Source organism: Lepidochelys kempii, chromosome 7 (genome assembly GCF_965140285.1).
Source record: "Lepidochelys kempii isolate rLepKem1 chromosome 7, rLepKem1.hap1, whole genome shotgun sequence".
Taxonomy (NCBI): Eukaryota; Metazoa; Chordata; order Testudines; family Cheloniidae; genus Lepidochelys; species Lepidochelys kempii.
Window position 1 is genome coordinate 111,205,484 of NC_136386.1, and position 144,179 is coordinate 111,349,662.

General features: G+C 41.9%; 2 protein-coding genes across 2 annotated transcripts; one reads left to right on the forward strand and one right to left on the reverse strand.

Annotated features, from left to right (window-relative positions):
* The first annotated feature begins 989 nt into the window (after window positions 1–989).
* Window positions 990–87,383, forward strand: HSPA12A (heat shock protein family A (Hsp70) member 12A). The gene is made up of 12 exons (XM_073354259.2): window positions 990–1,248; window positions 27,495–27,580; window positions 32,607–32,734; window positions 41,312–41,498; window positions 42,446–42,550; window positions 45,824–45,940; window positions 75,311–75,482; window positions 78,907–78,993; window positions 79,590–79,694; window positions 80,647–80,905; window positions 81,574–81,677; window positions 82,990–87,383. The coding sequence occupies exons 1-12, from the start codon at window positions 1,221–1,223 to the stop codon at window positions 83,622–83,624; spliced, it is 2,013 nt and encodes a 670-aa protein (XP_073210360.1). The 5' UTR covers window positions 990–1,220; the 3' UTR covers window positions 83,625–87,383.
* A 21,446-nt stretch (window positions 87,384–108,829) lies between these two features.
* LOC140915381 (inactive pancreatic lipase-related protein 1) lies at window positions 108,830–130,995 on the reverse strand. Its single transcript, XM_073354969.2, has 12 exons — window positions 130,947–130,995; window positions 129,251–129,405; window positions 128,354–128,479; window positions 124,098–124,232; window positions 122,651–122,759; window positions 119,173–119,292; window positions 118,793–118,912; window positions 116,663–116,781; window positions 114,728–114,857; window positions 113,602–113,713; window positions 110,239–110,406; window positions 108,830–108,893 (listed from the first exon to the last, which is right to left on the reverse strand). The coding sequence occupies exons 1-12, from the start codon at window positions 130,993–130,995 to the stop codon at window positions 108,830–108,832; spliced, it is 1,407 nt and encodes a 468-aa protein (XP_073211070.2).
* Between the last annotated feature and the right edge of the window lie 13,184 nt (window positions 130,996–144,179).

Consider the following 144,179-nt stretch of genomic DNA (forward strand, 5'->3'; position numbering starts at 1 on the left):
GTTTCTTCAAATCTCACTCTCTAAACCCAAGATTCTAGGGCCTGTTTCTGTGTTGCCTTGCATCTTGTGTGGTCATTTACACTGGTACCAAATGGATGTAATTGCTGCACAATCAGAATTGGTAACATTAAAACCCACTTTGGATTTACTTACTATGGGTGTGAATAACCACAAGGTACTGGAGGGTTAGGCCAATGGAGTTTCAGGAGAACTTTTTCTTCTACTAAAAAGTTTTTTCCCCCTAGGGTAGGAAATTAGCCCTAATTTTATTTTCTTGCTTCTAAGGGAGTTTTATCTAATGTTGGCAACTCATGATTTTAGCATGAGGTATGAAATATTTGATTTTCTTGAATGCCCAGCTCCTGGAGTCAAGTGACTATTTGAGTTTCTTGGCTTTCATTAGGAAAAAATGAAAGTAACTTTCTAGCCCTTAGGGCTGTGAAGAAGAGTTTGAAGATGTCTCAAGTGCTCCCTCAAGGCCTGAAAGCAAATATAAATGAATATATATAAATAAAATCTCATGATTTTTGAAGGTGTAGGGCTGGTAATGCAGTTAGTCACAGAAAATACAAAGCTACTCCGTGCATCTTTTGCAAATGATATTTGCCCTAACTCCAACTCCCTATTGCAGTGGTGGTGGTTTTTCTGTGCACAAAGGTTAGTCCGTGCTATAAGCAGCGTGCTCCAGTTTCCAACCACTCAGCCATGGGCAGGGTGCTTAGTCTGGAACTAGCCTCATGACGCTGTCAACTTCATTTGCGCACCGAAAGCGATAGCAATGACAACGAAATACACATTCAAAAGCTAGGCTGGAGCCGTCCCTTCCCTGAGCGTCTCCATCATTTAGCAGCTCCACAAGCGATTCTGCCAGTGGCAGCCTGGGGTGCCCTGGTTGAGGGGGGAAGCGGAGAGCGAGCGCACGCTTGCAGGGGAGGGGCTCTGCAGCAATCGGAGCAGTCACAGCCCTGCAGCCCGCAGGAAAGGCTTCTGAGCACTGGGGGTCAAACGCTGAGCCGTCCCTCTGGCTCCCTGCACCGTCTGTGGGAAGGCGCTAGGAGAGTGGGGGAGGGAAGAAGGAGCGAAGCCTCGCCCGGGCTCAGGAGGAAGCAGCAGCAGCAGCAGCAGCCGGCGATGGCTCAGGCTGCGGAGTGAGCAGCGCCCCGCGTGCGGCTGCTGGGCTCTGGCTGCAGGGCGGAGAGGGGCGAGAGGCGGCTCCAGCCATGGCCGAGACGGAGGGCGGCCCCGCAGGTAAGAGGAACCGCGTTCCCTTGTGCCTGCCGCGGGGGAGCCCCTGCCGGCCGGGCACGCACCAGCCCCTCCGCAATGCAGGAAACCTCCCCGTGAATGCGCATGGGGCTGTGGCTCACCTCAGCCTCTGCAGCAAGGGGCCGGGCACGGGTGCGGCTCCCGCGGTGCAGCCGCGTCCCGTCAGTGAGTGCGCCGGCGGCGACCGGCTGCGGGAGGCGTCACGCGCGCTAGGCGGCGCAGAAATGGCTCTGCGGGGAGCTGGCGATCGCCCCGACCGACTCTGTGTCATGTCCCGCGGCGGCCGCGGGACGGTGCGGGGCGGCCTGGGCGGGGGCTCAAGCCGGGGCCGGGCTGCTGAGCCTGGGGAGCGCTCCGCTCCCGGCGCGGGGAGGGGATACTGGCCTGGGGCGGGATTGATGCTCAGAGGCTCCGATGCAGGCGCGTAGGGCAGCCGAGCGGTTTCCCCAGGGCGACCGCCGGGCTCTCCCGGGCGGGGTGGCCACGCATCTCCCGAGCCAGCCGCAGTCCGGGACCGAAGAGCTTTAGCCGGACAGGACCCCTGGCGGGGGCCGAGGGGCAGCCGCTGCTGCTCATCCCGCGCTGTCTCCCGGAGGGAGTCCGTGCCGCAGGCCGGGAGGGGGCTGACGGGGGGAGCCGAGCGGCAACACAATGCGGAGGAACGTGATGCCCCCGCTTGCCCGTCTCCTGCCTGTCTCCGGGCTGCCCCCCTGCAAGTACGGCTGGGCCCGCGGCGATCGGGCCCGGACAAAGCTGCCAATGCTCCCCAAAGGCATGTACACCACCCAGCTAGCCCAGGCCTCTCTCCCCGTGTCTCCCACTGGCCAGTCTCCTCTCTTAGGATGTGGGGTCAGACTCTGGGCAAGGGCACGCTTTGTAGTTCCACTCGGGTGCTTCTCCCATTGAAATAAAGGGAAGGGGCATCTTAGGCTAATAGAGAGGCAGGCCTGTCAGTGCATCAATCTGAGCGGGGGTTTGTGATACAGAATCATCTCTCTTCCCCCCCTCCCCCCGCCCCCATTTAGATCACATCATATCTTCAGCATCCTGGAACAGCCAGAGAGCTCCAAATCTAAGGAGTCTCAGAGGCGGGATAAAACCGGAGGCAGTTTTGCAAAACCTTGCATATGGGGGTTTGACTTTGTAAAATCAAAAACAGGAGCTGTTCTGGGTCTCCTTTTATCCAGATCAGGAGGATTCTAATAATTAAAAAAAAATTGGTCCATTTGAAAATACAGTGCATAGGAGTAAAACAATGATGTTTTGGGGGGCAAGGAACTACACTCTGTATGCATCTGTCTGTAAAGGGTGCCAGCACAGTATGGGTATTACCAGACTTCAAAAATAATTATAGGGGAATAAAATATAGCCAGCGTGATGTACTTGATTCCTCTCCATGTGGGTGCTGCAGAGGTTTGAAAACATTGTAACTTTGAATCCCAGTCTCTGCACAAATAGAATTCTAGATGATGGTGTAGAGAGAAATAAAGGGCTGGGTTTATATGGTATTAGCATGTGGCTTAGAGGAGAATATTCCACTGCAATGCATCGTAAACGGGAATGTCCGAGAACATCCATTTTGAAAACTCTAGAACAGAACATTGTTTGAAAAACTAGTTGAATCTTAAAGTTATCTGCTTTGCTCTTTTGTTGCTTTGCTTGCCAAAGGTTGCTGGGAACTCCAATACTCTCCTTCCCCTCATGTAAATTAATTTTTTTTAAAATAAAGGCTCTAATGATTTGTGTCCTCTGTCTTGATGAAGTTAACTATAATCTTGTTATAGCAGACAGCTGACAAAGGGAAGAGTGGAAAGCAGATTCACCCATCTGTTAGATGACAGTATATTACATATTTTTACACAGAGTTAATTGCAAATCTGGTGTATTGCAATGTTGAAATTAAATGGTTCGAGGAAGAACCTAAGCAGGAAGGATTCCACTATAAGAAGGAGTACGATATAGCAAAGTAACGATTTGTCATACTAGAAATGCTTACATCTTTTGTAGTCGATAGAACACTGAAACAGTTGGAGAAAAAGGAATCTGAAAAAAAAATACTGCTAAATGAGAGTACGTATATTGGTAGTGTTAGGGCTGCAAAAATTTACAGCAGTGTAGTGTGCTGCAAAAATGACACACGCCTATGTAAAATAGCAAAATGCTGTATGCGCCAGCTGTTCATCATTTTTATGGCTCCAAGTAGCACAGCATTGCAGTATTTGCAGTTTGGCTAGCATGAGCATGACTAATTTTATTCACAGAAACTGTTGTGTTAAAGCTTTAATAATGCTATCTTAAAGAAATATAAACCATTGGCTCATATTCAAATGACATCAATTTAGTAGATTTAAAAAAATTACAAAAAACTAACTTAACAGTACACAGTGTGATAAGCTTTTAACCTGAATGTATAGCACATTTTAGCCCATGAACCAGACCCTGCCCTGTGCTAGGATGACATTTTGCTTCTCTACTGATGCAAAGTTTCCCTAAAGCCTATCAGGCCCCAGAGGATGTGTCCTACACTGGGTTTATGGAAAATAGGTCCTGTCAAACTAACTTAATTTTTTTTTATGGGATTACAAGTTTGATTGATAAAGGTAATAGTGTTGATGTTATATATTTAGACTTCTTAAAGTATTTGACTTAGTACAACATTTTGATTAAAAAATTAGAACGATACAAAATTAACAGGCACTCATTAAATGGATTAAAAACTGGCTAGTTGATAGGTCTCAATATGGAATTGTAAATGTGGAATAGTCGTCAAGCAAGTATGTTTCTAATGGGGTCCCCCAGAGATCGGTTCTTGGCCCTATGCTTTTAAACATTTTTTATCAATGACCTGAGAATATAAAATCACCACTAATAAAGTTTGCAGATGGCACAAAGATTAGAGATTGGTGAGTAATGAAGAGGACAGGTCACTGTTACAGAGCAATCAGAATTGCTTGGTAAGTCGGGCACGAGCAAACTACATGCATTTGGATATACTAAATATAAATGTATACATCTAGGAACGAAGAAAGTAAGTCATACTTACAGGATGGGGGACTTCTGGGAATCAATGACTCCGAAAATCATTTGGGGGTTGTGGCACATAGTCAGCTGAACATGAGCTCCCAGTGTGACACTGGCCAGATGGGCTAATGCTATCCTTGGATGCATAAACAGGGGAATCCTAAATAGGAGTAGAGGTTATTTTACCTAAATATTTGGCACTGGTGTGACCGCTGCTGGAATACTGTGTCCAGTTTTGGTGTCCACAGTTCAGGAAGAATGTTGATAAATTGGAGAAAAGCAACAAGAATGATGAAAGGATTTGAAAACATGCCAAGACTCAAGGAGCTCAACCTATTTATCTTAAAGAGAAGGTTGAGGAGTCACTTGATCACAGCCTATAAATACCTTCATGGGGAACAAATATTTGATAATAGGCTTTTCACGGGCAACTTTAAAATCAAGGTTGGATTTTTTTTCCCCAGATATGCTGTAGTTCAAAAGAATTTTGGTGGGGAAGTTCTATGGCCTGTTATGCGGGAAGTCAGACTAGACGATCACAATGGTCCCTTCTGGCTTTGGAATCTATGAACATAGGGGCATACTCAGGTGGTATAGATCTGATGTAACAGACCCTATTCCCTCACACTCTGAGCCAATGTAGTGACAGTGGCTAAGGTATTTCTACACCACAGCTATCCCCAGGAGCTGGCGTGACCTCTTTGGGACATGGACTGTCACTGCAAGTTAGAGCAGCCTTTATGCAGGAGGACAGGACTGTTGCCTCAGGTGCGTCAAATCTGGCCCCATAACTGTAAAAGGTGGAATTTGAATCCATTCAGTTCTCTCACAATGTCATTTTTATTCAAATTAGGATAAAACATTTTAAAAGATTTTAATGACATTCATCACCCCCATCATTTTTTGTTGAGTGATTTTTTTGCGTGATCACAGATTTCCTCAGTTGAGGTTCTCATATGACTTGCCAACGTCAGCTTCTCCTCATTGTTTTGGGCATGTTGCTGTCAACTTTGATTCCCATTATGGGCTTCACCTCTCCTGCTGCATTAGGTTCAGGCTTCTGGGCCTTTCCTTCAAGGCTGTGCACAACTCCTCTCCTGGCCATATGCCTGATTTTGGTTTCCCCAGTTCCCTATGCCAGGGGTTCGCAACCTTTTTCTTTCTCAAACCGCCCTCCCCCTCCCCCCTCACGCTATAAAGACTCCACAGCCCGCCTGTGTCACAACAACTCTTTTTCTGCATATCCAGTAGATTCAAAGCCAGGGCTGGTATTTGGAGGCAGCAAGCAGGGCAATTGCCGCAAAGCGACGTTCCTTGGGCTTCAGTTTTAGTCCAGGGTGATGGGGCTTTGGCTTCAGCCCCGGGCCCCAGTGAGTCTAATGCTGGCCCTGCTGTCTGGCTTATTTTGGCAGACCCCCTGAAACCTGCTCTCAGACCCCCACTGGAACCCGGACTCCTGGTGGAGAACCACTTCCCTGTGCCATACCAAGCCTCTCTCACAACCACTCCCCTTTGTATCCTCCCCACTCTTTTTCTCATCTTGCATGGTGTTCCCTACTCTCTTCCTGTGCACCAAACAACCACCCCGCTCATTCAAATCCACTCTTAAAACACAGTTTTTCTGCAAAGGCGTGCAGCGTGACTGGTGAACTGTTCCAGCACTTCCTTACTATCCCATTGGTATCCCATCCACCTTCAGTACATGTGTCTGGACTCTTCTCATGCAGTTTGAGCTAAACTCATCACTGATGTTATTCTGACTTCAGTGGAGGAACTCCAGGCAGGAAATCAGCCCTGTAGGTGGGATTTCCAAAAATGGTGTTAGCCTAACTCTTACAGTGGGAGTTTTACTCTTGACTTCAGTGAGAGGTAGAGTTAGTCTTCTATTAAGTGTTTTTGAAAATCCCTCTCTGTCTATACTAGATTGTATGCTCTGTAGAACAGGAGCCATGAATATTTGTATGTTTACGCTGTGCTAAGGTCACTCTTGGTCTCAATAAATAATTATGGAAAGCACGAATAGAAGAAAGCAGTTTCATGTAAGTGCACAGTTTTGAGATTAGGAGAGGAAAGATCTTAATCCATTGACATGCTGTTCTGTAAACTGTTAGCAAATTTTGTGAGGAAACTGTTGGGCTGTATTTCCTTTTTTTTTTTTTAATGTAAATTTAATTTGACAATTGCGACAAGTTTGCAGGTAAGTACCTTACACCTCTTTGTTAAATGCTACGTTTTGACCTATTTGTCTCTTCATAATTATTTCCTTATTTATTAGGCTTTGTGTAGCATTCATCAGCTTTCCATCTAACAACCTCATTAGATTAAAGAAGTTAAATCGAGGTTGCTGACGGACACTCAGGTCTGTTCAGCTTGAATTCACCAACGGGAAAGATGGTAGAGTGTCAGGCAGAACTAATATGAGAGAATTCCAAAGCTCTTAAATATACAGGCCCCGATCCTGGAGTGCACGATGCAGCCACTTTGCACGAGCACTCTGGTGCACCCTAAATAATGGGGATATGACCCTTGGGGGAGAGGTGTCACCATCACATAGGGAAAATCTAAGTACAGTAACCCCTCACTTAACGTTGTAGTTTGGTTCCTGAAAAATGTTACTTTAAGCGAAACGATGTTAAGCGAATCCAATTTCCAATTTCAGCATAAGAATTAATGTAAATCGGATGGGGGCTAGGTTCCACGGAAATTTTTTTTGCCAGACAAAAGACATTATATACATATAGAGTATAAGGTTTAAATAATTTTAAACAATTTAATGTTGGACTTCCTAGTGATGATTGTGAAGCTTGGTTGAGGCAGGGGTGTAGTGGGGTTGGGGTGTAGGGCCTTGCCCCACTCCGCCTGCCTGGAGCTCCTGCTAGGGAGTGGGGTCAGGACGTGGGGGGGCTTGCCCTGCTCCTCCCGCCCGGCGTTCCAGCCGGGAAGGGGGTCGGGGCGTGGGAGGTCCCCCTGTTCCACCCACCCAGCCCTCCTGCCAGGGAGCGGGGTTGGGGGTTGCCCGCTCCCTGGCTGGAATGCCGGGCGGGGGGAGTGGGGTAAGCCCCCACGCCCCGACCCCGTTCCTTGGCAGGAGCGCCAGGCAGGCAGAATGAGGCAAGCCAAACAACCTTATAAGAGAACATTGCATGACTTTAAATGAGTATATTCTCTAATAGATCAGCAACCTAATAACGAAACAATGTTAACTGGGATGACTTTCAGTGAGGAGTTACTGTATTAGGCTTCTGTAACATTCCTGTGGCTGGTGTTTCTGTGTCCTGGTGACTGTCAGCTGCCATAAGTGCTCCTGGGAGCCTTCATTCTGCTCTACACTGTGTCAAGGCAGCCTCAGGATGGGGGGAGGGGGATATAATGGGTACCTTTGAGTCTGTCCCTCAGATGTGCCGAGCACTCCTCTGCCGTAGCTTAGGATCAGACCAACAGAGTCTGTTCCGACCAGCTATGCTCATAGGAATACATTTTACTCAGTTCCACTGAAAAGTGAGCTGGACTATTCACTTGATTAAGATTTACCCTCAAGAGCAAAATCAATGAGTAGATCAGACTCATACTTTGGTTAAAAAAGAATGATTTTATGATATGACTGCTGATAAATATTCACATTTGCTGTGGTGATGAGTGGCATAGTAATGCATATATGTAAGACAGATATAATGAAAAGCTTCCATTTATTTTACCACAAGGTATTTTTAAAACAGATAATGCAGGGTTTTAAAAGTAGGATTGCCACAGTGAAGTGGTAATGGTTGACAAATAGATATTGTAACAAGAAATTCCTCCCAAGTTAGGTTCAGAGCGTTTTTAAAAAATGTTATCACATAACAGAAAAGTAAAATGCAGTCAGTCTAAAAACAGAATGCACTGAAATACTCTTTACAGATGAATCTAAAGGACAGGAGAGAGAGCTCTCAGCACAGAGGGCCTTTGTTCTTGTCTCCCGAGTAGCACTATTTAGGACTGCATAAGGGTGGGTCAAGGACATATGAGAATTGCTTTTGGAAGTTGCTGGGTCCGATTCTCCACTGCCTTGCATCCTGTGTACCATTTGGGTCAGGCAGTGTGTTACAGTAGCCACTTCCCACTCACTGGCTCAGATCCTTGGCTTCGTTATGGCTGATTTGCACTGCAGTGGTGTCACAGCAGCTTTAAAGCCAGTTAACTGAGATTATAACTTTGAGCAACCTTGAGGCCGTGATAAATTACATCAGGGTCTAGATTGACTCTCTGCAGCTCCAGAATCCCAGCCACAAGAGTGGCTTAGAACGATCTGTCCCTCCCCTAGCTCTCACCCCTACGCCTTCAGCATTGAGCACAACCTGGTCACTGCAGAGGACCTGACACTTTGCACAGGTGAAAATGACTATAGCATGCAAGACAGTGAAGAATTAGGACCAAGGCCAGGAAGACAGCTTTATTGGCCCTTTAGAGCCACTGTGACAGCTCAAAGGCTCTGGATTTGGGGCCAGAATCTGATTTCAAGACTATACAAAGCAGAGCTTACCCAACGCCACTGGAAATTCCCTACTCTCAGCTATATTTAAGAGAGAATCCTTAACAGTAACACTCCACATGTTAAGAGTCAACTCTGTACCTTTTCTCTCTTCCATTGTTGGCCACACACACACTATTTTTTCCAGCAGCAATTCTCCAAAGACCAAGGAGCTAAGGCCTACAGACTCTAAAGCAGTGGTGGGTAACCTGTGGCCCACAGGCTGCATACAGCCCATCAGAGTAATCTGATTGCGGGCCGCGAGACAGCTTGCTGACGTTGACCATCCGCAGGCACGGCCCCCACAGCTCTCAGTGATCACGGTTTGCCGTTTCCAGCCAATAGGAGCTGCGGCGGGCTGCAGGTTGCCCACCACTGCTCTAAAGCGTTGTTCTGTATATCTTTGTTGAACTTCTAAGTTATTTTTAAATTGCTAGAAGGACCTTTAAAAGGTTTGGGGTTCAGATAGTCATCCAGAACTGTACATGCTTATCTGACTGTGGGGGTACCATCATCCCATCCATGAAGACTCATATTCCTCCACCCCCAAAACTCCCTCAATGAACTGTCCTACCTGCAGTTGCCTTTTTGGAAGAGAAGACCTAGAGACCCACTATATATTACCTTTCAGTGGAGGAACAATGTGGGGAAATCTGTACCATGCCCCATGCCCCACAGCATCTTCTGGCAGCATCACCTGCATTCTCTCACCTTCTCGGGGTTTAGATCATCTATCCCACAATCTTACTCTCTCTGCTGGGGTTTGGATACTACTCACCCACACCATGTCTCCACTGGAAGATGGGGATGTGTAGTGCATGTCATTCACCCACTCTCTCTCCATTGGGAGGATCTCCAGTTTCTTGTACCATCCAGTGTTCCCCATGCTGCCCTCTCTTTCATGGCCTGATGTCACGCGACACCAGGTATTGGCATCCTTTATCTTGGGAGTGGGTAGAGAAATGGGCCTATGCCTGTTCACTGTAGAGACTGGGCTGGTTGTCTGTAACACCAAGTATGAGAGCTTAAATATCACAATTTCTTTAAAATGTTCTTGATGTCCTGTACTACTGAGTTGGGTTGGAAATGCATTCCTGGTCTGTCTGCTAACAGTTTGATCTGTTGGATTTCATCTTAGCTGTCTCCACTCTTAAAGATTTAAATAGCTGTGGTTGTACCAGACTGGCAAATAGATCTAACAAATCTAACTCCTCTTTCTTAAGTTTCCATGGATACCTTGAAGAGTGCACACACTGTAATCAAAACAGTAGGGAGTACAGTTTACAAAAGCTTCCAGTATTGTCCTCATGGAATTGTTACATTCAAGAAATAGCTCTTTGTAATAGCTCTCTCACTTAGTCAGCTCTGTTCCTCTTATGTTTTTAGTCTTATCAAGTCCTTTGCATCTCCCACCTGTTGAGATGTAACTTTCATCTGAGTACTCAATGTTTAGTCGGTAACTTTTGCCTGATTCAAAACTTGATGCCTAATATAGCTAAGGCACTTGGATACTACAGTGATGGGGCAATACAAGAACCTACTTAGGCATGTCTTGGGCCTTGTCTACACTACTACTTAAGTTGATTATAAGTTATGTTGCTCAGGAGTATGAAAAAGCCACCCCTCTGAGCGACATAACTTACATCGACTTAATGAGATGTCTTCGCTGCACTATGTTAGCAGGAGATGCTCTCCCACTGACATAGTTTCCGCCTCTCATTGAGGTGGATTAATTATGTCAACTGGAGAACGTGCTCCCGTCAACATAGTGCATCTTCATCCAACATGCTAAATTGACGCCTCTGCATCGATTGCAGCAGCGCCAATTTAGCGTGATAGTGAAGACAAGTCCTTGGTTTGTAATATACAACTGTTTGGAGTTACAGCAGTTTCATGGAGAATTCTTCCATGGTTCTAAAAAGTCTGCTGTCTTCTGCCATTGCATCATGCTTTCAAATGTAGTCCTTTTTCTTCTGGGATCTAGAGCTGTTAATACCACTTGTTACCAAAAAATCCAATTGCTGAAACATTTTCAGTATCAAGAAACAGGCAATAAAGATAAATAGGTTAGTTCTTGTTTTAGCTATGAGATGTCACTTAGATACTAACCCACTAATCCTAGTCTACAGACTCACTGTTGGCTCTGTCAATGAATGTTGAAATTTGACACCATCCTTGTCGTTCTCCAACTGCTGACATTCTTCTATTTCCTCATCTGTGAGCAAATGTAGGACTTTTAGCCTTGTAGAATGTCAAGGGCTTTACTGATAACACTCAGTACCATGTGACCATCTGTTGTTGTTTTATTTATTGCTTTTCACAGTCGGACTTTTCCATATTACCCTGTTCTCCCTTTCTCCTATAATCTTTTTGATTTTGTCTGGATTCAAGAGCATCTTTGGTATTCCTAAAAATTGTGAAAGGGAAAATGTTTCTCAATGTAATGCACATTTAAAGAAACAAAAGTCATTGGAGTCTTCCTGTTTAGTGAATGACAAGAGTTTTTGTGTGAATCTAACAATCATGGTGAAAGCTGAGTAAGTGACTATTCAACCAAAGATAGTAAACAATACATCCAGAGTAGTTTCCTGTTTGTTCACATTAGATGTATTTTCTATATCTAATCTCTTGCTTAATATGTAATGCCTCAGGTCAGGAAGAGCTCTGTGTAGCTCAAAAGCTTGTATCTTTCATCGACAGAAGAAGTTGGTCCAATAAAATATATTACCTCACTCACCTTGTGTCTTTAATATCTTTGGACCAACATGGCTACAATAACACTGCATATATTTATCTAGCAACTGTGACAAAGTTCCTCCTCTACTTTGGTGGGTCTTGCGCTTATTGACGGATTTGCTCACCTTGGAGCTTCACGGCAGCCCTCAGTTTGGCCGTTTTCGTGAGCCCACAGTCCAGGTCAGCTCCTCCTGTGTCTGACCAGGAGTTGGGAGGTTTGGGGGAAACCCAGGCCTGCCCTCTACTCCGCGTTCCAGCCCAGGGTCCTGTGGAATGCAACTGTCTAGAGTGCCTCATGGAACAGCTGTGCGACAGCTACAACTCCCTGGGCTACTTCCCCATGGCCTCCTCCCAACATCTTCTTTATCCTTACCATAGGACCTTCCTCCTGGTGTCTGATAATGCTTGTACACCTCAGTCCTCCAACAGTATGTGTTCTCACTCTCAGCTCCTAGCGCCTCTTGCTCCTTACACGTGCACCACAAACTAAAGTGAGCTCCTTTTTAAACCCAGGTGCCCTGATTAGCCTGTCTTAATTGATTCTAGCAGCTTCTTGATTGGCTGCAGGTGTTCTAATCAGCCAGTTTGTCTTAATTGTCTCCAGAAAGTTCCTGATTGTTCTGGAACCTTCCCTGTTACCTTACCCAGGGAAAAGGGACCTACTTAACCTGGGGCTAATATATCTGCCTTCTATTACTCTCCTGTAGCCATCCGGCCCGACCCTGTCACACAACCCAGGTTTGCATGGCACTTTATAGACATGGAAAAAAACAAGGTCTTTGTCCTGAAAAGCTTGTAATTTAAGCCATTTGGATGATACGATGGGAGATGGAATGAGGAGAATGAACATCAGGAAACTGCACTAGGAGAGGATAGTTTTACACAGAATCTGGATTCTGTTTCTTTGTGTTTTCTATTTTTGGGAGGGAAAGAGGACGATTTTTATGAAGATATGGGCAAAGGTTTGTTTGCGGGCAAAGGTAGGTTTGTTTTTTATGAAGATGCGGGCAAAGGTAATGCCTGATTGGAGATTATTAGTGCAGGGACGCCAGAAGGAAGCGAGTTTGAGGAAGGAGTTTTCAGGAGGAAAAGGAGGTTGCTTGGTGTGCAGAAAAGGTGCCAGGCATAGGGTACTGTATGACAACAGGTGTGAGTGGGAGATGGCAAAGGAGGAGCGTGATTGTTCTTTTTCATCCAGCCTCCAAGGTGTCACTGGGCTCAATTCTGTGTTCCTTCAAGAAGACAAGATCTCAGAGGGGGTGAAATTCACCTCTGAGCAGCATGCCAATGCAAACCCAGTGGCCCGCTTAAACTCTGATTAAGTTAGCTAGCTACACAAGGTTATCACCCATAGCAAATAATTAAGGTTGTACAAATCCAGAGTTCTTTCTGGTAATGACAATGTAAAACTGAAAAGATCTTGAGAATACTAGATGAAAAAGCACAGATGTGGCTCCCTGGTTGAGTCATAAAAATGATCCGAAGCAGAGTAGTTATAATAAACCGGAAAAGGCATTGGTTCTAGTGAGACAAATTTTATTTGTAGACATTTACTTCAACTGTGCAGATATCTTTGCCTTTAACAAACTATTACTGTACTCTAAATGCTATCAGTGAGATTGCATAGCAGCATTCTGGCTGATTGATTATTATGAAAAGTTAACAGAAAACCTCGATTTGGAATGGTCATTAGCTGGGGCAGTCTCCATGGAAGTGAAAGGTATTGCACTCTTCAAGACACAAGGTGGGAAACCCTGTTGATGTTTAAAATAAAGTACCTTACCCTGTTTTCACTGAAGTTAATAGCAACACGCTCATTGACTGCACTGAAAGCAGAAAGTATTTATTTTTTATGCTGAATATGGGGTTCATTTCATTTATATATTGAAATGTTTTTAAATGTGTTTTTAATTTTTGTATTTCTGTTTCTTTTTGATTTTCCTTTTTTCCTTTCAAAGCCTTTTTGTATCTGCACTAAAATCCTCCAGGCTGTAGATTGTGCCAGGTTGTTGTGACACTTTTTTGTAAGCTTTGACATTTTGTTTTCAGTCTTGTATTTAAGGTGAGGTAGTATCCCAGCAATACTTTACTTCGTTTTTGCCAGCTGTGTTGCTTCCCAAACAGCCATGTAGTAAATCCTGCATTTCCTGTTGTGCAAACATCACTGACAATGTGAAATATGCAGACCACCAAGCTTTTCTTTCAGGAAAATTCTCTAGATAGTTAAAATGAGTCTAAAGAGTTTTGAATTGCACTTTGTACTTACTTTACTGTGAGACCCTATGGTCTAGAGGATTGAGCACTGGACTTGGGAGTTAGGGGTGACTGAGGTTCTGTTCCTGGCACCTTCACTAACCTGCTGTGTGATCATTTGAACTCCATGGGCTTTTGCTCCCACTTTTTAATCTGTCTTGTCTTTTTATGTCTGTCTGTTGTTTTTTGGAACAATTTAATTCCATCACCTGAAGTCTTTGAATGAGATAGGATGTCTTTCTAAAAATATGTTCTATCTAGCTCAGCCAGATATGGGTTTCATGCAGAAGCTACTGGGTCAAATTCTATGGCCTGGGTTATGAAGAAAGTTGCACGAGATGATCATAACGATCCCTTCAGGCTTTAAAATCCACAAAATCTATTTAGATTGTAAATTTTTCAGGGCAAGGCTGGTCTCTCATTATATGTTTGTACAGAACCTCTCACAATGGGGCCTCTCGGCTCTAAGGCAATGCTAAAAATAATAATTGTTTAAAAATCTTTCTGTGTTTGTATTCCTGCTATGGTTTTATCTGGAATAAACAAAGGACATTGTTAAAATTTATATGGAATAAGAAAAGATCAAGAGTGAGTGCAGATGCCTTATACAAATCTATTAAACAGGCTGGACTAGCTGTTCCAAATATTCTGTGGTACTGTCAAGCCAGCCGGTTCAAAGCAGTAGTGGACTGGAGCTTTTTAACCCAGTCAAACACTGGGCCCTTATTGAACAAGAAAATTGGGGCAGTGTAAACATTGCTACGCTAACATAGATTAATAAAAAATCATGCCATCCAGAAATTGATATACCTCCTTTAGCAAAGGCTACTCCATGTGTTTGTGATTGAACTAGAGTTAAGTTCTCTTTCCTCACCAATGACACTCTTGCACTACTGCTTAAGTCATAGAATCATAGAATATCAGGGTTGGAAGCGACTTCAGGAGGTCATCTCGTCCAAACCCCTGCTCAAAGCAGGACCGATCCCCGACTAAATCATCCCAGCCAGGGCTTTGTCAAGCCTGACCTTAAAAACTTCTAGGGAAGGAGATTCCACCACCTCCCTAGGTAACACATTCCAGTGTTTCACCACCCTCGTCGTGAAAAAGTTTTTCCTAATATCCAACCTAAATCTCCCCCATTGCAACTTGAAACCATTACTCCTTGTTCTGTCAGCTGCTACCACTGAGAACAGTCTAGATCCATCCTCTTTGGAACCCCCTTTCAGGTAGTTGAAAGCAGCTATCAAATCCCCCCTCATTCTTCTCTTCTGAAGACTAAACATCCCCAGTTCCCTCAGCCTCTCCTCATAAATCATGTGTTCCAGTCCCCTAATAATTTTTGTTGCCCTCCGCTGGACTCTTTCCAGTTTTTCCACATCCTTCTTGTAGTGTGGGGCCCAAAACTGGACACAGTACTCCAGATGAGGCCTCACCAATGTCGAATAGAGGGGAACGATCACATCCTTCGATCTGCTGGCAATGCCCCTACTTATACATCCCAAAATGCCATTGGCCTTCTTGGCAACAAGGACACACTGTTGACTCATATCCAACTTCTCATCCACTGTAACCCCAGGTCCTTTTCTGCAGAACTGCTGCTGAGCCATTCGGTCCCTAGTCTGTAGCGGTACATTGGATTCTTCCATCCTAAGTGCAGGACTCTGCACTTGTCCTTGTTGAACCTCATCAGATTTCTTTTGGCCCAATCCTCTAATTTGTCTAGGTCCCTCTGTATCCTATCCCTACCCTCCAGCATATCTACCACTCCTCCCAGTTTAGTGTCATCTGCAAACTGGCTGAGGGTGCAATCCACACCATCCTCCAGATCATTTATGAAGATATTGAACAAAACCGGCCCCAGGACCAACCCCTGGGGCACTCCACTTGATACCAGCTGCCAACTAGACATGGAGCCATTGATCACTACCCGTTGAGCCCGACAATCTAGCCAGCTTTCTATCCACCTTATAGTCCATTCATCCAGCCCATACTTCTTTAACTTTCTGGCAAGAATACTGTGGGAGACCCTTGACTTTAGCAAAGCTTTTGACACGAACAACACATCCACTGCTTTCCGTTCATCCACAGAGCCAGTTATCCCGTCATAGAAGGCAGTTAGATTAGTCAGGCATGCCTTGCCCTTGGTGAATCCATGCTGACTGTTCCTGATCACTTTCCTCTCCTCTAAGTGCTTCAGAATTGATTCCTTGAGGACCTGCTCCATGATTTTTCCAGGGACCGAGGTGAGGCTGACTGGCCTGTAGTTCCCAGGATCCTCCTTCTTCCCTTTTTTAAAGATGGGCACTACATTAGCCTTTTTCCAGTCATCTGGGACCTTCCCCGATTGCCATGAGTTTTGAAAGATAATGGCCAATGGCTCTGCAGTCACATCTGCCAACTCCTTTAGCACTCTCGGATGCAGCGCATCCGGCCCCATGGACTTGTGCTCGTCCAGCTTTTCTAAATAGTCCCGAACCACTTCTTTCTCCACAGAGGGCTGGTCACCTCCTCCCCATGCTGTGCTGCCCAGTGCAGTAGTCTGGGAGCTGACCTTGTTCATGAAGACAGAGGCAAAAAAAGCATTGAGTACATTAGTTTTTCCACATCCTCTGTCACGAGGTTGCCTCCCTCATTCAGTAAGGGGCCCACACTTTCCTTGATTTTCTTCTTGTTGTTAACATACCTGAAGAAACCCTTCTTGTTACTCTTAACATCTCTTGCTAGCTGCAACTCCAGGTGTGATTTGGCCTTCCTGATTTCACTCCTGTAAGCCAGAGCAATATTTTTATACTCATCCCTGGTCATTTGTCCAATCTTCCACTTCTTGCAAGCTTCTTTTCTGTATTTAAGAGCAGCAAGGATTTCCTGTTAAGCCAAGCTGGTTGCCTGCCATGTTTACTATTCTTTCTACACATCGGGATGGTTTATCGATTGTATGTTGCTCAGGAGTATGAAAAAACCACCCCTCTGAGCGACATAACTTACATCGACACCCTTGCAAATAATCCAGGTCTTAAACCAAATCGTGAACCAGAGAGCTTCAGTGCACCTGGTTAGCTAGCTGTTCAGTAGAGGAACTTTTCTGACTTATTTAGAGATGAAAACTAACTTTAACTGGCCCTCTCTCCCCTGGTACCAGTATTTCAAGTCAGGCATTATGTATCTCAACTTTCTAGACAGTTTTTTGTATAAAACAAGTTAACTTTAATAGGAGTTATGGCATTGGGTCAATTAAGAAACAAAAAAATAGTAATTAATTTATATGAAATCTTTGCAAACAACTCTCCTAACAAAAAATGTCCAAATATGACAGTCTAGGTAAAGGACTAGGGCAAATTGCCCCAGAGGAATGGGGTTTGAGCTGGAAAACAGTACCAGCAACCTCAGTCTATAGCATAGTAAAAGAAAATGTCTTTAAGATCCTGTTTTGATGTACTTCACACCACTCAGGTTAAAAGATGTATAGAGATTGAAGGGGATAAATGTGGGAGAAATTGTGGTGAAAGAGAAGCTTTTATGCATATATGGTGGACATGTCCAGGCATTAGAGAGTACTGAGAGGCACTCCATAACCAAATACCACAAATGGTTGGATATCACCAAATGATCCTTTGGTAATCCTCTTCGGGCTCCCTAGCTGAAATGGTCCCAAAACAGAAAAAGAATTAATCCTTGCTGGTAGCTGCTTGGCTACTGGTAGCCTCTCATTGAAAAAGAGAAAAATAGCCCAACCATAGAGGAATGGCTCAAAAAATATGGGAGGTTGTAATAATGGAAAAATTAACATGCCAGTTACATATGCAGCAAAATAGAGGACAGATAGATTCTAAGATATTTGGTTACCTTTTATTTAACACTCAGACAAAGCACATTCACCTACAAAAAAACCAGCACACCTGTTCATTTTTTTAAATATTAATATTTGATAGACAAGCCTGGTCTAGTATTTAGGTGAGTATATAGGGATTTTAGTCAATTTAATAAAATCTCTAGAAATGACATATTATAGACATTGTAATGACTCTGTAACATGGTAACAGCCTGTTAAACAGAAAAATCTGATGGGTATATTCCTGGATAGTGTCTCTTTAAACAAAAGCTAACTGTTTTAACAATTGTTTTAATATGGTACTATAACAGATTGTAATTCTTTGTATTGTATCCAGTGGTTTACTACATGAATACAATCCTGTATACACTTTTTAATAACGTAACTAAAATTTTAGAAATGCAAAAAAGAAATAGAGCAGAATTGATCTTTTTATTAATTCAGAAGTTGGTGTGAGTTTGAGTAGCAGGCATTTGATATGTATGGCTGCCCCTGCAGAATCATGGTGGCTCCAGCTGACTTTGAGGTTCAAACACTGGGACCCACCACCATAGTAGGGGTTTAGATGTTAAGCAAGGTTCTATTAGAGGGACTATGTCACAAGCACCCATCCCCAGTTATTTGTGCTACGACAGTCCAAAGAGTTCCAAATCAATGTAAGTTCCTAGTCGTTCACCCTCCAGGATGTCAGTACTAGGCTTTATAGGCAGGGGTCCTCCTCACAGATCAGGTTCTGGAAGAGCGTGCTGCTCCCATGCTCCGAAGCTTTCTTTATGAAGTATATTTCTAAAAGGACCACAGTAAGAGCATGAATGACTCCATGCTAGTGATCTGATGGAAATCTTGGGATTCTGTCAGTACCTAATACAAATGCCACGTTTGTTTATGTTTTTAAGTTGCTTCTTTACATCTTTGTAAGCTGGTGACGTGAGGCACATTTGATGATGCTCCTAAACCTGTTCTGATTGCAGTATATTGTGCTGGTTAGCAGCACGCCCCACCAGCTGAACTGCTGCTTCCATTTGCCTGGTGAAATTCTTATTCAGAAGCCTTTATGCACTTGAAAAAACTTCAGCTTATCTGTTGTCTAAATTTGAGGTTGTGGGGCACCTCCTACTGGGATTGAATGCCTTGTTATGGCATGCTACTTTGCTGTTGAAATGAGCGATTTCCCCGATATGTGAGGCAGAAAATCTGCCACTGGTGCCTTATGTATTAAAAAAAATGAGATAAAAGGAGAAAACAAGAAGAAATTGAATCTAATAAAGGAGGAAACAATCTGCGCATTTGGTTAACATAATTTATACCTAGCATTAGCATCATTTCTATTACTTATGAGTGTAAAGTTGTCAATCATTTTTTTCTTATGGCATTTACAAGCTTACTGCCTTGAATTAATCATCTAGGGGAAAATTCCTAAAGACTTCAGAGATTAAGATAAGTGGAATCCCATCATAGTGAAATGAGAGTCATCTATGTAGAGTTTCATTTATGGAACACTAGAAGATTGACAGATGGCAAAGAAAGAGAATGACACAGTTATGGGTCCTCTAAAATCTATCTTTATGGAGAGTCCTATAGAATGTAATGGACAATTATAGCTTTTTCTCTAGCATTTTATTTATATATTTATTTTTGGTTTGAATCATTCTATATAGTTTAATAGAAAACTATTCTCTAGAAAACTACCATTGTCACATTCTATAGGATGGTTAAAAAAGCCAGTAGAAAGGATATTGTTTTCTATTACATTCTGTAGACTATTAGAATAGTTCCTATAGAATCCTTTTATATTTCCATAGGGCTTTTCTTAAAGGCAAGCACAATATAATCAGGGAGTTAAGGAAGGCACTGGAGAACTCAGGTACAAGAGGTTGGTTAATTCTGAACTTCTTAGCCTTTGTCATTTCCTCTTAGAGCCATATTCTTTTTCTGATGTAGCTTCCATTGGGTACAGTTTGAAAGACAATGAGCAGCGATTCTGAGACTGCGCAGATCCTATGGCTATACCTGTGGTGACTAGCTGTTCTGCAATCAAATACTACAAATAATGAAGCTTTAGTGGGAAGAGTAATACTAGTAACCTCTGCTGCTTTCAACTCCACAAGGTGCTACTGACCCATCTACATGATGCTACTGACCCATCCACATGATACAGCTGTAGTAGATGGCCCAGCACTGAAATGGCTTCGGTCAATCCTCTCCAACAGGTCCCAGAGAATGAGAGATCCTTCCCCTTCCAAAAAGTCCTCACCTTCAGAATTCTACAGGGATCCATCCTGTCTCCATTGTCAGCTTCCACATGAGACCATTTGAAGAGGTGGACAAAGGCCACAGGTTCAACTGACAGTTATATACTAATTGTACCAAGTTGTGTATTTACTTTCCACAGACACAGTTAGTGCCATCAGAATGGAGGAGAAGGAGATCAGAATGCCTACAAGAGATCAGAATGCCTAGAAGAACAGCTGGCTCAAACTGAGGTGATGCTGGTAAAAAAGGGACTATCTAGCTATAACCATGTCTTCCCTCTCCATCTTGCCATTTGTCAAAGAAGTCAAAGCCTCAGGGCCATGTTCAACTCACCATTGAGCCTAGATGATGAGGTATTAGTAGTGGAAAAAGCCTTCTCCTGCATTCAGCTTGCTAGGAAAATCTTCCTCTAACTCCCAGATGAAGATCTGGCGGTAGTGATCCATGTGACGGTCGCTTTCTGATCAAATTGTTGGAACTTGCTGTGTTTGGGACTGAACAGGGAAACAGTGCAGGGGCTCCAGATTGTGCAGAATGTGGCTGCTCATCTCAGTGGGGTTAGCTGCCATTGACACATCTTTCTTATGTACTGCTCTCTCCGCTGCCTTGGCAGAGGGCTTGGTGCTGCCTGAACTCCAAAGCCATCAGTGGGTCAGGATCCAGCTACATCAGTGGCCACGTCTCTCTTATTTCATCTTTATCTGGCCAGGAGATTGTGAGGTTTTCTTTCAGATGTGGACTTTGCAATTGTCATCTGTACGTTTGTCACCTCAAGATTAAACAACTGCATTGGACTGCACCTTAAGTCAAGTCTAAAACTGATGTTTGTGCAGACTGGTGCATCACTTATCTAGTGGTTTATCTCTCAAGGGACGGACAACACTAGTGCTCTGTGATATGCATTGGCTTGCATATATTGCATGTATTGCTTTCCAGGTGGAGATTAAGGTGTTGGTTTTATTTGATAAGTGACCTGCATGTCATTCTGCCACTGTTGCAGTCAGCTGAGTTCTCAAGCTAGATACTCTTCAGGATAAAATACAAAGTAAAGACAAGTTGCTTTTTATATGCAGTATGCCTCTAAAGATATAAATATGAATATTAAAAATTTGGCTTCAGTGCATGGGCGAAATAGTCTCCTCTTGTCATGTTCACAGCATACATTGCAAAGATATTAGAGGAAAACATACAGTTGCCTTGCTGGAAGCTTGCAACTTAACACTACTTTATTTCTTAGAATTCAGAACACAGAAGAAACAAAAAGAGAGAGAAACAAAAACAAGCCGCTCCCTAAAACAGAGAAACACAACTCATCCCACCTTACTGTAAGTCGGTTCTTCTTCAGACTGGGTCTGCTAGGCCCTGACCTCACACTTCCCTGTAGAGCCCCCTAGCCTGGAGGCAGGACCAGAATTTAAAGTGAGAGCTTATAATTTTTAGTTTTCAATACACAACACTCCTGAGGAGCTGATACACTGAATTATGATCTGATCAAGTTTAAGGAGTTATGGGATGAATTTTGTAAATAAAAATGAGCAAGAATATAAGGTATTCTTTGCACTGGATGAGGAGGGTAGCAGATACCACACATTTATGGCTTTTCTTCTTTTTTCCTCCTTTCTATCCTGATTCTCTTTCCACAGCTCTTCCATTTTCCGAGCAGTTCCTTTGAGTCTGTGTATTTTCCCATATTATACATCTGTTGTTTTGTTTTCCTTGCACATGTGTGTGTATGCATATTTAGGTGTGTGTATGTATAGGCATGTGTATTTTCTCAAACCATAATAAATGATCAGTAGATATGCAGCACACAGATACCGACAGATAATGTGCTGATTATAATGTGCACATGTGCAGTGTACTTTGCGCACTAAAATGTGGTTGCCAGAGTTTTTGTATCTGAACAAAAATGCAGCCACCATACAAAACATTTTGTGGACTAAAGCAATTTCATTTTGATGACTGTGAGTTAAACACTGCAACTCTAACTCATACAAGTTATGTTGAAGTCCATGGGACTACTCCCATTAAGGAAAATCTGGCCTTTCGTAGAATATCTAAAAAACTGAACATGAGTTTTGGATGATCATCATTTGCAGAGGCACTATGGTATTAATTTGAATACCAGTGTCATCTTCTCAACTCCTGCAGCTGGAAGCTCAAAGGTGGAAGTCCATGCTGCCTGTTAGGTACGTGAAACCTCATTCTCCACCTTGTGTCATCACTTAGTCTCTGCAGTATGAGTCTAAAACAATAAATCCTTCATTGGGTAATATTTTGTACTTGCTTTGCACTGGTGTAAATGACAAACCATGGTGGGAGGCAATGATGGATTGAAGAGTGTATAAATTCTCACTTGGTGTGAACAGGGCATCCATATTTCCCCTGTATTGTACTGGGAACAGACAAATGATCACTTGTTGCAACTAATAATCACGGCTGCCCTCGTGTTTATGTTACCTGGGTAGGATTGTGAAGAAATGCAGTTTAAAGTTTGGTATGCGCTAGTTTTGAAGGTAATAGTGAAACATTCTGTTAAGACAGTCCCTGTGGGTGCTTTGTGAGCCTTTGATACACAATATATTCCTGGGATTGGTAAAGTAAATTTCACCCAGTCCTCTAAGACATGAGAACTGTTACTGCATCAGCAGCAGAGCTCTTAATGTTAGAGTGGAAGTTCCAAAGGATTTGCAATGGGATGTGGAGTCACCCTTCCCTCTATGGAGGGGAGAAATTGCGGTGCAATCAGTTAACTGTTACATGTAAAGAGCTGTTAATTTCTCACAAAGGGTCGAGCTCTTGGTCCCCAGCTCTCCTAGATGCACAGATGGGCAAATTTCATTTTAAAAGTTAAACTGTTGAGGGTTTATAAGAGCAAGCCAATAAGCTCCAACTTTGTGGGTTCTGTAACTCAGCCATGCTCAGATGCATTGCTCTCAAATTTCACAAAACAAAAATTATTCCGAAGCACAGACTTTTTGTGTGTCAGGCTTTGCCCTGGAGGACATTTTTATCCTAGAGTAATAATCCTTGGGAAACAGAAGTTTAAAATTGGTAAAATGGATTGGCTCCTTCCCATATGAAGTACACTCAAGTACTTCGGGAATTTTGGTGAAAGGGTGTGATGATTTAAATGCACTAAGATATAGTCTATAATAAGAGCTCTCATTTTTATGGGCTACAGTCATTCGTTTATTCATTTATTTATTTTTATTGTTGCTTGAGCCTTCTCCTCCCATGGATGCTTTAAACTTCCATTTTCATATTATAGTACTGAGAGAATCTATAGTGCTGCTTTCCTTCTGTTGTATCTTTTGCTCTTTAAACAAAACAAAACAATGAAGAAACCACCCGGGCACTGTTGAGTCCAACAGCCTGGTTTACTTCATATACACAGACGTGCAAGGCCTAGCTATGCACATACTGCTGTTCTGACTGGTTTCTGGTGGCTTTGAAAACATGGAACACCGTGAGCACCGTTCATGGGCTCACAGACTATTTAAAGAAATACTATCCTATTACTATAGATTACACCTTCCATTTTGTCTCTCCCACATGCAGAGTAGGATATTATTGTTAATGTAATGGCAGCCATCTGGCTTTTCCAATGGAGGAATAATGGCTTGATTCATCAGAGAAACATAAATTGCCAGACTGGATCAGACCCATGGTCCATGTGGTACAGTATCCAGTCTTTGCCAACCCCAGCACTGGATGCTTCAGAACAAGATGCAAACAGCCAGGCATTAGGCAACTGTGGGACAGTCTGTCCTCAACATTAGGTCTCCTCCTAATCCCTAAATCGGAGACATTGACTTAAACCTTGAAGCATGAGATTTAATATCCAAAATATGTTATCAATAGCTGCTATAACTCTTGATAGTCTCATTCATCATGAGCTGTCATTTCTATGTAGATTCTCCTTTATAAAAAAAGTTCACATTCTATGCGCATTTGGCTTTCCGAGTTTTACCCAGATTTTGAAGCAGTGGAACAAAATGTGGCAATTATAATAAGAAATAGATGTGCAACAGTAGTGGAGTTAATGAAGTTGGTAGATGTTAAAGCATCATGTGAGGCACTCTGGCTTCCAAATCCTTTAACAAAATCACTTGTTGATGTTTCTGGAAACTCAGAAATTTCACTGATATAATCAAATCAGTTTCTAAATAGTTTGAGTTAAATCTATGCAAATCACTTGTGTCAATGTTCTTAACTAATTTTGAGAGGTTAAGACTGATAAAACTTAATTGAGTTCAGTCACTCTGTAACTGAGTTTAAAATGTCCACGCAAGAAGGTTGCACCAATTTAACTAAATTTATTTTTATTTTAAATGTTAATAGTTTGTTTCGGGGACTTGTAGTATTCCAGATTTCAGTCTGGACCTATGACCAGACTCTTGCAACTGCCTTAGGTAAACAATTTACAAGCTATCAGTGATTAAATATTTGTTTATCATTTGTTACAGCCACTAGATGTCTGTGTGCTATGTAGTGTGATAAAGGATATGGTCCCTGATAAACAAGGGAGATGAAGCTGGAACTTGAACTGTGTGAATGTCTGTTTGCTTCGGTCTATAATTTAACATTTTCTTTTTATAAATATCCCATTTAAAAGGACTGTTATTCTATATATCATGACACTATCTAGAATAAAGGTTTTTTTAATGGAGAAAACACCCATCCCTCACCCCCCAACTTCTGGCTTCATCTTTTCTTGCAGCCTAAACCATATGGCCTGTAACTCTTCTTAAGCACCTCCTCTTCCTGCTCCCCATTTCTTTGCAAGAACTCTCAATCTGGGTTCTGTGACTACAAAACACATTCCCAAATACTCGAACCTTCCTAAGCTTTCACTGTCTTTTCTGCTATTGGGACTAGACTTGTAAAATTATGCCACAATCTTTTCCCCAAAAGGACAGTATGAAGTTAACATTGTAAAAATAAAACATGCACACCCCAATATATTTTAAAACATTTTAGGAGGGGCCTTTTGATAGATGAAATCTTGTGCTACAAAGTTCCTATATATAATTAATCATTCACTGGTTAGCAAATCATTTCTGTTCTACTAATGAAAACACTTACCATTAATCCAAAGATGAATGGAGTGTAAGAGGCTAGATTCCTGCAGCCTCTTTCTATAAACACGTTTTCTGCCTCTCAGTATCATCAGCTGCATTCATTCATTCGCATGGGAACTCTCTGGTAATATCAGTGCCACTTTGTTATGTCATAACTCAGATTATTAAAGTTTTCCTCGTCATTGCAAACAGCTTGTCAGTAGCATTAGGAAATGTCATCAAATTATTTACACTGTGTGTAAATGTCATAATGAAACTGCTGCCTGCAACAAAATTAGAATGGCTCTTTATGCTGCACTTACAAAATAAATAGTAAGTTTCGACTAAAAGTTCAGTTTGCTATATTAGAGCTGAGTCCTGCAAGGTGGTTCCGGGCTCTGGAATTCTCTCCCTCTCTTGGTCCAGTAAAGCCCAAGGCTCAGTATAATGTTTCTCCATTTACTCAGGTATTTGCCAACACGTGGTGCTGGTAGGATGAATCAGTGTGGTCATCATAGGGGACTTGATCTGTTTTTGTTTGTGTGTGTTTTTAAACATGTTAGATGCAGTGGTGGGTTTATTTTTGCAGGTTTAAAGTGACCAAGGGCCTAATTTTTCAGCAATCCTGAGCGCTTGCAGTTCCCATTTACTTTAACTGGAGTGGTGGGTGCTTGGCAGGTCTGTAGATCAGGTCCTTAGAAAAACATTCTAAAGAGCATTCTGTGGCTGAGACTCGTGGACAATTGATTTTAAACATTTTGGTAAATGAAAGTATATAAATCAATTTCTCTCTATTGTACACATTTCTCTACCGTAAACTATTGCAGCACCCTATTCTCAGCTCGGCATTTTTTATTAGATAATACATTTATATCTGTGTATATATTCCCCCATTTATATACTTCTTGGACCAAATTATTTCTGCTGAAACTACATTGACTTGAATGGAGTTACATCAAGCATGAATTTGCCCCATGGTGAGTGCATCAAAAGGTTACTTATCGATTGCTCTCTGGGAAACAAAGGAAGCTGTATACTCTCTCAGGATTTTCTTTGTTTCACACAAGGCACACACAGTAAGAGTCTGTGATTGAGCATATGCACGGAATGTAGATCACTAAAACTGAGGAATTTGGACAGGTAAGGATAAGAGGTAGCAACACGGAGAAATGTTAGAAACACATAGCCAACAGCTGAAAAGAATATTTTGTTTCCTATGAAGTCAACATCCTAAAGACCATTCACATCAGGGAAAGACTCGCACTGACTGACTTCAAAGGGTATTGGATCAGTCATGAAGTATCAAAAGACCTTAAGAGGAACATGGACGTTCCGCTAATTGCTTCCCACTTTTGCCAGAACATGCCCCTTTCAGGTCTAACACAAACACATACAAGTATGTATTGCAAGATGCACGTGTTTTGGAACAAAGTGGAATTTATACCGATGAATAAAGTGGCTGATACAATCATCAAATATAGATATATTTTAACCAGCCTGAGAGGTGCTGTCCTAATCTGAGAGCAGAAATTTGGCCTTTACCCTCTTTTGTTCTCTACCACAAGTGAACTGACACTGTACACTTTTAGCTCTGAGAGTGAGGGTAAGAATATTTAATGATTTTTTTTAAATAGTGTATTTCGGTATTTATGCAAAGTACTTGATATTCTGCTTGTCAAGTAAGATTTTAAATGTATGCAAAGCCAAAGAATTCTTTTATCATTCATTAATGGTGCTTTCTTGCCTCCCAGTTGGGAATGCTACTGCAGCACTACCAACAGCTGTACCACGTGTTTCACTGTGGATGTATTAAAGAGAAGAAACTGAGCAGTGGGAAAGTTTAATAATAAATGCTCATGACAGAGTAATTGCAATTTGCTTCTACGGAATTGTCAAATTGATTTAAACTGCTCTTTTACTATTGAAATTAGTCTTTTTTGATTTCACATCTTGTGTTCATCTTCTGCGTTTGCAGGAATTCTCAAGTTTTAACCGTAAGCTCTTGGTGGAAGTGTACATAGTATCCGCTCTTTATGTCTGCTGGGACTTCTGAATAATGTTAGGAAGCCTTCAGAAATGATGCATAATATGGGAGGGCGCTCAACCAGGAAGCTCAAATAAACTTTCAAAACCAAAATCACAACTTTGTAAACTGTGGTATCAGTGGAGATACTAGAAGCGACTATTCAGTTTAAGGCTTGCTATACCAGATTACTTACGGGATTTGGATGAATGCTGTGCATTCGTCAGAAGATTCAAATAATAAATAAGCTGTCAGTACAGCCTCCACCTGACTTGGAATACATGTCAACTAGCAAATCTTCAAAAGAACCAGCAATATTTTTAATAGTTTATAAAACCAAAATAATATATCATAATTATTAAGAGAGCCTGGTTTTATAGAATTTACCTTCTTTATGGTTGCTTTAATGGTAGGATTGTCACAATAGACAAACTGTGCACTGGTAGAGAGAGCAAACTACTCTATACTAACCTACTTATTCTGCTGCATAGACATTTTTATATGTTCCAGTTGCTGAAGAGTTTTCTTTCCATTTTCTTTCAGATGCAGTTTCCACACCTGCTTACTCATCCCCAGCTAAAAGTTTAGGAGACCCAGGAATAACACCATTGTCTCCATCGCATATTGCGGTAAGAAATATAGGGTATATGTTGTACAGTGCATTGACATTATTTTCTCCTGCCTGTCCCACCTATAAGAACTCAGGACTCCTGACTCCTCAGTCTCCTGGTCATCAGTTACAGAACTCACGGCTTATATGCAGAAAGTTAAAGGAGCAATTCCACTAGCTCAGGAAGTACAGATAAAGAATGAACTCCTGGCCCCATTGAAGTCAATGGGAGTTTTGTCATGTACTCCAGTGGGGCCAGAATTCCATACAAAATATATAAGGACAGATGTAGAGGAAAGTGACACTCATCTGCATAAGCCGGTCCAATGCCGCTCTACAAAACAATCCCTTCTATCCCCACCTTTGTCATTCTCTTGCTGTCTGATCTTGGGCAATCACTGAAATATTCCCCGTTCTCTGAAACGTGACTATAAAATAATAGGATCTCAACACATATGCATCACTCTCTCTGTCCTCTTTCTCTCTCTCTCTGTCTTCTTTTCTCATCACAAAGAAAAATAAAACATTTACAGTTGCCTAAGGGGAACACCCAAAGAGGTCACAAAAAGTCCCATTAAAGGATGCTTCTTTAACCTATCTTAACTCCCCCTCCCCTCCAGTTCCACACGCACAAATCACATTAATTTCTTTGACATACTCCACCCCTTATCGCTAAGCCCCAGGGATGGCCAACACAAGCACAGTAGAACCTCAGAGTTACGAACACCTCATGAATGGAGGTTGTTCATAACTCTCAAATGTTCGTAACTCTGAACAAATCCTTATGGTGGTTCTTTTAAAAGTTTACAACTGGACATTGACTTCATACAGCTTTGAAACTTTACTATGTAGAAGAAAAATGCTGCTTTTAACCATTTTAATTTAAATGAAACAAGCACAGATACAGTTTCTACCTTGTCAAATCTTTTTTTAAACGTTCCCTTAATTTTTTTAGTAGTTTACATTTAACACAGTACTGTATTGTATTTGGGTTTTGTTTTCATCTCTGCTGCTGCTTGATTACATATTTCCGGTTCCTAATGCGTCCGTAACTCCGGTGTTCATAACTGTGAGGTTCTACCGTAACGCAATGCACGTTCTACTCACAAAACAGTGGTGCTCAGAATGTGTCATTGCCATTGTAGAATCCCTTCCCCAGCTTCACCAGGCTTTGCACATCAAGTTCAAAGCTGTTTATCCTTACCTTAAGGTTTTTCACCGCTAAGCCCCTGCTTAGATTTCTGCATTCATTTCCTCGTCCCCTCACTCAGTCCAACTCTCCCACCCTTTGCCTCTTTCTCCAACTCATGACCTCATGCCGTGTTCTGCACTGCTCCTTAAACTTGGAACTCCCTCTCTCTTCTTGATTATCAAGCAGCCACCTATCTCTTTAGTGATATCTCTCCTGTGAATGCACTACTCCTGCAAAGCCTTTTAATGGTGCACCAGTGAAGTGTATAATTAGAGAAATCAAGGATAAGAATCCTCAAAGTTTGAGATTAGTCCTTCATCAGGTCATCCCTGGTGTGGCGCTTTTCTGTTTTCTCTGTTGTAAATAGGAAGCCCTTTGAGGCAGGGTCTATAGTCCTTTAGTTATTTACAGCACAGAGTATACTGACACTGCTCTGTAAAATGTAAAGGGGTTGTCCAGGTAGAGTCATGTGGGGGAATGTCCTTTTCTAGACTAAGAAGGCATAATTTTATAGAAGGGAAGATCAGTGTGTGAACTGAGTAATACATTTTCCAGAATGCCCAACCCTCATCAGCCCTATGCAGCCAGCAGTGATTCCGAACAGCTCTCTGAAAATATCCAGATGCCTGATACTCAGTTTATCCACCAAATCTTCATGTTTCTGAACTCCAGGACCTTACTCCTCATCACCAATCTCCAACAAGTCTTGGCACGTAGGTGGCCCTTAAGGGAGTCAGTTAGTAGGATCCAGGGGCTTCAATGAAAGAAGGAATGGTGGGTCTGAATATCTACTGAATGTGGAGACCCCTGAATCTCCAAATAACAGCCTGTTTGCCCATCCCTGTTTCAGGGTGGGTAAAAGCCAATTTAAATCAAATCAATCACATTTTAATAAAAATAAATCTAATTTAAATAAAAATATTTTGTATTTAAATTAAATTCAGGGTTGTTTATTTTTTACAGTAAACTATTGAAAATTAATTTTGAAATTGACAATCTAGGTTAGGGCCTGAATTTATTATAATCTGTTAAAATCATTTAAATTAAATACAAATAATAATATTAAGCAGTACATGTATGTTGCCAAGTTTTAAAGAAAGTCAAAATACTGAACTGTTGGAAGTTGCTGGCTAAGCATCTGAACTCATGGTTTGTTTGAAGTGCTAACCCAGCTTTTTGACAGCAGTAACCTCTTCTGCAGGCTGAGAGAGAATGTTTCCTTCATCGCTGTTTGTTCAGCTAGTTCAGTGACTAGTTCATTCAAAGCTAAGAAACCAAGTGGGAATTGAAAAAGCTTGTTTTTCTCTTCTAGTATATGAATAAAAACTGAGTAGGAGAGCTACTATTTTGAAGGACATTGTGACCAGAAATAATCAGTTCAATTCACTAACTACAGATAATACTTCCTTTGTTTACTAAATCAGTTCGTTTTAAATGCAAAATGTGTTTTGATAAACTTTTTTTCTTATGTATTCAGTAGTTTTATATAATCCAAAAAATAAAATTCTGTTTTTGAGCATTTTTAATTAAATCTTAATTTCCACCCAAATAGAACGCAACTCAGATCACAAGTATAAAATCATCATCAAGTAAATAAATCGTTCACCATTTTCTAACATAATAAAAATGTAAAAATTAAGAATTTGAATAAATGTAGGTTATGCTATCTAACTGCATTTAAAAATGTGTATGGATCTAGCGTGTCCTCCTGGTTAGCACTGCATTTCACGTAAAGGCTATTTTTATTTGCAAATCAACATGTTTTAATGGTTACCAGCCAATGGGAATCAACCTTTCTTTAGGAAAATAACTAAAACGTACAAATGCAAAACATGATCAAAATTGATTATTTAAATTAAGGTTTCCTGCTTGTTGATTGAACTCATAACTAAAATTGGTGATTTAAATTGCTTTGATTTAAATCAATCCACCCACCCTTATCAAATGAGGTATTTAGAGCCTCATTTGATAAGAGGCCAAATGTTTCCATGTTTTGTGCATGAGTTGGTTAGTTCCTCATTCCATTTGGCTTTTGATGATGTGTAAGGGGCAAAGGGTGTAGAAAGTTTACATCACAGTTAAGGAACCATGCATCTGTATTTGGGCTAAATCTCTTTAAGCTTGTCCCTTCAGACAGTTTAGTAAGGTATCGTTTGCTGTATACATTTTGTTAATTATGCTGTAGCTTGCAACTACAGTTTACTGTGACAATTGCCTTGCCCCTTGCAGTCAGATGTAAAGGGCTGATAAAATTGTTACTGAGAGTAGCACAGTACACAAAAAGGTGATTAGTATAAGAGTGTTTATGTTCTGGTGTGTTTACTATGACTCTCCCAGTGGAAGTTGTGTGATATCCTCTCAGTATGTGCAATGGTGGGTTTGCAGACAAGAGAATATGTGGACGGAACTGGGGCATAAGCTAACTTCTACATTTTCAGAAGTGACTAGTGATTTTGGGTGCTCAACTGGAGACACTTTTAAGAGGCCTAATTTTCAGAGAGTGGGTGTTTTAGGAGTATCTGAAGTTAGGCACCCAAAATGACTAGTCAGTTTTGAAAATTTAGGACAAGAACTTCTGTGGGTGGCCACCTTCCAGGTTTTTTAAGCTGAACAATCTAATTGATTGTGTCTCTTTAAAATGTAATAAAAACATAAGCTGTGTCTATAAACTGTTTTGACACCCTTCAAGGGAAGGCACTAATAAGTGCAAGGTGTGAATTTCATAGTTAAGGTTGAATTAAGTTTTGCATTTTGTATACAATACAGTATATTTCCATATCCATGGTGGCAAAATCCATGGCCAAATGGTAGAACTATGTGATACAGGGTAGAAACATACAATGAGTAAAATTTTATCATAGACCTCGCTTATACTCTGTTCATTAATCTGTTTCTGCCAGGATTTATTCCATCAGTCCAGCTCCCTGAGCAGCTTCAAATAGATGCCTTTTTCTTTAAAAAAATATCAAACCGCCACACAAATATTTCTTCCTATTTCCTACAAAACGACAGTGGTCCAGGGCCCGGAACAAGCAATATTCAGCTTCATGTCAATAACTAGTTAAAGGCCTGATATTTCATGAGTGCACAAAGCTAGAAATGGGGGCTGTATGCCAGAGAAAAGGGGAGAATCTTGGTTTTCCTGTGGGACCCTCAGCAGTTTAAAGACATTTTTAGAGATGTTTTCAATTCATTAGTTTAAAATTTTCTCTCCTCTGAGTCCTGTCAAACTAAACTGATTGTAACTAAGGCCCATGGATTTACAGGCAGAAGGATATTAGAATTAGTCCTAATACAATCTCCAGAATGTTTCCAGAATAGGTTTTCCAAAAAAGATGCAGCAATATATGATGCTGTGGTGCGGTATAAAGCTTTACTGGCAGGTATTGGGTTGGCCTGCACACCTTCCTGCTGGCTTCACCATTTCTGAGCAGTCTTACTTGTGCTTATATACCTTTTATAATTTACTATGTATTCCATGTATGGTATCACTATCATGTATTCCATATATGATACACAGAGGTATAACATGTTTTTCAGCTAATACATTTCTAAAAGTTTGGTAGCTAGCCGTGTAGGTCTCAGCTGTTACTGGAAGTGAACACGAAAGGATTTCTGATTCATTTGGATTTGTGTGAAAGGTACCAGAATTAACTGTTAGTTTGGTTGTACATTGCATTTCCATGCCCATTAAGGGATATAGACTACTGACATGGTTCTGGGGGACCGCACTTTTCTGCAGGAGACAGATGAATGCTTTGCTGCAGTTCAGAGCCACTGAAAAGTAGGACAGATTACAATTCCTTCTCTAAACAGTGACTCAAAATCTGTTCTGTTTCTGTTATTTTAACAGAAGGACTCTGATACAAATGACGCTGTAGAGCAGTCATTCCTTGTTGTTGTGGCTATTGATTTTGGCACGACATCCAGTGGCTACGCCTACAGCTTCACCAAGGAGCCAGAATGTATTCGTGTAATGAGGTAAGGGCTGCATTGCAGCATTGAGCTCTTGATGGTGACAGTGTGTACTATCTGCAGTTGCTACATCTGAGGTCAGCATGGGTTTGGAATGACTGGATTTGTATACAGCCACCAATGCGAAAACCCCCTTTCATGGTGTAAATTTCTCCTATGTCCCTATCTTATTTTAATTGCTTTAATAATAAACATAAACATGTTCTCTGTGAGTCTTATTGCTCAGGTTTATAAAATGGTGTGAATTAAAGGAGGAATCTGCTGGCAAAGTATACAGAAGCATTCAGGGAGCAGTTATAACTGTGGCGGTCGTGACTTTGTTATCCATGTGCATTTCTCTGTTAGGCACTTTGGGATAATGGTAGTTCCAAAAGTGCCTAATAGAGAAATCACTGCACATGGGGTGGGTGCAAGGCCCTTGTCCTTTTGCCTCATATCATACAGAATTTGGCAGGTACAAGCTGGCATATTTGCACATCTTATTATTTAGAAACCTTGGATAAAAATTTCCGAGGTCCCTAATTCCCATTTTCAAAATAGACCGAGATACCTAGGAGCTTGTCACTTTTGAAAATGTGACTTAGGATCCTAAGTCACTTAGGACCAGATTTTCCAAGGTGTTCAGCACCCACAGTTGGAGACAGATTTTCAGAAATGCTCAGCTCCCAATTAGGCATCTAAATTAAGAGGCCAGATTTGCAAAAATGCTCAGCTGGATGCCTTTGAAGATCTGGTCACTAGGCTCTTTTGAAAATTTTACTCCTCATCTCTCCACATTGCAGAATGATATGGGGGAGAGGGGGTTAAGAGAGCTAAGAACAATGATGGTTATTGCTATGGGTGTCCTTAAATATTTTCAAACTGAAGAGAAGCATTTAGGCTGAAATACCATTGCTTTATGATGCTCTAATTAAATTTTAAGAAATGGTGCAGTTTGCAGTTCTGAGCAGTAGGTGGACCCTAACTGAAATAAGTAGGAGAAAGTTGTGCATATTCATTTAAAGGGGAAAGTTTACCTCTCCTAGCATCTCAGTAGGAGGTAGTGAACAGAGAGAGAGAAGGTTCCACCAGGGAAGTAGAGTGGCTGTGACCCTCTGTGATCAACAGCAAGGAATCAACCCAGTTACAGTGACCACTGAACACCACAACTTACTTAAAAGTGGGGAAAGTCTAGAAAAATAAGACACACCTTAAGATGCCCCTTCTGCTGAAGGTGCAAGGAGGCAAACGGCATAAAGTTAGCTATGCCAGGGATTCCCCAATATCCCTGGACTCCCTCTTCCCCTGTTATGGCAGCTTTCCATCTGGAGCAGGGCAAAGGGGATCTGGTCTTCTCAAGCTAATGGTGCATCCGTAAGTCAAGTAATGTAGCTGTCTAAGGTACGTTACCTAAATTATTCCTGCATATAGTTGTGTACACAACATTTTTTTGACTGCAGTTATTTGCACCCACAAATTGTTGGTTCAAAAACAGAGGCTAGTGTATGAAGATTTGGACCATTTAAATTTGTTACTTTGGGAGGGGTGCATAAACCCGTGGTAATGTTATGTTAAGGTTGTTAAGCACTCAAAAGTCAGAAAATGTAAAAGTGAAGCTTAACTCTACCACTTATATGCATGTATGCATACAAAATACCTGTTAGTTATGTGATGACATATTGTTTCTCAAATAATATAATGTAATACAGCTTTTTCCCCTGCGAATTTGATACGTATGCATCTAGTAATGTGATCAAAATATAAAGACTACTGTGATGGATACACAAAAGGAAAAGAGCACTGGAAAATGAGCTCCTTAGGAAAAGTTTTGTGTTTTCTTTTTTCATTGCCCATAATTCAAAATTGACTTCAGTCTTACTAAAAATATCTTTCTTTAAAGAAAAGAAAAGATAAATTATACCCTTGTGTAGAGAACAAATTATGGGAAATTTCAGCCCAAAAGGTGAATGGTTTGGAAAGTTGAGTGTATGAAAATATTAACTGTAGCAATCACTTTTGTCATGAGGCAAATTACTATTCATCCTTCTGGAAGTCTGAAAATTGGAGTAAAAAGGACTACAGTGCTACTAACCAAATGAGACATGCTGTAATTCTTCTAAGCAGAGAAACTATCTGTGGACAGTCCTGATTGTGCAGTCAACGTCTGTGGTCAGTTTATAAAAAGCCTTTCTGCCCCACTCATCAAGGGTCCTTCAAGAAACCCACAATGCAATTCATGAAAAGGTACTTGGTGCTACCAGTTGGAGACAGGTAGATACCAAGCACCACAGAGATGTATGGGAGGCAGAATTGGACCCATATTCATAGTAAGTTTGCATATCCATTTTTGACAGTAAATTAGTTTTTAAATGAAAAATTAAATTCTTGATTTTAATTGTTAAAATAGGGGATCTGGATGCAATACTGGAAGAAACGGCATTTCTGAGATTGTACTTTAGTGATCCCAAACTGTGCTATTGACAGGGCCATTCTTACAAAGCCGTAGCACAGTGGTGCCTCTGGCCCACCACTGCTTAACATCTTAAACTAAGCCTGTAACATACTGTGGAAATTTTAGGTAGTGACACCATCCAAACTTTTAGACCCAACATTTGACCTGTAGTATCTTAAGTACTCAACCTGCATTTGGATCCACACCCTGTACTTGTGCAGAGCCCAGTTAAAAGCATAGGGCTTCATACAGCTGCAGAGGTCTGCCAGTGCAGATGTTATTGCAGGGTTAGACAATCAAAAAGTAGTTGCAGTACAATTGATGGAAAATACTCTCCAAATCTTAAATATCACTTTACCACTCACTTGCTGAGAAATTATTTGGTATAGAACCTAGACAAAACCAATGCCAACAAAGGGAACAACATGCTGTTATGGTGACTTGGATATGTGTAGACATTATTTTAGATGCTAGTGCAAAACAAGGAGTAAAGGAAGAAGCCATGTTTCTTTCAAGCTAGAAAGAATTTTTTTTTAAAGTTTACCGAATTGGAAGGATAAAATTTGAAGGAAAATAAATGTGGTACCCACATTTCCAGTGTGGCATAACTAGCGCCTTAATAACAAGAACAATTACAAAAATTACTGACTCTTACATGCTTTTACCCATGAAGTTGTGTTCAGAAAGTGCATGAAATATGCTCTTGGCAGTAACACACAACTATAGATTTATATTTTCATTGTCTCTTAATTACTATAGAGAATTTGGGGGAAAGTGTTTCATGATCCTGTTCCAGCTATAACGTGTTTATGAAATTATGAAGTTCAGTGAAAAAACATAATTTTAAAAGGTTAAGAAGTTTGACAACCAGTAGTTCAGAGGGCATTAAGAAGCTCAAAATATTTACATAATTAGGGTTACATGTAATATAATTTATAAATATTTGAGCACAGGAAATGTCACTTCCAACTGAACTTCCAACATTCTTGAGAATGTTTACATTAAAATGTAGCACACCAGTGATACATTGTCGTCTTTCCTTGCTGAAATCTTGGTTCTCTGCCTAACATTGATCCTTTCCAGACACTTGGATTTCTGGTTACCTTCTAACAAAGCTGCTTTTCTGTAAAATGTCTCAAAGTAGTATCGTTTTGATTTTCAACTACAAATTCCTCCTTTGGTACAAGAGCAGACCACAAGGTTTCAGTGATATAGATTACTAGGCTACTGGATCTCAGCAGCATTGTAGCATGCTATATGCATGGGAAATATAATCTGCAGGCAAACCAAGATGATCATTTTGACTCCAGTTGTTATTTGTTGTAAGCGCCAGTACTTGCAAACAAAGAAAAACTTCTAGGAACTGATCCAGCAAAGCACTTAAAGCATGTGCTTAATTTTAAGTATGTAAGTAGTCCCATTGACTTCAGTGCTTCGAATTCAGCATGTGCTTAAGTTCTTTGCTAGATCAGTATCTAATTTACCTTGATTGCATAGTTTTAGTTTTGGTTTTACCAGTTACAGTACTTCATGTCTGTAAAGTCCCATTAACTCCTCAGTGTTTCTGTCAAGATATTTGTAAGGTCCTTACCGTAATCCATGTCATGGGTTAGGAAGAAATATCTTGCATACTCTGAAGAATACCTATCGACTGATAGTGATTTACACAAAGCTCTAAATATTTAGGCTGATGCTTAAATAACAGATACTTGAATTTGTCTAAGTATTTTATGGGGGGAGACACAAATTCATAGGAAAATGGATGCAATTTTAAAACAAATGTTAGGTGCATGATCTCCCCTGGGTCCACACATGGAACTACTTCCATTGATGCCCATGGGAATTCCACACATGGAGGAGAAGAGAATGTCCTCTTGCCTCAGTGTTGCCAGTGTACTACTTCTGCTGTCAAGAATCTTGTTTCTTTGATTAAGTTTCTGCTCTAGATCCACTCCCCCCCTCACTGCCAGGATCACTCCCTTAACTGCATCTTTGTCAGCCCGATGCATGTGTAGAGAAAAAGCAATCATGTGATCTTAACAGTAACCATTGTTCTCCCTCTTCCTACCAACCCTCCCTTTGTCTCTCATTGCCCCTTGTAAAGTAGGGACAGATCCTCTGCTTCTGAAAACTGGCTCTGCTATCGTCAATGGAGCTACGCCAGTTTAGCCTGCTGAGGATCTGGCCTGTTATGTCTAAACTAAAGCAAAGATCCTGCAATGAGGTCTGCATGGACCGATCCCTAGCCCCTCTCCAGCTCCCCTGATGTCAAGGGACATTTCATACATGGAGGTAGAATACTATTACTTTGCATTTATATTGTGCTTTTCATACATGCATCTCAAGGTATGTTATATAAAGGAAGGTGAGCATTATTACCCTCACTTTGCAGACGGGCTAATTTAGATGCAAAGAGGATAAGTGATGTGCCTAAAGGGGTTGAAATCCTCACACCATTGAAGTTAATGGCAAGCTCCCATTATAAGCTTCCACAGAGCCAGAAATTTCCTCTGTGAGTCAGTGGCAGAATCATGAGTAGAACACAGGTAACCTAACTCAGTCCCCAGGACCACAGCTTCCCTTCTCTAGAAGAGAATAGATGCCATACGAGTCTTTTTAAAGGCCTGTATTATTATTAAAACTAAAGTCAAACTTCCCATTATATTTATTTATTGCGGCTTGTATGTCTGAGCAGAGGTGTACATTGAGATTTTTAAAGCTGCCTGAGGGATTTGGAGGCCAGATTTCCATTAGAAGTAATTGGGAATTGTGCATTTAAATCACCTAGGTAACTTTGGAAATCTCAGCCGTAATGGAGTGACATGTTGGGCTGCCAGGTTTAGCTGCAGCTTAAGTGCATTCAGTCTAGAAAAAGGCATAATCCACCTGTCCATAAAGAAAATAAACAGGGCCATCATTATCTAGCTCCTGAGTACATTTTCTATTAATGGAACTTTCCGGAAATTACTCAGCATGAATCATTGAGGATTCCTTCTCCAAATGATACCGTTCTGCTTCCCTGGATTTATATCTTATGTGTGGGACTTCAACATTTTGGTTGAAAAGTCTTTTCTGTTCATTTGCAACTCGTATAAAATATATACAATAGGTAAAACAAAGCATGCTAAATTTAATATGCTATCTTATATGCAGAGGAAGTAGCTCGGCCTGTAGTTAACATTGCCCAAAACTCCTATTATAAGACCCTGTTCCCAGTGGCTTATAACTTTGCCAAATGCTAACTGTTCAGGCTGAAATTTTCCATATCATGTCTGCCTCAAGCTGGATTTTAGCCCAATCCAGCAAAAATAGTTCAGCTGCCTCAGAGGATGAGAGTGAGGGAAAATATGTTGTTTTGCCATGTTAAAAGAAATTTACAACTTTTTGGTTGAAATCTCTAGTGTCCCCATGCTTTGGAACTGGGACTTGAAAATTCGCAGCAGGGAAAGCCTTGGTGTCAGGGATGTGCCTTTTTCTGTCCCCCTGAAAATTTGCCCAAATTTGGCTAATTATAAGATTCTGAACAGTCTTGGTTTACACTTGCTCAGTAGAGATGGCTTAGAATTCCCCATAAAGCAGATGCACATGCTTCATCCTGGGCCTGCAGGGGCTGAACAGGACTTCCCTTTAAATTTTCCTCTAAGTTGCTGGGGGCTGATGTAGTGCCAGGCACAGGAACTGAGAGCAAGGAAACTGTCTCTCTTGTGCTCTCAATGTTCCCTAAAGCTGACCAGTCTGATCAGACAGTCTAGTCTGGTGCTTGATGGATGAGGAGAAGAAGAAAGGCAGAGAGACAATTGTAGAAGAGAGGTTTAGTCAGAAGTGTTTGCAGTCCCTGTATGCATAGCATTGACACACAGTACTGCTGATTCTTCTGAAAGGGAGAGGCTTTCTTTACATAACCATAAAATTACACAGAAAAAACCAACATTATGGTCACAAAGTCATGCACTCAAAAATTAGGAAATGCCAGAAATAAGGTTGCTTGTGCAACCTCAAATTGGACTCCTTGTGTGTATGCATTATGATTATGACTGCTTGAAAATTTTCCACTTAAACTGTTTTTTGACTGAAAATTGAGTGTTTAGCCAAACGAAATCTAAAATATTTCTTCTCAAAACCAGAAATACTCAGTTTTGAATGGTCATCGCAGTGCCTCAGGGGAGTTGTTGGGTGTCTTATGCCTCCAGTTTCCCCTGTCGGCTGTGTTCCCCAGCTAGACTACATCTCTGACAATGCACCATGTTCAGAGACTCCCATGATGCATCATGGCAGATCTGCAAGAGGGGACACTGCGGTGCATCCTGAGGGAACATAGCTTGGCCAGGGAGCCAAGGCACCTGAAAATACAACTCTTGTGAGGTTCCACAGCTGCTTGCTTCCCTCCTACCCCCACAAAAGATCAAAATTGTCCACAGGGGAAAATACCTTATTTTTCAACCAGCTCTAATTATGATGCAGTCTTTGATTACATGATCACATACTGTTTACCCACAGGTTCCCTGCCTCATTCAGTGCACAGGATATACACTACTCATATATATAGGTAGTTATTCAATCTATCTATTTATCCTCTTCGGTCAGTTTGTGGCCTCATACTTTATTTTTCACACACACCATCCACTGTACCGAATATAAAACTATTAATTTCCTTATGGGTAAGGGTACGATTCTGTCACGGAGGTCACAGATTCTGTGACTTTCTGGGACCTCTATGACTTCCTTGGGGTAGGCCTGGAGCAGCTCTCAGTCCTGGAGCCGCTGGAACAGCAGTTGGGATTGGGTCAGTACCCCTGAAGCTGCCGCAGCAGCTGGCTGGCAATGAGCCCCAGAGGCGCTGGAGCAGTGGCCCCAGGGCAGAAGCACTGGCTGGGGTTGGGTCAGCCCCTGCAGCAGGAGCAGCAGTGGGGCTGGGACAGCTGACAGGTCAGCCCCTGGCAGTGCTTTCACAACCGCCCCAGAGTATTTTTAGTAAAAGTCAGAGACAGGTCGTGGGCTTCCATGAATTTTTGTTTATTGCCCGCAACCTATCCCTGACTTTTACTAAAAATACCCGTGACAGAATCTTAACCTTACTCATGGGCTTTTCTGTGGTGTTCTCACCATGATATGTGGATGCTTCACAAAAATTAATGAATTTATCTTCACAACCCCCTGGGAGGTAAGGATTTATTAATATGCTCATTTTGCAGATGGGGAACTGAGGCACAGAGAGGAAGGCTAACATTGTTTACACTCGTTTTGGATGCCCAAATTGAGATGCCTAGGGTGTTATTTTTGAGAATATTTAGCATTTTTGTAGCACATTCTGTTAAAACATGGCTCCCATTAACTTCAATCACAGCTGTGAGTGCTCAGCACTTCTGTAAATATGCCCCCTAAAGTTTCAAACAAGGTACCCAGAAAATGAGGAACACACAATCAGTGGCCAGTTGTGAAAAGTTTGTTTTAATTGACTTGTCCAGCATCACAAAAGAACTCTAGAGGCAGGGATAGAATCCAATTCTCCATGGTGACATTTGACTGGATGGGATTTCCTTGATGGGGTCTTGTGGAAATGGTGTAAATGATCATGTATTTAAAGGCTATATTACAATGCATATTGACAAGGGGGCTGATTTAAGGTTGTATGGGCAACAACTTTTGCATTTCCTAACTTTTGAGTGCTTGGCTTTGCAATCTTAATGTTCTTTTAAAGTGGGGTTTTTTGTATATAATATATATTTCATTTGTTCATTATTTTATTGATTTTCAATTATCTTGATACTGTTGTCCCCTTGTTATTCCTGTGTAGCTCACACTATGGGAGTTATATACTCATAAAGGGAAGGATATAACCATACTGTTGAAAATTTCATGACCATGTGTGAAGACTGTTAAAAGTCTGGAACAAAGTTTTCTTGGCTGTGAATAAACATTCACTTTTGGCCTAAAGAGAATTCAAATCCAAGTCTGCTCATGTGAAATTCTTCTGTGTAACCCATTGCCAGATCCAGCTTGCTTACACAATGCATTAATAAGCATGAAGTGAGCTGTAGCTCACGAAAGCTTATGCTCAAATAAATTGGTTAGTCTCTAAGGTGCCACAAGTCCTCCTTTTCATTATGAATGTTAATTATCACTAGTTTGAAGCTGGTTCATCTTTTTCCTAGGCGATGGGAAGGTGGAGATCCTGGTATATCCAATCAGAAGACTCCAACTAGTATCCTCTTAACACCAGAAAGAAAGTTTCATAGCTTCGGTTATGCAGCAAGAGATTTCTACCATGACCTGGATCCCAATGAATCCAAGCACTGGTTATATTTTGAAAAGTTTAAGATGAAGCTACACACCACTGGTGTAAGTAATAACTGAGCTCTGCTTTGATGGTTTGTATTGGTAACTAAACATATTTTCATATTGGCCATGCCAGATTTCTTTACAAATGATGAGCCAGGCATGGAGCACCAGCATTAGTACTTGTAGGAAAAAAAGGATTTGTTTATTAAGTGAAACTTACAACGTAATGCCTACTGCTTTATTTTGCTTCCCTCTCCCAGCCACAAACATTCTTCAACATTTTAATGAATGCCATTCTAAACCTTGGCAGTTTCCTCTCCTGGACTATCCTGTCCTGTCTGCTCTTTTTGAGTGAAATTCACTCCTGAGCAGAGAGCCTATCTAAGGCCTATGTACCGCTTACACCCTATTCTGAAGGCGTAAGAGGAACTTAAGAGCTACATAGCTGTAAGGGTGACCCTCTGCATGGGAGTGAATTCACCCTTAATACTTGGTGATATATTCCAAAAGGAAGTCATGTTATTATTCGACTGTACTCCCAATTATTATACTCTGACTTTACATCTTAAAATAACCATTCTAGAGTTCTGGGGGTTGGTCAATACTTTCTTTTCTAGTTTCACATCTTGGTAGGAATTCAAAATATATGATTTTTTAACCTTTACCTTGGGCTTCATTTTTTGCATGCAGTTTCATGGCTTCAATTAATTGCAGGTGCAATTTATGCAAATGAGATACTTAAATATCCGCATTACAAGCTCTGCCTACAACTATTTGTTGCCACAACTGATGGGTACAAAAAACCTGGCCTGTAACAAACAACAAAATATCACAATCCAGGAAATCTCCATGGTTGGTTAGATCCTCTCCAAAAGAAAACTAGAAAAAAAACCCCAAACAATGTACATCAGTTTTTCCTAAGCTGGTGGGTCCCAGCAAGGAAGAATTCCCTTCCCTCAAGCAATGGGATATGAATTTAACATTTACCTCTTATTTTCTTCCTTCAGAATCTCACCATGGAAACAGATCTGACAGCTGCAAACGGGAAAAAAGTCAAAGCACTTGAAATATTTGCTTACGCCCTGCAGTTCTTTAAGGAACAGGCATTAAAGGTAGGGAAAATACTTCCTTTATTCAGCTCTCTATATTTATAACTAGCACAAATGCTGCCCCAACAATTTTAACCGTGCCAAGCTTCAGCCTCCAGCAGTGTTTGATGTAAACAAAGTGGGGCAGCTGTAGGAAGTCCAGGAAAGTCGGGGACTGTGAAGGGTCCTGGATAGCCTTAAGTGATTTTCTTCCTTACAGAAAGAGCAAGAGGATGTCTTGGTATCACTGTGATGCAGAGACTGAATGTTCTCTCAATGGAATGATGCTTTTAAACCTATTATTTTCTCGTCAAGGAAAATCTTCTTGTATTTGGCATTTGCTTGAACAAAATGTGATTAAAAATCTGAATACCGGAAACTCAGTGCTTGGCATTATCTGTATGTGTAACTCTCTAGAAGTATTGGTTTCAGAGTAACAGCCGTGTTAGTCTGTATTTGCAAAAAGAAAAGGAGTACTTGTGGCACCTTAGAGACTAACCAATTTATTTGAGCATGAGCTTTCGTGAGCTACAGCTCACTTCATTGGATGCATACCGTGGAAACTGCAGCAGACTTTATATATACACAGAGAATATGAAACAATACCTCCTCCCACCCCACTGTCCTGCTGGTAATAGCTTATCTAAAGTGATCATCAGGTTGGGCCATTTCCAGCACAAATCCAGGTTTTCTCACCCTCCACCCCCCCACCCCCCCTCTTTTGGCTCCATTCATTGTGATTCTCCTCATGCTCGGGCATTCCATATTCTGTACTCATTTAAAGGTTCTCTCCTGTCTAGCAGATTGTACTCTAACTTCTTAGGGTATGCTCAAGATGCTCAAGTCCCCTATTTTGGGGGCATATGTGATACCTTGACTTTGTTCAAGTTCTCTACATCGGGCAGACTTCACCCAGTTGTGAACAGAGAGCAGATGTTGTTTTTTGTCCCTTATAGAGAATGTTTGTGTATAAAAAAATCTCACCAGCATTAGGGAGATACAGTATATGCAACATCTGTTATAGCTTATTCTCGTGTCTTGCCTCCCCTGCCTCACTTCTACTTCAAATGTAAGTGCCCACCCTTTATGTTTTTGTTTTTTCTAATAACATGGCTGATGTTTATACATAAGAGAGATGAAAGTGGTCTGGTTTCTTTGCAATAAAGAAAACAAAATTCCTAACATGAGCCTCACAAATTAGAGAGAATGGAATTGTATTCTCCCCTAACACATATTGAAAAACTGCAACACTTCACACTTCCTGTAACGTGCTTCCCAGCTGATGGTGAGGAGTTATATAGCATGTATTGTCCTACAAAAGACATTTCTTAGGTAAACAATTCATGCTACTGAAAAGGAGTACTTGTGGCACCTTAGAGACTAACCAATTTATTTGAGCATAAGCTTTCGTGAGCTACAGCTCACTTCATTGGATGCATTCAGTGGAAAATACAGTGGGGAGATTTATATTCACTGTATTTTCCACTGAATGCATCCGATGAAGTGAGCTGTAGCTCACGAAAGCTTATGCTCAGATAAATTTGTTAGTCTCTAAGGTGCCACAAGTATTCCTTTTCTTTTGTGAATACAGACTAACATGGCTGCTACTCTGAATTCATGCTTCTGTGACCCTTTCTCGGGTTGCCCAAGACTGTGAGTTACTGTGTCGCCCTCCTGTCTCTGCGAGAGAGAGTTGCTTGTGCTTCACTAGGTGTCAGCTCCCTAACACCACCAGTGTGTCAGCCACCCAGACAATCTCTCCCAGGCTCTGCCAGCCCTTACTTTGCCTTACAGGTAATAATAGGTGCACCCTAGACCCTCTGAAAGCATGTTCTGTAGTATCCAGCCTGTCACAGAAGTTACCAGGTTTGCTGTCCCTAGGGGAACCGTATACACACAGCTTGACTGGTACAACTCAGGATCATGAATTAAGAGCTGAATTCTGGACTCACATACACCAGTGCAATCTGTCTAGGGATTGCTAGGGAAGAATTTGTCCTTAAAGCTCCATTCAGGCAAGTATCACTTAAACAACCTCATTGTTAGATAGTTAACCTGCTTCTTTCTTTGAATGGGATTCATTTATTCTCTTTGATTGTTCTCTCTCTTCTTTTTGGCTGCTGTGAGAGAAGACACCAGTCTACCGCAACATTTTCAAAGCCATATTTTGGACTCCAGCTACTTTGCTTTGCCGCCACACTCGAATGTTAATGAGTCACAGAGCTGACATCATACACAGCTTGGGGAAATTCCAAGGCAAATGTGCATATTCTGGGGCACAGCTGCACAGTGACATGTACAGTTTTGCTCCGTTGCATCCTCTGGACCTGAACTGATGTAAATAAGCAGAGTTCTGTGGTATGATGTTCTGTGTATATGTGTAAAATAAAATAAGCAGTATCAATGGACCATTACTTTGTGTGTATAATAATTGATCAAACAGAGTGTTCTGGTGATATAAGATCTCTGCTTTTCCACCACAAGTTTTGAATTGTATTGTAGCTAAGCAAACACAACGCCTTGGGGAATTGCGTGTAGAAAAATGTTTTACATTCTAAAGCAGGTTGTTGTTTACCCTTTTTGGATGGAGATTTAAATAGGCCCTATAATAATGACATTTTACTTGGAACCTTTCCCGAAACATGTCCCAAATGTTACCTAATGGGCAGTGGACTACAAGCTCTTTTTAAAAAAAAGGAAAAAAATGCTACCATTTCAAAAGTAAAAAATTTTCAAGCCATCAACAGTCAAATGTTTTCAGATTCTTAGTAAGAGGAAATTATATTTTGACTCTGTCTTTTAAAAATGGATTGATCTAAATATGGTCAGTGTATAAAGCAGCCATTGACAAATTCAGATTGTAAAATACAAGGTTTGTCAGTGCTACAGCAGATAATTTGCGGGACATTAATTAGGGTGAAAGTGTGAATTCTTTAAAGTGTCTGCAGAGACCAGATTTTTACCATGGACATACATAAATATGCTATTATGTTCAGCAAAACCTAAACTCCTCATTGGAAAAACTAACTCTTCCTGCTCCATGTTAAGAAACCTTTCCATGGGCCTCTGGGAGAAGGCATGCTGTAACTGTTGGTTATATACCCCACTGTTGGTATTGTGAGCATTCTTGAAATGCCGGCTAGTGATTTAAACATTCTGATTGTAATGTAGACATAACATTAAAAAAAATTATGAAAAGGGGAAGTTACCTTCGCCAAAGCCAGCTGAAAACTATATATACTTGTAAAACAGCTGGTGTCAATCTTACATCTGTCTCTGTGTTTTCATTTGGTTTAGGAGCTCAGTGATCAAGCTGGCTCAGAGTTTGAAAACTCTGAGGTAAGATGGGTCATTACAGTGCCTGCTATTTGGAAACAGCCCGCAAAGCAGTTTATGAGACAAGCCGCATACAAGGTAAGACTGTGAAATGAGAGAGAAGGAATAACCCCCTTAAATCCCTGTAATTAGACTCACTCTAAAACATTTGTTGAGTATCACTAGCAAGAATATATTCTGCATAAAAGCAGGCCAGAGAGTAATAAAATGGACTGGGTTAGAAACACTGGAGGGCTGAGCTGCTCAAAAGCAGTATGCATCAAGTCATATGTTTTCACCCTAGTAGATGCCTGAGCTGTCTATCTAGATTCCTGTATTGGCACCCATCATTGCAGCCTCTAATCCTTCAGTCATGCTGTGCCCAGGACTCCCACTGAACTCAGTGAGAGTTCTCTATGTATGGAACAGATGCAGAATTGAGGCCCAAGAACCAGACAATTTAAATACTAGTCACAACTTTTTCTTAACTGTCAACACTGGCATCGTAACTAACAAAATAAAGTAAGAAGAGGGAGAGCAGAAATCCTCCTCTGTGGAATTATTTCCCCTTTGCCCATATTCCCACACTAGGAATGACCTGGACAGCCTGGAGAGAAAAATTAAATGCAAATATGAATTTCACTTCAGAAACAGATTATGTGCAATTTAAAAAACCCTGAAATCCTTTTAGAAAATTCATACAGTGTCTATCTGTCCTTTTATTTCAGACTCAGTTTGTGTCTTTGCTATGTTAGATGTACATATCCTTCTTTTCATTAGGATACAGGGGTGCTGGAACAATATATATAGTGGGGGTGCTGAGAGTCATTGAACCAAACTGTAAACCCTGTATATGATGGAAACCACTTCAAGCCAGGGAGAGCTGCTGCACCCCTAGTTCCAGCACCTATGTTTGGATCTTCATTTTGTATTTATTTTTTCTGGCCATTAAGAACTACATGTCCCAATGGCAGTATTGCCAGTTTGTAAGATCTCTAGGGGTTCACATGTAACCCCCCGAAGCATTACAGGGAGGCACCCAAGTTTTTTGGACTCTGTTCTTCCTATCTCTAATGTTGAGCAACATTTTTCTTAACAGTCTTTATTGTGGGATTGCTAATCATAGTGCCAGAAGCAAAACACACTTAAAGTTCTGATGGAAGGACACAGTTATAGGTAAATCTGAAACACTATAGACCCATCTGTTATCTGTGTATATTGTTGTCTGCCTGCTGTCTGTGTGCATGTGTGATCATGAAATGGCAGCTATGTAAGAAGAAGGATAGAGTAGCTCTATTGACATTTCTCATTTGTGGCACAGTGGAATGTTGTTGAATAGTGTCTGTGACTGTGTTTTTTTTATCAGCAAGCTTGATAAATAGTGAGGACTGATAGAGCTGTAAATGAGGACGTGTGAACAGCTGAAGAAAAATGAAAGGAAATGGAGAAATAATTGAATGCATACTTGAAACACAAAATGACTCTTAAAAAATGGAAATAGCACAACAAAAGAAGAAAACTGATTCTTCTGGTTTGTAACTGTCTTGCAGTCTTATGTATTCTGATTGTCAGATCCACCCTGTTGCTCAAACCAGTACTTGCAGTGTTTTTATTTTTAAAAAACAAGCCTTTGCTACTTAATATTGAAACATGCAAACATCTTAAAAATGAGAATTTGCTGCCACAAGAGTAACACGGTGTAGAAATAAGTAGAGGAAAGTATGAAGAGGTAAGAAATGATCACTTTGTAATTGGAAATACTCTGCACTTTAGCTAGTCTAATATGGTGTGAAGGTGGCTCACATCAATGAGCACTAGGGGGGAATCTGTCTGAGGGAGCTGGGGCAGGTGGTATAAGAGAAGTATGAATATCTTGGGCAAAGAATAACCATATTCAGTCATTACCTCATAGTATGCAGTTTTGCAAGGCAAAGTATTGAAAAGGATTTTGCAATCTGTGGTAAAGGGCTTTTCTGCTCATCTCAGATGGGTTTCCAAGCAGAAGCTAAATATCCCCTGGAACAGTGAAAAAGAGTAGAGGATATAACTCTGCTATGCCATGTTCAATATTGCTGTTTCCTGTGTCATGAGGAGTCAATAGAGATCCTCCTATTTCCCTGCCTCTGTTTATTCTCTCTTACCCAAAGATTGTGCAGTATAGTGATGTGGGTATGCATTAAGGGGATTTATGAGCCTAACATTGCTGCAACTGAAATCAGCAAGAGTTTGCAGTTCACTCAAGGGGAGCAGGGCTAGGCCTGGAGCATGGGAGTAACATGAAATAGGCTTTCTATGGGACTTTGTAAATCTTATGCTGTATATGACAGAAAGAGGTCTTCCTGTTGCAGTACAGTAAAGGCCTCTCTGATGAAAAGATGAAAGCTGTCCAAACTATTTAATAGCATCTATGGTAAATTTCTAGAAGTGCTGTGTGTAATTAAATGAGAAATAGCGGCCAAATCTTCTAGCAGTTTGTTGCTGTAATATGTTGCTTTGAGTGGCACTTGTAACCTCTAATTGTGCCCCTTCATACAAATGAAATTCGGGCGCAGTAGCCTGCTTATCAGGAGACTTTAATATTTCTAGTCAGGTGTCTCTTTTTAATAGTTTTCAGAGTAGCAGCCATGGCATTTTTCCAGCTCATGTTTCACTATAGCTTCTTCTGGTGCACTAAAGAAGGAGTGGGAACTGCAGCCTGGAATTTCTTTAACGTGCCAATAGAAATAAGGGTCAGGGAACGGGTTGGGGTGTGACAGGAATATGTGAATGGTGAAGCTGTAAAGTAAGGACATAAAGCACAGTATGTGAAATATGATCAGTGCAGAGCAAACTAGCCTGCAGATTTATAAACATCAGTTAACTGAGCAGTTATTTAGTGACGTTGTAAACATTGTTTCATTGTAGGTTCTATGAATCTCGATACTGTGTATTTGAGTCTCTCAAAATAGATTTGTAGTTTGATGACAGATAACAGGGATTACAATAAAATACATGCTTAGTTCATATAAATATAGAGAGGAAGTCTGATCTAAAGGACTAAGCACAGAGCCAGGAATTCCAGTGGGTTAAGTCTGGCTCTTTTTTGAATATCATATCTGCCTCAATTTTGCCCTTGTATAGAAAGGGGATAATAATATTTACCTAACAGATTGGTTTTTAGGCTTAACTAATATTTATACAGGCTAGGTTGGTCAGGACCAGAGGGGACAGTCAAGGAAATTAAAAGGTGAGAAATGCAAAACTGATCAAATTCAATCCTGTTTCACACAACATGTGATGAGAGTGTGAAACTCTTGTGCAATGGGAAATCATTGAGGCTAAGAACTTAACAAGATTCCAAAAGGGATTGGACATTTATATGGATATCAAGAATATCCAGAGTTGTTGTAATTAATTATAACAAATTTTGTGGAAGGGATATTAATCCTTATACTTCCGGTCTTAAGTCACTGTCTAGCTATTAGGAATCAGGATGAGACCTAATGTGGGGGGTAGATTACTCCACATATGTCTATTGCAGGGTTCTTATACTTTCCTCTGAAGCATTTAGTCAGGCCACTGTCAGAGAGAGATTACTGGACTGGACCTTGGGTCTGATCCAACTGACAATTCCTATGCACATCCCTTTAAAGATGTAAAGTGCTGGATAGTTTATTATCAGTATTGATATACGTACAAAATGTATTGGAAAAACTTGATGTTCAGGTTTCCAGCATCAAGAAATGGATTTAAAAGGGCAAAGAAGAAATGGCTTTCTGATTAGATGAGACACTGACACATAACCATTTGTAGCTATTTCACCAAGCTGAATATTTTGCAACTCTCTGGAGAGAGATTTCAAAATATGTTCTTTGTAATAAAATAGTTCAACATGCCATTACTTTTTTTTGTGCTGTTGCCTCAGTTGTGCACATCTGTTCTATTGTCAAACATTTTCCACCAGAAAAGAAGTCTGCTTTTTGGAAGGCACTGTTTAAAAAAAAAAATCAGAGCAATTAAATACTTAATCTTTTCCCAGAATGTATTGTAGTCTGGGCTTTTCTCTAGGATAGAGAGTGAATATTTTGAGAGACAGGAAATGAAAAACAATAGCAATGTCAGGACTTCCTACAGAATTTGGTTATAATTAGTGAAGACTACATCAGCAGAAAGCAAAATCATAACTGGAGAAACAGTCATTTCATTAAGGGTCAGTAAAAATGCAATCACCATCAGCACACGATAGCCCACAATAGAATGAAGCTTTCCAATTCACCAAACTTACCTTCTTGTGTACGACATACACCATGTGACCTCATGACACAGTCCTGTTGAATTTTGGAACAGGAGGCTGCTCTACCTCAGGTCGAACAGCCATTCATTTCAGTGGAAGCGATGCCTATCTAAAGATTGCAGGCTCAAACTCCATACATGTGGGAGGAGTGTTGTTAAGGTTCCTTCCCCACTCTGAACTCTAGGGTACAGACGTGGGGACCTGCATGAAAGACCCCCTAAGCTTATTCTTACCAGCTTAGGTTAAAACTTCCTCAAGGTACAAACTTTTTTACCTTTTGTCCTTGAACCTTTATGCTACCACCACCAAGCGTCTAACAAAAATAACAAGGGAAGTGCCCACTTGGAAACATCCTCCCCCCCCCCAAAACATCCCCCCAAGCACTACACTCCCTTTCCTGGGAAGGCTTGATAAAAATCCTCACCAATTTGCATAGGTGAACACTCAAACCCTTGGATATTAAGAACAACGAAAAAGCAATCACGTTCTTAAAAGAGAATTTTAATTAAAGAAAAAGTAAAAGAATCACCTGTGTAAAATCAGGATGGTAAATACCTTACAGGGTAATAAGATTCAAAACATAGAGAATCCCTCTAGGCAAAACCTTAAGTTACAAAAAAACACAAAAACAGGAATATACATTCCATTCAGCACAACTTATTTTATCAGTCATTTAAACAAAACAGAATCTAATGCATATCTAACTGGATTGCTTACTAACTCTTTACAGGAGTTCTGACCTGCATTCCTGCTCTGGTCCCCGGCAAAAGCATCACACAGACAGAGAGTACCCTTTGTTTCCCGCCCCCCCCCCAGCTTTGAAAGTATCTTGTCTCGTCATTGGTCATTTTGGTCAGGTGCCAGCGAGGTTATCTTAGCTTCTTTACCCTTTAAAGGTGAAAGGGTTTTTCCTCTGGCCAGGAGGGATTTAAAGGTGGTTAGCCTTCCCTTTATATTTATGACAAGTGTAATTTATTTTCTTCAGTACTGTTAAAAACCTACAGACAGGAGAACATTTTCAAAAGCCCCAAAGTGAGTTAGGAGCCTAAGTCCCACTTTCAAAAGGGCCTTTAGGCTAGATTTTCAATTGTATAAGCAGCTAAACAGATTCTATGGTTGGAGCTAGGTGCCATCCCTGTTTAGGTGCTTTGGAAAATCCTACTAGACACCTATCTGCATTTTTAGGTGCCTAAATACCTTTGAAAATCTGGCCCTTAGGAGCCTAAGTCTCATTGAAGGTCTGCTGCTGCTGTTTGTATTATTTTTTATTGTATTACTATTTCATTACTTAATTCTCCCTTCATTTTTTAAGAAGCTAGAGAGACTTAGAGTGAGATACAATGCACAGTGTGGTTCGTTTTCTATTGGGCGCTGTCATAATAACCTTTTTTCCCTTAAAGTGTAGATCTGGTGTTTAATGCCTAAAGACAAAGGTGATGTTTTGAACTTGTGAAGTCCTCATACTGCAGCCAACTGCATTGTAGCAAGCCTTTGATGTAAACTGCATAGGAAAGGAAATGTATTTAGGCATATTAGTGGCTTTAGAGAGACAGAAGACTGACTGTTCTGTAATGGCACTTGCTAGCGGAGACAGAATTGTGTTAATGAACTGATTGTCCTGATTATCAGAGGCTCATGGGGTTATCTTGCTCTGACAATACTTTCACTTTAATGTTCGTGAATTCTTTTTAACCTAAGCATTACAGTGTTTATAAAGCAATATTGCTGAATTTTGCAGCCATGAATAATTAGGGAATTAGATTGGTCATGGAGTGAAGACCTGCATAGTGGGAAATGTGTGCTAACAAACCTCATTTTACACCTCTTAATAACTGCAACTAGGTTTACATGAAATCACCAGAATCGACTAGGTGAGCCATTTTATCCAGCTTTGCAAAATTCTACTCATCCACTTGCCTGGGGCAAGGTTTGTTTGGTTTGACTTGTTATAGTCAAGTAAAATGTAAGGCTTTTCATTATGTTCCTGGTAAGAGAGCAGGTGGATATTATTCTGTGCTTAGGTAGTAAATTTGCGCAACTTCACAAGTGTGAATCTGTGTGTAGCTTCCTTGCAACGCATTTGGAATCTCTTCCGTAGTAATTGTCTCACTTCATTGACGTCTACTGTACTTTTATATAGAAAGGCGAGCATCTGTACTTAGAAGTGGAAATGTTAACAGAGAGCTCCGATGCGGCATAGAAAGACTTATGAGACAAATGAAAATAGTAGAGCTGATTGAAAAATCAGAATGTCTGTCCCGCCTGAAGAAGGACCACAGTGCATCATGGGATACCAGTCTATAGAGGCTAAAGGGGCCATCAGGCAACCAAACTGTAACTTCCATGAGGCACCGCAGCAGCTCAGGCAGACACAGATTAATTGGCCCGGAACAAAACATTTCACTTTGGTTCTCCAAGGCAAAATGTTTCGGTTTGAACTGACCCCACCCCCAAAATGAAATATTTCATTTAAACTTTCCCAACAGAAAATCAATTTTTTTTTTATTTTTGGGGGGGCAAAATCAAAATTTCCCACACAAAACTCTTTTTAACCAAGTTTGCATAGGTCTCTTTATAGAACTAGTTTGATCCACAAGAACCTATGGTAGAGAAGTAAGCGGGGAACCCTGCTGGACACTAATGTTCAGAAGGTACATGAGTAAACAGAAGCACTCTGGTATACCTTCAAACTCAGCAGTTGGTGTGCATGTACAGTGTACAGAGAATATTCCTGCAGAAATATAACCTAGGGCATTGGAGAGCTCATGAGTCTAATAGGCTATAAAACCGAGAGTGCTACGCATAAAAATTCCAACTGCCGTGTGGCTGATGGCTTCCTGCACCCTGTAAAATGTAATATAATGCAGTCCATGATTACTGTAATGCCCCTGTTTGCTATGACTTCATCTACTGCATAAATACATCCTTCAGCAACAGTCATTTTGGAAGTAGCTGCAGCAAAATTACCATAGGGGAAGTACAGAATTTCTGCTAGTGCAGCCCTGTTTCTGCCTGACGGCCTGCCAGCACAGCCCTTCACCTTGGCAAGCACTGCTTCTGCAATGTACACATTAACCTCATCCAGGCTGATGTTAAATTTACTAATGTGCTTGGGTCCAGTTGTAATTTTGGAGAAAGGAAGGAGAGCAAAGCAGCAATTGCCAGATCACTATTGTTTCACGAACATGAAAGAAGAGATATAATGAATATTGCCGGGGTAGTCTTTCAATATCATTCATGGTGATAAACACCTAGGGTTAATCCCATCTAGCTGTCATTTTGCTGCTACTTCTGCCCTAGATTTCTATAGAGATTATTAGCAAGAATCTTATTCTGGTTTCAAACACGGGGCTAAAATATGATGTACCAAACTGTGGCATTTAGCCAAAGAGCTGACTAAGGAACAGTGCATCACCACTATCAGATGATTTGCTAAGGGAGGGTCCAGCTTGTTCCCTGGTACAATCAGGCTGCTCTCTGGACCAGTGCAGAGGCGAGGGCGTGGTCATGGCACTGCTTCATCCCCACTCTTGTCCCTTGGGCGCACCATGCGTCCTGGTGACACAAAGAGGAAGCAGTGCCTGTTCTTCCCTAAACGCACAACTGCAATTTGTGTGACAGCCTGTTATGTTGGCTGCACAAGGGGATGGGGCAGTGGGAGCTTCTTATACCCCATCATATGCACCCCTGCATATGGGCCTGCTACAGACTGGCCAGTTGTAACTTATTTATTGAAACTAATATTTTAGAACAAACTGTGTCCTGTGTATTGCAAACAAAATATGTTTGCTTATGTCACTATTGCCACCACCAAGCATTCAAAAATCCTGAGTCATCATGACACTGATTTAAAACTCCCAATATTTAAAAACAGCAGTTCTCAAACTGTGGGTTGGGACCCCAGAGTGGGTCATGACCCCATTTTAATGGGGTCACCAGGGCTGGCTTACACTTGCTGGGGTCCAGGGCTGGAGCCTGAGCCCCACCACCTGGGCCAAAGCATGAGCCCAACGGCCCAGGGCCGAAGCCAAAGCCAGAGGGCTTCAGCCCTGGGTAGCAGGGCTCAGGTTACAGGCCCCCTCCCTGGGGCTGAAGCCCTTGGGCTTTGGCTTTGGACACCTCCCTCCCTCCCCCTCCCCCCGCTGCCCGGGGCGGTGGGGCTCATGCAGGCTCAGGCTTCAGTCCCCCCAGTTGGGGTCATGTAGTAATTTTTGTTGTCAGAATGATTTTGAGGTTCTCTTTATTTGCATCCTGATTTGGGGGCCTTTGAGGTTCACTTTTTTAAGCTTTTCTCTCTAACCATGAGGGCTAGAAACTTTTATTTGTAAATGAAGCTTAGAGTTCACATAATCACATGATTCCAGAAGCTGGGGCTTTAAGAAAAATGCCCAGTATTGTGAGATTTCTGATAAAATCATGAGAGTTGGCAACACTGTTATGCTTTTCCTATACTCTTCCTAGCGTTGTACATAATTGAAGTTCTAGAAATGTATAGGAAGAAGCCATTTTATCCTACTCAGTCTCACTAAGTTTGTGGAAATTCCTTTGATAAAACTAACAAATGGATATCTTGATTCCACCAAGATCCAGGGTGTGTCCATTTGTTATGATGACCCAGAGAGACTGTGACTGACCTGCAGGTGAGAAGTAGAAGTCCCTAGTCAACTCTCCACAGAGGCTTTTAAAGACTAACTGCAGAGAAAATGCAAAGCTCATCCACGTATCACACAATGCAGAACATTTCAACACTGCTCTAGCCACTGGTAGCCAGTATTCATAACTAAAGTACCTTCTCCTGGCATCTTCAACTCACCTTTCCCCGCCACCACAGGGTAGAATATTATTTCCAGGTGCATCCCACTCAGAGATCTGTTTTTGGCTTCAGTAGCTACATCAGCTGTGCCACCAAGATAACCTGCCAATACCAATTCCCTGCAAGCCGCATAACTCCCCTTCCCTAGAGAAATGAAGTCCTACTGAAACAAGGGTCTTCTGAAGGCATTTCTGGATCCTAAGAGGATTTAGGAAACGATCTCCCCGCCCTAAGCCATGCTGGTGGGGAAGAAATAGAGGCACTGACACATCCAGGCCTCTGGATCTGAGGCAGTTCCCACCAGCAATCTAATTCCTATGAGGATCCCTTAAAGGCAGCATGAAACAGATGCTGCTGTACTTCTCCAGTGACAATCTTCATGGGCTCCCTGCCAGCAGGGATGGTAAATCATAATCTCAACACCTGCATAAAGGAGGCAACAGAATCCCCATCTCCCCTGCATGGGGGAGGCTGGTAGCAGCAGGATCTTCACACTCTGCTGTGCCATGTGAGTTGGCAGCAGACTCTTCACAAACACGCCACCAGCAGGGAGCAGGCAGCAAGGTGGTCACCCTTTCACACACACAACTGTCAGTAGGCCGCCCCTCCCATGATGATTGCACTACAATGTCGGCTTGCGGGAGCAAAAAGGGAAGTTTGTGAGGCTCAAAAGAGGGCTGTAGAATCCAGGGGTTCGTGACTTCAGTGAGCACCGCTACAAAATTACTTCATCCTGTTCATACAAGGGAAGGGTGCTTTGGATTTAGAATGTGCTGTCATGTATAAAGAGAATAAGAGGGAGGTGGCAGCCATCAGAAGCAAATCCCAACACAGGCAGCTGGATATTCCGAGTTCCCCTGGCTCCATCAGTTCCTGCAACCCGACAGAGTCCACAGGCTTCCCCTGGAGCTAGTAGACCTTTGCGCCTCTTGCTTTCCTAAATCATCTCCTATACATCCGTAATCCATACATCATTTGCAGCCCCTGTTTTGGCTTCCTGTGAAGTCTGCATTGGCCCATTGTTCCTGCTGATCTGCAGCTGGTCTTGTGAGCTTTGGAACAACTGCAGAGACTAAGAGGCTTGATGGGGAGCAGGAATCAAAGGTATGAATGAAAGCTGGGGAGATGGGGTGAAACTGAAGCACAAAGGTTAGGTAGCAAGTCAGGAATCAAGCAGAGCAACTAAGCTCCACAGCTTTTCTTGCACCCTGTCTTCTCAGCTGTCCTGTGGAGCTCTAACTTGCCTTGGTCCTAGCACACTGTGGAGCTCCAAGACTCTGCAGGGTATCTGGCTTTCTGCCTTCTTGGGCTCTCAGTGCATGTCCTAAGCATTTCACTTCTTTGTAAATGAAGTTAGCAAAATTGAGAAGATGGAGTTGAGAAGGGAGTGTGTGTTGATAATGGACGTGTTTCCAAGAAGCAGTGTTCAGAAACTGAGGAAATTCAGGTTAAAATTAAAGAAAGCCTAACATTTGGAAGTACAGTAATGCACAGTTAAGGCACCCAAACAACCCAGACTCTTACCTCTGTCACAATAACTGGAGGAAAAACAAATGTCAAGAAGCTAACAATCAAAACAAATAAATTTGTCTCAATGAGACAACTTAGCCATCTAGAACAAACTGTTCATCTAATCAGCTACCAAAGATACTTGGATTTCTTGACCCTGAAGTGGTTATGCCACCCGCAGGCGCCTTTACAACCTCATGCAGTCAATTGTTCAAAGGTCATGCTGAAAGCAAACTGCATTCTTCGTTGCGATTCTAGATGCCACCAATTATGCACCTGGGATGAAGGCACATTTGTCGTCTTGTTTATCTGAATGCAGTGCCCCAATTTCTCAACAGCCACTGGTAATAAGCCCCATTACAGGCTGTACTTTCTGCACCCATGATGGGACTTGCTTATTAATAGACTAGCATCCAGAAGTAAAATATCAAATAGTTTACCACTTTATCGGAAATAAATGACTAAAGAATATATAAGCAGGCACATGGCTAATGAGAGCCCAGATTGAGATGCCTTCTACCTGATCTTCAAAGGTGTCAAGCACCCACAATTTCAACTGACTTCGGTCGGTGCTACAATGCACATCACTTCTATAAACCAGTCCCTGTGTGTCTCAAGTTGGGTACTCAAAAGCTGAGGCATCCAAATTACTGGAGCCTCTTGCAAATTTAGGCCTGAGTATGTGTCCTGATTTTATAGAGACAGTCCTGATTTTGGGGGCTTTTTCTTATATAAGCACCTACTAACCCCCATCCCATCCTGATATTTTTCACTTGCTATCTGGTCACCCTAGGCCTGAGTGATGTGCAAAGAGATCACAGAGGAAATTTGTAGCACCGCCAAGAATAGAGGAATCAAATCCAGATCTCCTGACTTGCAGTCTTAGACTTTAAACAAAAAAACATCTTTATTCTTTAAACAGAAAGAAAATTATTCTACTAGGAAGGAGAAATTTTTTCCAATGCCTCTTTGCAGTTAGATGAAAGTTTTTCATGGAAGTTGTGACGAGATGCCAGTCAATGTTTGGATTAACGGTGTAGTCAGTGAAAATACTTCAATACCATGTTGAATTAAATTGATCTTTTCTATATTAATTCATTTGTTAAAATGTCTGATTACTGCTAATGGTGCAAGAGCATTCTAGACTTCTCAAAACTGCTACACTTTTACCCACGCAGATTAAATAATCAGCTAGTGTGAGGAATATTTCCCTTCAAAATCAAGTAGAAATTCTAACTGAAAAGATTATTGAACTCTTTAAATAGTCCTGTGAGCACTTGAATAACTTCAGCCTTTTCACAGTGAGTGTGATGTTGCTGTCATGGTGTCAGATATGATTTGCTCCTTCTCACCGATACACTAAGGCAGGCTCTTGACACAACAGTCACAAAGGGGAGAGATTAAGGACTTCATGTGGATTTGGCCAATGGGAAAAACACTGGATAGTGACAGATTCCTTATCAACTTTTTATAGTGTTTTGTTCCTTGTCCTTCAGCAATAATATAGTCTGCACTGACTTAGGGTCCATTCCACAACCCTTACTTTCAGTAAATTATACTAGTCAATACTTGCAAGCATAAATACTACCTGATATGAGTAAGGATCATCAGAGTGTACCCAAAGTAATTCCAAAGACTCCTTTGTAAATAAATAACAGTGGCAATAGTTTATACTTTTATAGCTCCTTTCATCTCAGGTTCTCAAAGGTGTTAAAAATTAGTTAAGTGTCAAGACAACCCTGTGAGGCATCTGTGTTGCTCTGTACATGTTACAAATGGAGATGCTGAGGCATAGAGCGGCTACCTTCCTCCTCGGTGTGGCACAGTAGGGAATGAAAAGAAGTCTTATTTCCCAGTTCCACACTAAACAGCAGTCAGCACTGCGTTCCAGAAGCTGTCTTGTACATCTGTCATCCTTATATTATTAAGTCACAGAGAGAGCTTTCTGGGGCAAGGAACATGTCTTGCTATCTTTGTAAAGTCTTGCAACACTACGTGTCAAGACAAGACTCAGAACAATAGTTCAGGAAAAGGAGGGTAGAGAGACCTTACTGGAGAGGAGGAGAAGTTAGGAAATGATCCCATTAGAAATGGGTTTGAAAGAGAAGAGAGAGGATATTTGGAGAAGTGGGAAGTGTTTGGCATTTAGGGGACAGCATGTTAGAAAAGGCACACAGCCAGGAATGGCTAGTTTAGTCTGCAGCAAATGGTAGCAGTCCCCAAGGGGCTGTCTGCCAGCTGAGAATACTTCCTCTCACACTCCTCTGGCATGGTCACCAGGGTCAGGAGTGGAGGTGGCACTTCTATGCCAACTAAGGACCCCTCACACTGGGGGAATCCTCAGCTGCCAAAATCCAGCCAGTTTCTGTTCTCTTTGCTCCACCAGAGCAGCACAAGGAGGATGATAGATGGTCAGAGGATCTTGCCCCAAAGCAGCAATAGACTGAAAGGATTGGGAGAAGCCTAGGAAGCAAGAGAGAGAAAGTAGGAAGAAGTGAAAGCAGACATGTAGGATTGTGATTGATTTGTTCTAGGGGTTTGGAGTGGAAAGGGAGGAGGGAGCTATGACACTAGCTAAAGGCAAGTGATACCAAGGGAAAATTTGTTCAAGAAGGGACACATGCCATATGCTTTCAGATGGTCTGTCATGCGCTATGAAAATATGGGCTACAGTATTGGTCTTTTGGTTAGATAAAGGCATTAGATGTAGAATAATAATTGTTGAAATGCCATTAGTGAACGAGAGAAGCCTTAGATAGACGCTTGACGTGGATTGTTAATGTTCCAAACCATACTGTCTGGATCAAATGGGATTTATCATCCATAGAAATTCATATGATTATACTGAGCATGTGGTCAACATGGTATAAAGTCAGTACTACAAGAAAAATAAGTCCCCAGTCCTTTGAGCAGATGCCAAAGAGTGGGAGTTTGTGCATTCAGTTCCTGACAGTTTCAAGCAAGTTCCAGCATCTGAAATTGTGTTGGTACTTCATCTGCTTCTGCTAAAGCTCAGGTCCTAGCGAACACATTATTGTCCTTTCCCCATCTTTCTTTTACTAACATCATGTCTGCATTACCACTTGTATCAGCAAAATTTATGTCGCTCAGGGGTGTGGCGCTGTAAGGCTTCTAGTGTAGACCTAGCCTGGGTGAATTCAGCACTGCTGGAACATTAGGGATGTGTAGCATTTAACTGCACATAGCTATTAGTCTGCATAGTCTCGCTCCAGTCTGTGGGAGGACCAGAGTTGTGGAATGGGCAAGGGACGCAGTCTCAAATTCAGAGGAACAAATCCAAAAGGATCCTGGCTCCTGTCCCCACAGATTTCAGGGCACTCTTTAGACAAACTCTCCCTCCTTCTCATTGCTGGGTATTTGCCCCTTTCTGTAGCATGGGAGCATGGCAGGGCCAGTAGCCATGCTGCCAATGACTCCCTGTCTGAGCTGCAGTCCATGATTCCAAAGCATGTGCAGTTGGCGATTAGGCTGCCAAACACAGCATTAACTCTCTATTGATTTCCCCTTCAGATCAGTGATAGTTTTGATGAGGAGCATGTGTAGTGCAGTTGCTTCCCCACCTGACCCTAGCCTTGGCCACTTTTCCCCCACATGGACCTGGGGTCATGCAGATATTTTGTGGAGGGAAAAGATGACTTCCTGAAAGACGCAGGCAACATTCTGCTTTACCATTGCCCTGTCTACTGCCCCACTTACAGTTTTCTCTTCTGATTTGCTTCCTCCACAATGTGTCTATGTAAGTAGGTTACCATATCTTTGGCTACTGTAAAATTCCTCTGGTGGTAAGTATTTTAGATGAGATTAATGAGTAATATGCTGATCCTGGCCTCAGAACTCCATAATCATTTGTTATGTGAATATTTAAAATGCCTAATTTAATTCAACTGGAAAACATTTCTGAGAGATTATGCAAAGTGGGTATGAAATCATTAGAATAAGATGCCCTGAAAAACCAAGGAAAACTATCGTAGGAATCTTGCATATTATATATCCTGTTTCTGTCCCATTACAGGGCTTCCACTCAGCAATGATGTTGAACCCAGAGGGCATTTTTCTTGTGCTTTCAGTATTTAAATGATGCAGGAGGATGTAATTAATGGTTGATGTTAAATGGTTAAACTTGGATATTAACCCATTGTTGCATTATTTTTTTGTGCTGTTTGTATCACTGTTTACTAGAATTTTTGGCTTCTGTCTTTGGGACACTTGTATGTTCCTTACAGATGACAATTGAGCCACCAAGTTTGTATCTGGGGTTGAACTTTCGCAGAGTTCAGAGGTGTTCCAGGCATCCCTAGGGTCCAGGTGTTGTGGGGCAACCATGTGTAAGATTGCTAGTGACTGTGAAGCTGCTAGGAATGGTTTAAGAAGCTATTGGTTCAGTGGATGCCAATTCAAACTGTAGAGGTGTTTAGAGCTGAAAAATGAAATGATGGGAAAATATGTGAAGTCAAAAATATAAGAAGGCAGAGGCCACTGGGGTCTGGGAGAACTTGTAAGTGGGCGTCAGGGTTCCCACCCCACTCTGAACTCTAGGGTACAGATGTGGGGACAATCATGAAAGACCCCCTAAGCTTATTTCTACCAGCATAGGTTAAAACTTCCCCAGGGCACAAATCTCTATTTGTCCTTGGACTGAGGTATGCTGCCACCACCAAGTGATTTAGACAAAGAATCAGGGAAAGGACCACTTGGAGTTCCTATTCCCACAAAATATCCCCCCAAGCCTATACCCCCTTTCCTGGGGAGGCTTGAAAAATAAACAAGGTGAGCACAAACCAGACCCTTGGGTTTGTAGGACACTAAAAACCCAATCAGATTCTTAAAACAACAGAACTTTATTATAAAGAAAAAAAAAGTGAAGCACCTCTGTAAAATTAGGATGGAAGGTAACTTTACAGGACAATCAGATTCAAAACACAGAAGATTTCCCTCTAGGCAAAACTTAAAAGTTACAAAAACCAGGGATAAACCTTCCTCTAGCACAGGGAAAATTCACAAGCTAAAACAAAAGCTAAACTAACGCATTTCCTTGCTTTACTTACAGTTTTTGTAATCTAGATGCTTAGTTCAAGTAGGGCTTTGGGAGATGTATTTTCCCTGTCCTGATTCCTTGCTGACCTGGAGAGAACCAACAAAGAGAACAAAGCAAAAACCTTCCCCCACAGATTTGAAAGTATCTTCTCCCGTTATTGGTCCTTTCGGTCAGGTGCCAACCAGGTTACCTGAGCTTCTTAACCCTTTATAGGTAAGGAGGGATTTTATGATACCCTTAGCTGTATGTTTATGACAGGGCACTTAATGAGATAATTGAGGCGCATAGCAACAGTTGTCTGTGCTCACCAGGAAGAGTGAGGGGAACATGCCAGACACAGAAACGTTTCCTAGAAGAGGTGGGTGTCAGAAAATAAAGGGGAAGAAACTAAGTAAACTAGGGATGGCGTCAAAATGAATGACAGGGAGGAGGAATATATTAACAAAGGGTGGAGAAGGCTAGAGGACTGGACAGCCAGCACACAAGCATTTTTAAAACAATGATAAATGTTGTATAAATATATAGTAGCAGTTTATACTCCATTGCTAGAAAAAGGGGAGATAAGAGGAGTGTCAAGGGAAGCTAACAGGACAGTTATAAGACTGAGGGCTATTAATCTTGCCCGTATTACACAGGGGCTAATTCTCCCAGGCCTTTCACATTGCATAGCCAATTACTCCTGTGCAGTGTGTGTAAAACACTACCAAATCAAGACTGGGAATACAACAGGGGTCTCTTAATTCCCAGTCTGGTGTTCAGTCCGCTAGACTACATTGCCTCATAGGCAAGTCAGCTAAACTTTCTTAGCCTCAGTTTCCCTCATCTGCAAAATGGGACTACTGCCTTTTGCCATAAGTGAAATCCAAAAATTATACCTGATTATAACTAAATATGCGATAGGTGACTGAGTATTCTTGTCTTGTCACTTAATTTCACAGATGGAGAAGCTGATGCTGAGATAAATGGGAGTAGTGATAATTATCCACTACATTTAAATTTGTAAATGCAAAGTGTTACATGCAATCAGTAGCACAGATGGGAAAAGAGTTTAGGACATCCTGTCTCCCACTCCCATTCTTAATCCACTAAAGTAAATGTTTTTTAGAGGTAACCTTGTTTATTTCCTCCAGAGCTTTCTAAATTCATAAATGTGAATTTTCTAATGAAAATGGCTTTCTGACTCTTCACCAGTATCCGGAGTGTTGGCTTGATTATTGTCTCTTGGGAAGCATTCAGATACTGAGGTGATGGGTGCCACTGTAAGAAGACAGAAAAAAATATTCTGGGGAAGGCAAATAACTTGTTGTTTTGGGCTTAAATAAAGGCAGCAATAGAAGCTACAGCCATGAATGTATTTTAAAAAAATAACACATTATAGGATAAGACTTTAATCCTGCAAGGTGCTAAGTGTCTTCAGTTTCTCTTGACTTCAGTGGGAGTTGAGGAGCTCAGCCCCTGGCAGGATTGAAGCCTGAAAACACTCAGAGCTTGTCTACACTACCACTTAAGTCGATGTAATTTACGTCGCCCAGGGGAGTGAAAAAGATTCCCCCCTGAGCCACACAAGTTACATTGACTTAAGTGCTGTCCATACCGGTGCTATGTGGGTGGGAGACACTCTCCTGCCAACATAGCTTCTGCCTCTTGCGAAGGTGGCATAATTATGTCAACGGGAGAGCGCTCTCCTGTCGGCACAGGGCGTCTTCTCCAGACGATGCGCCGATGTAGTGCTGCAGTGTAGACTTGCCCGCCGGGTCAGATTTTCAAAAATGTTCAGCACTTCTCAGTTCCCACTGAGGCACCTACACAAAGTGTCTGGATTCTCAAAAGAATTGAGCACCCAGCAGCTCCCAGTTTTCTCTCACTTTGGTCTGGTGCCTAAATGCAAGCTGAACTCTTTTGAAAATCCAGCTCCAGGTGTGGGTGCCGAGCACTTTTGGGAATCTGGCCCTAAGAAGATAAGTGGACTGAGTTAACCAGGTGATCTGACCGCATTCCGTTATATTCACGTATTCCTTTCTGTAATGTATGTCTCTGATTATTCTGAAAACTAAAATCACGGCATGTAGGCATGTGAGGGTTTTCATGGTTTTCAAACATTTGGGGACAAGGCTTTTTAAGTAGCAAACCTAAAGATTTAACATCATGGCGTTAAGCGTGTTGCTCAGGTAGCTTTCTGAAATAGGTTACCCCTTTGTGAGTCTCTTGGTGCTAATACAGTGAGTCTTTTCCCTTGTTGCTCGTCTTCTTTGCTGGCATGCTCAGCCGGGTAATTAGGTCTCAGTTGTTTATTTGTGACATCCCAGTATGATGCCATGGGACTAGAGAAAGTGCTAGCCAGTGAGAAAAAAAAAATAAGGCTTAACGAAGAGTTCACTTACTGACGCACTAAGCGGGCGATGTTATCACAAATCTGTTAACACAATGAACTGATTGGTTTAAACAGTGTAAATTTCAGAAGGCATTTAATTTCCAGCTGTAGTGTTGCCGTCTTAGTTCAGTTACAGAATACGTTCCCTATAAACGCTATGCTGGGCACAGCTTGCGATCACAGCTTTCCTGTTGTGAGTAATTATAGCAAATATTCCAGTAAACCCAAAATTTGCCATTTATTCACAACTGCTGTTTATTTGTAATAACAGTTGGGTGAATGGTACCAACCTGTAGAACTCAGTTCCGTAATAACCCACATCAACTTTATGCAGATATTATAAAGGGCCAACTTTATAGCTGCCCCTGCAGATTTTGCACCCACCAACTAGCACGTATATGCTCAAATTAAATAGCTGCCTAATTAGCTGAGAGAGGAACCTTGGGCTTGTAGCTAAGGCTAAGGCACTGAACTGGAACTCAGGAGTTGTGGAATTAGAATTCCCAGCTCTGCCACAGACTTTCTGTGTGACCTTGGGCAAGTCATTTAATCTTTCTGTCGCAGTTTCCCATCTGTCAAATGGGGATCATAGTACTTCTTTTCTTCCATCCTTTGTCTTATCTAATTACGCTAAGTTTTTTGGGGCAGGAACTCTCTCTTACTACATATGTGTACAGTGCCCATAGTGGTGCTCTACTAGGGTATTACCCTAGCTGTGCCTGCATGTGCCCGTTTGGAGCTGTGCCTGCAGAGGCCTGTCCAAGACATCCTTGGGGGAAAATATAACTACTACATATATAATTAATATATGTTCCGTACTCTCTGTACTTTCCAGCTTGCAAAGTGGCTGTTGGTCCATGCATTAAATACATCTCCACACGTACATTATTTATCTTTATGGCCCCAGTGGAGCAAAACACTGAAGCACCTGCATTCCTATTAAGCACACAAGTAGTTCCCTTAAAACCAGGGCAATTATGTACATGCTTCAAGCTGTGCATCTGCCTTAAGTGTATTGCTGACTCAGGGGCTGTATGGTTAAGAGAATGACTTTCATTTAAACAAAAACAGGCTTATGCTTTCTGAAATTGAACCAAATTCTGAGGGGTATCTCTCAAACTCACGTCTCTTGCTTAGTTCTCTGAGTGGGCTACTGGCATCTCAGGTCACAGTACAAGGGGGAGATCAGCCCTGTGGAACTGCTATGCTCCCTGCAGCACATATGGGTATGGATTGGGTGATGCCTTGACTCTGTCCCCCTCACGTCTCCCTGCGCTGGCCCGCACATTGGAATCAATAGGGAGTGGGAAGTAAGCTGTGCCAAGTAAAAGACTCATGGAGCTTACTTCCCTTCTGGATCAAGGGAGAACTAGGGACAAAGATTGGCTTCTCTTCTGCTTCTGGGGCAGCTCAGCTTCACAGCTCATGGAGTTAACAGGAGCCTTAACACTGATTTATGACTCAATTCTGCAAACTGTTCTGCACATTGACCCCCACACATCATAAGTGTCTGTCTGCATGGATCTGATTGTAGGAGTTGAGCCCTAGAAGGATCTGCTGATCTATTAATTCTGATGCCGCCTCCTGCAGTTCCAAGTCATCCAAGTCCTTAGCTAATTTTCTTTTATTTAATGAGCCGTTAGCTTCATCACAGTTTGTGAAAATATATTTTCCCTGTATTGTTGCCAGAAGGGTGATACTGTTTCTACAGCATGGTATTTAAATTCATGTTTTAAAATACCAAGGCATTTTTGCCTACAATAAAATAGCACTCAAGTATCAGGAGACTTCTACAACCTATTCTCTGAGGTAGGGGGAAGAAATTGCTCTTTTCTTCTCGTTCCCCGTTTTTTCCCTTGTGGAACTATCATTGAGGTAGGAACATGCTTTGAGGCCAGTGAATTTAGATTCTCAGCTGTAAATCACTGTGCCTCCGTTTAAGTTACCCAATGGGTATCTTCATTTTACCCAACAAGTTTATAAACTTTAAAACGAAATACCAATCCAGGAAAAATCCCCCCAATCCTACTCCCTTGTACTCTGGTATCTCCCAGAGGGAGGCTGCTTGGAGATATGATCCTGGATTGGTTCTAATGCAGGAATTCCCTTTATTTTCCCCAGCCTCTGTCGCATGGAGATGGGTGCCAGTCTCCTGGAATGGCTCAGTATCGGCTGCTCACACCATCTCAAAATCAATACTCGTAGGAGAGGAGGGATGGTGCAGAGGTTAGGGTGTTAGCCTGGGATTCAGTGGGTTCAATTCCCTGCTCCACCCCAGACTTCCTGTGTGACGTTGGGCACATTCCTTAGGCTTACTTGTCTACACTAGAAAGTGTACAGCTGCTGTAAGATCTCTCATGTAGCTGCTCTATGCCGATGGGAGAGGTCTCTCCCATTGACATAATTAAACCACCCCCAATGAGCAGCAGTAGCTATGTCAGCGGGAGAAGCTCTCCCACAGCAGTGCTTATGTTAGTGTAACTTATGTAGTTCAGGGGGGTGGGTCAGCGACATAAGTTCTGCTGGCATAAGTGGCATTGTAGACGTAGCCTTAGCCTCTCTGTAACTCAGTTCCCATCTGTAAAAAGTGGATAATAGTGCTTCCCTACTTCACAGGGGTATTGTGAGAATAATTACATTTAAAAATTGTGAGGGGCTCAGAGACGAAGGTAATGGGGACCATGGAAATGCCTTTTCTATTTAGATGATCAACACATGAATCTCACTCTTGGGCTGCAGGGTCAGAAAATGTCTTTACGCTGAGACAGAGTTGAAGATCTAACAAATCTGTATACTACCTATATCGGGGCGGGCAAACTTTTTGGCCTGAGGGCCGCATCGGATTTCCAAAATTGAACAGAGGGCCAGTTAGGGGAGGCTAAGCCTCCCCAAACAGCCAGGCGTGGCCCAGCCTCCTACCCCTGTCCAACCCCCCCCCCCGCTTCTTGCCCCCTGACAGCCCCCCCAGGACTCCTGCCCCATCCACCCCCTGTCCCCTGACAGTCCCTGGAACCCCCACCCCTGACTGCCCCCCACCACCCCATCCAACCCCTCCTCTCATTCCTGACTGCCCCCCCAGGACTACTGCCCCATCCAACCACCCCTTCTTCCCTGTCTCCTGACCACCTCCGGAACCCCTGCCCCTCACTGCCCCATCCAACACCCCCTCTCCTCCTTCCTGACTGCCCCCTGGGGACCCCTGCCCCATCCAACCACCCCTTCTCCCTGTCCCCTGACTGCCCCCAGAACCCCTACCCCTGACTGCCCCCCGCTGCACCATCCAACCCCCCTCCCTTCCTGACTGCCCTCCCAACCCCTGCCCCCATTTAACCCCCACTGTTCCTCGCCCTCTGACTGCCCCGACCCCTATCCACACCCCTGGCCCCTGACCACCCTCCCCAAACTCTCCTGCCCTCTATCCAACCCCGCCCCCCCCCCCCCCGCTCCCTGCCCTCATCGCGCTGCCTGGAGCACCGGTGGCTGGCGGCACTACAGCCGGACCGCCCAGAGCACCAGGACAGGCAGCCGCAGCTCTGAAGCCCCACCGCCCAGAGCATTGCACCGGCGGCAGCGCAGTGAGCTGAGGCTGCGGGGGAGGGGCTGGGGGCGAGCCTCCCGGGCCAGGAGTTCAGGGGCCAGGCAGGAGGGTCCCGCAGGCCGGATGTGGCCCGTGGGCTGTAGTTTGCCCACCTCTGACCTATATCGCTGTACTAATCACAAACCTGGACCTCTCTTAGAGGCAGAGTTGGGGTGGCTAGAGGCATTCCATGTGTGCTGTCAGGACCAAATCCTCAGCGTAATGTGGTTTGACTTTGTGTGAAATGTCACGGTCTTGTAGAGATCTGGCCTTCCTTCAGTGGCTCATTATATTCAAAAGCAGTGTTGCTTGCTCTTTGGCCATGTCACCAGGATGGACCCAAACACCCCAGCACACCCTGTTCTCAAACTGTCCATCGACATGGAGGGGAGTGCATGGACACCCTACCCCTGCCTGGTGCTGCCCTCATAGCCCCCCACAAATATCCATGGATTTGCAGAATTGAGCCAGATCTGGGAACTCCACTACGTGGTGCTTGGTGTGATGCCATAAATGGTGGTCACTAGTTGGCATGGCGGTCTTATGTACACTCTGCCTGTGTTTGATGATGATGGTCACAAAGGTCTAGAGCAAGGGTTCTCTACCTTTTTCTTTCTGAGCACCCCTCCACCCCCAACATGCTATAAAAATTCCATGGCCCAGGTGTGCCACAACAACGGTTTTTCTGCATATAAAAGCCAGGATTGGCGTTAGGGGGTAGTAAGCAGGGCAGTTGCTCAGTGCCCCACGCCACAGGGGGCATCACGAAGCTAAGTTGCTCAGGCTTCAACTTTAGCCCCGGGTGGTGGGCTTGGGGCCCTGGGTTGCAGTCCTGTGCAGCGGGGCTCTGGCTTTCTGCCCGGGGTCCTAGTGAGTCTAATACTGGCCATGCATGGCTGACCCCCTGAAACCTGCTCACGGCTCCCCAGGAGGCACCAGACTCCTGGTTGAGAACCACTGGTCTGGAGGGTAAGAAAGCAACTATATTAATCTGAAGAAAGTGTGGTGACTTTTCACTAGTTGTCGTTATTGTGGTAGCACTGAGAAGCCTCAGCCAGGTTTTGAGTAGCTAGGAATAATTCCTGCACCCAAATTTGCTATTTTCACATCTGTCTGGATTAGGGTTGCCAACTTTATACTTGCACAAAACCAAACACCCATGCTCCACCCCGGTCCCGCCCCCGCTCACTCCATCCCCTTCCCTCTGTCACTCGCTCTCCCCACCCTCACTCACTCGCTCATTTTCACCATGCTGACTCAGGGGGTTGGGGTGTGGGAGGGGGTCAGGGCTCTGGCTAGGGGTGCAGGCTCTAGGGTGGGGCTGAGGGTCTTGGGGTATAGGTGGGGGCTCTGGGCTGGGACTGAGAGGTTCAGAGGGTGGGAGGGGGATCAGGGCTGGGGCAGGGGGTTGGGGTATTGGGGGGTGTGAGAGCTCCGGCTGAGGGTGCAGGCTTTGGGGTGGGGCTGGGGATGAGGGGTTTGGGATGCAGGAGGGGGTTCCGGGCTCGGATCGAGTGGTTTGGAGGGCGGGAGGGAGATCAGGGCTGGGGCAGGGGGTTGGGGTGTGGAAGGGGGTCAGGGCATGGAAGGGGATCAGGGGTGCAGGCTCCAGGTGGCACTTACCTCAAGCAGCTCCCGGAAACAGCAGCATGTCCCCGCTCCTGCTTCTATGCGGAGGCATGGTCAGGTGGCTTTGCGCACTGCCCCCTCCGCAGTCACCACCCCCACAGCTTCCATTGGCAGTGGTTCCCAGCCAATGGGAGCTGAAAGCTGGCTCTTGGAGCCCGGGCAGCGTGCAGAGCCCCCTGGCTGCCCCTACATGTAGGAGCCAGAGCGGGGACATGCCGCTGCTTCCATGAGCTGCGTGGAGCCTCAGCAGGCAGGGAGCCTGCCTTAGGCCCACTGCGCCGCCAACCACATTTTAGATATCCTGGTCAACGGTGCCTCCAGGGTCCCTTTTCGACCAGGAGTTCTGGTCAAAAACCAGACACCTGGCAACCCTAATCTAGATTGGTACTTATATGGCTCTCATCACTGTAATATCTGGATGCCCGAGAATGGTTAATAGATTTTATTCTTTCAATACTCCTACAAGGCAGTAAAGTGTTATCCCATGTTTACAGAGGGAGGACTGAGGCACAGGGTAGGTAAGTGCCCAAGGAAGTCTGTGACTGAGCCAGGAATTGGACACTATTTTTTGAGGTCCAGTCCAGTGCCTTCCCCATTAGACTGCCATTCCTACATGCTGAAGGCACAAAACAACCATCTCGCGGTGTGTGAATTTGGATTTATACAAATGTTTCCCTTGTAGATGGGGAAGAGTTCTTGGAAGATCTGCACAAGGTGATGTTTTACACCCCCTCAGGGTGTCTGCTTCTAGGTTCTACCCTTTGTATGTGGAGGGGAGATGGGTGAAGAGGGGGTTCCAGGGAGGTTTGGTCACCTATATGTCTGTGGAGGCAGACAGGGGAGGGCGCATATAAAGGGGACTGACTCCAATTAACATCTAATTCTAATAATAGATCAGGACAGTAAATGCAACTGATTAAGCACCATTTTTTGTTGTTGCGCTAATTGAGCCCTCGGTGTCAGTTCCAAAGATACTCGTGTGCTTCCTGGATAAGCCATATTATTTAGTACTGTGGATTTTATTGCTGTTGCCTTTAGTTATCCTGCCTGCAAAATAATGCCTAATGTGTCCTTCGAAAAAGGAAGCATCACTGCGGCCTTTAGTAGCTCAAACAGATAGTATTAGGAACTGTTTTTAAACCTTATGAATGATTATGTATTTCCTAATGCAGCATTCCTTTTGAGTAGGCCACTATGAAATAAATAAAGCCACACAGAGTGGAGTGAATGACAGCATGGTGCATGGCTTTGTGAAATACAGAAGTGTTGATGGTGCTAATTACAGAAGCTTTCAGAGATGGGAGCCACTCACACAGGCTGGTTCGCAGCTTTGTACATGTTCCTTTCTTAAAAGCTCAAATTATGCTGAATATTTCTCTATAGTACTGTCTGTATTTTATTTCATTTAAAAAAACCCTCAAATCAAAACGATATTTCATTATGTCCCGTAACATGGCAGACTAGTCTAGGGAGAAGAAGGGTCGTTCTTGAAAACACTGTGACGATGATAATTCTGCATTTCAAATGACTAAGGACTATTTAGGTCTCTGGAACTACTCAGAGCATCGCTATATTGAGGTAGAATCCAGACCTAAACGTTTGTTAATTTGGAGCCAGTCGAATGCTTTCCAAGCCGGCCAAGAGCTAGACCAATCTGGAAATGTTTGTCAGTCACTAGAAATTATTTCTAACTAACTATCACTAGCAATGTTGTAGGAGTGATGCGCTCCAGTGGTCCCAGCTTCTACAGGCAACAGAGCCAGCTTGCCAAGCTAAGGCCTCATCTGTATCAGCGAACCAACTCCTTGCCCCCAATCAGTTGTCCATGCTACAATGCACAATGGATCTTGGGCTGCTTCTGCAATCCTAAGACTAGGTGTTGGAGCATCCAGAGATCCTTTGGAGACAGAGCGTGCACAGCTGAATGGGAGAGAGGCAGTGGCATGCAGAGGCTCCTCCTTACTGGAATGACATTCACAAAATAAGAAATACCAGTGCTAGTACAAAAACCAGCAGTGCAGCACTGCTGATGGCTCAGTACTAAATGAATTATCCATTTTTATGGCTAGAACCCCCTGTTCACTTGGTGTTACCTGGTGTTTAAGCATGTCACCATTTTCCAGACATACCATGTGTCATTTTTCAAGAAAAGTAGCTGCCCTGCCCCATAGCTAGCAAGGTCTCCTGAGCCCAAAAGGAAGTTATACCTGCATGCACTGAGAATTGTACCTTCAGGTAGGCTACTCATCAAAGACTGCCTGGCTAATTATTGTTAAATATTTGCATGATGCATCATGGTTTCTGTGCGCTCTACACAGAGAATAAAAGCAGAATCCATGGCCACATCCTGAAAGGTTATAATCTAGCGTGGTCCACACTCATTAATTTTCAGAAATGAGATGCTCAGTATAGAAAATAATCTATGTTAAGTCTTCGAGATAAATCCAGTGGTCATTAAGACACAAACTACCGTTGTCCTTGAGTTGGGATAGATTGGCTTGGCTTTTATGTATTTATATTGTAGAGGGAACACCGGTCTGCTTCCTTGATGTTACATAAGTAGCTGAGCTTTATGCAAACTGAGTGGGCTGGGGTAAGGAAGTCCACCCCTCCAATCTTGAGTCAGGATGTGAGGCTGCAGTGCTGTACCCCATAGCCTAGGCTGGAGTAAGAGCCATAGCATCTCCACATTGATCTACGTAGAGTCAAATACCAGGTCCCTTTTCCTGGCCCATCCTGGGGTATTACAGCCCACTAAAACCTAAATCTCCCCCTTTTAATAGTTGTATGTGTGCACATATATTTGAGAGCATGAAAAAAGGCGGAAAGAAAGACACAAAGACAGAAATTACACACAGCCCCAGAGACACATGCCTTACCATCTTCAGCAGCCATATTCTTTTATTCATGTTGACCTTGTCCTGCTCTTCCCTTTACCGCCTGTGCCCAATGCTTGACCACACTCCTTGTGCATGTGTCCTCAACTTACATCATAAACTTCATGGGATAATGACATTGTCTTTTATGTGTCTGTACCAGTCATATTTAGGGTGCTGTAGTAAGGGAAGTTCCAGCACCACATTCCACCCCACAAGTCCATGCTTTCTGTCTCTACATACATGTGTTTGTGTGTGTCACACTGTACATTATATAGAGACAAACATGTATAATCTATTATTGGGAGAGCTGGTATCAACCCCTAGATTTTGGTTGCATACCACTTTTCATGATTAAAAATTCTTGCCATTTCTTTCTTTCTTTCTTGTTTTGAGAAACACTAACACCTCCATGGTTTGCAAATGGCCTTTGAAATTCAGCAGGGAGAAAGTCCTGGAGTTAGAAAAATGCCTTTTCTTTGCCTCACAAAATTCCATTTAGGTTTAGTTGAGTTATCAACTTAAAATTTCCATGTACCTTCTCCCGCATGTGTTCCCCAGGATAACGTTCTGAGTATGTCAAAATGGCTGGACACAAAGCATTCTAAAGAGCGGGTCTCATGCCACTGGCCCTGCCACTGCAGCAGCTGCAACACACATTGTACTGGGAATGCTTAGGAGTTCCTGGAGCAGGAGGAGTGGCGGAAAGAGCTAGACCCATCTGGAATTGTCACCAGCCACATCCCTGGGACACAGTATGTGACCTCGGAATCCTGTCTCCCCTCGAAGGGCAGGAGCCGCTCTTCCAGCTGACGGGGGCCGGAGAGAGAGAAAGCCCCAGGTCAGGCTTCTCCCTGACTACCCACTGGATCCAACACATGGCATCAACAGCCCACCCATCCCCATCCCCCAGGAGATAACAGACTACTGCTGCTTGCTAATGTAGTTAGTCCTATAGCTCAAATAGTAGAAGTCTATGCTGCAATGCTGAAAGTTCAGGTTCAAATCTTGCTGGTGATGCATGGCATGGGGAGGAGGTTATTATAGTTCCATATAACAGAATTTGTTTTTACCTTTTTCTTTTAGAAAAAAATAAACCTAAGAATTTGCCTACAAAAAGCTACATAAAAATAAATTTATTTTGGTTGCAAAGTCACATTCAAATGTTAGGAAATGCCTAATTGACAGTTGAACATGCCACCTTAATTCTGACCATTTGTGCGTCTGCATTATGATATAGATTTTAATTATATTATCACTTAAAATTTTTTCACATACCTTTTTTCCACAGGAACTTTGCCTACTCCAGTGCATAGGTTGGACAGAAAAGGGTGTAACAGAGAGGTTGTGTAGGCAACTATACGCTTATCATTTCCTTTCTTTTAATGTAGTTTTTTTAATATGTAATGTGAGATAGATGTCCAGATTTGACACCCATTCTCATGTTGGACAGTACTTTACTCTATAAATAGCCCCACTGAGTTCAGTGAGACTACTCGTGGCGTAAAATGCTGCCCAGCGTGAGTAAAGGTATCCAAACCTGGCCCGTGGTGAACTGAGCACAGTCCGCAAAGCTTTTATGGTTCATGTGCTTTCAAACCAATGAACAACCTTTGTAAATTTACTCCCATGCCATGGAGTGGGAATTTACTTACCATACAATTTCTCCATTTCACCCTTCCCAGTAGTGGTGGGGAGAGTGATGCTTTTGTTGGAAGTACAGGCCTCTTATGGTTGTTACAAGTGAGAGGAAAAGAACAAGGTGATGAGAAGACAAATGGTGAAACAATCACTTTTGTTGTGCTGAGCAGTCTGGCCTGAGCATTGGCTTATGAACAAGCTTTACTTTCACTTATACCTTCTCATACAAACAAGTTATTTCCCAGCATGTACAACCAGCAGTTGTCTTATTACTATAGTGCAAAGTGTAACTATGTGAACTATTTGGGGTTCCAATGCAGGTCAGCTGTTTTTCCATCTGATCCACTTTTGTTTGTTTGTTTTGTATTTTAAAGGCTTGTTCACATCTTAGGTAATTGTTGTGCCTTTTTCTTTTTTTCTTTTTTTTTGGAAAGCTCTCATGCAGTGACAGTGTCTGTGCATGAATCAAAGCACCCAAAAGTTGCCTGGGAGACTGACAATGAAAACAAATAAATCAAAAAACCATTCTCCTCTTTACCAACATGCTTTAGCATTAAGGAACACAGTTTATCAATAAACAACATTAGCAGGAAAACCTCAACTTGAGTTGGAACTGTAGGAGCTTGGAAATGTCAATGTTGCCTGTCATAAGAGAAAGTCAGAAGCTCAGGGGAAACACCAGAGCTTGTAGGAGAAAAGAAAAGTAAGACAAAAGCACACTTGCCACCTTTTGTGATATTTGGAATTTTTCTTAAAGCCCCAACTCTTGGAGTCATGTGATTACATGAGAATCTTAGGTTTCATGGGGAGGGGCAGAAGTAAGTTTGTAGCCCTTATAGTTGTAGAGAAAACCTTGTAAACATGACCCCTAAAGGCTCACAAACCAGAAAGCAAATAAAAAGAACTGTAAATATGTTGGTTTTAAAATTTTCTTGATTTTTAAGCCAGTCTCATGATGTTTTGCGGGTCTGACATATGATTTTGAATGCATGGGTTGGCAATACTTAGTCTGCATCTTAAAACTATTGCAGAATATGGGTGTGTGTAAAGGTGATGGTATTAGAAAAACTCAACTCTAAGTGAAAAGATGGATATCTGGCAAAGGGCATTATACAGATCAGTGACTTCAGGGGACTCCTCTTGCTGGCTTTCTGCAAGAGCTACTGAGGAAATTTCTTCAGCCCCACCACACATGTGAACAAAATTTGCTGGACTGATACAATAGCCATTGTGTTATCCACTTGCTCTGTGTAGTGATAGGATATAAAATAAGAGTGATGCGTTCATCTTATTGTTACAGTGAAAGGTGGGCAAAGGTATTTCTCCGTTTCTTGACAGAAGGTTGGGACTCTTGAGAAGTTTAGATTTAGCTGGGTTAAGAGGAGTGGAGATTGTAGACAGTTTACCCTGGATTTCAACTGTCTTCTCTAGCTCTCTTTCTCTGCCTATTGTACGGGCTCACCTCATTAACTAGATACTAAGCATGGTAAGTGCATGCATCTTCCCCAGTTACAACCTGCAAACTTGTGAAAACTGAAGACATAATTTTTTGCAGGCCAAGATCCTTAGCCAATGGCTCAGCAGCTTTTTAGTGGCATTTAACTTAGAAAAAAATGCAGAGCTGGTTTAAATGTTCATTGTTCACCTACCAAACCAGTCTGAGATGAAGACTATCTGGTTACATTTTTTCCTACCCCACTTCTCTGCATGATTCTGTTTCACAGGCAGGAATGGCAACTCCTGAAAACCCCGAGCAGCTGATAATTGCCCTGGAACCTGAGGCTGCTTCCATCTACTGCAGAAAGCTCCGCCTTCACCAGATGATAGACCTGAGCAGCAAAGCACCTGTCAATGGTTATAATGGTAGTGACACCGTAGGAGCTGGATTTACACAGGGTACCTCTTCTACTAACTGACTTGAGATCTAGTACCTTTCGGCTACTTTAGATTTGGTCATTAGGGCAGTTTTCTTACCATTTCCTGTAGATTATCATTGCCTCTTTGTGTTAGTGGAACATTTCAGGCTAGTATAGAAAAACTTCTCTATTTACTTTAATTTGACTATTTTGGGCACTGATCCTGCAAACGCTTGTGCTCAGTGCTTAACTTTAAGCATGCAGGTAGCATGATTGACTTTATTGGGACATGAGGGACTACTCACAGGTTTGAAGTTAAGCAAAGGCATAGTGTTTGCAGGATTGGGACCTTACTGTTTTAATGTAATAGCTAATTGTTTTCTAGTGCAGATTTAACTTTATTTTTGTGAGCCAACCATGATGTGTTAAACTAGCTATATTAATTTAACAAGGGATTACACTTGAATTTGCCATCAGACCTTTAATGTTTCTGGAATTTTTGTCAAAAGTTGGGCACTTGGTGATTTTTGGTTCACAATTACATTGGTCACCATGAAATAGTCAGCATTCACCAGTAGTTAGCAAAACTGTGCTACGTGATACGGCATAGCATGTTCTCTGAACTTCGAACAGAAACTAAGTATTGTGCTTCAGATATCATGGTGTGTTATCTATTGTTACTGTGAATGTTGAGTTTTTACTAGCTCCCATGGTAGGTTTGATGCAGACTCATTTACACTGAGAGGCAGACTATGGAGTGTAATTTAACTGGTTTGCAGATGGATCATCTTTCACTGCAGAAGTTTTTGAAAACTGTCATTCTGATTGAGTCTGAAGTTAGGCAGTAAAGATGGGACAAGTTTTGATGGTAATGTAAAGATCCAAATTATCTGCTAGTGTAAATTGGTGCACTCCATTGACAGTTGTGGAGTTGTGCCAGTTTACCCCCGCAGAGAATTTGGCAAAAGATCTTATATTTTGCATGTTTTCCAGCTCAAAACAGCAAAAACAAATGGAAGATTCTGCTAATAAACCCATTCAAAACATTTTATTTCTCCCTGTCCTTAATGGAAGCCATTTTTTTTTAGTTGACAGGATGTGATGACCCAGTTTGCCCCCAGAAATTTCATAATTAATTAAACTGATTGAGTCCTTTTAATAAAATAGCATGTCTTATTTCTCTAGGTGAAATAATATTTAGCCACCACAATTTGAGCCCTGACCGTGCCACAAAGACCCTGATGCAGGTTTATTCAATAGTACCCCAGGTAAAATTTTCACCGTAGCACAAAGCTATAAAGAGGCTTTGCTCAGGGGTGTCTCTTAATGGGCAGGAGGACAGAAGCATCCCTCCTGTGCCTAGATCACAGAACTTCTTCACAGCTGGAGCCTGAGAAACTGTGCACCCCTAAGCAAGCAATTTTTGGCTGGTGCAACCATGTATTTGTCAATGCATTGGTCTTGCCTCTGCACCTGTCCTCTGGCTGCCATCCTTATTCAGAATGGTGTAGCCCCTGCAGAGCACAGTTCTTACTGAACATAGGGTGCAAACCTGTGTGTGGGTTCACACATTCTGCCCCATCCTCTGTGTAGCTGAGCCACATGCTCAGGACCTTCCGTGACCCCTTACTTGGGCCGCCAGGGCATCTATCCCTATGCAAATGAAAACATTTTGTTGTTTGGTTAAAGGGAGCTACAGGGCTGGGCTGTTGGGCAAAATCTGTTCACAAAGTCATGGGATTCTGTCAAAAGTCTTTTTACAGTTATCTTTCTTTACTTAATAAGGTAAAAGCTGGTATAGACTAAAAGGATTTAATTCAGTTAGAATTAATAGAAACAAGGCGTTGAACGAATTAATTTGGGATTTTATCTAAAATTCAATAAAAGCATGGCAGGTACCCAAGCAAAGCTGAGAAGAGGTCAAGAAGGAAAATCCTTTAAACATAAACAGAAAGAAGCATTTCAAGGACTATTTTAGTTCTGTGTAGTCAAAACAAAGGTTGTAGTCTTCAGAATACTGAGGATAAATTTGCATTAGGAGAGGAAGCATAATCTAATGGTTAAAGGAATGTATCTCAGGTCTGATCCAATGCCTTTTAAAATCAGTGGAAAGGCTCCCATTGACTTCAGTGGGTATTGGATCAGGCCCTTCCTTGGATTCGATCCCTTGTTCTGTTATTGACTCCGGTGTCACTTAACCTTTCTGTGTCTGCTTCTCAACTTGTAAAATGAGGATAATATTATTTGCTTGCATCACAGGAGAACTGAAGTTTTATTCTTTGGCTTTTGAAATCCTCTTGATATCCTCAAATGGAAGACACTATAGAAATGTGAAGTGTATTATCATTAGCTAGCAAAATATAAATGTCTTCTTATATACAATAAATGTACCTTTTTTTCTAATATTAGATAGAATTTTTTTAGATGAAATAATATTTTGCTATACCATAGAATGTGTCTGCATTTTTCTGTAGTATCATATAGATGAGTGAAAGTTACATTGGAAATGATTTAGTAGTCATTTAGTTGCACAAGCTAGGTTTAGAAATACTTTAGTGAGACACTTAGCAAATCACATTACATATTTTAAATGTCTTTGTGGAGATTAATGTTCATAAAATGCATTATTGCTATAACTATGTGTTACTGGACTAGACTTCATTTTTAAATCATATGTATTTAAATTGACCTATGCTGGTATATGCAGATATGTAATGGGCCAAATCCTACAGGTCCTCCATCAAGCAAAACTCTAACTGGAATCCAGTGGGAGGTATGGCTGAGTAAAATGAGCAGGATTTACTCCTACAACCCAGGTCCATAGCACAAACCTGACAAAGGCCAAGATTTTCAGAAATAACTAATGATTATGGGTGCTCAAATGGAGATATTTTGAAGGGTCCTAATTTTTAGAAGGGACTGAGCACCTACCCTCCAAAAACTGGGCTCCCTTGAGGTATCTCATCTTAAGCAACCAAAAATGGGGGCACCCAAAATCAGTAATGACTTTTGAAAATCTTGGCCAAAGTGTCCCTTCAATTCCTAGACAGTTTTAAAGTCAAGTCTTGATTATTTTATTATGCTTCAAGTATGCCACCTACTGGCAAAAGTGCATCTTGGCATTTCTAGAACCAAAAAATGTGTCTGTATGTAAATATTTCATTTTGTTAATTAAAAATATAATAAATATGTATTACAAAGAAAGCTTTCTATTATTCTTAGAGGAATATTTGAAATCCAATTATTCTAAGTAAAGAATAGAATATCTGATATTTTTCTTTCCAGAACTCAGTTTGTAAATTCCTAATTCTAGTACAGCAATTTTTGTTCATCTGTTTTGTTAGAACCTTATTGAATGATACATAGAAAGCTCTCATTCTGCTTGTGCTTGCTTCCTGCACTGTATGTCATCAGCTTGTTCCTGCTTTCTAATGCTTAGTAATTTTCTCTCTGTCAATGATTAGCTAAAGAACACATCCGTCGTAATCGGCAGAGCCGCACCTTTTTGGTGGAAAATGTCATAGGAGAGATCTGGTCCGAGTTGGAAGAAGGTAGCGTCCTTTTGTGACTTATCTTTGCTCTTGCTGGTTTTATATTGCTGGCAAAAAACCCAGAAACCTTTCCCATAAATTTGTTATGTGCTTTTGGTATTCTCAAAATGACTGTATTTTCCTTTAAATTACAAAGCATGCTCTGCTCTTAGTCTACAAGGCTGAGCGAGAATTTTGCATGCTCTAGAGAAGCACATATTATTAAGTTGATGGGTTGTAAAAAGGATGAACCCAGATTTTAAAACACAAGCCAGGGCATAATGTCCTCAGAATACACCTCGTAAGTAAGTTGGTACTGTAACATTTCTGCAGAACTGTTCACGCGATGGCACGCACAATTCCACTTATCACAAAGATACATTCTCCCCACATGGGTGCTTAAATCTGTAGCACACAAGTTTCACTTCCATTATAAATCACTGCAAATTATTCCATTAGGAACTGCTAATTTTCAAGCCAGATGTTCCCAGTACACATGTTCATGGCTTTCTGCTCGGGATGCCCGGAGTATTAGTATTTAGTATTGCTTAAGTATTAGTAGACTGTTGTGTTGATGCCGATGAAAATGATGTATGCTTGTTCCTGTTGCTTCATAGGTGACCGGTACATAGTTGTTGACAGTGGAGGAGGCACAGTGGATCTCACTGTCCATCAGATCAGGCTACCTGAAGGACACCTGAAGGAACTGTACAAGGCAACTGGTAAAATTACAAGCGAAATGAGTAGTGAATAATGTATAGTACTTGGAGTTTGATCTTACACCCTTACTACCAGTAAGGATGCTGTAATTCAAAAGGTCTTGCTAATTTCATGTGATTTCTGAACTGCTAGTCAGTAGATAGTGTTAAATAATATTGTGTATATGTTTACTATGAGAAAAGTAAAACATCGCCAGCATTGGTCTGACTTCCATCACTCACACGCTAGCCATCTCTCCTCTCATTTAATCTCTCATAGGTCATCTCTAAACTGTGGTGACCTGCCTGGGCATTTAGGGGGTCACTATATGGCTGGCTGATAGTCAGAACAAAAGATTGTTGTAAAGTCCCACCAGGCTATTAACCGAGTGATTTGTTAGAATAACAGTATTCTCCCGCAGATTCATGTAGAATCACACATGCACCATTAAGTTCGAGAGGTAGAGCACTGAGATGGGTCCATCACCCTGGTGAGAAAGGTGTGCCCCTATCTCAAATCAAATGACATGGTGATTGGTCCATGGCCAGGAAGTAAAATTCAACTCCCCAAGTTACATTCCCATCCCCAACTCCAGATCCAGTTGAGCTTTGCCATTAGCTACCTGAGACAATCCCTTAGTTGTCATAGCACCTGGGACCAACAATCCTGGGTTGGTCCTCTTCTGTATGAGTCCTGAACTCTCAGCCTTGGTGACTCCAGTGTCACCAAAGAGGAACCCAGCATATGTCTTTCTCTGTGCAGCAGGGCAACTTATTCATGAATACAAGCTCCAGCTTGATCTCCTCATATACAAGAGAGTGTTTCCCTGACAGTGAAAATACACTTATCATGCTCTGGATCATTGCATTTTATCATCTGCTTAGCTATGTCAGTATGATCTGGATTTGTATATGATGGGCTCAAATTCTAATTAGCGACACAATATGTTAAAGATATGTTTTGTTTCTAACACAGGTGGGCCATATGGTTCTGTAGGCGTGGACTACGAGTTTGAAAAACTCCTGTGTAAAATATTTGGAGAGGATTTTATTGAACAATTTAAAATCAAGCGTCCTGCTGCTTGGGTGGATCTGATGATAGCGTTTGAGTCCCGTAAAAGGGCAGCAGCCCCAGACAGAACCAATCCACTGAATATCACTCTGCCTTTCTCCTTCATTGACTATTATAAGAAGTTTCGAGGTCACAGCGTGGAACATGCTTTAAGGAAAAGCAAGTAAGTAGGCAACTGAACCTGGATAGATTCATAATTAACTACTCACTGCTGGAAAGAATAATAATTAAAATATCCTAATTACAAGTAGCATAATAGATTGTAGTGAGAAAATGTAATCTAATGATGGGAAAATCATACTGCCTCAGATACAGTTACCAGAAAATAAAGTTATATTCTAGCTTTTCTTAAGAGTTTTTTCCGAAACACTTGCATCCTGCTGTAGACGTCTTTCTGCAAGTTCCATTAGACCATCTTCACTTATATGGCACCATTTCCTAAGGTTCCACACTGAGACAGTCTCCTGTATTTCTGGCCATATTCAGTGCGGCTAAGAGTCACCTTCCCATTTATCTGATTCTGGGCTGACCAGAAACCACAAGAGCATCTGGTGTAATTTAAAGCAGCCCACACCAACTGTAGCAGTTCCATAGAGAGTTTCACCCTTTACACACCCTGGGCCCAGCATGCCCTTCATACAGTGGGTTGCAGGAGCCAGTGGGACACAGCTGTGGGATATAGCTGGCCATTTGACGTACCTCAAGTGACGTACTTAATGTAGAGGCTGTAAATCTGTGAATTTCTTGTCAGCCATGTACTACTGCTCAAGTACTGTCTTACTCTTAACATTAGAACTCATTTTAACAGCCTCCTTTGCTCTTTTGTTGCAGCGTGGATTTTGTCAAGTGGTCCTCCCAAGGAATGCTAAGGATGAGTCCAGATGCAATGAATGCCCTTTTCAAACCTACAATTGACCAGATCATTCAACATCTTAGTATGTATCAAGGTGTCATGAGTCTGTGACTGGACGTAAATTGAAGTTTGATTTATCCAAATACTCATCTATCACAGCCCCCAAACTGGGAATTACATTCAGTGGGGTAATTTGACCCCACAAATTGGGGGTGAGGAATTTAAGTCCCCCAAATTACCCCAAAAATTACTATCAGGGTTGCTCCAAGTCAGCTAGTATCTTAATAGATATTTCTAGCTATTCTGTAGCTGTTGACCAGGCAATCAGTACTAAAGCTGCATACATTTTATTTCCTCTTGAGCTTTCAGGAATATAAATCATTAGAAGATTGAAACCTAATTAATAGTCAATATCCTTTCTTTCTTTCTTTCTTTCTTTCTTTCTTTCTTTCTTTCTTTCTTTCTTTCTTTCTTTCTATTATATATTAGAATATTTGGAATATAGTGTCCAATTTTGGGCATCCTATATGAAAAAAATCATAATTATATTAGAGCACGGCATAATAAGGCAACTAATATAAATGCAGCAAAATAGCTTATATATGAATAGAAAATGAGAGAACTAGGATTATTTTGTTTTGACAGATAATTGAGACAGTATGATTGAAGCGTTTAAACTAGGTACAGGTAAATGTAACATTAAATTTAATAGATATGAGTTTTTTGGATAGACTAGAACTAGAGAACATGGGTTTAAGTAAAGAGGGAACATATGTAAGAAGGATTTAAGGAGGTATTATTTTGCAGGTGGAATACATTTCAGTTGAGAAGGTGGAATCAGAATTATTAATATATTTTAAAATTGGGTGATTATATGTAATGTAATCAAGGGAGCATTAGTCAGTTTTGCCTGGGAATACCTGGCTGCTGTCTTGGATGTCAGGAGCTCATGGGGGATATTTCATCTAGCAGGCTTCCCTCTCTGCCCCCAGACTGGCTGTTGGATTGGTTTGCACAGAAATGTGCCTGCTTTCATCTAGCAGAAAAAATAAAAATAAAAATATGGCTTAAGAGAAAAATAAGTTTTAAAATGTGTATCTGGACTCTACTACTTCAAAATTTTCTTCTGTTTTGAGGGCCCCCTCAGGCACATCCTCCATGTTAAATACAGGACATTTCTCTCCCGAAACAATAGAATCTTTCAGAACAAAAGACACTTTGGAGGTGTCACAGAGTTTATGGAGCCATTCCAGACACATGCCTTCTTTCTGGTCCTATGTGTGGATATTTGTGATGGGGCGCCCATCGTGTCTCTTGCGAGATTATTTCATGGTCTAATCGGTTTTGCCATTAGGAAGTTTTCCTAGCTGAGCAGGCTTTGTCTTTCTGTTTAGGTGACTTGTTTGAAAAGCCAGAAGTAACCAATGTCAAGTTTCTGTTCCTGGTGGGTGGATTTGCCGAAGCCCCTTTACTCCAACAAGCTGTCCAGAATGCTTTCGGTTCAAAATGTCGAATCATCATTCCTCAGGATGTGGGCCTCACTATCCTCAAAGGCGCTGTCCTTTTTGGCTTAGACCCCGCTGTCATCAAAGTGCGACGTTCCCCTCTGACCTATGGGGTGGGGGTCCTGAATCGGTTTGTGGAAGGAAAGCACCCGCCGGAGAAGCTGCTGGTTAAAGATGGCACACGCTGGTGCACTGACGTCTTCGACAAATTTATCTCAGCCGACCAATCTGTAGCTCTTGGAGAAACAGTGTCACGCAGTTACACACCTGCCAAGCCTTCCCAGTTAGTAATAGTGATCAATATCTACAGCTCAGAGGAAGATAATGTCAGTTTCATCACTGAGCCCAGAGTGAAAAAGTGTGGCACTCTTCGTCTGGATCTCACAGGAACTGATACTTTGGTGCCAACTCGAAGGGAGATCAAAACGCTAATGCAGTTTGGGGACACTGAGATTAAAGCCATGGCCATTGATGTTGCCACTTCTAAGAGTGTCAAAGCTGGTATTGATTTCTTAAATTACTAAAAGTCCCCTCCTACCGTGGTCCATCTGCGAGACTTATTATTTCAGTGTTCCATTTTCTGACTTTCATATATGACACAATCCACTTGAATTTCAGCAGGCTAGATAAGAACAGCCAATAGGTAGAGATATATCAAGGTTTATTTGCCTCTTAAATGGTCTAGTGAGATTTTCAAAAGTCCTAAGAGGTTTAGGAGCACAAGTCCCATTGAAAGTCAATGTTCCTAAATCACTTAGATGCATTTGAAAATCTCACCTCTATTAAATAGTATAAACTTGTCAGGTGCTAAAGATTAAGCTGAAGATTCCAAAATGGTTGCAAAAATTTACTTGCAGGATTGTTGTGGGGATTGGTTATTTGATCAGCACTATCTTCTGACTATGAGAACACATCACTTTTTGCAGTGTTCATTTGTTTTAGGTATTTTGGCCAAATTTTTCCAAATCTGGATGCCTAAAGTTGGGCTCCTAAATCTGTATTTAGGCACATAAGGAATAGAGACCTGATTTTCAAAGATGCTGACACCCACATCTCCCGCTAACTTCACTAGGAATGGACAATATTCACCAATTTGAAATAATCAGGACTCTTCTGTGTTAGGTGCCTGTGTATGGATTTAGGAGCCTAACAGTAAGTACTGAGGTTTGAAAATGTCTGCCTTTATTTCTAAAGCTCTTATTTCTATAAAACTGAACAGCTGTTACCCTGGTTTAGATTTGCAAATTCTCTGATAACAAAGAAACTTTCCATTTTAGGGTTTTTTTTATCAGTATTAATCTGAAATCTATTATTGCATTCTTTGACAAGTTAATCCACTGGTTTATCATTTTGGAAGAGTGCTCAGTTGAGGACTTCCCCAGAAGCGTATACAAGTGAAAAATGGAAAGTTTTCTGGATCAATAATGTTATAAATTTTAAAGTAAACATTTTAGTTGAACAAAATGTATTTTGGAAGTGTGCTGCAGAGGCAGTAAGTAATGTAGGAGACAGAGAACAAAAGCCCCAGGTCATCAATGAGCGCCCGCCAGACACCAGAGTTCAGTGCATGCTTAGGGGTCTGTCTGTAATGCAGGCAGAATACACTACTGTGTGTGGTGTCACCATGCTTTCCAAATGGTACCGCTTTACGAAGATGTCTTCCAACACTCACACAACTGGAGCACCGCAGCTCCAGATAGGGCAGTTTTCATTTTATAAAAAACTACGGACGAGCCAGTTCTGGAACCCTGCATCCCCCATGAACTGGGAAGCTCAGATTCAAATCCAGACCCCCATCTAATCTTGAGGGCTTGGACAAACCTGTAGCATCAGCTGAAAAACACTGATATTTTTAATACTTTTATCATTTTTATTTTAAACAAGGCTGCCCCTTCACCTGCTGCAATGTATTACACTTTCAAGGCATTGAAAGGTTAATTATTTACCGGAACCCTTTTCCTTTAGTTAAGCATAGGTTAAAACCATAGAAGCCATTACTGACGGTTTTTGAAAAAGGAAGCTTTATCAATCACTTTAGTAATTTATGCCCCAATTCTGCACTTCTTACTTGAGGATACTGCTTAATTGGGATTTTGCCTAAGAAAAGAGTGCAGGATTGGGCCCTTATATTCTGCCCTTGAATTCTTTGTCTCTCTCTTGCAGAATTCCCTAGTAGAATGTGAAAAAAATGTACTGAATTAAATAAAAAAGGGACTGGAAAATGCTAGTAACATTATCTGGCTAGGTATTTCTTATAGAGTTACAAACTGCTTGCTAGCATTGTTTCCTGCTACTTGCTCTGCTTAAAGTGTTAAATATAAGATTTCTTTAGGTTGCCTTTCCTGGTTTACAAATAAGAGAACCTTTAAGATGAGTTATGAACAATATAATTTTATGTATATACAATATTTAAATACTGTACAGACTCTTTCTTTCTACAGTGCTATTTTCTTGTATAAAAATGCTCTTCGCCTCTGTTGATTGCATTCCTCTGTTAATTTTAAATAACACAGATTCTCACTCAGCTTTTGTAATTATAGGCTTTTAAAGATGGTAAGATATGGAATGTGTAAGGCTGATCTTATAATAATGGGAGAACAGTGTTGGTGTGTCAGAGAACACAACCGTCTTCCTGCAATGCAAGTCAGACCAGTTGAGCATACTACACAGACATGCTAGTCAGTTGCTGGGGTTTTTGTTTCTTGTTTCAAATGGTCACCATTTCATTTTCAAGAATGCATCATGATAATGAATGACTTCTCCTGTAAAATATGTGAAAATTTAGAACTTATGCCTTGAGACTTCAGATATATGACATGTACTTACCCACCTACCTAGGGAAGGCTATGTATCATGACAGATCCAGGCTATGCCAGCCTGCTTGAGTTGTGGATCTGGCCCAATACTTTGTCTAATAGTGCCAAAATATGACTTGCATAAAGAAAAGCAGGTTTAAGATCCTTACATCCAATGTTAAATTATGTGGGTCCAATTCTGCATAGACTTGTAGCCTGCAGAACTCCATTGATATTAAAATATTTACATGGCCTTAAGTCAGTGCAGAATTAAGGCTAATAATGCCTTGTTACATGGATGCAATGTCCACTGAATGGAGATCCAGCTGGGATTAATTTGTCCCTTTATTTGTGAGTGTTGCTTTCAGCATGTCAGCAGTGAATGAAGGGAGCTCTGCAGCCCCTCAGAAATGTAGCTCCTGAACAACAGTGATTCTCTGCACATTTTATATTCACCTTTTAAAAGATTCAAACTTGATCCAAGCTTTTTGTTGTTTAAAAGATTTTGTTGTTGTGAAATGAGAAGAGTTTCCACACGTTTGCACCCCACCTTCCTCTGCAATCTAATAGGAGCACTGTAAAACTTATTTTCCCAGAACTGAGGATTGCTGAGCAAACGACCACTCAGTCCCCAATTCATTCCCTTGACCTGACCTCCCCAACCCCTCCCCCCGCAAAATAGAAAGTCTAGCCTTTTAGAATTAGAACTAGAATCTTACACTGCAACTACATGCTGTAGTTTGTAGCCCTTTTAAACAACTTCAAAATATAAGTGGCATATGGAAGCCCATTTTAACAACATAAATTGAACCATCTGTTAGGCTGGTAAAACTGGTATGAACTTCAATAGGACAAAAGTTTCTAATTGAGTTGTTTATGGAATAGACATTCAAGTGTATTCTGAAGCAAATTCCCCGCAGAACACTTATCAATAGGCATTTCAGACTACATTGTGCTATTTTAAGCGAACAAACCCTCCAGTCCTTAAGCAAAACTCCCAGTGACTTCAATGGAAGTTCTGCTTGGGTGACAACTTGAGAGTTTGACCTAAAGTTGCTTAGCTCTAGTTTGGAAATTAGTAGCTTGCTGTGGTTGAGTCTGATGAATGTACAATGATGGTAAAGACAGCATGTATCAGTATTCTTACACCGATTTTTCTATACAGGAGATTGAATGCGTTATTATGAGAAGGCCTAATTACATATTGCAGAGATTTAATAGCTGAGATAAGCTGCATATTTATACTACAAAGTGGCTTAAATGGATGAATGGCATAAAAGTTGTTGGGCATAACATTACAGTACTCACCTGCTTGGAGTATTCTTAAACTATATTATAAAATATCAGTCATCGTGGTCTTGTTCACCTCTCTGTGCAAGATAAATTCAAATTTCACCGACCTTTGGAGCAGTTCACAACTTGTTAGGATTGTACCTGAGTACTCTTGTGTCTTCAAAAGTGTCCAATAAAATACAATAAAGCTCTGGATTTTGTGTGATAGAGTGTTTTATTACAGTTCATCTTTGGTTTTAATGGAAAAATTGTTATAAAAAGTACTGCAAATGTTTTTAGAAAGTAGCAGGTTTTAGCATAGATTTAAATATACTTCTCCTGCATTTGCTTATTTTTTAATGTGCACAACAGAGCAAAGATGGCATAGTTTACATATGTTGTAGATTATTAGGAGACTCCTGCTGGTTGATCCAACTCTCTCTATATTGTTAGATATAGCTAAGGCATAAATGGCTTTGTAATGCCAAAAAGCATATTATGCACTCTTGTATACCGCAAAGACATTATGAACAATGAGAGAGAGCTGGGAAATGGTTGGCAGCACAATTAGAGAAGCACATTGCCACAGCTTCTATGTTTTAAGGTACATTAATTACACAACCTCAAGATATTAATTTGAGTTGGCCTCAAGCCTCAGAATTCAGATCAGGATTATAAATATCCCCCATGTTCAGTGGCTCTTTGTATCTATTTGTATTTGTACCCAAATTCGGTGGCTACAGTTTTGATTTGGACTATTCTAAAGATAGGGTCCAGTTGCAAAATTGTGATTCAGTTCTTGATTTGGAGTCTGAGTATTCTAACGCTCAGGTCTGCTGGTTTGATTCAGGCTGATTAACTCAGAACATATTTTGAATATTAAGTTTCTTTGTACCAATCTGAATTTTTTTGCTGTATTTTCAAAACAAGTTTGAAATTGTGCTATTTATACAAGGCGACAAAAATGAGTTAGCGCTCCCATAACAGAAGATACAGCCTTTGATTCTCTATTAGGGCTGAGTTGTGCTCGGACATAGTGGAGAATGGCAGCTGCAGGTACCTGTTTGTAGCTCCCTTACCTTTGGCCATCCAACCCCATTGGAAGTTAAAGCAGCAGGGAGCTATTCTAACTACTGCCGTTAGGATAAACTCCCTTATAGAGCTCACACCAACAGAGGAACAACCACAGCGGTGGGGGCTCCACCATATCTCCTCCTGCTTCTGACCCCATCAGTTTGCCCTAGGCCTACTTACTCCTCCTTATGCTGGGGGATGGGGATGGGGATGCAGCTGACCTAAGAGCTCTTGGGAGACGTAGTCCAGCCCAGAAGCTCAGTCCACAGAGGTCAGTGCGCATGGACACGAGGCGCAGCTGGTGAGGCAAACACAGATTAATGTCAAACTGGCCCAAAATTAAATGTTTAGTTCCACAAAATTAAATGTTTTGATTCAGATCAAAATGAGGGGGAAAATATATTTTGAGGCACATCAGAATTTTCTCACAGGAAATTTAAATGTTGTGAAAACTGCATTTTCCATTGAAAAAACATTCTGATAGAAAATTCCCAACCAGCACTAGTAAGCAGTATACATAATTCATCTTCAGCTTTTCACCGCCTCAAAGGAACATGACAGTGTTGTCCTTTCCCACAATTATTTTAGTATTGGCTCTAGAGCCCCTCACTGACACAGCTAGAAAACACACAAATGTTGTAAAAGGGGTAAATCCCAGAGCATTGTGTCTACTAATGTTAAATGATTCTATAGAATCACTGTCACCTGCTTTGGTGATGGAGTCCATGTAAGAATTTACTGGGATTAGATAGATCATGGAAATTGTAGATGTTTGCACTTGGTCTAGTTATAAAATTAACTGGGTCAAAACGGAAATGTTGACATTCAAGCTTTTGTGAACGGAGGACTTCAAAGCGTTTGTTCTAAACCTTGCTTATGGAGCTCTTTAAACTCAAACAGATCATTTTATAGGATATAATGAATAAATGTATTGGACTCTCAACACTTTAGGCTGCACTTCACATAGATGAACTATGTCTGTGCAATATTTATGCTATAATTCATTTCTCTGTTTATACTGGGGGACTGTACCTTTGAAACAGTGGATAACACAGAAAGCGACCATCACTCATTTCATTCTCTCTGGTCACTCGATTACAGACCTAAAGGTCACAATATTACAACAAAAAGACTTCAAAACCAGACTCCAACGAGAGACTGCTGAATTGGAATTAATTTGCAAACTGGATACAATTAACTTAGGCTTGAATAGAGACTGGGAGTGGATGGGTCATTACACAAAGTAAAACTATATCCCCATGTTTATTCCCCCCGCAACCCCCACTGCTCCTCAGACATTCCTGTTAACTGCTGGCAATGGCCCACCTTGATTATCACTACAAAAGGTTTTCTCCCCCCCCCCACCGCTCTCCTGCTGGTAATAGCCCATCTCAAGTGATCACTCTCCTTACAGTGTGTATGATAACACCCATTGTTTCATGTTCTGTGTGTATATAAATGTCCTCACTGTATTTTCCACTGAATGCATCCGATGAAGTGAGCTGTAGCTCACGAAAGCTTATGCTCAAATAAATCGGTTAGTCTCTAAGGTGCCACAAGTCCTCCTTTTCTTTTTTCATTTCATTCTGTTTTGTCTTCAAGTAGATGATAATCGCCAGCTGTATTAAAATCCAATAAAGATATTTGAAAAAGAATCCATTAGTTAACAAAATTCACCCATAATGACCATTTCTGTCATACTTTGAAACAGCATTTGGAAAATAATATTTCACAAGCTAGCAATCTGGTCAACCATCAAGAGGCGTACAGCAGACAGGAGATGTATCAAAATGACCTCCTCACAGTTGAAGGATATATTTTGCTTCCTGGTTACCGCCAAGGAAAGTGTAATTATTTGTGTGTGTAAGCACAGACTCTGGGTGTGTTGGTGAGTGTAGTAACGGATGCAGGTGTGTGTAGCACAGGTTGTGTGCTTGTTCGAGGGTGCAGCACAGGCTGAGTGAGGTGTACAGTACAGAGTGTTGTTGGGTGTAAGTGGATGTAGCACAAATTAGGTGCTTGTTAAGCCCTGTGCACAGATTGTGAGGGGGAGGGGTGCAGTACAGACTGGATGCGGGTGTGTGCGCAGACTGGATTGCGTGTTCATTAGGGGGTATAGCGCAGGCTGTGTGTGAATTGCGTGTGAAGTAGAGGCTGTTGGATGCAACGGTGTGTGTAGCCCGGATTGGGTGTTCATTAGGGGTGTAGCGCAGGCTGTGTGTAAGTGGAGTGTGCTGTGCAGACTGTTGTTAGATGGAGGACCGTGCAGCCCAGTTTGGTTGTTGGCTAAGGGTGTAGCACAAGTTGTGCGATCGGTTGAGCAGTGGAGGAGGGGGTGACGGTGTGTCACAGACAGAGAGCGGATGCTCTTTGGGGTTACAGTGGCAGTTGTCAGTCCCAGGCACAAATGCTACCTAGTTCTGCTGCTGCCCCGCTCTCTGGGGCTCGGGGCTAGGCCCTGCTGGGTTATCTCCCCAGCACAGCTGCACTCCCAGCCCCCGCTATCCCACCCTGGCTGGCTGAGCTCACAATGCCCTGGCTGGGCACAGGGACTACAGGTGGCAGCTGTCTCGGCAGAGCTCATCCAACTGTGGAGCCTAGCCAGCGGCAGGAGGCGCCTGGTTCATTTGGAGCTGGGGAGAGCTCTGGGTAAGGGGCCCTGGGCTCTAGTACTGATGCCCAGCCCAGTGCCTGTCCCTGCCAGCCGCCCCCTGTAGTGCGGGGCCCAAGTCTGCTCCCACTGGGAGCTTTGCAGGGACTGTAGCAGCAGCAGGAAGCCTTGATACCTCCAGTGCAGGGCTGGGTGAATGCCGGCTGCCAGGGGAATCAATAACAAAGCCCCACTCTGCCTTCAGTGGAAGGTAGCTTCCCCCATGGGCCGTTGCACCAAGCAGCGAACGTTCAGTTCCAGCTGGTGCTTTTTATTGGGCTCCTTAGCTGTGACTCGTTATGTGTGGCCCACCTGAATTTCTCTGAGCTTTTTTATGCCCACAGCATAATCAGCACTATACTAGCTAATGTTGACTTCCACAGACTACTAGCTACAGCATACTAAATGGTAGTTAAAAATAAATAACTAAAAGCCTGGTGGTGTTATACTTAAACACCTCCTCAGAGTCGATTTGTCCCCCTGAGTATAATGCCATTTTTACCTGCACCCTCGAGGCTTGTGAATGAAAGTCCCAGACAAGGTATTTTAATTACATAGAAAAATCCTAAATTAAAAGTTGTAGGCGGGGCTAAGACCCTGGATCCTGCAAACAATTCCGCACATACATCTCAGATTGATAACTCCTTGACGCAAGGACTCTCATTTACTGTAACAATGCTTAGCACGATGGGGCCCATGTCTAGCCAAGACTCCTAGGCATTACCACAGTGTTACTACTGATAATGACAGGTTTCAGATTAGCAGCCGTGTTAGGCTGTATCCGTAAAAAGAACAGGAGGATTTGTGACACGTTAGAGACTAACAAATTTATTAGAACATAAGCTTTCGTGAACTACAGCTCACTTCATCGGATGCATCCGCTGTAGCTCACGAAAGCTTATGCGCTAATAAATTTGTTAGTCTCTAAGGTGCCACAAGTACTCCTTTTCTTTTTACTGATAATGATGATGTGTGTCTGCAGGATCAGGCCCTAAAGCTGCAGGTTTTCTAGATGACATATACAGGCTCTCTTAAGTATTATTATAAACTTTTATTTCCCTAAATTACCCCTGTAGTTTAGCTCAGATGAGTTTTTGTACTTTGACATTTTTCATCTAAGGTGCACAAAATGATTTTCATACAATATGACTCATTACAACAAGCTGTCCTCCTTTGTCCTATCACCCCAGAGGTGTTAACTGCCCACTTCACCTTGAATGGGTTCTTGCAACATGTTAAATCCTTATGCTAAATAATCTGTTCCATTTTGCATTTAGTAGTGACATGCTGACCAACTTTCCCAGACCTGAAAAAGAGCTCTGTGTAGGTCAAAAGCTTGTCTCTCTCACCAAGAGAAATTGGTCCAATAAAAGATATTACCTCACCCATCTTGTCTCTCTGATATCCTGGGACCAACACGTCTGTAACACCACTGGAAATTTAATACATCTAATTCAGTTTCATGTTAGGTATAGGGGTCACTACAGTGGAACACACAGCCACCAACCCCGTGGGTGCTCTGGGGCTGGAGCAGCTACACACGGAAACAATGGTGGGTGCTGAGCACCCATCGGCAGCCCCCCATCAGCTCCTCCCCACCAGCACTTTGGAAAGTCGGCGCCTCTGGTGGAACACAGCCGCTGTTTACAGCCAGTGTTGACCGTTTCACAGCAGCAGCATACCGCACTTAAGGCCAGGAAGAGATGAAGAATATACTGTCCAATAGAAAGAACAAGGGCAATATTTTGATATATTAGAATTTAACCCTCAACCCTTCCAGAAACTGCCTTGGGATCCCTTCCCCTTTCCTTCCTCAAGGGTTGGGTTGTGCGGCTGTGCCACACCAGAGCCGCACTTCAGAGTGGGACAGATCGGCAGCGGCTCCAGGATGCACAATCTGTAAAGTACCCCTGGGATTACAAGAACTACAAGCAAATAAGATCTTACTTAAAATGTGATTGTCATTGTATTTCCAGTGACTTTAATAAAGTTACTTCTGATATACACCAGTCACAAGTAGACCTGTCTACCTTTATAATGTGTATGCACTGATGTCTACACAATACATTGTGTGCTCATACAGCTCCATGCTCAGGACAGCACTGTTCCCTCACAGGTACTTGTCACTGGTATTTACGGGAACTACACTGCTGGTGGTGGGGTTATATCCTGACTTTTCACTTCAACATCCGTACTTCGTTGTGGCATAAGGTACTATTGAGCATATACAAGGATGTCAGAAACTGGCCTTTATTGAATAACTGCAGGGCTGGTATTTTCTAGTCTATACCTGACCCCACAGCTCTTACTGCTAAGCAGTTATTCCTAATGTGTAGCTGACACTTTAATTTCCTTACCTTAAGGTTGTGGCTCTTTTTCTACTAGCTTCTCAGGGGGCAGGTCCTTTCCTTCATTTATGTTATTGCAATGTTAATTTTACAGAGACACTGTTAGAACTTAAGAACAGCCATACTGGGTCAGACCACTGGTCCATCTAGCCCAGTATGCTGTCTTCTGACAGTGGCCAGTGCTTCAGAAGGAATGAACAGAACAGGGCAATTATCGAGTGATCCATCCCTTGTCGTCCGGTCAGTCAATTCTGTCAGTCAGCGATTTAGAGACATCCAGAGCATGGGGTTGTGATGCTGAACATCTTGGCTAATAGCCATCGATGGATCTGTCCTCCATGAACTTCACTAATTCTTTTTTTAATCCAGTTTTACTTTTGGCCTGGCAATGAGTTCCACCGGTTGACTGTGCATTGTGTGACGAAGTATTTCTTTGTGTTTGTTTTAAACCTGCTGCCTATTCATTTAATTGGATGATCTCTGTTTCTTGTGTTATTTGAAGGGTAAATAACACTTTCTTATTTACTTTCTCGACACCATTCATGATTTTATAGATCTTTATCTTATTCCCCCCTCAAATGTCTTTTTTCTAAGCTAAACAGTCCCAATCTTTTTAATCCCCCCTCATATGGAAGCTGTTCCATACCTCTGATCATTTGTGTTGCCCTTCTCTATACCTTTTCCAATTCTAATATAGCCTTTTGGACATGGGGAGATTAGAAGTGCACTCAGTAGTCAGGCTATGGGCGTACCATGGATTTATACAGTGGCATGATATTGTCTGTGTTATTATCTATCTTTTTCCTTGTGGTTCTGTTATCTTTTTTGACTGCCGCTACGTGTTGAACAGGTGCTTTGAGAGAACAATCCATGGTGACTCCGAGATCTCTTCCTTGAGTGGTAACAGCTAACTTAGAACCCATCATTTTATATGTAGAGTAGAAATTATGTTTTCCAATGTGCATTACTTTGAATTTACAACACTGAATTTAATCTGTCATTATGTTGCCCAGTCGCTCCATTTTGTGGGATCTCTTTGTAACACTTCACAGTTAACTATTTTGAGTAATTTAGTATCAGCTGCAAACTTTGCCACCTCACTGTTTACCCCCTTTTCCAGATCATTTATAAATATGTTAAATAGGACCAGTCCCAGTACAGATCCTTTATTGCAGGTATCATTCCACCTGTCCCAAGAGGTATGACTTTTCCCTGGTGTATTGTTTCTTCTGGCATGTCATTGCTGTTTTTTGGTCCAATTTCTTCAGGTTATTGTATAGTCAGGAATTTGCTCATGGTGGAGTTGTCAGTGTCATCTAGATTTCCATTAAGAAAACGAGTGGAGGCACAGTGATCACCTTTAAAACCTTGTTGATTTTGCCTTATGTAAATAGAGATAGTTACTTCAGTGCAATATTTGCAGCTATACTTGTAGGAAATACTTGAAATACTGCGAATACAGAAGTAATATTAACTTAGGCATGATCTAAAGCCTAAATATAATTTAACTAAGGCATTACCTCAAACAGCAGGCTAGGGCATAAGAGGGCCTATGTACGTATTTCAGTAGTGTAAAAATAATGTATGCATATCTGGCCAGTATTTTCCCTGGTACCTTAATGTTCCTTTCCAGGTATCTTAATTTAATTGCACAAAAAACTTGTGATTTAGCTGTATATTTTTCAAAATTCTATTGCATGGCATTGCTTAGTAGAAAAAGTGAATATTAAAAGAGAAGTATAGTATATTCTGTTCCTGATTACACTGGAGTAATATTATTGAGTTCAGATGGCTGCAGTGAAGTTACTCTGAGGTTACACCAATGTAATAGATAACCTGAATTCAGCCCATTAGCTGAGTTTTAAGATTGCCTAATATTTATTCTTAGGAATATAACAGATGTGTCATGAACTGGCTTAATTGATATTAGGATATAAGTTCACATATAAATGTCCATTTTCTTTCAAACAGGTATAGAGAGAGCATGAAACCAAATCAAAATCCCGTGGATGTGTGCAATCCTCTGATACCTGGATACACAGGTAAATAATGTGTTTGGGCCACATCCTGACCTCCTTTCTCAGCTTTAAACCCAACTTAACTGGCCAGTGGAGGATTCCCCTACATCGTGGAAAATCCCCTGGTGACAAAGAGCTGCAATAGCAGCTACCGTATCATGATCCTCTGCTCTATTTTACCATAGGGATCAGGCCAAAACCTGGCAGCCCTGGAGTTGGGGGAATGTAAACATGCCTTAAAATCGCCCCCTCCCTAGACTTTCAACATGCACAGCTCAGCTGATCTGGCGAATTTGGGCCAGAATAGTAGCTTTGCATTTGAATTTACTTTCTTGGATTAGTTCACTTAAGAGCTGGACCTGATCCACAACATTTGGACCTGGAACTAAACCACCCCAATGTTCAGAGATAGTTCAGAACCAGGATTTTGGCTCATCCAAACTTACAGAGTTAGTGGTCAGTTGCAAAGTTCAGACTGACAAAATTCAGGGACAGTTGGGAGTGGGGTTTTCGTTCAGCCCCATCCAATTTAAATCAGATTCTTATCTCTATTTCTTTAGCATTTAATATAGTCATAATAGATTCCGGTTCAATGTTAAAGGAATATGTAGTTGTGCTATATGCATCTATTCTTTATAATGAAAATAAGTTATTACATGATGAAAGTCTGCGTTGGGGGTTGGTCTCCCATATAAAAGACCTACATCTACTTCTTATAATTCAGGAGTTCATTTTAATACAATTTCCAACCAAAATGAATGATCTGAAACTGCATTTTCAAAGCATCTTGTAAAAGAAGGACAATAAAAAAAAAAAGAAGCATTTCAAACCACCCTTCAGGCTGACATTTTGGTACAGTAAAGAGAATTGCTGTTAGCAGAATTGATATGTCATAAGGGGGTTGTACTTTCATAGCCCTTGTCAAAATGTGGCTTGTTTCTAAGGTCATAGGAGATCACTGTGGTTGTAACCATCTATATAATTTCAGTGTACGTGTGTAATGTGAAGAACTAAGAATGGCAGACAATGTTCTATGGTTGTTTGATAATTTCACTCTTTCTGTAAATGCTTGCAATATGTTCCATTAGATTTTGTGAGCTTTTAACATTTATTCTGCTTACTCTTTTAGGCTATGTCCCCCAAAGATTCTATAGAATTGGCACTAGTTATGGAGATGATTCAATGGCATGTATGACCTCATTCCACAATGCTACTCAGAGAAGCAGAGACACAAAGAATGGGCTGAGATACATAGCAGCCACTACACCCAAACTTCCATCTATCTGCTCCAATGAAGATGTTTTACAAGCACTTTATGACTATAATTATAAACACCATCCTTATGTGCTAGGTACTGTATTGAAGTTGTAATGAACTTGATTTCAGCCAAACATTCAATTAATGTTACTAGTACAATGTGAATTATAATTACAGTCTTCAGGGACACAGTAAGAACCAAATTTTACCTTCAGTTGCTAGCACATTGCTCTGATTTCTGTGGGAGTTACACACACATGCATTCAGTGACAGAATGTGGCCCCTATATCTTTCATTTCTATTCTAAATCTTGAGATTTTCTCAAATAGGTGTGTTTATATTTAAGGGTAGAGTCTCATCTTGATGTGAAACGTTAAACATGGATCTTGCATCAATTGTAATTGTTATCCAGAAATCCTTCCATAAATGGGGTTCTGAATAGACTCATGCAATAGCATGCTCTCAAATCGTACTATTATCTAAAAATCTGAAGCCAATGTTTTCAGACTTGGCTGCCTAAATATAGAGTAAAACCAGCCTGCTGTTCTGAGGGGCTAAGCACTTGCTGCCCTGACTGACTGCAGTAGAAACTACAAACTACAAATCCCATCCCTGAAAATCTGTCATCTTATCTGGGTATCTAATTTTATTCACTCAGATTTGAAAATATTGGCCTGCCGTTCTGGGGCTTGATTTTGCCACCTTTGAGTGAGAGAGAGAATTCTTAAAGTAGTCTTGAGGAAAAGCAAAACTTTTTCATTTGATCTTGTGACTCATGTGGATCTCAGGATGTCTCATGTATCCTGGTTTTCCCTTCAGCAATAGCTTCTTTCCAAATCTTTCCTCGGGCTCCTCACTCTGGGTAAGTGAGCCTCTTTGTGGTTCTTCATGATTCATAGACTGTGAGTATCCATGAACTCCAAACACCAAAGCCCAAACACGACTCCAAGTGCTTTGACCCTAGCTGAGCTCAAACTCAATTGGCTGTCATGGATTCCTAACTACCAGCTGCGGCAAGCTAGCATTTCTCATCTGATCCAAAGTGTTCCAGGACCATGCTGTAAAAGATATTCAGAACTTCCTCCTGCAGTTACCTTAGAAACTCCAATGTCATCAGATAGAATGTTCCTGAGTGACAGTTCTTAAGTCTGTAACTAGTGCCTTTCTTCCTACACCACTGAATAGCAGCCAGCTCTGTCTGAACGTGGCAATCCACAAAAAGACAACATTGCAGTTTAGAATAGAAAGTTCAACTGTGTCCTGTTGAAACTGCAAGGCATCTTTCAGCAGGTAGAATGTAATTTCCTGTGTTGGAATTTTGATAGGCCATGGGTACTAACACATATTTATATGAATGAGTTTATTCCTTACTTAGGCATTGTTGCAAACCCCATTACATTCAATGGAAAGACTCTTACTGGCTTCAGTTGGCTTAAGCTCAGGTCTTTAATGACCATTGGCCAAATTCTAAAGTCCTTTCATAGCCTGAGGAAGGACTGATTCAAAAATGAGGAAGGACTTCAGGATCTGGCCCCATAAAAGAGAAAAAGTTATCTAGGCACCACTAAGGGGCATATCAAAAGTGGTGAGACCCACCCACTCTTGGTGATACAAAGTGACTAATGAACATTTTATGAAGCATGTCAATTAACTGAGAATATTTGTTATAAGGCAGGAACCTTTTTATCCTCTATGGTAAATATAAGCAGATATTTTATAATATAAGCAGATATTTTCTTGGTCAGTTAGGTGTAATTTTGAGGTGGCATTTATTTGATCATTTTTCAGGTACTGTAATAACTAAGAGAAGTTTACTAGAGCCACCAATTCCTGGTTGGACTGGGTTTGTGCCTAGAGCAAGGGTCACGGAACTGGGATACGGTGTTCGTTACCATGAAATGACAAAAAATTGCTATCAGGATTTTAAGAACTTAAGAGATCGGGTCTGCTACGATCCCACCAGCAATTTCCACAGGTAATTTTATACTAAAATACATCAATTGAAAAGTACTATAGAAGATGGTGATGATGATGACATTTAATTGTATGGTGGAGTAGAGCAATCAATAAATATAACCTCAACCAACCAAGCAATTAAAGGTAGTAGGACAGGTAACAGGCTTACATAGACTTTAGGGGCTCTCCTGGGGCATGATTGTCAGGAATCTGTGTACCACACCATTTGTAATATAAAGCATACTTTTTTTGGAAAGACTGCAGTATACTGTGTATTTTTCATAACTGTATTTTAAAACCTTCCTTATCTACAAGAGGTACTGAACATAGACAGCACACAAGAACTACTGTACACAGAAGGATGTTGTCATATTTTGGTTATGCTGATATTCAGACCTTTTCTATTCACCACTTGAACCACAAACATTTTTTAAAAAACCTCATTGTATGAAGCCCTGATGGTAATCCTTTTTTCAAGTATTTCCAGTACATCCTGCTGCATGGTGGATCTAAGGCCTTGCCTACAATAATCTCAGGAACTGGTATAGTTTAACGGGTGCAAACATCTAGTGGATTTTCACCAGAGCATCATTATTTGCCCCAGTGAGGCATATAACAATAGCTGAAAGGTCAGTGTAGAAAAGGTCTACATTCTGTAGCTTGCATAGGACTGAAAATTCAGTGTTGATAGGAGGAAAAGCTCTTGGGAACCTTGCTTTTAATCCAGAAAAGCACATCAAGTGGCAGCTTATTTCAGTATTTAATTTAATTTAATAGAAAATCTCTGATTCTTTTTCTGCTTACCTGACGTTTGCATTGCCAATGAAATTTCAGTTTGCCTCAAAATTTAGTGTTGACAAAGCCTTAGTAGCTGTCAGCAAGAGGCAATGAGGGCTTGTGAGGGGGAAGACAAGTGAACTGGGCTTTTATCCCTGGGAGGGCAGGAGAGTTGGTCTGTACCACTATAAGCGGCATGGGCCAGGCCTCTTACTAACTAGGAAAGGATTTGGCAGTGGAGCAGGGGGAAGAGTGTGGCTGTGAAGACTTGGGAGTTTGAAGTGCCACAAAGGGGTGGTCAAGGCATCGGAAACAGGGTTTTCCCTTCCCAAACTTGGCAAGAGGGAGTATTTCCCTTCTTCCCTCCTCCCACTGAGTGACAGATGCTGCCTCTCTGCAGGCAACTTCCTTCTTCCTCCTGCTGATAAGGAAACACACTGGCCTCAGCACATCCATTTTCCTCCCAGTACAGTGCACCAGCCTAATTATGAGTTGGTGTTTCCTACACACACACACACACACACACACAGCACCCCACAGATACGTCATCACTGAGCATGTGCTAACACTTGCTGAGGCTGTAATTGAGGTTTTGCACTGTACTGTGAGGAAGTCTAATATGTTGTGTGCTGCGAGCTTACTCATCAGTTGGAAAGCGTAAGGGACTTGTGTTCACAACTCCCCCTACACAGCCTCATCCATACACCCCATTTTCCTCACAGGTATACCTGTGCACCCAGTGACGTAGATGGACTTGCATGAGTTTAGCTGTGAGCAGAACTTGGTCCAATGAATGAAATCCTGTCCCCAGTGAAGTCTAAAGGAGTTTTACCATTGGCTTCAGTGGGGCCAGGATTTTAGCCAATTATTCTAAGTAAGGTTCTTGTATTTAAGTGTATGGTTTCAGTTGCGATGCTATAACAGTCTCTCTCTGTTGATGTCAGTTGGATTCCATATTCCATGCACACGCAAAACTCCCTGGGAAGGCAATGGGTGTTTGGGGTGTGCAAGGAACACATGAGTGTTGTGGGCATGTGGGGAATGCCTAATAAACAGAACACATACAGTTGGAAGACAACTAAGGCCATGAGAGTTAAAAATTAAGTCTGATAGTTATGTGAAACATGGGGACATGTAAGCAAATTCTGAAACACTGAAAGTTAACTTTTGAACAGGATACCTTCTGAACTGCGATTTTGTTTTATTTTAGAGACAAAATGCATGAAGTTAAAGTTAGCAAAGTTCCCAACACATACCAAAGATTCTACAGGCCTGAAGGGATGCTGCCAAAATACAGCGGTCATATTCCACGTAAGAATTTAGAATTTCTGTCCTTTAAAAACATACGGTTTGCTATTGATACATTGCTCTCCAGCTCTGATTTATTATTTATTTATTTGGAATGTTATTACTGTAGCCAATAAGAGTGCCTGTTCAATGCTCTGGGCGCCCTTGACAATCCTTTAAAAGCCCATCTAAATACACCGACCATGTCAAGATTAAATAACCCTGCAGCAACATGAATATAACAAAAATGAATTAACCACCTCACAAAGCCCCTTCTCAAGTCCCACACAGTCCCTAGCCTGCCTCACCCATTCATCCATCTCCTTACAAGCAAGGTAGAAAAGATAAGCCTGCCAGCAACTTCTGAAGGCTAGCAAACTTGATCGGTTGCGGACAAAGTGGAGAAGTGAGTTCCAAAGGTTCAGGGCTGTAATGGAGAACAGCCTGCCAGCTACCCCGTCTCCTTTCTCTTGCACCAATGAGGCATAGACAACCTCCACGGACTGCAACAACAGCGGTATTTCATGGGACTTTAGGGATTAACCAGTGGACATTCATTTCTTGCAGATGAACATCTTGTCATTGGGAAAACCTTTGGAAACCTGTGCAGAAGTTCCTCGGTATGCACGCACATGGAGGAGTCCTATGGTGCACATCTCGCGAAGAAACGTAATGCCACGCTGAAGCTCCCGAAGACCTTGAAATGTAACATGAAGAGCTGAAATGTGCGGTGATTTGGACTTTGGCAACTGATGATTAAAAACTACTGAAATACTATCTGAGATGTGCATGTCATTAGGCTTGATCTCTGCACTTAATGCTATGTTATCTGAGATGTGCAGTGTGTTGGATAAATTTCGCTTGTGAGGTAAATATGAAAGTATGGTTATAAACCACAGTGTGTTTCAGTAGTTATGAACTCATCTAGATCAGTATTTCTAAAGCATTCCCCCTAATATTCTTTAGCATAATTGCTGGCAGTGTTTCAGCATCATTCAGTTCTTCGGTTTTACTGAAATAAGGGTATTGAGTTTTTGGGCTGAAGTGAAAAGCACTGGAAAGAAAAATGCCAAAGAGCAAAAGGAATCAGTAACTTCCAGAGAGACCCGCTGGGAAGGGCAGGATACACTTGACTACACAAACAGGATTTAAAATGTAGTTTGAAACAGCATATCCCAAACTTTTAGAAGCTGAGTCCCGTTTCAGGAAAATGAAAGCAATCACGTCTTTTAACCAACCCCACATATCTTCATGTATATACCTTCCACACTCCTCCCCACCATGGCACATGCTTCATGCTGCTTTGTGGAAACCCCACCTTTTGGGAAACACAACCTTAGAAAAAGAAGAGGGTGGGAGGGTAAAATACACCAGCAGATTGGGTTAGAGCCAATCATTTAAACCTTATTATATTCAGAGTTGATGGGTGTGGGGGGGAATCATATGCTTTCTTGTCAAAAACTCTAAGCATCCCCATTTCTCCCCAACTCCAGGCCTCAAAGGGTCACTATTTTTCAGCTCTTATCAGCATTCTTCTTTAAAATGGTGTCAACAGCTGGCGGCCTACCTACACTAGTGTTTCCAGCATTGCCAACACACGAGTGGAGTGGAACCATTGTTAGCAAAAGTGACACATTTTTAGTGAGTTTCCCTAGTGTAATCAGTGGGCTGGATCCTCATGCCTGTTTCACATGCTTTGCACTCCAGAAAATTATTTTTGCCCCACAGGTCCTATCCCTGGTCCTGTATGCAAGAGCTCTCACATGGCCAGAGAAGATGATGGCAGTAATATCAGAATTTCAAAAGACCTCCAGAATCCTGACATGGATAAAGGGCCTGGGAAAGACCAAGAAGATCTAGATCATAACAGTGCATGTACTGCAAATATCTGTTGGTATGTTTCCTGTTCAGAACCATGTTGGCCAAATGGAGCTGTTTAGAAACAAGATTAAAGAAGGGGCAAAAGCAAGGGGTAAAATTCCCCAGCTTTATTTGACTCCATTACCTTTTGCGAGGCTTTGGTGTCCCCATTCAGTAAGGGAGGCATATCTGTATTATAGATAATTAGCTTGCACATTATATATTGAACCTTGACAATTTGTTCTGTCAAACGTGTCAAAATCTGTGACCCAACGGGGTTATACGGGGAAGATTTGGATTTAGATTTGCTAATCAATTCTATGATATCTAATTCTTTACAATGGCATAATTTAATAGCTCCAATTTCTGCTTTCAGCTCTTTGATTTCCTTGTTAAGCATTTAAGTTTCAATTCTTTTTTTTAATCTTTTAACCTTTATCCCTTTGATTTTTTTCTCAGCCTATAATTTGTTATAGTCTCCTGTCAGAGGGGGAGGTAGACTAGGTGACTGTTACTGTGTTGCAAATTATAATTATTAGCGTTATTTGCATTAGTAATGGATTCATTCTTACCACTGAAAACAATTCCATTATCTGATCAGACAGTTATCTTCACACACAGTTCAGATTGTCCGTGATCATATATTTTTATTAGGCACCTCTTCCTCAGTGGGTCAAAAGGAGAATTATTCTTTAGTATAGTAAGTGGTCTTTCTGCTTCGAATACTTCCCTGAGTAAAGATGCTAACCCTGCAGGGAAGTAGAACAAGACCCACGCTTTTGCCTCCATTGTTCCGTCATATGTGGCAAGTATAGTGAGATGTGCTTTCATGACACCTTGATCCAAAGTCCAATGATATCAATGAAAGGACCCCCATTGTTATCACTACATGTTGGATCAGGCTCATTATTCCAGTTCAGTGGGAAGCACTGGGAGGATGATTCTTGCTTGACCTTTCAACTCCTTTTATTTTTTAGTTGAAAAGCAAAAGTGAGAGAGGCACTGTTGGGGCTGACCAAATGGGGCAGGATAAGTTGGCAATGGGAATGGATACTTCTTCATCTCTCATCCTTTAAAATGGAGTGTGCCCTCACAGGGATACAAAGTTTTCACATGAGATGGCTGTCCAAATTAACCAGGGGGAGTGGGGGAGACAGGGAAGGGAAGGATGGTGCAGGGCTACAGAACAGCCAAACACCTCTAGACATTAAGAATAACTTGGGTCAAGGTTGGAGTGGAGACAGCAGAGAACCTCTCTGCCGTCTCCACTGACCCCTTCCCAAGCATCGAGTGACGGCCAGCGTGGGACCAGAGATGTAAAGATATTAAGAGAAAGCTCATATGTCCAAGAACTTCTGACATAAGAACAGTCATACTGGCTCAGATCAAAGGTCCATCTAGCCCAGTATCCTGTCTTCTGACAGTGGACAATGCCAGGTGCCCCAGAGGGAATGAACAGAACAGGTAATCATCAAGTGATCCATCATCAAGTGTCAGCCATCTTAGGATTCTCTTCATACCATTACAAGCCATGTTTTAGTGAATACAGATTGTAAATAAAGAGACAGACACTGGTCCTATTCCCAACTCTGCCACTCCCTTGTTGGGTCATTTTGGGCAAGTGCACTGGATTTTTGTGTGTTTTATCCCCCTCAAATATAAAATGATTATATTAATACATACATAATATATACATGTCTGGAACACTTTTAGACCTGTGATTGAAAGAGGCTACGTAAGTGGCAAATATTGGTAAATTTCAGCTATAATCAGGTTGTAAGAATGTTATCTGTCTGAGCCAAGATTGTCAGAAGTTACTGGTGATTTTTGGGTGTCCAACCTATGTGACCTTTAAAATATGGGTAATCAGCACTTTCTGAAGGTCAACCCTCCCCAACTTTTAAAGCCTCTCAAATATTGCCCTCAAAATGAACCGCCCCAAATCTGTAGTAAATGCTGAACATTCTGGGCTTTGTTCTTAATAAAGTCATGTATAATTTTAATTCAAGACTGTCTGTGTAAGATCATTAGATCACGAAACAATGTGGTTTATTTTCAGGATTGGGTCCATCCTTTTTCTTCACTTCCTTAACTGGTTTGATGTCATTAGTTATACCCTTCATGAACTGAACTAAAGGTAAAAGGATCTTGCAATACTGTACATACATAGGAATAACTGCACAGCTCCTAACAGAGTAGAGACTTATATGACTGTTTGGGATACAGATTTTAAATAAGCTTGTCTCCGCAATATCCACTCATTTTTACTGTATAATTGCATAGATACAGATATAATAATTTCCAATATATTTTAGTTTTTTCTGGTTGGTTTTTATGTATAGGGACAAGAGAGGACTAACTTGTATTTAGGCCATAGTTAGGATTTTTCACATACAGCTGGTCAGGAAATAACATTTCCTTCAGATTTTGGGGAGATTTTATCAAAAAACAAAAACCCACAAACTGAAAAAATTAAATTTTGGGGTTTTCAGTGAACACCTAACATTTTTGATAAAAATGGACTTTTTTTAAAAAAATACCCTTTTTTTCACAAAAAGCTATTTTCAGTTAAAGAAAATGTTGATGGGAAATTTTTATTTTCAAGACCTGCTTTACCTAATGTTTAAATACAAATGTCTAAGGTATGGTTTTCTAATTTAAGTGCTAAGCAATAGCCAAATAGCAAATGACTTGTGCATTTTGGGGACTCTAAAACTAGATTAGTTTTAAATTCAATTTCATAATAAAATACATGTTGAGTAAATTTTATAAAAGCACTAGTAATTACATTTTAGGGGGTATCCAGTAACACTTGGAAAGAAGTATAATATATAAAATATTAGCAATAGCGGGGACAAATGTATGCCAATATTTAGGGTGGCTAAAGAAAGATCTAGTATAACAAAGTGATTAAAAAAACCTTTAAAAGGTTCAAGAAGTAAATTAATCACTGCCAAAATAAGATACACGCAAGAAATAGTTCTAGTCAAGGTGGGACTTGAATAGCACATTGATTTAGGAAGCAAATCAGAAAAGACATGTTCTATAGACAACACTGAGTATCACTATACATCAAGAATAATTAGAGACAAATAAGATCTTCAATGTCACTTCGTTGTTTTCTGGTGAATTAGAATACATGATGAAAGTACATTTGCACTCTCTGTGGAAGAAGCCTCTTTGCTTCTTGAAAAAGTGGTTTGGCAAGTTAAGTGACTTATATGAGTAGCTGCCTATAGCATGTGAAGAGGTGGAAGGAGCTGAGTTCATTTTGTACGATATCAGAGGTTTCCCCGAACAACATATATATCATCTTTCTGGTTTAAAAATGGCTTCTTACTGGTTACTGAAAACCAAAAAGATTGTTTGCAAGAACACCACGGGTGGAATTCGCTATTTGCAAAATCAGGGGGCCAACAGAGATTTGAGACAACTTATGCCAGCAGGGAAGTTGACCCCAAATGCCAATTGTTTTACATGTATTGGAAGAGCCTTGCTTTTTAATTCTGTACAACAGTGTCAATAGGGCTACCTTGTGTTTCTGTCAGTGGAAAGGACCGGGCTCCACGTGGCTCAGGGAATGGTTCCCTCCTCATGCTCCCTATGGGATCATTCCCTGATCCCCTGTGCCTGTAGAGGTCATTGCACAGGTGTACCATGGGGTTCAGGCTTTGTGGGGTGGCAGGACAGGAAACACATGTTTCTGCAGCATCATCCCTGTTCCCTTATTAACCCCACAGCGCATTAGCAAAAATGTCAGCACTTAAAACCACCTTTTCTCGTCCCGTCTCTGTTTCTGCCCATGCGTAGGAATGGAATAATGCAGGATGTGACCCACCATTTTCTAATTACAAAGCCCCTACTTCAGCGAATCACTTAAACATGTGTTTAACTTTAAACAGGTGCTTACGTTTAATTAACTTCAGTGGAAATTAAGCACATGCATAGGTGCTTTGCTGAATAGCAGCCCCTATATTCATATCCCCATGTGGATGGAGATGGTTTGAAAACCTGGATGGATTGATTTAGAGGTTATTCTTTCCCATGCTCCCTTCTGAAAGGGAGCCAATTACAACACAAAGGAAAGGACAGGTTTAATGAATGCCAGGAAACGGCATTGCCCTAAAATCTTGCCTTAACACTGCTACTGCTTTCCAAAGAACCAGTCCCCTCATTAGTATTACAGACAAGAAGATACATTGCTTAGTTCACAACATACGGTATATTCCACCAGGCTTACTCAAGTCCAATATACAAAAAAACCCCTGACAGCTGAAAATACAGTGCTATTGCGTATGAGAGCGAGAGAGAGCACGCAACCCAGGACAAGGACAATCTAAAATGCAATGAAAATACATAAGCCATTTTGTCTTTAGCATTTGAAATTCTAACAGTAACACTGCACACCAACAAAATAATAGTAATTTCCAGCAGGGATTATAAAAACTAAACTACAGTGTAGGGTATTGGTCATCAAATAACTCATTCCACAACACAGTTCTCCCAGATTTGTTTTGTAATGTTGATAACAAAAGAGACATTTTGAGGTCTGACTTGTATTTCTCTTCCTTTGATGAACAAAGTTAGTTTTTAAAATGCAGCAAAATACATCTCTGAAATTATGCAGGTAAAACCAAAACATTTCTGCATTTAAAGATTCAATCAAAGATTTGCTGTGAATGGTGAGATACTAAAGTTAAAAAAAAAAATCAATCCGGTATGTATTCTGAACATGATTTGTCGCAAACAACATTTCTAATAGATAAGAGTGATTATATGGTAAAGAGCATAATTTATATATCCCAAGCACTATGCTTTTGTCACTGACATCGTTAAGGAATTTGACACGTTTGCAAGAGAACAATATACGTCAACTGAAATATATACCAATTAGCTATAAATGGGACATTGAAATGAATGATGCATGTACATGCTATACTTAAAAGTAATAACATGTGGTTTAAAGTCACTTGCGTTTTCAAACAAGAATTCTTTTCATGTTGTAATTTTAAAAATCTAATATTTCAAAAGGTCAGGAATAAATAGCACCATTAGCATTAAAAGCTAGCAAAAGGGAAAGTAATTTGTTGTTCATTTAACAATGCATTTTATGTAACAGCTTTGTAAAGTGTTCATTTTTATTCTGCTAAAACAAGGTGGAAGCTGTTCCAGTTCATTATTAAAGAAGGATTTTTTTTTATTATACCATTGTCAATTTTAATGTCCTGATTCTGTTAGGTATTTGTTAAAATTATATGGTCTGCTGGAGTGACTATGGCAGAGGATAATGCTGAGAATATCACTACTGTCAAAACAAGAGTATGGGCAAGTATCTGCTTATACCAAGCTATGAGGAAGGAAAAACAAAGGCAGACATCTCCCTCAACATTAGAAAGTTAATATGCCTGTAGAAGGTGCCCTAGGAGGAGTCACTGAAATTTGTGAGCCAGGTTCTGTAGGACAGCCCCTCTGTGACAAAAAGGACCAGGTGCTGCCATGTCAAGAGGCTGCAAGATGCAGTGACCCCTGACATCATGTTGCAGGGTACAGTGTCCAGGCAACCAGGCTGTGTCTGGTTACCAGTGATTATAGAAGGGGTAGCAGCCACTCTGCTGCTGCATGTGCTTGAATGTACCCAGTGGCCATGTCCCTCAGACATGCACATCTCTCTTCCTGTTTTCCTGTGGAGACTGGTTGTGGAGGTCACATGCTCAGTGGGTAAGTGGATGCAAATTCCCCTGGATGGGTCCTCTGTTTTTTTGACTCACCAGTTTGGCCACAATGGAACACTCTCGCTACTTAAGGGGCTATTGTGTCTGCCTGCACAAGCCAGCTTAGTATTGGATCCTGCATGACTATGACTGCCCATATGGAGCAGGATTGTAAGAGTTATTAAAAATTATGCTTTCACAAACACCCTTTCTCCTTCGCTACTTCATCCACAGCTAGTCCATGCTCACTTGCCTCCGTGTGACCTCTCTGGACACTCAGACTCAGTCTGTCTGTTTTTAGGCATTGGGCAATGTGAGACTTATGCCAGTTTGTGGAAACATTAGCTGGGCTAAACTCTGCACTAAGTTGTATCTGTGCAGCTCCAGAGACTTCAGTGGGGTGACATGGGAGTAACTGAGATCAGGATTTGCTTCAGTATGTCCTCTGATTTGAGACAACCAATTCACCTCCTTAACAGATGACAACCTCCCTGATCACTATGCTTATGTATCATATCCTTGTTCCCTATGTTCCATATGTTTGCATCTTTGAACATTATAAGTCCCTCCACATAGGGAGCGTGTCTTCTTGTACATTTGCATAATGGCCAGCACCTTTTGGGTTCTACCATAATACACATAATGATGATAAAAGGAGTGGGACAGTTATTCATTATCAACTTTTATTAATATTAACATGCAGTGCTGACATTTTTGTATGTTGTTAGCAAGATGTAAGAGTTTGCAGAACGTTCTCTCGCACAGTTTCGCTGCCACAGAAATTAAACCTGAGGAGAAAAAAAGAGGTAAAGTGCTTTTAGTGTGTCTAGATTTATTTCTTTTTTGTAATTGTACCAGTGGTTTTTTAATAGAATAAGCCAACCTAATTTGTTTTTTGACAAAGTTATGATGAAATACTGTTACATTGGCACAAAAGAACAAGCAAATGCTTTGGGTTGCTAAATGTGAAATATTATTTCCTGCTAAAACACCACGGGACTTTAATCATCCTGATTGGTTGGCCTCTCTTTTTTGGCTACATTCCTTTGGTTGTGTACCTTTCCTGCTGAATTTGCATACCACCAGCATTAGAGAGATGATGGTTGCTAGGTGTTTGCCAAGACATGAATAAATAGAATAGCTCATGGGACGTTTATAAATAGAATAACTCATGGGGACGTATCCCTCAGCATGTTGATCTGTTGAATGCAAAAACCAGAAGTAGACTTGTACACTCTGCTGTACTATAGTTCACTGGGCTGTGAACATTTTGGTTTGCTTGAGATTCCCCCACCACATCTCTATTTCAAGTGAATGGACTTTAGCTGTGTGATTTTTTTAATTATATCCGTGACCCATAGAATGTACCTCCCCCTTCATTGTGTCTCCATTCAGAAGGGCAGAAAAGGTAACAAAACATCATTGGTGGGTAACTGATTGAAACATGCTGTTTTAAAAGAATTAACTTAACGAGCACCTTCCAATCAGTAACTGCCATGAAGTACACTGCTTCTACAGTCTTAAGGCCTTATCCAAAACCCATTGAAGTCAACGGGAGTCTTTCAGTGGAGTTCAGTGAGCTTTGGAACAGGCCTTTTAAGCACAATTTATAACTACTAGCTCTGTCTGTGGGAACTGAAAACATATTACCATTACCTTTTACTCTTCCAGAGCCTGATCCAACACCCATTAAAATCAGTGGAAAGACCCCTATTGACTTCAATGGACAGTGGATCAGACCCCCTAATGTAAGTTTTAAACCCTGATGGCCATTTCTAGTATAAAACTTGCAGTACCCAATAGTCTGATGTCTGGAAAGAGCTGTGCTGATTACCTAAGCCACAGTTAAGTTAACTTTTCCTACCCAAAGCACAGAGGTTTATACAAAACCGTTGCTCTTGTTGAAGCCAAATCCAGATGTTTTTATAATTTTTCCTTGACGATATCTGACAGAAATATTTACCAGTAGGCTACATCGGTAACTTGTGGGGAAGGAAATTTAAATTTTTCCTCTTTTCTTTTTTTTTCTTTTTTTTTTAATGCTCTAACTGGCTGTTCTCGTGCAAGCACTATATGTCACGCTGTACTTGTAGCTCCTAAAGAATTTGAAATTTTCACAATAAATATACATACACACTCCCATCTTCTCCAGCTTGTACTGTGACCGCTGCTGCTCCCAGTGTGGGTAAGGTTGGGTTTAGGACATGGTTGTTCCAAAGAAATTTAACTTTTGTAATAGTCCCAACATTAAGTTCAACGTCAATGAAGTTGGCATATGTTTCGCCTGGTTTGAGGGTCCCCCTTCAAGAACAAAAGTATATAATATCCAGTGAGGTTTAATATTAATTACCAATAGAGTGTAGCTGTTTGAGTAGCTACAGTAGCATATTGATAATGAACATGGCCTTCAGCTTGTCAAACAGTAAGGATCATAGAGTCATAGAAGATCAGTGTTGGAAGAGACCTCAGGAGGTCATCTAGTCCAACCCCCTGCTGAAAGCAGGACCGACCCAAACGAAATCATCTAGCCAGGGCTTTCTCAAGCCGGGCCTTAAAAACCTCTAAGGATGGACATTCCACCACCTCCCTAGGTAACCCATTCTATTGTCTCAGTTACCTCAATGTCATGTAAATGTTCATGTTACACAAAAATTTGTAAATGAAATTTTCCTGTCCTCATATAAAATCAATGTTCATCAGAATGCATTACCTGCTGACCAAAGGGATGTTTGTCTGGCATACCCATGCTCTACAGTACCTCCCCTATATTAAAATATAGTGTTCCAGGGGACCCAGTTACAACACAGTGCCCTGAGGCTTGGCTGCAGCATGGTTTCATTTGGTAGCGTAGGCAGGGTCTTGGCCATGTTTTGTACATATGTTAGACCTGTTTTATCTTCAGTTCAGTTGCAAAACGCAGGCATGGTGCCATATGTGCTACAAAATGTAGGTGTGTAGACTCAGTCAGGAGACACCCATGTTTTCACCGAGTCTCTGAAACGGTTGGATTGGTCATGCAGGAAGAGCCTTAGGGAAAGGGGAGGATCTAGCAAGAATCAAACAAAAAAAGTCAACTTCTTGAAGGCTAAGAAACTCCATGCCTGGCTGGGAAATGTCAGGTGGAGAAGTCAATCCTGGGGTAGTCTTTTCTGTGCTGTTAGCACACCAGGCCTTTTCTTCCGCAGAGACAAGGGGCCAAATTCTCCTCTCATCTACAGTGGCATAAATCCAGAGTAGCTCCAATTACTTGCACAAAGAACTCATTAAGGAAGTGGGCTTTGAGAAGCGATTTAAAGGAGAAGAGGGAGGTGACGAGGCGAATGGGGTTAGGAAGGCAGTTCCAGGCACAGAGAACGCATGGGAGTGGGCGTGGGGAAAGGATACAAAGAGAGACACAAATTGGCAAAGTATATGTGTGGGTTGCCCATCAAGCAGAATTTACTTGGTAAGTGCTTTGTGTCAGAGCTGTGCCTTCTGTTAGCATCCCTTTAGAATCTAAATCAAATCTAGCTGAACATAATTTATAATGAAAATCACTTAATATATCTTCCCATTAGATCTACTACCCTTCCAAATTTCCATGACAGCATAATATATTACTGACCATGCCAGATAAACAGTAATCCAGCACTAACATATTTGTACTGCTAGCACAAAAAATGAACAGGATTGTTAACTCAGAAAATCAAAATAAACTCACATTGCAGCAGAAAATTGCAATGCTTTGCAATGCATAGCTTTATTCAATGTGCACTACAGCTGGGATTTTCAAAAGAGCCTAAGGGAGCAAAGCACCTAGGTCCCACTGACTTTCAAGGGCATTTGGGCATCTACAATTTCAACTTCAAAGGGAGTTTAGGCTCTTTTAAAAAGTCCAGCTTTCTCATGCTAAACCCTTTGGCAGCATAAATTTAAGTTTATATATAATTACACCCCAAAAAAGTTCAAGAGCATTGTTAACGTTGCAAAGTCAAGCACTCATAAGTTAGAAAAAACCAGACTTAACGCTGTCCATGCAACTTTAATTTGGCCTTTTTTGTGTGTATGTATTATGATAAAGTCTTAAATTACACCGTTGCATATTATCTCTTTTAAATTACTTGATCACATGCTATCCATTTTCCTCTGTCTTCGCCCCGCCACATCAAACCTCCACCCCCTGGATCCTGCTCGCTCCCTCTTTGCTTCCCTGCCCCTAACCCCCATCCATCCCCTGCACTTTGGCTCCAGCAACCCCCATCTCCCCACTAATCCTGTTCTTTCCCAGTTTCTTGCACCTACTCACATCTCTGCATTCCAGTTAGGCTGTTTTCTTCTCCTCCTCGCTGCCAGGCATGGGGGAGCATTGTGGGTACAACAGACACTGTGTCCCTACTCTCAGTTCCTGTGCCTGGTACCACAGTGGTCCCTGGCTGCCTAGAGCAACATCTGCAGGGAAAGTCTTGCTCAGCTCCTGCAGCCATGGGATAGAGCATACCCAAGAGCTTTGTTGGGATGCTGCATGCAGCATACGGTTGCAGATAGCAGCTGTGAGGGGCTGAAGCATACTCAGTGCAGATGGATTCTTTGGAGAATTTAATGTCAAACTCTAACAGGTCTTTACTAAGCATGTGCAAACTGAGATTTTTCAGAAATGTAGGACAAATGTGGATGAATTTTCATGGGGTTGGCAAAAGAGACATTCCTGACACCAGGATGACCCCACTGATAAATTTAAAGTTTCTGCTCTAAAGCATGAAGGCCTTAGAACTTTAAGGTCAGACTTGACAAAGCCCTGGCTGGGATGATTTAGTTGGGGATTGGTCCTGCTTTGAGCAGGGGGTTGGCCTAGACGACCTCCTGAGGTCCCTTCCAACCCTGATATTCTCTGATTTTTTAACTTCTTGGTTGTAATGGTTGTAAGAATTTTTTTAACATGGGCAAAACACTGTATTTTTCCTTAATCTCTTTCTCAGAAACACCTGAACCATTCTAGCTGAAATTTAATATCTGCCTGGCTTTCTGTCCAAAGCAGACACCTGAAATAGAAAATTTCAGCAGAAATGGTTAAAGTTTGGCAAAGTGATGACCACACAAAAATAGGGTTTTGTAAAAGAAAGTGTCAGGCAATCCTGATGACAGGCCAAGCTGGGTAGCACCGCCTATGATAGCACCATAAACTGATACAACATTTTACAAACATGCAAAAGATAAGGGATCAGAATTATACTAGTGTAAATCCATAGTATCTTTTTAGAATTCAGTTAAATGACATGGTGTAACTGAGATCAGGATCTAGCCCCAGGTTCTTGTATCCCTATAGTTAGCAGAGAAGTAGAGCTAAATTCTAACGCTTCTGATATAAATCCAGAGTCAATACAGTTAGTATGGATTTACACCACTGTATGTGAGAGCAAAATTTGGCCTGTAGATTAAGAAGAAGCATTAATTAAAAATAGATGAATTAAATATTCTAATAGCAGAGAAGCTCATTTTTCATTATAATATGGAACTTACTGAACAATTTCATATTGCCTTGTGTTTCCTCCAGCTCCGTACAGGGCAATATTTACATACCCACTCACTTTGCTCTTTCCAGCAATTGACACAGATACTTTATACCTCCAACCTACACAGCAGAAATAAAATGAATTCGATTGTACCCACATAGAAACAAACGCAACAGGCCTAGTTTTGATTTTCTATCACTACTTTATGTTTCAGGACAAAACAAAGGGAAAACATCACTGTCACTTCACTTTGAGCTCAAGATTAAATTCTGGCCTGATTGGAATGACAAGAATACAATAGAATAGACTGTTTTTATAGGCGAATACTAGGAGCCTGCTTTTCCACTGCTTTGCACACTCTGCAGTCATTTACAGCCATTCAAAAAGAGTGTAAAACCCTAGCAAATCACAATTCTCCACGCACACTGGTAGTAGCATTTTATTCCCAGTTTGCACGGTGTGAATGACTGCACAAAGATCAAAGGCAGAGGAAATTCATGGACTTTGTGTTTATTTGTGAAAAATAGTCCATACTGTGATAGAAGGAACATATCACATGTCATATTGACCAGGAAAGTACCTATTCACAACTTGGGGGTGTTGTAGGGAACAACACTGAAGAGTGAGGACTGGATTTTCTGGTCCATAAGCAGGGCAAAGAGGACTTAAAGCATCCGACAGCCGGAGGAGTATTCTGTAGAGGGGAACTTTCCGTTGACTTACAGCTGGGAAAGGTGGCTATGCTACCTCCTACTCCAGCTGCGTTCCCACCCCCAGCATAAGGGAAAGGAATTATACATGGGCCTAGTTTGGAGGGTGAGGGGGCATTTCACCCCCAAACTGTAAGCCTTGGACAGGCATGGAATTTGCACCCCCACACACACACGCATAGCTCCATTGGCCAGACTGGAGCTGTCCCCCCAAATATAGAAGTCAAACTACACCTATGGAGTTATGTTGGGGGCTTTCTGGGACTGGTGTTGTCAAGACAGGGAGGGGAGAGGGCCCCTCCACCATGGTATGGTCCTTCATCCATTAAAACTAATTTAAAGTGAGAGGGAAATATTTTAAATATTTTAAATTATGTTGGTGCTCAAGTGTAAATAGAAGCAAGTAAAGAAGTAGGAACTTACGAGCAAAATCCTTGGCCTCTCCAGTGTTCAGATAAAGTTTCTGGATCCCAGAAGTAACTCTGTCCTTAAACTTATCCGCATAGTGACCCATTTCGGGGCATCCGCCTTTGGAGCATGGGAAGCAGTTATCCTAATCGAAATATATGTGCCAATTCACAGAATCAGAAAATATCAGGGTTGGAAGGGACATCAGGAGGTCATCTAGTTCAACCACCTGCTCAAAGCAGGACCAATCCCCAGCTAAATCATCTCAGCCACGGCTTTGTCAAGCCGGGCCTTAAAAACCTCTAAGGAAGGAGATTCCACCACCTTCCTAGGTAACCCATTCCAGTGCTTCACCACCCTCCTAGTGAAAACATTTTTCCAAATATCCAACCTAAACCTCCCCCACTGCAACTTGAGACCATTACTCCTTGTTCTGTCATCTGCTACCACTAAGAACAGTCTAGATCCATCCTCTTTGGAACCCCCTTTCAGGTAGTTGAAAGCAGCTATCAAATCCCCCCTCATTCTTCTCTTCTACAGAATAAATAATCCCAGTTCCCTCAGCCTCTCCTCATAATTCATGTGCTCCAGCCCCCTAATCATTTTTGTTGCCCTCCGCTGGATTCTTTCCAATTTTTCCACATCCTTCTTGTAGTGTGGGGCCCTAACTGGACACAGTGCTCCAGATGAGGCCTCACCAGTGCTGAATAGAGGGGAACAATCATGTCACTCGATCTGCTGGCTGATCCTAATGAGGCTCTATCCCAAGGAGACAGGGAAAAAATCATTTGGCCACAGAAACTCTAAAAATATAATTGTTTCTCTCTCTCTGTGGCAGCACGTTGCAAAACAGCCCCATTCTCTCCCCCCACAAGAAAAGCTCATGTGAATTAACCTATTCCCTCCAATCCTCCTCATCTTCTGATGTTCAGACCCATCAATACTATCCAGCTGATGACGTGCAGTTCACTCCAGCCCTGCTAGTGATAGGAGTGTGTAGTCATGAGTGGTGTAGAAAAATGCTGCTAAGCCATGTCTATGGGCTAACTCTAACTCTGCTTGAAATAAGCTGCCCTAGAGGGGGCAGGAGGAGGACGGGCCCTGCCTGGCACCCCATGGATTTGGAGAAATGAATGTCTCCTTTGTACTTCATCCCAGTTTGCTGTTTGCTAGAAGGAGGTGTCTCCATTTCTCTAAGTTCCCTCTCTTAAACTCAGTGGTTTAGAATGGGGGTAGCAGATGGGGATCATGCTCTCCCTGGCTCATCTAATGGGTGGCTGTGAAGTGCTTTGATGATGCAAAGGTTTATGTAAGTGCTCGGTATTATTGTTATTTACCCCTTGCGCACGGAGCTCTGTTCCCCTCTACTGGTGGGTGGGCCACATAGCTGGGTTGATGAGCCTGCTACAGTGTTAGCTAACCGAGCTGGGTCATACATAGAGCTATGGGACTGAGGAGAAGGCAGTGGCTTTAGGCCACATCCCATCTGTATTTGTTCCTTGAGGTCATCAGGGGAGTCACCGAGCACGCACTGAGGTAAATGATTTTATTTCAAAATTATTTGCAAGACAAAATGCTAAAATATGGGGGCTGTGCTCACTTCTCCTTGGATGTGCGCAATAAATAATTACTGGGGCAGATTCTTCCCCCCCTGCCTGAGCCCCTCTTCGACACAGCGGGGTGAGAGCTTGCAGGAGCAGCTCTAACTTATGCCACTGGCATGAGGTCTCTCAGGAACCTCAGGCCACTGTAGAGCCAGGCATAACTCTGCTCCACCATGCCCCTTCCGTGCCCCATCCCCATCCCCCAGTGCCCCAGCACATCCCTTACTTCCCCTTATTCCTGCACTCACGCAGTGCAAAGTGGCCTGAGCTGAATAGACTCTGGTTCTACCGCATGCAGCTGCACAGACAAGAGCCACTCATTCCTTGGGATGTGAGAATGACTTACTGTCTGGAAAATGTCATATGAAGCACAGGTGTATCCGAGAAAGCCATCGGGAGAGAGGATGCTGTCAGAATAATACTTGTAGCTTCGCAAATGATTACAAGCAACAAAGTCACGAGTTCCTGTGGAAAGAAGCTCCGATTACATACCGTATTGCAAGGCTATTGGTTGTTAGGTTTTTCTTTTCTGTAAACTATTCAGACTGGAATCGTGGTATTGAACTGATAGTGGCATTTGAATGATTTATAAAGCTCCACATTACGTCGTCACAAGTCTGGGCAGCACCTGAGTTGCCGTTTGAGACCTATTTCTTCAGTGACTGTATTGACCCTCGGTGTAATGCACATAGTACAGAGTGTGCAAAATGCAGATGTGTAAGCAACATAGGGTCCAAGCGTGCACTCCTCGTTCATGTTGGTGAATACTTACTCACATGCGTAGCCCCCCAGGGTGTGATTAATTGCAGTAATGCTCGCTAATATGAATAAAGGGCCCCTGTAGGGAACAGCTCTCCTTATCATTATATAAAAGGAAACAAAATGTAGTGTGTGAAACACTATGTCCTCCTTAACACTAAGCTTCCTGGAGCAATGCTGATTTATGCAGACTGCGAATCTGACCACCTGATTATTTGAGGCGGGGAAGGGGCATGTTATTATTTTAAATACGTTATTTTGTACTAAAATTCCTTAAATGTTCTGGGTTTAGGTGAAAAAAAGAAGTAATTAAGTGCAAGGGGTTTTTCTGCATCCTTATTAATAGAGAACTTGATCTTGCAGTGCTTACACAGGCAAGAATTTGTGAGTAAAGACTGCAGAAATAGGCCAGTAATTGCAAAGAAGAGATTCATAGGGAAAGGGCTAGGAAAGAAATCCCAGGAAAATTTTCAAGTTTCATGAGAGAGGGAAAATAAATGTCTGCTATAGCTGGGGTGTTGTCCTTACTGTATGTCTTGATTTATCAATGTGATTTCCCAAAAGATGTAAAAGTTCGTGCTTGCAGATCCTTTGGCAGCTTTGGAATCTTAGACTGCACGGGTTTGCAGGGCAGGGTATGTGCTTTATTTACGTTCTGTCGGGTACAATGTAAATGTATGGCACTATGTACAGGATTCTTAACAATAAAAATAACAACAGGATTTGGAATATACAAAATAAAGAACAAATCTGAATGCGCATGATCTATCATACGCCAAACTCTTTCCAACTGCCTAATAATAGAAACAAAAATTACATTGTTCCAGTGCAACCCAAATTGCTAACAGGTAACTACAGAATAGAAACACATTTGAATTTAGCTGCCAAAGCTCACAAAACAATTGAAGCCAGAGATCCCATTGCAGAAATAGACATGAATGTTATTGTTCCACTCTCACCCAGTATGGCTGTCAGATGACAACATAATAGAAACAAAGTTGAATATTGTTGTTCCAGAGCTAAACTTCTGGCATAGTGTGAGTAGGGTTTGTTTCTCTGATTAGATAACTGGCAGCAGTTTTCGATGAGATGGACCAATGAATTAATATTTGTTTCTATTGTGGCGTTACCTGGGAACAGAGCAAGGTGCTCTGGAACAATCACACTGAAGTTTGCTCCTGTTATTTGGCAGCATGATGGACTATTTACAATAAACTCAAGTTAATCTTGCTCCATTAGAGCCAAAGCTGGATAGTTTGAATAGTGGGTCAGCCAAGGTCCTTGACGGAACATGGCTGGTGGGATCTGGGTCTTTGCAGACCCATGGAGCCCAAAGACATGTGGAAGGGGAGCAGAAACTATTGTTATTGCTCCTCGCCCCCAACCTTGTACGGGTACCCACTACTTGACAACGCAGACGCTCTGGGTGGTTGGAGGTAAAGATACCAAATCTCAACCCCATCAGCAAAGCAAAGCCTCCCCTTTTCCCAAAGCAAAGCCTTCATGCTACTCATTCTTTGATCCCCCTACTAGAACGTGCCCCCCAGAGTACATTTGGACCATACTATCAGTTTCACTGTTGTTTGTGGCTGTAACTATTGGCATTCGTAAAGAAAATAATCAAAAATAGTTGAAATAAGAAGATTGCTGCTATGTTAGCTCAATACATTTTGATGTAGACCCTCAATAGAAGTCATCATCTGCTTAACATATTTACCTTCCCAGATTCCATCAATGTCAACAATCTGTGAAACAGGATTCTTCTTACATCCTGGCATATGTATTCCTCCATTTGGATAAAAATCAAGATGTCCTATAGCCTGGTTCATGCCAAAACCTGCAATGTTTGTAACGGGGGTAAGCAAATTTTAATTTAAATACCGTCATGTATTTCCTGGCAGCAGCTCTACATAACGCTATAGGGCTATAGTTTGTAAGCTCTTTGAGGCAATGACTGGTGGGCTTTTTTGTTTGTTTATTTTTTGTTGTTTTTTCCCTGTATTTGTACAGCAGTGGGGTCATATTCTGTGACTGGGACTCCTAGGTGCTACCACAGGACAAAGCGATAATAATAATGCAATGCAGCTGGAAACTTACCCAGATATGGAATCGTGGGAGCTGAATCAGTATGAATAATATCAACAAAGGCTGCATCAGTCTTATCTAGTCTGACTTCAATGGGAGTACCTTGAAAATAAGGCTGCGCAGGATCCAGTCCTTAAAGAAATATATGCACAATTACACGTGCGTGCACTTATGTGTGCCCATAAATATAGCTAGCTAGTTCTACTACTGTATATATTTGAAGATGGGTCTCTGGTGGCTACATAGTTGTATTCACTTCAGAATTAGAGTCGCTAACGAATATATAGAATGATCGATCTGTCAGTGGTAAATGCCAAGGCCGTAACCATAGCAGGGTGAGCAAGGTAACAGCCCAGGAAGCAAAGCTCTGGGTGGGGGGGGTGGAAAAATGGGGTGAAAAAATGGTAGGGGTGCAAATATGCTTGCTCGCCCGGGCACTAAAATGCCTAGTTGCAGCACTGGTAAACAGTGTGGGACAGATCTCCAGCTGGCGTAGATTAGTAGCTCCAGTGAAGTCAATGGAATTATACTGATTCATGCCAGCTGAGGAGCTGGCCTTGTAAATGTTTGTACTTGAATTCCAACTACTGCAACATAGATTGTTGTTTTAGGCCAACTTTTTTTTTTTTTTAAAGAGTGCCTAAAGTGAGGCTCCTAAATCCATAACCTGAATGGCCAGATTCTCAGACAAGCTTGAAGTCCGTAGGAGCTGTTGGGTGCTCAACACACTTGAAAATCATGATGCTTCTTTAGGTGCCTAGATACAGATTTTGGAGCCTAAGGCCATGTCTACACGACACAGCTTTTAGCGACACGGCCGTGTCGCTAGAAGTCAGGCAGTATGAATGCTGTTTGTCGGCACTTTTGCCAACAAAATACTTCCATCCCCAACGAGCAGGGTTCACATTGTCGATAGGAATGTGCACGGCGTTCACACAGGCACTTGCCATGGAAAAACTTTTGTCTTTCAGGGGTGAGGGGCTTAAGTACCTGTGAAAGACAAAAGTTTTGTCGTCCAATTGCAAGTGTAGACATAGCCTAGCTTTAGACACTAGTTTTGATATTAGCATAAACCTGAGACTCATTTTCTTTCTCATTCACTGCATTCGACTCAAGTGTTTGTAAAATCCTATAAATTACAAAGTGCTTATTATCCTGTGCTGGTACCTGATGCTTTCCCTGGGCAGCAGTTTTAGTTTTGTTTTTAAGTTGAATTTTGCACACTACTAGCCCAAGGGTTGGCACGCCCAGGCTCTTTGGAAGATGCTATAATGGAAAAAAGTTAAGTTCATAACATCTGAAATTGGCTTCTGTGCATGAGGGGCAGCTTTTCTGCCTAATGCACATCCCTCTTTGTCTGGCCTGTGTGCTGAATGAGGAATCCAAACAAACAGCTTGTCCGGGTGAGTGCTGAATATGTCTGTAAAACAGCCTGGCCCTGAAGTCCGGGGGATACATTAGCTGTATTTTCAGAAATAAGTAAGTAAATATGTATTATGTGATAGATCAGTTTGCTATGCAGAAGCTCTCTTGGCATAATGAATAACACTACTAAAAATAGTCAAGTTTCAGCTTGTCTGGACTGTATTAATAAAACGTGAACACCACAGCCCTGGAGTAAAGGAGCTTTGGGTGAGTCACCTGTGTGGCTGCTGAAAGGAAAGAATCCTCCGCCCATCCATCCAGCCCAGAGCCAGGGCACTGAACACTCTGTCTGCAGCTGTTACTCTGGCCCATGAGCTGTAGTAGTGGCCGCAGGCTGTTGTGCTCTCCCTCTCTTTTAATTCAAAGAAGGCTTTGCAGGCAGTGAATCTGTGCAGTTGGCAGACTCAACGGCCATGCTGGTGTCACTCTCCCCAGCCACTTGTGAACCCCTTGCACAATCCCCCCGAGATAGCCACTGTGGAGCATTGCGCTGGGGTTATGCAGGTGATTGTGGAATCCTTTTGCACCTTCTGTTATACTGCTTGTTCTCCTCTGCACAACGGAACAGTGACATTTCTACTGCAGTTCAAGCCTGGTGCATCTAAGGAGCTTAAGGGAGAGGGGTTAGGATTTGCCCTATGACCTTAACAGGTCATAGGGCCTGATCCTGCAAGATGCTGAGTGCTCTGTCCATGCTCCAGCAAAGCTCTTTAGCACGTGCTTAACCTTAAGCATTGGAGTAGTTCCACTGAGACCAATAAGACCACTCACATCCTTTAAGTTAAACACATGCTTAAATAGTTGGCTGGATTGGGGCCGGAGTGCTCAGCATCTTTCAGGATCAAGCCCTAAAACAGTTGCTACGGTCAGTTTCACAGCACATTTTTGTTTTCCTGTTGTTTTCAAAAACCTAAGAAATTAAACTAAAAAAAAAAATCTGCTGGAAAAATAACATAAATTAAAATTCATGTGTGTAAATGCATTGCCAGATGTGAAGGCTTTGATGTAAACCTACGAAAGCAGGGAGATTAAAGGGGTACATTTGAAGGGTCAACCTTCTGTCTTTGCTACGTCAGTTTCAATCAGTCCTTTTCTGGGAATGGATATTGGACAGCAAAACCATGGCACCAGACAATTAACTCCTCTCACTGCTGTGCTGCGGACAGCATACTTCACCCAGACGTGGGTGATCTTAAATACAGGACATGCTCCTGCACCTGCACAACAAGCTGGCTTAATGAGAGAAGTAAACGATAGGAGAAAATCTGCCAGGATAAGGAAAGTGGGAATCACCATGTTAAGCCTGCATTGCTATAACAGGGTTGGGCGAATGCTTTGGAAAAAATGAGACTCATTACAACTGGTGCAGGTAACTTAAAATCTGTCAAATGAACTAGATTGTTGTGCGTTTGCACTGAGCAGCTTTAGTGGCAGGCAGAATGCCACAGTGTCGCAATGTTAAGCCATTATGTACCGAGCCAGAATAGCCCAGGCTCCCTGGGACCATCCTTAGAGCACAGCTGACAAAAGAGGACCTGCTGTACACAGCAGAGGCCAGCCATATCCTAGGGATGGGATGCTAGTACAGATCACTACCCCATGAAGCTAACCGTCTCCTGCCCACTGCACTTCAGGGGGACAAATTTAGTCCTGATGTAAGAAGATCTCAGGGACATTCTGCAGGGGGCATATACCTCCTCCCACAAAGATTAAGGTTAGGGCAAGAACACCATGAAGGGATCCTTATGGAGATTCCCACCTGGGTAACACCTTCCTGAGAGTGGGATGGTGTTATTGCAGAAGGGCACAGTTTTGGCTGTTAGCAATATGAGGTTATGATACGGTTGTGGAGTTCTGATTCCATCCTGTAGGGGGCAGTGACAGACACATCCACACATGTGCATGCATGCATACACACACCCACCAGTTCATTACACTGGAGGGTTGCCCTTCAGTCAGATACTGTAGTTGTTTTAGTAAAAAAACGCCAGGTAATGTTAAGGTCTAACAGTGCTCTCTTCAGATTCTTCATTGGTATAGACTGAGCTATAATTCATTAACCTACCGGTTATTCTTCCAAGGCCTGGCCTCCTTCTCCCTGTCTCCCCTGCAGCATGCGCTCCAAGGCTATGGCCAATGAAATGGACTTTGGAAGGAGAGTATCCATATTGTTCCTGAGGAAAACATCAATTGTAACGAAAGAGAATCTATATTTTCACTAATATGAGGTCTAGAGAGAAGCTCTGGCTTACACAACTAAAGCCAGAAATGGGCTGTGCAGAGCAGAGGCCCATGGAATTGGAGGGAGGACAGGGTCCAGGGTGTAGAACAGTAACAGAGCCATTCAGTAGCTGCTACTACAGCCTCAAGGCATTATTAACCTCTGCAACTTCTGCACACATGTGAGATTTTTGGCAGTGGATAGTCATGGATCCACCAGCCAGACCCCTTATTCCCTGCCCCACTGTGAATGGAAGTGTATTTGGCGTCCTGTTGACATTGTTTTTGCCAACTCATGAATGTCCAGGGAAAAAATTCATGGCCACTCTTATGTAGGACACCCACACTCTGCTAAGGCCTGATTCTCCACTGCTTTGCACCTTGTGTGGGAGTGAGCACCAGTGCAACGTGAGTGCTAAACACTACCATTCCGATTTGTAATTTGCACAGATGTAATTGACAACACAGGCTGCAAGGCAATGGCGAGCCAGCCCCCTAGTATTTACGCTAGCCAGAGACAAACTAGTTCAGAAAAGATTAGGCACCATCCCTCTCCTCATAGCTTCACTCAGGCCTAGTTGCAAGCATTTTTAAGTCATTAGATTTAGGGACAGAGGGAGAGATTTTCAAAGGCAAAAATGACAGTTAGGTGCCTAATTCCCACCAACTTTCAACTGGAATTTGGCCCCTAATGGCTCTTTGTGACTTTGAAACTGCTCCCCAGAGCCACATTTGGTGTAAAATGGTGAGTTACGTTGACATCAGTAGATCTATGAGATTTGCACAAGCTGAATATCTGGCCCTTAGTTTGATTACAGACCCACACCCCGTCTGCCTGCCCTGGGGCAGCTGGGAAGAGCCCACCTGTCCCCAAACACTCAGATCTAGGTGACACTTCTTCATGGGTTGGGGAGAGAACTCTGCTCTCTCCTCCTGGGAGGTGGCTGTTGCTGTCCAATGGCCAATTATTGTAGGCTTTTGTATGGGTATCCCTTAAGATGGGTCCTATAGCTTTCGTGGTTGAGAAAGGGTAAATTGCCCTGTTCATTACTTCTCTACCTTTAAAACTACCCAAACCTTCACATCCACAAAAGTACATAAAAGTAATTGCAGAATGAAAATATTCAAACTCTATGTATTATGGGGGAGTTGAAAGGACTTTAAAATCTAGCAGGAGGAGAACTGTCTTTTGCTGGCTATATGACAATTCATTGTGGTTGTTTATTTAGATTAGAATACATTTCAGCAACTCTATGACTATAATCCTATTGTGGAACGAGAAGATCCCTTACCATAAGCACATTTATAAAATAAGCCACTTCAGCGCCCACGACACGGACATTGTTTGATGCCTGGGTATATTGGCATCTTGATCCACCACTCCAGTCTATGCAGATGCAGTTCACATCTTCTACTTCAAACATCCTCTGGTGCGAATATATATTTAAAAAGAACAGAAGCAAACATTATCAGCACCAGTTCAGATTGCTAATTACTTAACACAGTCAGAAAGACATATAAATGTCATAGGAATTCCCTGTACATTTTTTCAAGTACAGCCCCTATATTATACCAGGGCTCTGTTCATGTCTTGATTCTTTATGTAAATGATGCAGAGTCACAGCCTGTAAATTATAAGTTCAGTTAGAAGCTTATATTTTTCCATAATAATTAAAAGGTGGGATAATTAAAAACTTATATATACGATCTGTATTTATCAAACACATGGATTTATATTTTCAAGAGGATACATAAGGTTTTGCTTCTCTTGCTCTGACCTGTAGAATGGTTTGCTAAAGACACCCTCTTTTAGCAGCTCTGATATATTTTGTGTATTATGTTATGCTCTGGGTTATGTGTCAGTAATGCCAGTGAAAGCAAGTAAAGTACTTCTTGTTGTGAATAAGGATGGCAGAATCTGGCTGTACGTCAGTGGTTCTCAAACTGTGATCAATGGACCGTCAGCCTCTTTGGTGATCTGGAGATTGAGGTCATTCAGAACCAAGCAATGGGAAATTTGAAGGAGGGGATGACCGCTGGAGAGAGGAGGAGTATTCAGCCCAGGGAGAAGGTTAGAGAAGTCCTGTGTTTGTGTATTGTTGCTTTCGGAGCTGCAAAAGGGTGGTTTTGTGCAGAGCTGCCAACTACAGGGCTCTTTTGGTATCACAAAGATCAAGAAGCAGAATTTTACTGGTGGAACAGAGCCAAAAAAGGCTCCACATGTCCCCTGAACTGGGCTAAATCCTGGGAGTTGGGGAATGTTGGCCAATCAGCACCCTTTTACCCCAACTGGCCAATGGGTGCCAGAGACTCCCAGGGGCCGAGCTACCTATTGTCCCTTGGCAAGTGTCTCCCTTCCTTGCTGCTGGGACTGTGCCCCTTTCACCACCTGCCCCATCAATTTCCCCAATCCATTGATGCAGGTGGGTCACAGTTGGTGTTATAAAGAAGAAGGAGCAGAATTTTACTAGACAGCAAGTCAGCTCTTCCAGGAGAACTGATTTTTTTTAGTTTTCTAAATTTGGGTGGCCTATTGGCCTATCTAGGACCAGAGGGAGGAGCCTGTCTAGACCAATATAAAATTTATTTATAAAATCAGTCTTAAGTGCCAACTTTCAGAACAAAGACAAGGATGAGATTTTCAAATATAGGGCTCCAGGCTTCCCTGGAATTAGCTACTGACTCGAGACAAAGGAATAAACTGCACAGCTTTGCCCTGCCAGCTCAGCCATTCTGATTGCAAATGCTCACTTGCAGAAAAACATTTTGTATAAATGTGAAAAGAGGAGATGGATCTGAAGATGAGTAAAAATGCATCAGAGGGGCAGATGGTTGGAATAGGAATGTTAGGAGCCATGTCATCTCCCCAGCTATCGTGGCCCAGTTCAGTGTCATGGGCTATCCCACCTCTCCTCGGTGGAACTTCCACCCTCAGAGCCTTCCTGTACCCTCGCAGGTTAATCCAGCTCGTAATCGGCAGAACTGGGAAGCAACAAGCTTGATCTCTCCCAATTTAACAAACTTTGGAATCTCCTTAATTTCTAAGCAGCATTTTACTGCATTTTTTTTGTATGCCAGAGAAAAAACATTGATTGGACCAAATTCTGTCATCATTTATGTCTGTATAAACCCTTTAACTTCAACACAGAGTAGAATTTGGCCCATTTTGTTTAAGATTTTTCCTGGAAGTGGAGCTAGAACTGAATAGATTTCAGGTGAACAACATTTTATGTCCTAATTTTGTAAAGATAGACGAGGACAGCTTTCCTCTTCTTGTCAGCCCAGATGGCACGATATGCATTGGTTAGACATAGAGAAAATGAATACTTCGACTCCCTCAGGGAACGGATGGCCAGGATCCCCTGGGGGACTAACTTGAAGGGGAAAGGAGTCCAGGAGAGCTGGCTGAATTTCAAGGAATCCCTGTTGAGGTTACAGGGACAAACCATCCCGATGAGTCAAAAGAATAGTAAATATGGCAGGCGACCAACTTGGCTTAATGGTGAAATCCTAGCGGATCTTAAACATAAAAAAGAAGCTTACAAGAAGTGGAAGGTTGGACATATGACCAGGGAAGAGTATAAAAATATTGCTCGGGCATGTAGGAATGTTATCAGGAGGGCCAAATCGCACCTGGAGCTGCAGCTAGCCAGAGATGTCAAGAGTAACAAGAAGGGTTTCTTCAGGTATGTTGGCAACAAGAAGAAAGCCAAGGAATGTGTGGGCCCCTTACTGAATGAGGGAGGCAACCTAGTGACAGAGGATGTGGAAAAAGCTAATGTACTCAATGCTTTTTTTGCCTCTGTTTTCACTAACAAGGTCAGCTCCCAGACTGCTGCGCTGGGCATCACAAAATGGGGAAGAGATGGCCAGCCCTCTGTGGAGATAGAGGCGGTTAGGGACTATTTAGAAAAGCTGGACGTGCACAAGTCCATGGGGCCGGACGAGTTGCATCCGAGAGTGCTGAAGGAATTGGCGGCTGTGATTGCAGAGCCACTGGCCATTATCTTTGAAAACTCGCGGCGAACCGGGGAAGTCCCGGATAACTGGAAAAAGGCTAATGTAGTGCCAATCTTTAAAAAAGGGAAGAAGGAAGATCCTGGGAACTACAGGCCAGTCAGCCTCACCTCAGTCCCTGGAAAAATCATGGAGCAGGTCCTCAAAGAATCAATCCTGAAGCACTTGCATGAGAGGAAAGTGATCAGGAACAGCCAGCATGGATTCACCAAGGGAAGGTCATGCCTGACTAATCTAATCGCCTTTTATGATGAGATTACTGGTTCTGTGGATGAAGGGAAAGCAGTGGATGTATTGTTTCTTGACTTTAGCAAAGCTTTTGACACGGTCTCCCATAGTATTCTTGTCAGCAAGTTAAGGAAGTATGGGCTGGATGAATGCACTATAAGGTGGGTAGAAAGCTGGCTAAATTGTCGGGCTCAACGGGTAGTGATCAATGGCTCCATGTCTAGTTGGCAGCCGGTATCAAGTGGAGTGCCCCAAGGGTCGGTCCTGGGGCCGGTTTTATTCAATATCTTCATAAATGATCTGGAGGATGGTGTGGATTGCACTCTCAGCAAATTTGCGGATGATACTAAACTGGGAGGAGTGGTAGATACGCTGGAGGGGAGGGATAGGATACAGAAGGACCTAGACCAATTGGAAGATTGGGCCAAAAGGAATCTGATGAGGTTCAATAAGGATAAGTGCAGGGTCCTGCACTTAGGACGGAAGAACCCAATGCACAGCTACAGACTAGGGACCGAATGGCTAGGCAGCAGTTCTGCAGAAAAGGACCTAGGGGTGACAGTGGACGAGAAGCTGGATATGAGTCAGCAGTGTGCCCTTGTTGCCAAGAAGGCCAATGGCATTTTGGGATGTATAAGTAGGGGCATAGCGAGCAGATCGAGGGACGTGATCGTTCCCCTCTATTCGACATTGGTGAGGCCTCATCTGGAGTACTGTGTCCAGTTTTGGGCCCCACACTTCAAGAAGGATGTGGATAAATTGGAGAGAGTCCAGCGAAGGGCAACAAAAATGATTAGGGGACTGGAACACATGAGTTATGAGGAGAGGCTGAGGGAGCTGGGATTGTTTAGCCTGCAGAAGAGAAGAATGAGGGGGGATTTGATAGCTGCTTTCAACTACCTGAAAGGGGGTTCCAAAGAGGATGGCTCTAGACTGTTCTCAATGGTAGCAGATGACAGAACGAGGAGTAATGGTCTCAAGTTGCAGTGGGGGAGGTTTAGATTGGATATTAGGAAAAACTTTTTCACTAAGAGGGTGGTGAAACACTGGAATGCGTTACCTAGGGAGGTGGTAGAATCTCCTTCCTTAGAGGTTTTTAAGGTCAGGCTTGACAAAGCCCTGGCTGGGATGATTTAACTGGGAATTGGTCCTGCTTCGAGCAGGGGGTTGGACTAGATGACCTTCTGGGGTCCCTTCCAACCCTGATATTCTATGATTCTATGATTCTAATAATTACAGGAATACCTTCATAAATGTGAACTAAGTGATTTGAGAATGACAGAATATCCAGATAGTACCATACCTTGCACATGTCCGACATCCAGTTTTCTTCTCCTTGGTCTATAAATCCATGGATAATAAAACGTGTTATTTTGTTTGTATTGAAATTTGAGTAGCCAATCGTTGCTGGATTTATTGCAGTGATCTCCTGTTGTAGATATTAAAATAGTAAATGTTTTAGCTATTTCATGTAAAAACCTTATCAAAACAGCAATGTGAATAGAAAACAACACTGTTATTATGCAAGCCCAGATCCTGCAAGCATTTACACATGCACTGAACTTTACACATGTGACATTAAGTCGGTGTATGTTTGCAGGACAGGGGCTGAGGAGTTTCGCCATTGATTTCAGTGGAGCCAGGATTTCACCTTTAGTGTGTCCTTTCCATTTCTCACCAAACAAGTTCCAGTGCTACAGATTTTCCTAACATTTCTCAACAGACACAGGAAAAATGCAAAGTGTGGCTAGGGGTGACTTTTGCCGTCCTTTCTGGGGAGGGAGCCTTCCGTCTGTCATTTGCATAGGGTTGGGAAAGTCTTGATTGGGTCTATTCAAAGAATCACCTGTTGCATCCACCAGTGAGAATTCTGTCCCTTGAGACTTAGTGAGACTTGTGGTAGGGTGGACAGGAAATTTCTGAGGGCCTGGAAAATGCTGCCTCCTGACCAAATTGGAGAGTTGGCAATTTCTCTCACTGGCCTTGGAAATGCCAAGAGCACTAAAAGGTGATGTTGCTATATTCTGTGTGTACATGTCACTTAGGATGATCAGATGTCCCGATTTTATAGGGACAGTCCCGATTTTTGGGTCTTTTTCTTATATAGGCTCCGATTACCCACCACCCTGTCCTGATTTTTCATATTTGCTGCCTGGTCACCCTCAGTCACTTGCAATATTTAAACAGCAATAGGTCTTACTTGAAAGTTATTAGGATTCTTTTTTGTGTAAAGAAGGAAGCGGGTGTTTATCTTTTCTGGACTCCAGGGTAACTTTGCCACTGGTCTTTCTATAGTTCCAGCCCATGGTATATCATCTGTGAAGCACCCAAGCCTTTCAAAGCAAACTTCCTTTCCTGTAGCACACAGATCAAATTATCAGGATGTGAATGAGCAAAGATGTGGTAGGTTCTAATTGTCACATTCTGTCCCGACAGCACTTTCCTCCAATGGTCTCTCGGTGCTCTCTGAGCGCAGCAACCCGCATTCAGGCCAGCTACAACTGCAGGCATTGCCCTTGGCAGAGCACAGCAACTGCTTCCCCTGGGCCACAATCCACCCCAGTAATGCAAAGGCCTTCCGCACAGGCCCACAGAATAGGGCCAGCATGTAGTGGGGAGTATGTATTTCCCCCGACAAGGTTTGATCTAAACCACACACCACACAACAAAAACACTAACCCAGGAACCTATCCTTGCTACAAAGCCTGTTGCCAACTGCGTCCACATATCTATTCAAGGGACACCATCATAGGGCCTAATCACATCAGCCACACTATCAGAGGCTCGTTCACCTGCGCATCTACCAATGTGATATATGCCATCATGTGCCAGCAATGCCCCTCTGCCATGCACATTGGTCAAACTGGACAGTCTCTATGTAAAAGAATAAATGGACACAAATCAGACGTCAAGAATTATAACATTCAAAAACTAATCGGAGAATACTTCAATCTCTTTGGTCACTCGATTACAGACCTAAAACTGGCAATTCTTCAACAAAAAAACTTCAAAAACAGACGCCAAGGAGAGACTGCTGAATTGGAATTAATTTGCAAACTGGATCCAATTAACTTAGGCTTGAATAAAGACTGAGGGTGGATGTGTCATTATACAATGTAAAACTATTTCCCTTTGTTTATTTCCCCTCCTACTGTTCTTGTAAAGTGCTGGAAATGGCCCACCTTGATTATCACTACAAAAGGTGTCCTCGTGTTCCCCCCACCCCTGCCCTCTCCTGCCGGTAATAGCTCACCTTTCCTGATCACTCTTGTTATAGTCTGTATGGTAATGCCCATTGTTTCATGTTCTCTGTGTATATAAAATCTCTCCACTATATTTTCCACTGAATGCATCCAATGAAGTGAGCTGTAGCTCACGAGAGCTTATGCTCTAATAAATTTGTTAGTCTCTAAGTTGCCACAAGTCCTCCTTTTCTTTCTCTGGGGAACATTCCTCCATAGGCTCCCTCCCCCTGGCTCTGCACTGTCCCTTGTCATGGGCAATTTGCACAATGTGAACCTAATTGATTACCAGCCAGATTGTGCCCATGCTAGTCTGGATGCACAAGGGAGGAAGTAGGTACAAAGATCCTTCCACTTTACCTTGTGGTCTTGTGGAGAAGACCAGGATAACAGCATTTTTGGGGGGAAGAAATCTCCCCATACTTCCTGTTTTTTTAAACCTGCTTGTTAACCTGCAAGGCTCAGGAACTGGGGCTGGGACTTCCTGAGGGAATGGCAAACCATACCTCTCACCCTCCTTACAAATGAGCTGCAAACTCAGATAGTCATTACACATAGAACCTTCATCACATAGAGCAAAGTCCTGGGAAAAGAAAACGATTGTGATCAGAATAGAAATGCTGTACTGAAATTGACATAAATCCTATGCCTCACCTCTGGTTGTACCAAGCAGAAAAAGTGCAAGAATCCAAATTCCAAGCATCTAGAACAAGTCAAAAGGAAAAAGCTTAGACTGTCTAATCCACATGATAGGCAAAGCTTTGTATCGATTGCTTTTTCTCATTATAAATCTGTAACTGTACCACACAATGACAGTGTCTCAGCAGCAGCTTTTACTAACTAAGATAAAAAGTGACTTACTGTTCAATGCTCTACCTGGCGTCCCCAGGGATTGCTAAACAAACTTTGTGTGTGCTTTTATAACCTGACTTATCCTTGAGGCTTTTCTTCAAAAGGAAACTCCCAGAAAGATAGAAAATGGCATGTGTGTACTTCAGATGTAGATTATCATAAACACACAGAGCAGCGCTCGCGTATGTATCAGGTAACTAGTTTTTATCATGTAAAATTTCTGGAGCAGAAGAAGATGTTTTGATGGAAAAAGCGGTTGTTAACTCTGCATTTTAGATGTGCATGTGCCAATGCATGATGCTTTCAGAGTACTTAAAGACAAATAGCTTTACTAAATAAAAATAAATCTTCTGAACTGGATTCCACTGCCTTTACTCAGGTTGCTCTGCAGTAGTCCCATTGAAGAAAAGGGTATTATGCATAGCTGTATAGATTTTAAATCCCTATAGGACCATTGTCATCATCTAATCTGACCTCTTGCATAACACAGGCCACAAATTTCATCCAGTGACTGTGCTGGCCTCCGAGAAGGTAGCAGGAAAAACAGAATAAACCAGACCTGCTGGCCTCCGAGAAGGTAGCAGGGGACCTGCTGGCCTCCGAGAAGGTAGCAGGAAAAACAGATTAAACCAGACCTGCTGGCCTCCGAGAAGGTAGCAGGGGACCTGCTGGCCTCCGAGAAGGTAGCAGGAAAAACAGATTAAACCAGACCTGCTGGCCTCCGAGAAGGTAGCATGAGACCTGCTGGCCTCCGAGAAGGTAGCAGGGAGAAACAGGTTAACCAGACCTGCTGACCTCCGAGAAGGTAGCAGGGAAGAACAAGCATAGATTAAGCACTGAATAAAATCAGGAGTGATAGAAAAATTAAAAATTTGTTAGAATGTTAAAGAAAAAACAGGGTAAAGCAGGTATGGAGGGAGGAATGAAACTGGAGGGAGCTCCCGCCTCGGCTTTCATTAGAGAAATTACACCTTTCAAACAAGTCCTCCAAAGATATGGACATAATCCATGGACTGAACAAGTCCTTGTAGATGTCTGTACTATATCAGACCTAGAGGATAGATTGGCTCAATACATCCTCATGTACAAACCTTCTAGTGCTGCCAAAAGAGACGCAGCAGCTATTTGGCTATTATGGGAGGCATGTAATAACAGTTACCTCCGCCTAACTACCTGTAAAGAAAATGAAATTTCTCTGCAGGAAAAACTAACCCAATTGGAAAAAGGGATAGAAAATTGGAAAGTGGTGGCAATAAACTCACAAAGCCAGATGGAAATAATAAAAGAGGCACTGCAGGAATACAAAAGTAAAGAAAGATTCCTGACAGAGCAAACTACCGCATTTAAACAAATAGAAAAAGAAAACCAAGCCCTAATTAAAGAGAATCAGGTCCTACAAGGGATGGTTAAAAAGCTAACACTAGAACAAGGCAGAACTCCGGTAAACCACAGTCGTTGTGAATCTATTATCAAACAGCTTAAATTGAAATTGGGCTTTGCCACCCGTCAAATCGCGGCTGTTAGCTCAGGAGAATGGGACCCTGCCAACCTTAATCTAAAATCAGATTGCGGGGGGGGAAGCCTGGGATCACAACTTGATGATCACTTTAGATAAGCTATTACCAGCAGGACAGTGGGGTGGGAGGAGGTATTGTTTCATATTCTCTGTGTGTATATAAAGTCTGCTGCAGTTTCCACGGTATGCATCCGATGAAGTGAGCTGTAGCTCACGAAAGCTCATGCTCAAATAAATTGGTTAGTCTCTAAGGTGCCACAAGTACTCCTTTTCTTTGTGCAGAGTAAGGTACTTAGCATGAGTAAAGGTCATAGACCCTTAATCATAAAAGATCCATATAATAAACCAGTGGTTCTTAACCTTTCCAGACTACTGTACCCCTTTCAGGAGTCTGATTTCTCTTGTGTACCCCAAGTTTCACCTGACTTAAAAACTACTTGCTTACAAAATCAGACATAAAAATACAAAAGAATCACAGCACACTATTACTGAAACATTGCTTACATTCTCATTTTTACCATATAAAATAAATAAATTGGAATATAAATACTGTACTTACATTTCAGTGTGATACTTGAGCTTGTTTTTCACTTGTGAGCCTTGTATCAGGGGGTAGCTGTGTTAGTCTGTATCCACAAAAACAACAAGGAGTCCGGTGGCACCTTAAAGACTAACAGATTTATTTGAGCATAAGCTTTTGTGAGTAAAAACCTCACTTCTTCAGATGCATGGAGTGAAAGTTACAGATGCAGACATAAATATACTGATACATGAAGAGAAGGGACTGATCTCACAAGTGGAGAACCAGGGTTGACAGGGCCAATTCAATCAGGGTGGATGTAGTCCACTCCCAACAATAGATGAGGAGGTGTCAATTCCAGGAGAGGCAAAGCTGCTTCTGTAATGAGCCAGCCACTCCCAATCCCTATTCAAGCCCAAATTAAGGTGTTCAATTTGCAAACGAATTTTAATTCTGCTGTTTCTCTTTGAAGTCTGGTTTCAGAGTAACAGCCGTGTTAGTCTGTATTCGCAAAAAGAAAAGGAGTACTTGTGGCACCTTAGAGACTAACCAATTTATTTGAGCATGAGCTTTCGTGAGCTACAGCTCACGTCATCGGATGCATCCGATGAAGTGAGCTGTAGCTCATGAAAGCTCATGCTCAAATAAATTGGTTAGTTTCTAAGGTGCCACAAGTACTCCTTTTCTCTTTGAAGTCTGTTTCTGAAGTTTTTTTGTTCAAGTATAGCTACTTTCAAATCTGTTATAGAATGTTCAGGAAGATGAAGTATCTCCCACTGATTTTTGTGTGTTACCGATCCTGATGTCCGATTTGTGTCCATTTATTCTTTTACATAGGGACTGTCTGGTTTTGCCAATGTACATGGCAGAGGGGCATTGCTGGCACATGATGGCATATATAACATTAGTAGACTTGCAGGTGAATGAGCCTCTGATGGTGTGGCTGATGTGGTTGGGTGCTCTGATGGTGTCACTAAGAGTAGATATGGGGACAGAGTAGGCAACGAGGTTTGCTACAGGGATTGGGTCCTGGGTTAGTGTTTCTGTGGTGTGGTGTGTAGTTGCTGGTGAGTATTTGCTTCAGGTTGGGGGCTGTCTGTAAGCGAGGACTGGCCTGTCTCCCAAGATCTGTGAGAGTGAGGGATCGTTTTCCAAGATAGGTTGTAGATCATTGATAATGTGCTGGAGAGGTTTTAGCTGGGGGCTGTACGTGATGGCCAGTTGCATTCTGTTATTTTCCTTGTGGGGCCTGTCCTGTAGTAGGTGATGTCTGGGTACCCGTCTCGCTCTGTCAGTCTGTTTCCTCACTTCAGCAGGTGGGTATTGTAGTTGTAAGAATGCTTGATAAAGATCTTGTAGGTGTTTGTCTCTGTTTGAGGGATTGGAGCAAATCTGGTTGTATCTTAGAGCTTGGCTCTAGCCAGTGGATCGTGTGATGTGTCCTGGATGGAAGCTGGAGGCATGTAGGTAAGTATAGCAGTCAGTAGGTTTTTGGTATAGGGCGGTGTTTATGTGACCATCACTTATTTGCACTGTAGTGTCCAGGAAGTGGATCTCTTGTGTGGACTGGTCTTGGCTGAGGTTGATGGTGGGGTGGAAATTGTTGAAATCCAGGTAGAATTCTTCAGGGGCCTCCTTCCCATGGGTCCATATGATGAAGATGTCATCAATGTAGTGCAAATAGAGGAGAGGTGCTAGGGGACGAGAGCTGAGGAAGCGTTGCTCTAAGTCAGCCAAAAAGATGTTGGCATACTCTGGGGCCTTGTGGGTACCCATAGCAGTGCCACTGACTTGAAGGTATAAGTTGTCCCCAAATCTGAAATGGTTGTGGGTGAGGACAAAGTCACAAAGCTCAGCCACTAGGTGTGCCATGGCCTCATCAGGGATACTGTTCTTGACAGCTTGTAGTCCATCCTCATGTGGAATACTGGTGTAAAGAGCTTCTATATCCATAGTGGCCAGGATGGTGTTTTCAGGAAGATCACCAATGCATTGTAGTTTCCTCAGAAAGTCGGTGTATTTCAAAGAGCTAGGAGTGCTGGTAGCGTAGGGTTAGAGGAGAGAGTCCAAATAGCCAGATAATCCTGCTGTAAGAGTGCCGATGCCTGAGATGATGAGATGTCCAGGGTTTCCAGGTTTATGGATCTTGGGTAGCAGATAGAATACCCCTGGTCGGGGCTCTGGGGGTGTGTCCATGTAGATTTGTTCCCGTGCTATAGCAGGAAGTTTCTTGAGCAGATGGTGTAGTTTCTTCTGGTACTCCTCAGTGGGATCAGAGGATAGTGGCCTGTAGAATGTGATGTTGGAGAGTTGTCTGGCAGCCTCCTGTTCATAATCCAACCTGTTCATTATGACTTCCTTTGTCAGCTCCTTTGATTATAATGTCAGAGTTGTTTCTGAGGCTGTGGATGGCGTTGCATTCTGTACAGCTGAGGTTATGGGGCAAGTGATGCTGTTTGTTCACAATTTCAGCCTGTGCAAGTGTGCAGAAGCACTCTATGTAGAAGTCCAGTCTGTCATTTTGACGGTTAGGAGGAGTCCACACAGAATTCTTCTTCCTGTAGTGTTGGTAGGAAGGTTCCTGTGGGTCAGTGCATTGTTCAGTGGTGTGTTGAAAATATTCCTTAAGTTGTAGGCGATGAAAGTAGGCTTCCAGGTCACTGCAGAACTGTATCATGTTTGTGGGGGTGGTGGGACAGAAAGAGAGTCCCTGAGATAGGACAGACTCTTCCACTGGGCTAAGTGTGTGGTTGGATAGATTAACAATATTGTTAGGTGAGTTGAGGGTACCACTGTTATAGCCCACTGTGGCATGTAGGGGTTTGGATAGTTTACTGTCCTTTTTCCTCTGTAGAGAAGTGAAGTGTCTGTTGTAAATGGCTTGTCTTGTTTTTGTAAAGTCCAGCCACGTGGAAGTTTGTGTGGAAGGTTGGTTTTGTATGAGAGTCTCCAGTTTTGAGAGCTCATTCTTGATCTTCTCCTGTCTGCTGTACAGGATGCTGATCAGGTGGTTCCTCAGTTTCTTTGAGAGTGTGTGGCACAGTCTCTCACGATAGTCAGTGTAGTATGTCGATTGCAATGGATTTTTTACCTTCAGTCCATTTGGTATGATGTCCATCTGTTTGCACTTGGAGAGGAAGATGATGTCTGTCTGTATCTGTGCAGTTTTTTGTTGAGGTTGTTGGATTTCCACTCCATTGGCCAAACTGGACAGTTCCAATGTAAAAGAATAAATGGACACAAATCGGACATCAGGATTGGTAACACACAAAAGCCAGAGGGAGAACACTTCAATCTTCCTGGACATTCTATAACAGATTTGAAAGTAGCTATACTTGAACAAAAAAACTTCAGAAACAGACTTCAAAGAGAAACAGCAGAACTAAAATTCATTTGCAAATTGAACACCATTAATTTGGGCTTGAATAGGGAATGGGAGTGGCTGGCTCATTACAGAAGCAGCTTTGCCTCTCCTGGAATTGACACCTCCTCATCTATTGTTGGGAGTGGACTACATCCACCCTGATCGAATTGGCCCTGTCAGCACTGGTTCTCCACTTGTGAGATCAGTCCCTTCTCTTCATGTATCAGTATATTTATGTCTGCATCTGTAACTTTCACTCCATGCATCTGAAGAAGTGAGGTTTTTACTCACGAAAGCTTATGCTCAAATAAATCTGTTAGTCTTTAAGGTGCCACCGGACTTCTTGTTGTACTTGTGAGCCTTGTCATTCTGAGAGGCAGTGAAGTGACAGCAACATTGAGTCTCTTTCTGCTCTTTGTCTTGATAGCAGTCATAGCAAAAAATGAGACTTCACAAAGAAATGTTGACCCAAAAGGTAACAGATATCCAAAGCATGGTTCCCAAGGTCAGTGTATGCTTTCTGTACTGAACACCAGAACTACGTTAGTGTGGAGTCATTAAACTTCATTTGCAGACCACGGTCTGAGGACAGTTCAAGATTTTCATGCTAAGTGGCAGAGAGGTTGTTGCTGCTAACATCTGACAAAATGAATGGGTTTCATACCCAGTCAAGTTGAGATGAGTTGTGTTGAATGTTGGGGAAATATGACTTGAACTCAGATGTCAAGTGGGCCAAATGATCTACATATGAGGTGTCAAGTGCTTTTGTAGAAGTAGTTGAAGTTTTTTTCATTTTAAGCTGGGACGTCTGGAACTCAGAAAGCTTTCTTTGAAAAAACTTGTACTGGCTTACCCACATGCACAGAGTGTTTTTGTCTTCAAATGTTGCAAATGCACCAGCTTCATAGTGTTATCTGATAGAGTTTCTCTGCAAAGGAAACATAACATTTGAGTTGGATCGTTATTTGTAGATGTTTGGTTTCAGCGTAGAAGCCGTGTTAGTCTGTATTCGCAAAAAGAAAAGGAGTACTAGTGGCACCTTAGAGACTAACCAATTTATCTGAGCATAAGCTTTCGGGAGCTACAGCTCACTTCATCGGATGCATAAAGTGGAAAATACATTGAGGAGCTTTATATACACACAGACCATGCAAAAATGGATGTTTACCATACACATTGTAAGGAGAGTGATCACTTAAGATGAGCTATTACCAGCAGGAGAGCTGGGGGGGAGGGGAGGAAATTGGAGAAACCTTTTGTAGTGATAATCAAGGTGGGCCATTTCCAGCTTATGCTCAGATAAATTGGTTAGTCTCTAAGGTGCCACAAGTCCTCCTTTTCTTTATTTGTAGATGGGAATCCAAAAGCAATATATTCCTCTCAGAACTGACTATGGGGGTTTTTTTCAGTTATTTTCAATTTCTTACAATTTTCACTGTTGTCATTACCGCTGCTTCCAGTTCCTAGTTTTAAAAATCTATCCATTTTTACATCACAACTACATACATACCGTGGCAACTTCAACGTCATTAATGTGCTTGTACACATCAGTAAATGACATCAAACTCATGTGTAGTACAGTGTGTATACACATTTTACATTATCATCTAATATATAGAGCAGTAAAACAAGTCATTGTCTGTATGAAATTTTAGTTTGTACTGAGTTTGCTAGTGCTTTGTATGTAGCCTGTTCTAAAACTAGGCAAATATCTAGATGAGTTAACGTACCCCCTGGAAGACCTCTGCATGCCCCCAGAGGTACTTATAAACCTGGTTGAGAACCACTGCCCTAAACTGTTCGTATATGTCATTTCTTTTGATGGTGAACTTTAAAATATTAAAAATACAGATTTGAATGTGTCAGAAGTAGTTTTCGTGTTTGACATATTTTGTAATTCAAAGGATGTTAATAATTTTAGATATATTTACTTACCTGTAAGTTTCCTGATCCTATTTGCCATTTACACCCAAAACACCTATTGAAGGGACTTTAGAATGGATTACCAGATCAGGCCTATATTGTGGTTTGCTTCATTAATGGAGAGACCTCATGCAGCTGGTCAATGAATGCTGTAGAACCCTGAGGTTTTTAGGCAATGTCTGCATCACCCATTCATCCTCCTCAACATGCCCCATCTTATCCTTATCGCACCTCCAGCTGCTGCTGTAGAAGTAGTCGCTGAAGTTATGGAAATACAGAAGAATTGTGTGACCTATCTCTAAAACAGACACGAGGACTCTGATCTATTCAGGATCCATGTTTCTGACAGTGAAGTGGCAGAGAGAAAAAGTGGTGTGAAGAACTTGTGAATTTTTAAAAATGGCACAACATTTATGGGATGGCAAAAACATGTGGGATATTGGAAAGGAGATTGTGGGAATATGACCCCAAACTCCCATAATTCCCCAAACTCATTCCTGGCATCCCACAATGCAATGGGGGAAAAGATCCACAAGGCACTGAGCCCCAGATGGTGTGCAGGAACTGTAAACTGACAAAAGTTCTGTTTGCCAAACTTTCTCGTGTAGATATGCCCTTAGAATGCTGGTATTTTACATACTAGCTGAGCCATGGTAATAGTATTAATAATAATACCACATAAGCCTATGCCTGCTTCATCCTTGAATGCAAATTAAAACTTTTAACTCCATCTGTCTTCGCTTGCTCATCTCTAGTGGTCTGGCTGCATACACCAGAATTGAGATTTAGCTCTGGTTAAATCAAATAATACCCTGCTCCATTCAGTTGGTATATAGCCATGATAAATAGCACACAGCATGTTTAACTGCTAATTTTGGTGTCATTGTTATTAAAAATAAATCCCTCTCCTTGTATTGCCTTGCAGCTGTTGTGATCTGGAGGGTTTGTATCATTGCTGAGGAATTTACAGTTCTGTCTGTAAAGGACATACGTTTCAGGAAGTGACATTCACACTTGTGCAAAGTGCCAGCACGAGGCTTCTGCACCACTTGAGTCTCATTCACATCTTATAGTATTGCTCAGATGTTCCTGTCTTTAAATATCCTAGGCTGGTAGCCAGTTTGATTGCCTGTGGTTACCTGTTATCGTTTCCGGTCATGAAGTTCAATGTCTGGTTGGGAAACCCAACCCACAATACTCACACTCCATGCTCTACTGACTGAGCTAGCCAGGCATGCTAAGGCTCAGAGACCCCACAGCCTCATGCTAATTATGTAAGCTAATGTCTTACAGGGTGTAGACCTGTAGGTTTCTTGCATTCCTGATAAATAAAATATCGTTAAACTAGCTCTCTGCGTTACAACAGGAGGGTCTGAAGTGGGCTCAAGAAGTGCGTAGATCTTGTGCTGGTCCTCTGGAGCAGGTTGAATTGGGCAAGAAGGGTTTACCGGCCTCTTTATGCCCATGAGGTGTATTCTTAGAGCTATCTGTCCTTCCAGGAGCTGATATCCCCCAATCTCTACCTATGAGAAGGAATGAAAGGACACCAGCTGTGCACATACGTATCAAGCTGACAACAACCACAGAAGCGAGAGGTGGGTTTTTTAATGACATTTGGACTTCATTCAAGGTTTGATTCTGGCAGTCTAACTCTGACTAATACCACACCCTGTAAGTAGGCACATATGGGTGGTAAGGGAGAGGTTTCAGATGAGGAGAGCTGTTGGGACTTGTGCAAGTCCCTATTAAATGGTCACATGAATGATAAGAGAGAGCGATAGCCCCTCCCATCCATTTTACGAATCAGTGAGAGAACATGCGGCTTGATTCTTATTTTAATTGATCTGATTCTCCCATTCTGAATAATCATAAAAATACTCATTAGCAAATGGAGTTACTGGCCTAATCTAGTTGGCCCATGTTCAGGCAGGTTCAAGCTGATCATCCACCCTCCATGCAGGAGGTGTTTTGAGGGCTGGAATACAATGGAATCTGGATGAGCTTTGGTTGGAGGAGTTGTCCCTATGAGATCACTTTAGCTGGCTCAAATTAAAGCAGCTCCGAGGTGGCTCTAAGTTACATTGAGAACTGTTTTGGTTCTTGAGACCGGGTAAAGGTAGCTTTAGACTCTTCTTATCCTGCCTCCCTTACCCCAAACTGGTTTGAATATAAGTGTGGCTTGGCTAAGGATTTGGGCTACTGTGTTTAGATGCAGGAGTAGTCTCAGTTCGTTCTCGTCAAGACACTATGGGTCACTACAAGTTTATTTTAATGTTCTGCTTGTAGAATAATCTTGGGGAGAACTTAGTGCTCATGAAAATAACAATGAGAAAAAATAATTTTATTTACATAGCTCATAAACATCTGCCCAGGCACTTGGGGTGGTCTGCAACCTCAAAGAACAAGTTAAACTCTGGTACTACTCCTAACCAAGAGCTCGAGAAGCCCACTTTGGGCTCTGAGCCATGCTACATTTTTTCTTACCTCATCATCAGTAATACAGATTCTTCAGGCCAAATTCTGCCTTTTGTTTTTACCTGTATAACCACATTTTGTTTTTAAATTTTGCTCTTAACGCCTGAGCAATCTCATTGCCTTCAGATTCTGCCCTCTGTTACTCCTTTTCATTCCCCTGTCTTGAAACTTATTCTGATCTGCAAAGACTTATATATGCTTACATTTAAGCGTGTGAGCAGTTCCCTTGACTTCACTAGGACTATTCCTGTGTGTAAAGTTAAGAGGTGTGATTGTCTAAGGCCAGGTCTACACTCCAGTGTTTTGCCAACATAACTATGTCTGTGAGAGGTGTGAAGATCCTAGTGTTGTGAATCTAGTGTAGACACAGTTATACCCTCAATACTGCACTTTTGTCATTATAGCTTATTTTTCTTGGTAGGGAAGTTTTATTGGTATAAATTGTGTCCATACTAGGAGTGCTTTTCCAGTACAGTACACCACCATAGCTACACTGGCAAAGCACTCTTAGTGTAAAAAGTCTTAGCTAACCAGTCTGCTACTGATGCATGAGCCAGAACGACTCCAGCTCACACTCCCATCACCTTGTAGTTCTGCAGAGCTAACAGGAATAAAAAAAGTTGTAAAAGTATATTTTTGTCATTATTGTCAGCGGATCTGATTTTTCATATACTCAGGGAGTAGAAGGAACTGTGGTGACAGAGTGGATTTCCAGAGTAGAACGACAATTCAAGAAACATTAAAAAAAAAAAAAAGACCATCATCCTCTAAAAAAAGTCAGAGAAATCAAATCAATGTCGAGGAGACCTAAAAATAGCAGTAGGGAACTACAGGAAATTTTTGAGGAAGAAGGGAACAAATGCAGGACCAGCCAGAATCAGAATTTAAAAAGGAAGATATGTTCTAACGATGCTGTTCATGTTATTCAAAAGTGGGAGAGATTGTGTGGGGGAGGGCCACGGTGAACTGAAATGGATGCGAGAGGGTTCCACGCTCTAGCACCTACCACAGGAACTACGTCTGCATTGTTATGCTTTCCTTTGCACTCCTGTTCAACTCTGATTTATAGCACTCCTGAATGTGGGCCTTGAGACGGAGGGCTGGTCTAACGGTGTGGTGATTTTGTATGGCCTTTGTTAATGGACTTTAGTTTAGGGGTACTGGGTTTATTTTTTTTAAAATCACTTTACTTACATTTTTACTCCCATCAGTTCCAAAAGGTTTGAAATGCATCATTTTGATTGCTATCTAATAGACGTTAGCTGTAAATAACTAAATGCTTGCAGGTCATTTACCAGGGGTAAGAAAATGATGGGAGCAGGTAAAGGATTAATATGTTTGGGATTTATACTGTGTACTTTAGCAGGTTATTGACTTTGCTTAAAAAAGCTCCACTGTCTTGAACTCTAACCGCTACAAGCTGATCACTCTTGTGACGATCTTAAAGAAACCGTGTTAATTTAAAACGTGTACAAACACGTTTTTAAAAGCCTATGCCCAATAGCAATTTGTCCAAGTTTGTTTGTTTTTAAAATACTAGTTACGGCTATTATAAATATTTTTCCAAAGTTGGATGCCTTTCTGGAAGATATAAGTTTTTGGGATCAGTTCAGCAGTAACGGGGTGAAAGTATAAGGTCTGTGTTATACAGGAGTTCAAACTAGATGATCTAATGTACCCCAGGCATCTAGGAAATAAACATTCCCATGAAGTGTCTCAACCCCTGGTGTTGCAGTACTGAGACCATGGTCCTGCAAACCTTTATGCACACTACTTTACGCATGGGAGCTCAGATGTTATATAGTGATGCAGGCCATAGAAATAGCTGGATGGCTTGATAGTTTAGTCATTAGAGAGACAGGACTAGTCACATTGATTTCAATGGGAGAACTGATGTTTGTAAAGTTAAGCACATGAGCAAGTGTTTGAAGGACTGGGGCCTAAAAAACAGTCTTAAATAAGGGGGGTGCACCACAAGGCCCTGAGCCATAGGATTGCCAGGTGTCCTGTTTTCAACCAGTCGAACACCTGGTCGAAAAGGAACCCCCCCACCCCCCAGCCTGGTGAAAATGAGCGAAGGAGTGAGGATGGGGGAGAGCGAATGACGGGGGAGGAGGTATGGAGTGAGCAGGGTGGGGCCTTGGAGAAGGGGTGGGGCAAGGGTGTTCAGTTTTGTGCGATTAGGAAGTTAGAATGTTGTGTAGTTTTTCATGTAACATTGGGCTACCGAGCGGTATTGCCAACCTGAAGAGTTAACAAATCAGGCCCATCCGATTGGCTTAAATATCAAGAGGTAGAAAATCTGAAAATTAAATAATAAATATTTAAAATTAATCTTGGGTTTCTTATTTGCTTTTTAGTATTGGAATGTTTAGCCTTCATATTTTCAAACTTTTCTCTGCAATCATGATGTCTAGAAATTTACTTTTAAAGAAAAAATGAGAGGTTTGATTCTCAAGTAATAACTGGATTTTAGCAGCTGAGCTCTAAGAAAGTCAACAAATATCATAAAATCACAAGTATTGGCAATACTGAGAGAGGGCCATCTGTATAGGTCAGTGTTTCTGCGCTTCCTGGAAAATATGAGTGGTCACAACTTTGACCTCAGCTTAACCAGATGCTTTTCCTGGCAATTTCTTTACATTTTAAAATGAATTTTGCAGGAACACCTGTGACACTTATTGTTGATTCTGGGTTCTAAAATGGTGTTTGTGTTCAGATGGATATCTGTGCCTTACTGATATGGTCTGAACAAAATAAGTAACAGTCTGGTAACCAAGCACAACACAGCAGTGGATTCAAATAGAGAAATTTGCAATCTTGTTGCCTATGGCTGTGTATATTCTAAGGCATGCATGGCATCAACACTCCAATACAGGCCTGAGGGTGTCTGCAGCCAGGAGGCACACATAGAAGGCTGCATGGGACATAAGGTGAACATGGCCGGTATTAGGAATTACTTATATTATTACTATGCTGTGGCTATCCTAAGGATCATAGGTCATGGCAATTCTGACACAATGCAGACTCCCTGCACCAAAGACCTAGGAAACATTCCTGCTACAGACCAGATGGTTGCTGCTTGAAAAAAAGCTCAAATTGCTATTTTTGATATTTTAAAGGTATGTTTTTAATAAAGTACCAGTTAAAGCGGATTGACTAAACTGCACCATCCCCCATTTGCAAGCTCAGGTAATAATAACCCCTTGCGAGACACCCAGTTTTTGCTTAGCTGCT

What these genes read in the sequence shown, in the direction of transcription:
- HSPA12A (XM_073354259.2), top strand. Translation starts at nt 1,221, where the DNA reads ATGGCCGAGACGGAGGGCGGCCCCGCAG. An exon ending in TGAAGCTACACACCACTGGT is followed by an intron (nt 41,499 to 42,445) that starts GTAAGTAATAAC and finishes TTCTTCCTTCAG; the next exon opens with AATCTCACCATGGAAACAGA. An exon ending in CCAGATCATTCAACATCTTA is followed by an intron (nt 81,678 to 82,989) that starts GTATGTATCAAG and finishes CTTTCTGTTTAG; the next exon opens with GTGACTTGTTTGAAAAGCCA.
- LOC140915381 (XM_073354969.2), bottom strand. Translation starts at nt 130,995, where the DNA reads ATGCTTGGAATTTGGATTCTTGCACTTTTTCTGCTTGGTACAACCAGA. An exon ending in GGATGTCGGACATGTGCAAG is followed by an intron (nt 124,233 to 128,353) that starts GTATGGTACTAT and finishes TATTCGCACCAG; the next exon opens with AGGATGTTTGAAGTAGAAGA. An exon ending in CATTGATGGAATCTGGGAAG is followed by an intron (nt 116,782 to 118,792) that starts GTAAATATGTTA and finishes TTCTTTCCACAG; the next exon opens with GAACTCGTGACTTTGTTGCT.